We start from the raw sequence: 111139 nt of genomic DNA, 5'->3' as shown, positions 1-111139 counted from the left end.
TGGGAATGACATGGGAGAGGCCAGCTCACCAGTCACAGCAGTCAATGTGGAATGTAAGTGACAATGCAAGGAGTATTCACCTTTAAATTATAATTCATATTTTATATTGCACTGACCATGGGACAGTTTGTAGCTGGGCTATTCTTACTCAAAGCTAAAATATAGATAATAGATGTTTTGTCATTATTAAATATTTTCCTGGGCTGCTCTATCTATATTTAGAACGTATTCTTTCTTTTAGCTTAGACACAGCCAAGTAATTTATTTATGGTAGTTTATTTCATGGTAGAGCTAACCGGTCTATGGCAACATATATTTCTATATCACCCAGAGACAGTTTCCAGTGTTCCCGAATGTCAGCTATTTACAGTGTTACATTAGAGATTACTGTCCCAGCTGGAGATAACAGTCCCAGCTATCTTAATCCTGACTGCTGGCGAGCCTTGTTCATGTACCCAAATGTTAACTTTTCTCCATCCTCTTCCATCAGATGCTCCAATCATCCTGCCATCCTCTTCATGTTCTTTGGTCAAGAACATCATCAGGTGTGAGTGTGTAGTTGATTCACATCCTCTGGGTAGCATCAACTGGACACCTTTGAACACGCATGCTAATGGCACACTCAACATTACTGCTCAGATGAACAGGAGGATCCTGACATCGGTTCTCATTCTCATTTCACCAGATAACGATAATGTGAACAATATCCTCTGTAACTCAACCAATGAACACGGAAGTGCTTTTGTCAAACTTTACGCTAGAGGCAAGTGAGCGCGCGCACACACACACACACACACACACACACACACACACACACACACACACACACACACACACACACACACATTAATAAATCTGGCCCTCATTGCACGGTTGTTCCTGATGAAGACAATGTTGTCTGGTATAGGTGAAACCTCATCTCAGTCAACCATCTATGGAGGAGTTGGAATTGCCCTGGTGCTTGGACTTGCCCTGCTGCAGTAGATGTCTCTACTGATCATGAAGGTATAGCACATTTGTTGTGATAGTGTTAACTCACAAAATATTAATGCAAATGTTTATACTTTAACGGAATACGCCCCTGTGTTTTCCCAGATGTGCCAGATTCCAGTATTAACTGGATATGACTTTCAAGGCCAGTATGACCAGCAAACACCTGATATCAACCATGGCTGTGCGACCAGATATGCAAATTAATTTGTTAACCACTAAAACCCTACTTTGTCGACAGGGGTCTGTACTCACACCCCTCCTTTTTCACCTCCACACAACACATCTTTGCTGAAAATAGCCGATCTACAAGCTCAACGCATTGCAAAGCTCGCTTTGCAATGCGTTGTGAGCTTGTAGATTGGCTACTTTCACCAAATGTTCGCCTATTATGACATGACCAAAATAAGGACTCGGTGTTTCATGTGGTTAGAATCATTAACATGGCAAATGGCAAGTGTTGTAGCAATTGTCTTGAAAACATTTGCAAGCTATGTGAAGTAAATGTTCTAAATGTCTATGAACTTCCTGTGTTAATACTATTAATACTGTATTGGTTTTGAATAAATTCTTCACTATGCGAGTTTTGTGCACCACAACTGTCCTTAAGGTGAACATGCAGGCTCAACGCTGTGCTGTGTGCGGTGCGTGCTAGAGACTTTATTTAAGCAGCCATTTGGTCATGTGTCTGTTCTAAACATGTATCTGGCCCCACCGTCACACCCAGCCACCGTGTGAAAGAAAGTGTGCGCTTCAGCATGTTGCATTGACTGCAGCAGTACTGCAAGCCTCTGCACATCCACAGTTCCAGAATGCTTGGTACAACAACAGACGAGGGGACTGTGGTCCAGCGGCCTCGTATCCCTGACACAACCCCACCCCCGTTGTCCCCCTACACTGCTCCCCCACCCCTACATGCTCTACACTCCCAAATGCTCCCACCTAGTTGAATGTGAAAGGGTCACGTGCTGCTTCACCCACCAGCTCAAGTGCATTTGTTCTGTGTAGATTGCTGTAAAGGATTTTGCCTCCATCAACAGAAAAGCGGAGGGGATAACTTTTTGGAATTCAGCCTAGGGGGTCCTCTTTGACATTTTGCTCAGTCCGGGCTTGCGCTCTTTCCCTGAGGAAAGGTTTACACTTAAAGAGGGTTTATTTATCCTGAAGAATTCAGGTAAGATGTACCCTAGTCTTTTGATAAGAGCTGATGAAATGGCCATTATTTGATACATGTTATGCAGTGCTACGGGCCGAGAGAACAGCCCTCACTGTGTGAGCCTACATCCAGCCTTCAAGGGTTAAGAATTATCCACTGCAGGCTTATAAATATAGGGTTAGTCAAAACAAAATTAAAGTCATTCTCTTGTGATTCCAGTTCATTCAAAAAGTATTTCAAAATATACATTGTGTACAATGATTGTGGCAGTACCCTGTGCATGCTCAACATCTCAGCTTTTGCTCTTCTATTTCATGTCACATGCACTGATAGACCTGTGATATTTACAGTCACAGCCGAGTTGGTTTGATGCTTAGCAAAGTAGTATGCCTTTTATTGTTATTATCCAAGACCACCAACAAGGCCTTTGCTATCTGTCAAAAGTCAAATATTGATTGTTTTGACAGTTCAACATCCTCCAATTGTTTTAAAATGTCTAATGGTTTAATATGGTTAGTGACAGTATTTCAAATATAGTTGCAAAACGTCACTGGACTTAATCTGGACTTAATTTTTAACATAATTTTTAACATAATCAAGATTGTCTATCAGAGCGCTGAAAAGAAGGTTCCCGTCTCATTCAGAGTTTTTATGAGGCATTTATAAACATCTGCAACCATTACATGGAGAGGTCCGTATTTAACCTCAAATACTGAACCTGTTTGTGTGCTTTGAATTTGCCTGATATGCATCATATCAATGTGTACAGCTAAGCTTAGGGCTTACTGTGGATATGTTTAGTAGGTAGGACACATTGGCTACTTCGTACAAGAAACACACAAATGTAACAATAGTGTATTATTAGGATTCGGGTCTGTCTCCTGTTCTTTTTGCCGTTATGTGTGATTACATTAGTTTTGTGCACAGTATTTGGTGTGAAATAATATGCTAAAATAGACATGGAAGTGTGTCTATGTGGTGTTTCCAATTAGCAGTGTTGAATGTGGTTATTGTGACATGTCTATTGCCCACAGACCAACGGTTTGTGTATTATGTCCATTACCTAGTAATATTTAAATATAAATAAATAAATACTAAAAAGGGACACTATTCACACTTTTAAACATTACCTCTACTCTATATGTTGAAAGGCTAATGTTATATTAATAGCCATAACTCTGATACATTTTTTTGTGTCTGAAATGCTGCTGATGTTGTGCTGAGAAGTTTACTACAGTGATGTCACTGGAGTAAAATCGGAACTTTTTTCTTTCTTATTTCCTGGTTTTCAGCCGCTACCCTTTGTGTCCATGACCTTGTTTGCTGTGTTTATGGTGAAATGGCTATATTGACTTGACTGTAGGAACACTGAGAGTTTTCTCCAATCAATTTGGATTGTATTGATTTATTCTATACATGTAATAGTGGTTTATTTTGGTCAGATAAGAAGGAAATTCAATATATTCATGTTTTTTCACATCATATGGAGTAGACCAAAAAGGTTTAGGCTGAAGCCAATGGCTTATTTTGCCTATCCTTGTCACTTAAAAAAATCTAACGTAAAGAAAAGCTACGAAAACAAGAAAGAAAAAACAGACAAATGTGATCACTCAGATTTACAAAAGAAAAAAAGAACCTACTGACAAGACTTGTAGATTTCTCAAAGTATCATCATATAGTAACATTCATATATAATACTATAGTAATAATTTTTATAACAAATATAATAGTACCTTGCTTGATACTACCATAGAAAGTGAAAATGATATGGTTATAGCGTTTATCATAATTAAGATCATTACAAAGCTGATATTCCTTTCAGTATTAATAATACACATTAATTATTTTTATTTATCAACTTTTTTAAATTAGTTTTGATCTACACTTTTTTTCATCGTCCAAGCCGTTCCAAAGATACACCCCTCTGACACTTAATACATCTACCTTTGTTGTTGGTTCTTGCCTTAGTCCCCTTAAAAGTACCAAATCCCCTTAGGTTATACCTGCTCTCTCTAGACTCAAACAGCTCATGGATACAGCATGGAAGCAGATGGTTCTGTGCCTTATACATTATGACTGCACTATTAGGGTCAACAAGATCATGTAGTTTTAGGGCGTTTGATTGAATGAAAATCATGATCATCAACAAATGAGTGAAATACTCTCTTAAAGGGATATTATCATGCTTTTGTTTTGACATTTGACACAACTTTTGTTTTCTGATTTGACACAACTTCATAATTGTCCCTTTTATAGTAATTTTACCCATTTTTCTCCCCAATGTAGTCGTTATGCCATGTTCCCCCAGGTCTGTGGACATCCGTGGGGAATTGCTCCCCATACAAAGAGAGATACAAGGCGAAAGAATAGGGCTGTGATATTTAAACGATCAAGTACACAGGTCAAATATACAGTGTTCCTGAGTGTATTGTGCAAAAATATCAAATGTTAAAATATAATTTCAGTGTATTTTTCACCTTTGGGTGGAAAATAGTGTAAGGAGAAGAGAAGGTCAAAAGTGCACTAGGGAGGTACAGTACTGCTTATGGACAGATATGTAGATAGTAGGTATACAGTACAGTCCAAAGACTGGCTGAGAACACCTGGAAGGGGGAAGCAACCAAGAAACTCTTTCAAAACCATCCACCATATCAGGAGGCATGAAACTAGTGCTAGTAGCAACCGGGAGTGAATAAGTGTTGGTCTCTGACCAATTCTACAAGATGGTACTGTAGTTGTAGTGGGTTCTTTCTGCATGTGTTGACTATAGAGAATCCTTCCTCCTCCCTAAACTTGGCCATATGGCTTTCCTGTTGAATACGTTTATGAACTAAAAGCAACAAAAACTGCTAAAGAAATATTAACTGCACAACGAAGCACCTCTGCCCCTTTTACTCTACTACTGCAACAATAACCATCTCTTCTCATTTACTGCACAGTGTGTGGAGCCTTCGCTGTTGCCGTCACTCAGGATGTACAGCTTCATGGGAGGGGGCCTGTTCTGTGCAATTGTGGGGAACATCCTGTTGGTGGTCTCTACAGCTACAGACTACTGGATGCAGTATCGTCTCTCTGGCAGCTTTGCCCATCAGGGCTTGTGGAGATACTGCATGTCTGGCAAGTGTTACATGCAGACTGACAGCATTGGTGAGTGGACAACACACTGCTGGAAGCACTTGAACCTTCACATTTGAGCCTTCTGGCCATGGTCATATCTAGGAGGACTTGAATGAATGGACTTCTAATGGTCATTCTAGATTAAATTACCATATCTGTGATAACCACAAGTAAGATTATGCACTTATTTAGCCACAAGGACAGCAATGAGTGAGTTAGTAAAACAATTAATAATTTTAATTGCAAAGTACAATAAATGTACAGGAATGAGTAATTATTGTACTGCATACATGGTGCAGTGACATAGTGGATTACTTACAGGGACAGGAAGAGCTCACAGATAACAGCATGACAGAGAGTAGACTTGTACACCTATAAATACATTCAGCTTTCTGTCAAGAAATACTGGCTACACTACAACGGAAGTATGGCTGTCATTGGATCTAAAAATGGAAGTGTTGATAATAACATTACAGGAAATTAAAAAGGGGTCACAATTGGGTCCCAGCAATAGCATGAAGAGTTTCATTCTACAATTATATATCCAACATCACTTTGGCCTTGCTCTCAAAATAGGATTGGTCCTGTAGAGGAATATCACAATTGAATACTATTGCATAGAACATTATATTACTAAACTATATATATAGGATACGTTACTGTAGTTGAGATATCTTCTAGTTGATGACCAATGATGATTACTTTCCAGTAAAAATGAAACCTTTCATCTCTCTCTTTCTCTCTCTCTCTCACACATAGCCTACTGGAATGCCACTCGTGCTTTCATGATCCTCTCTGCCATGTCATGCTTTGCTGGCATCATTGCTGGGATACTGTCCTTTGCCCACTTCTCTGCCTTTGAGAGGTTCAATCGCTCTTTCGCTGCTGGGATCATGTTCTTTGTCTCAAGTGAGTAATGGCAGATAACAAAACACCTACAGAAAGTAAAGAGTAAAAATATCTCACATGAAAAAGATATTTGTTTTATTTTAATTTAACATTTTTGGTCTGCTAATTTTACTAATGGTATTTCCATATTATGTAACCCAATAGAAATTCAGCCAGGATAGACAGGAGAAAGTTTGTATAACTTTATTTAAACAGAGAGTGACCAGCACGTGAATACAGGAAATGTATTTTAATATAAACAAAGATAATGACAGATTCATTATCATTGTTGCCGTAGCAACTGAACTAGTCTGAACGAATCTTGTGTAGCCAGATGATCAGAAATCAGACATCCTACTGATTCATCTGGGAAAGTCTAAACTCGATAAGCTTGGATGCCGGAGAAAACCAGCGGTAACAAACCTACGCCCACTGCTTTGAAAACCAATTCTGATACCAATGCATATGAAGAAGTGCCCTAAAGTCTCTTATTTTTAAAATTTTGATGTTTCCACCCAATTTTAGCCCATTCATTGAATTTAGATGTCACCAGACATATCACTAGGCTGAGACTACAACTGAACTAACCTTCAAAAGTGGAAATCAATTTAAATATGTATTGTGTCATCCTCTGCCAGCTCTCTTCGTTCTGCTTGCAATGGCCATTTACACTGGGGTGACAGTGAACTTCTTGGGCAAGCGCTTTGGCGACTGGCGCTTCTCTTGGTCCTACATACTAGGCTGGGTGGCCCTGCTCATGACGTTCTTTGCAGGTAAATCAGAGATCAGGAAGTGGACTTCTCTGGCGTAAAAGCCTAATTTATAGGCATGCTTCATCACACAATCATGTCGCTCACTGAATAAAATTTGATTATATTATTTTCGTCCATAGTATAAATTAGACACGGGTGTGATTCCCAATGCCACACAAGTAATGAGTTAAAAGTAATGAGTAAATTGAAAGTTGAGTTACATATTTTAAATAATGCACATACTGTACACTCAGTAACTGTCAATTATTGGAACACATGTTACTGTATAATACCAGCTACAGTATGGGGCCTTGTTAAAAACGAATTGTTGTGACAGTTTGCATGAAATCCAACGAACACCTTACAAAATGTCTTTAAATTCACCCAGAGGGTGCCTGGTGGCTCAGCCAGTTAGTGCACAGACCACATTAAGCTCCTTGTGAGTGTGAGGACTCGGGTTTGAATCAGACCCCAATCAGATCTTTGTCTTGCATGTAGCCCCTCTCCCTCTGCATTTAGTTAGTTGTCTCTCTTCACTGACCTGACCATCTGAAATAGGCTAAAACACTAAATGCCAAAAGATAATCTTAAAAACACATTCACACATTGGTTCCACACATTAATGTTCTTTTGCCTGCTTAATGTGCCTGCTTAATTTACGTGAAAATAGCCTAGTACTGTGAATAGCTTAGTACTGTATTGTGCCAAATAGGTCTGAGCACATAATTGTTACAGCAGCTTGTTTAATCTGTGTTTTGGAAGACGTTTTCGCTATTATGGCAGCATTTGATTAATTTGCAAACATTCACTTCCATTTTATTTTGCAGGTATATTCTACATGTGTGCATACAGGATGCATGAGTGCAGAAGAGTGGCTGGCCCTCGCTAAAGAGAGGAAGAAATGGTATCTGAAAGCTGCACTGCAAAAAGTAAACAGCAATGGGCAAAATAACATTTTTCATTTCCCATGGGAAAATAAATGAACAAGTATATAAAAGATATGGAAAGTGGCTGACATTAAAGCAATAAAACATTAGAATTTCACCTCTGCACCTTGTGACAGTGTCAAAATGTCTGCATTTTAGGTTCATGGAGTGAGGTCAATGTGGTGAGGTGGAAAGTACCATGGTGCTTTTATAGATACTTTAGAAATAGGTGACACTTGATTATGATCTACTGCTATTATGTTATTGAAGATACTTACTTATGCATTGTAATCAGAATCTCATTAAAATGGCTTAGATACAACAGTAAGGCTTTGGTCTATTAAAATGGAATGGTCAACCATGTCAAAAGCAGAGCTAAGATCAAGGAAGGTTAAAGGGATAGTTCACCCAAAAAATGACTTATTTTCTATCAATTACCCACCCCATGAAGCATTGAATTCGTGGAGATTTTTTTGTTTTTGACGCATTCCTAAGCCAATTATTTGATGACCGGGTGTATTTCCGGTAGGAGACACAAAGAGACTCTTTGAGTCTCCTACCGGATACTTTAGCATCTTTCCGCCGGTAATCAAATTATTGGCTTAGGAATGCCACAAAAAAAAAAAAAATCTCCATGAATTCAATGCTTCATGGGGTGTGTAATTGATAGAAAATAAGTAATTTTTTGGGTGAACTATTCCTTTAACAGACTGAGCAGCAGTCACTGGAAGTAATAAATCATCTGTGACCTTTAACCACATGAACCCTCGCATCCCTATTCTGGGGCAAACATTCAGCTGAAATAGCTATTGTAGATATTTAGTATAGAGAGTTTCTACTATTTTCAGTTAAGATATTGAATATAGAGTGAAAACAGGAGGGGGGCCTAGTATAGAGCCCAGGGGGACTCTGTTCAATTAAGTATATAGGGTTTAAGTGGTTAAAAGAGTTTCTTCTGTGCTGTGGAATACCCGGAAGCCAGACTGAAAGTCCTCAAAAACAGTATTAAAATGTTTTAGTTTTTTTTAAACCACAACTTAAAGTTGTACAATGCAGAATCACAAATAACGATTTTTAGCAACCTCTGCTGGTCACTACCGTCACTGCATACAATTTCCGTAGTCCTCGATTACCCAGAATTCCATTCGTTTTCACCGGAAGCCGGAAGCGTTTCAAAAAGCGATCTTTTAATTGTTTTATACTATCTACGGATCGTTTCTCTTAGCCAGTGGAGCATTAGTTACCATGAGCTGTGCTTTCTTTTTCTGTTCTTTTTCGATCTTCCAATCCTAAATTTTTTGTTATTAGCACGGTAGTTCCTGGCCAAACAGGAAACCGTTGCGGTGTTCCTGGCCGACGTCATGACGTCGGCCAGGACGTCGGCCACGACGTCATGACGTTGGCCAGGAAAGTCATTTTCCCGGGAAAGTCCCCCCCGTCCACGTTCAATAGAAAATATATAAATAAAAGGCTTCCGGGGGTGAAATTCATGGAGTGGGTGTTGTGAAACTTTTGCCACTCACAAAAGATATACAATTTAACTTTAGTTTTGTTGAAAACGTTACCTAGTATGCCTTTAAGTCAATAAGTCAGTGGACAAAAAATAGTTTATAATCAATGTAACAGTCTGTAAAACCTCCTTCATGAATCTGGTGGGGATGAGGATTTGCACATGGAAAGACGGAAGGTAGATGAGGAGAAGTAGAAGATGATGGGGTCCAGGCATGTGTTAAGGGTGCTGAGCAGCAGAGTGTAGTACCTCCATTGGGGACTAGCATCTTGAAAGTAGCCTGCGACATGGGAAAGGTTATACGGAAGCACACAAACCAGGAACACGGCTAGAGTCCCCAGGGCCATGCCGATGGCCTTCCGTTTCTGCATTTGAGATATCCCAGGGCGTGTGTAGAGAATCCAGATGCAGGCCAGGTAGCAAAAAACACAAATTAAAAGGGGTATTAGGCAAAGGACTACAAAAAACTCCATGCGCATAGGGAGAAGGACTGCCAACTGCGTCGGTGAGAAGTCTTCATAGCACATGGTGGAGTTTGTATTGGAGAGGGATGGGTGGTGCTCGATGATAATGATAAGGCTGCAGTGGGCTACTGAGACTAACCAGATGACAGCACTCATCACTATGGGGTATACAGGCCTGTACAGCTGCCGGTAGGCAATAGGGAAAGCCACCCCGATATAGCGCACAACGCTAACCGCCATCAGTAGCAGGGAGCTGGTGTAGATGGTGCTGAAGAAGATGTAGGTGGTAATGGAGCAGACATAGTGAGGCAGGTCCCACTGCATATCACATGCAGCCTCATACATCTTGAGGGGAAGCACAATAAGGAAGATGAGGTCTGAGACAGTCAGGTTGAGTAGCAGGATGGCTGTTGGACTTGGCCTGGCACTGATCTGGATACTGAAGGCGTACAGTGCCAAGATGTTTGCCGGCAGGCCTATCAGGAAGATAAGGATGTCGACTGAGAGGATGATCTCACTCTGTACCTTCATGACTGTCACTGTGATTCTAAACCAAAGGACAGAAAGAATGAAATAATGAAATAATGAACAACATACAGTATTCTGTATGGCCTGAAACTGAAAGGTAATAATGGTCAAGTATTGGAGTCATATGCTCGAATAGTAATAGTACATGGTCTGTCTTCCTCACACTCTTTCTCGTACACAATCATTTTCTACCTCTCTCCATCTTTCTTTCTGTCTGGAGCATGCATTTGATGACAATGTTTTCCTTCAAGTAATTCTGAACAGATTTCTGTCATTCAAATTTCTCTTCTATTGTTAAATTATTGTGTCAATTATGTTTGTATCTGCAGTCAAACAAAGGTTACGATTTGATATTATTTTTAAGTGTCGTGTTTTTGCTGCACCTCCACACTTACTTTGCGAATCTCTTGCAAAATATATTGCGAGTACATTTTTGAAACATTAAGATGAATTTAAATGCACAAACTTTACTTGCTGGAATGACTTAAGATTGGAGGGGGCGGGGTGTTTGTGTTTATGCAGCAGCACCACCCAACATGAATCTCTGCAATTGGCTAGTTCCGGTCCATGGCCTGGCCGGACACTTATACATAGCTTGCCTTGGATTGACGATTGCACTGGATTATCCTTTTTTTCTTAATTATGTAAGCGGCAATAGCCAATAGCCTGATTTTGAGATCTTAATCCCAGGTGAGAGTATATTTTTTTGTGGCAGCCATAGTAGCTAGGCCTATATGAAGTTTGTGTTAACTTCATTCAGGAAGTACATAAGAATAATTAAAAAGGAAATGGTTCTTTGGCTTGACTCTGTACAGTAGCTTAAGTGAAAACATGAGTAGAATTGGGCAACTATAGGCTACTGGAACATTCATAGTAATGAAACAGCTGTAAGTAAAATTAACAATATGAATAATAATAGCAATTCTAAATATTTGTGTCCACAGAAACATATTGCTGTCCCAGTAATTCATAACATAACGTCATCAGCATTCTTTAATCAGATTACTTTAAAATTCTAAAGCTGACATAAAAAAGAAAAGCCAATTATATATAAAATATTTAAAAACAGATTGTCTAATTTTTCAATCATGGATAAGATAGATAGATATTATTTACTTACTTATTTCCTCTTTCTCAAAAAGAAATCAAGTAGGGCTCCAGGTCTTGGGTTTAATTGTGACTTTTGAACAAACAAATGATATCTCTTCAGGACAGAAGTTTACTTAATCTTATACATACAGTACATATGTACTGTATGCTTGTACCAACCTAAGACTGCAACCAACTCTTACCTTTGTTTCGAGACTGTTCTGCTCATTTGCTATAGCAAACAGTGACCACCTGCACAGGCTAAAATGCAAAGCCATTTTATGACACTCACCCTTATGACTCATAATAAATAAAAGGCCTCTTGATAGTTCACTGTTGCCATGCACTAATCAAACTGTAGGGTTGGTACCTGGCTGGTAGGGGTTTTATCACATGATAAGGGATTAGCAATTATTCAAAATCACACCATTGTGACTCTCTGTAGAAGTAACTATAATGGACAAACAAATTATTTTATCACACGTCTGTTCAGTTTGTGACAGGCTGTTTTGCACATGAAAGAAGACATGACAAATGGCCTGTAGAACATCATGAAAGCTCTACCCATATTGAACTGAAGAAATGACATGTGTATGAGATGGAGACACACACACACACACACACACACACACACACACACACACACACACACGCACACGCACACACAGAAAGAGAGAGAGAGAGAGAACACACTGTATAGTACACTTGTCAAATCTGAATATTAAGAGTAAAAAACAGTAACAACTGTTATAGTAACAGTTATAACTGCAAGTAACGAAGTGATGAAGTCTATCATACAAGCTCACAAGGCATTGCTGACGTGACACGCTGTGAGCTTGTATGTCTGCTATTTTAGGCTTAATCAGGCTTAATGAGCATACCACATACCAAATGCTGAGCATGCCACTGTGGATCGACAGCTGATGTCATCGGGTCTACGCCGACCGCGTTTTGATAGACATCTTCGTCGACCACGTTTTGATAGACATCTTCATGCCCACCCTGAGGAAATGCAAAACAATAGTTTCAATAGGTCTATAGGCTTCACATAAATACTTGAGAAGCAAAAGGGAAGATATTCAATTTAAATCACCATATGTGTGGCTCGATATTAAAGGACCACCTCACCCATTATTTTTTTACCTATCTTCATATAACTGGTCCTCATGCTCCATCCTAATGCTCATTATAAGACGGCACCATTTCTGTCTACTCAAATGTGTGTCTCACAGAGGAGGGCTGTGGACAGTTCAGAAACTCCCTCATGGAGCTACTTGCGGATTATACTAGGGTCAGTCCACCCTACACGCACTGACCTTTTGCACCTTAATCCCATGTGTAACGCACTGACTTTTTTGTCTTTTTTTATTGTGCTCTTTTTTTCTCTAAGCACCTTAACGTCCATAAGTATATCATGCACAGTATAAGTATATCATGCACAGTATACATACATTGCTGCTATGCTCAGGCACCTTAGTTTTTTATTATCTCAGGTACTTTGTAAATATGTAGATAACTTGTCTGGCCTTCTGTTGTTCTCTTGTTTTGATCTCCTTCCCACTTGCCCCCCACCCCTCTTCTTCTTCCCCCCCCCCCTCTTCTTTCTATGGAAACTAACGTTGCGATGGGAACGATGTACAAAAACGAATTTCACCCACTTTTTTACCTTGTAAACCTGTGATGTGACAATAAACCTGATTCTGATTCTGATTCTGAAACCTGCCTACCAGTGACATCATCAGTAGACAGGTTTGGTTTGGTAAACCTTTTATATAAAATATTTGTATTAATGTAAGAATAATGCAGCATGTGTTTATTTCAGCATGTTAACTTTCCAGGAAGAGAAAGGCTGTAGTTTCTATTTCTATGAGCTTGGAATCCCCTTCGACAACATTGGAAGGCACGTTTTTGGACGGTATCAATGAGACACAGAGAAACCAGATGAATCTGCCAGTGCAAAAAAAATAAAAAAAATCGCCCTCGGCAGATTAGTCTGACCCCGCTTTGTTGTGATTGGATATGTTGTGATTGGATTTCGCTGCCCCCGAAGTTGTGGGGCACCAATCAGGAACCAGAATGCAAATATGGGGCGGGTTTATCACCAGAGGCATTTTTTTTATCGGCCCCTTGGAAATGTAGGTTCCACACAGAGATTCCAGACTAATATCTACGCAGTGATATTATGGAAATTGTGCCATCTTATAATTAGCATTAGTGAATTAGTGAATGATACGGTTGAAAATGGGTAAAGTGCTCCTTTAACTTGTATGCAGTGCCGATGTCTATTTCAGGTACAAAAATATATCACAAATTGAATAAGACTTGACTATTTACAGTTTAGAATTTTAGTCTGCACTGTCATATTGAGTGTTAAATTTAGTGTACGGTACAAATGTCCACTTCATGTCAGATTTTCACATGCCCTCCACATAATAGAAAGACAGAATTCACATTAAATATTGGCAAAGTTCCCCATTAATCTTGGTGATCTAGAATGTTCTCAAGAGCAAAATAAGCAACTTGTTCGTTTCACCGTGCTTTGATCCTGCTGTGGTAAGGACGATTCAATTCCAATCTAAAAATGTTGAATCACTAACATTGAACATTGTTCTTACCTCCATTTCAGTCGTTCTACTGCACGTTGTTGGCCTGTCTTGGCTGTGTTGATTTGTGGTTGATATAGATGTGTTTGATGTAAACTGATCATTATCATAGATTGGGTTATCCTCAATTTCATTGAGAGAGCTTGTCTGAAGACTGCATGCTGTTGGTTGTAGTTGTAATCTTACAGGGACGGGACGGGAGGGGGGGGGACGGGGGGGTTGACCGCGACGGGATTGTAGTTGTAATCTTACAGGGACAGAAAGACAGAATCATTTACAAAATGCTATTATAAATGTTTTACCTATGTTATAGAAAACAAATACATGATCCAAAAAACTATAATAAAAAAAGGTTGAGGCTAATCTTTACCTTGGAAGACCCGAATATCTGGTATTTTCTTGTTGGACGTCTTCCGATATAGCTTGAGGACTAGCAAGGAAGCATAATTATTATTATTTAAAAAAAAGTCTGAATATTTTGTATCTTTATAAATGTATCTCATTACACCACATGATAGGCCTATAACCCATGAATTAGAGTTGAGAATAACCATTGCTTTATCTTTGGGGATTTTGGTACTTTAAAGTGATGTCAGCATTGATAGCAACTCCATACTGTGTTCTGTGCTTAATGTAAAGAAGAGAATATTTAGAAATGGTCATATCCCACACAACATGGTCAAAGTAGTGAGCCTACAAACCTGTCTCGTGTGTGATATCTTCTGAAAATGATGAATGCACATCCAATAAACAGTAAAATAGTTCCTACTAGTGCCAGCATCCCTGCTGAAAGAAGATACGTGCAATCAAGACCTTTATGTTAGTTTCTTTGTATATGGTACAGTGTACATGTATGTGTGTATCTGCATGTGAATCGTCTGATCTTCTTATTGTAATGAATAAAAATGTTGATGCTGGACGAAAACTGTTAAAATAAGCTTGATAATGATAAACTACACAGAATCTACCACAGTACTACGGCATGTTTACTTACAGATCTGTGAGTGGAATGGCAAGTCAAGAAAGGGCAGCTGTTTCTGGTCACTACCGATTGAGTTCCTGGTTGTACAAGTCACCTTGGGCTGCCGGTCAGCAACAGGTCCAACTATCTCCTCACTGACTGTATTATTTTTCTCAATAGATGTGAAGACAGTGAAAGAGGACGGAAGAGTGTAATTCCCACCAATGGTCCAGTTTATGGAGGCTTTAGGCAGGGCCTCTGCATGGCACACACATTTCAGAGTTCCACCCACAAGTTGGCAGACGGAGTCAGAGAGGATGATCGGGGCATCTAGATAGAGATATAATAACAATGTGGTTTAGCCAAAGATACAAAGCAGCTGTACTGTACATGCATGAATTCATAGCCAACCATTAGTCTCAGTGGTTCTCAAACCTTCTTTACTAGTTTAACACCCGCCACTGTGTTTTTATGAGCCGAGTTCCCCCCCTCACAAAACATTCTTCCTGATACTACTAACACAGTCTTTGATTTGCTTTTGTTTGGCTTTCATATTCAAAACCCCTTCAGGCCAGATTAAAAAAATGATACAGCAAGCTAGCTGGCAACTTGTTTTTTTTATTGCCGGGTTACGGTTGGTTGACATAATATTGGGAATTAATTGTATTGAAAATAAATCATATTGCGCAAAAAGATTTTTCATAACTGATTTTATGAATGTGGGATTGTTCATAAACAATATCAGACATTTTCTTTTTCTGAATACCCCTAGGAGTAACCCAAAGCACACCTAGGAGTAGGCCTACTATAACCCCCATTTGAGAAACACTGGTCTATGGTATCAGAGGTGTGAGACGTGAAGGCAAGGTTGGAACACATGATATTTACACTGAACATCCAGTTGGAACCAGTCCGACTGGCCAGCTCCCATGTTATTGTGGACGGTGCAAGAGAGAGAAGTGTCTCGTGTAACGTTGCTGACGGACATTTTGGCCCGAGTTGAATTGACTTCATTCATTTGTCCCATCTGTCTTCTGAACCATGAGTACATGTGAGGCTGTGGGTTAGAATTAGCAGTACACTTCATGGTGACATTATGACCCTCAATCGCTCGATCCTCTTCCATAGTCAGGTTTATGGTTCTAGGTTTGTCTGTGAATTAAGAAAACAGACAACAATGAAATAATGATACACAGAACACAGTGCTACAAAGTTGAGGTATTTGTACTTCAATTTCATATTAAAATTTTGTGAGTCTTTATACTTTTACTCCCCTAGATTTCACTTTTTACTTACCTGTCAAGTTACTACATTTAAAGGGATATTTCACTTTCAAAACAAATTTGGGTCATTTTATCGTCTACTCAGGCTTTTGTGAGCACCCTGGACAGTTTTTTAGTTGCTTTATTCAATATTTAGATATTTAATATTCATTTTATCAGACACGCCCCCTTCCTACAAACCCATTGTAACTTAAACTCCATTTTAAACATGTTAAATTCATCGGAAACACCCGTCCTTGGTTCTGATATTGTCCTTCTAATACGCAAGGAGACCGTGTAATAATAATAATAATGAAAGAAGCAATCGGGAAAAACACGGCCCCCTCACGTATTAGGAGGGCAGGATTAGTCACCAGAACCAAGGACGTGTGTTTTTGATGAATCTAACATGTTAAAAGTGGAGTTTGAAGTTATAATGGGTTTGTATATGTGATAAAATGAATATCAAATATCTAAATACTGAATCAAGCAACTTAAAAACTGTCTGGGGGGCTCACAAAAGCCAGAGTAGACAATAAGATGAACCACATTTTGTTTTAAAGTGAAATATCCCTTTAAATGTTTATAAGCTTTTAGATTGTTTGAGTTGTATGGCTACCCAACAGTATTGCTACCAAATACATTTTACTTCTATATAACTTTAACACAGTTTTTGCTGCAGCATTTTTTCATATTGTAGGTATTGTAACTTTTACTTAAACCACCGCTGACAGAATACTATAGTAAAGTAACATTTATTCAAGCCCCTGTATATACTGTGACCAATGACCATTGACATCTTATTTCTTGATATTATAATACCATCCACATAAAAACCAAACACACTTACATAAGACATTGATTGTCACTTGTATACTTTCTGTGGTGAAGGTGCTGAACTGAGCAGTGCATGTCACTTTGGTTTTATGCAGTTTATAGGATGCTTTTGCTTTCAGTTCCTCAGAGTACAGCCAGTGCCCGCCAACTTCCTTCTTGGAACTTCTCAAGACAGGGTGTCCAGGAGAGGGACTGAGGCTCCATTTGAGGGATGGAGGTGATGTAGGGCAGGAGTGCTTTATGCTACAACCGGCCTGGAAGATTTCTCCATCCACCATTTCCTTTGGCATGGATAGGACAGGAGCTCTTTTCCCTACAGGTTAGAATCAAGCAATAGCATGATGATGGATCCACCATTTTGAAATAAAAATTACACATAAAAAGTATCCTTATATAGAAGCTGAGCAACAACTAGTCAGTTCTGACTCTAGTGACAGTGTTGCTCCTGTTTTATGGCAAATGGTGAGTGGCACAGTAGGCATCCATCCTCACCAGTCCTGTGCAAGTCCCGTAGAACCCAGTGTGATTCATAAAGTGGGATATTGCTCTAGTCTGCAGGCCAGTGCTTACTACTGCTCTCTGTTTATGTGTATGTATGTACGTACGTACAAGAAGCTGTGTGTGTCTGTGCGTCTGTGTATATTTCAATGTGGTACACAAATATTAGTGGCCAACAAAAGCTTAAAATGAATTGTATTTGAGCCTATACATACTCACCCAAAATAATGATTTTGAGATATTGAGATCTTTTTCTGTCTGGTTCGATCATTACATAAACGTTAATGTTGTTGTCAGCTCTTCTTATGTCGTTTATCCTCAGGGTGCAGTCTCCCACTGAGGAATCGCCAAGCACCGATGTGCGTCCTCTGAACTGTTCAATCACACTGGCAGGATCATGTCCATCATACACTTTATACCACTGTATGGCATCATACATGTACCATATGACCCGTTGATGGGGCTGAGTGCGACAGGGCACCTCAGCACAGGTCCCCTCATACGCAACCACTTTGTCTGGCACATAAATGTTTCCTGAACATACACCTGACATGATGGTGAAGAACCCTTGTGGTGGTGATAGAAGGAGGCGATAGATTGTGAATAGATAAACAGATGATTAGTCACAGTATCTATTGTTAGGAGTGAGAATACAAGCCACAAGCAAAATGAGCAACGTAGAATTAGCTAGGCCTATAAGTACGTATACATCAAGTGTTCCTGTTCTGACTGTTGCCTGTGTGACTATCATCATTATGTTCTGCCTTTCACTAATAGCACCAATAGTGCAACTGAGATGCATGAACATCTCATAAAGATGACATTGTAAATATTATTAGAAATGTTAGCTTTTCAATTTATAGACAAAGCCTAATTTATGCATTGTTGCATAACGGGTCACTCACCAACAATAAATGATTTTCAAGCTAACAATACATGCGTTAACTAAATCAGTTATTTTTGGTGATTAATACCGTTTAGCAACAAATTATGAATTAGGTTTAAGGCAGGAAGATGGTTTCTTATTTTACCAGTACAGAGGCTGAGCAGTCCAGTCAGCAGTCGAGTCTCCATGAGGAAAGCTGATAACATTGCAGTGATCAGTTACAGTCAAGTAATAGACATCAGCTTCAGGCACACATTATTCTTCCCAACCTTGGAATTTGAGATATGCAGTAACTATAACCAGCATAGTGTAATGACATAACCAAGCCATATAGTTAACGTACAGGATATTTTAGTATTTTGTGTGTTTTCTGTGTTTTTAGTGCTGTAGCATCTATATGGGTTTTATGTCAAATACATCTATGATTTCCGAATAAACCGATGACAAAGCAAATGTGTATTCTGATGGGTCATATTTGAAGCAAAGCTAACAAATATAAGCCCACTGTAAGTACATTTTGCCAAGGAAATTATTATCATTCAGATTAAATATTAATTTAAAAAAAAAGTTTTTTTATTTTTTATTAATATCTTCTGGGTGGCAGAAAATACCTTTCCTTTTCTAAACCTTTGAACCATGAGAATTTAATTCAACGTTTTGGCAAGGAATTTGGACGTGTGCTATACATGGCCTATACATGGTCTTGTGCACAGTTAATGAGAACATGGTTGCTATACTTGAAAGGCAATTCATGACACATTACTATGATATCAACAATCAAACCAAAATCACGTCAAAGGAATCTAACATCAATATAGGCACATTTACATTTCAGCATTTCACAGAAAGGCATTGAAATTTCCAAAACTCCTTTCACTTTTCTATGACCATAATTATGAATAAGATGGCTTACCTGGTCAGAGGTTGTTACACACTGCTCTGTTACGGTACTAAACCTACCTCCTCATTCTCCCCCTCTTTTCTATTCACTCTCAAACAGGAAATTGTTGAGATGATCCAAAGCAATCATTCTTAACGACAAGCAAGCCTTTATAACTGATGTTATACGGCGCTGTTGTAAACATAACATACAACAAGAGCAGCAATTGGATAAAATGAATGAATAAATAAAGACATAAATAAAAATACAAGACCCAATCTCAAAATTACAAAGCCTATGGTTTGTAATCTTGAGATTGTGTCTTCTATTTTATTTTTATTTAACATAATTATACAGTATATACTTACAAAGAAATCTAAAATCTTGAGATTGTGTCTTGTGTTTTTTATACATAAAATAAATGTTTAAAAGGGGGGATATTATAAAAGCTTCTTAAATCTCAAGATAGAAGTTTATTTTATTTATATTTTTATTAAATGTTCCTTTAAATTTAGAGTAGCCAATTATTTTCTATAGAAGTTTATTTTGACAAATCTACTCTTATGAGGGTCCCTGGCACTATTTTTTTCAAATGGGGGTCCGTGGCCAAATACATACACATTTGGGCATCCAACTACTGCAGTACACTATCCCTCCAGTTCTTGAATCATGAAAACTGAGAACAATGACATGACATTCTCATTTGCTTGTTTCTGTTGCAGAGGGAAAAACATGTAAGGCATACAAACATTATAGAAAATTATCTTTGTTCTCTGACAGACTTTATGACAGTTTATCAGTTGCTGTACATTCACATCTAATCTGGATTAAAGGTTGATCTCAGTCCATACGTATTAGTTGTTTTTCTGAACAATGCCACAGCCAAAGTATACAATGTGCACCTCCTACTGTTGACAAACAAGAGAGAATCTATAAAATTGGTAAAGTAGTTCTACTTGGGTAAAAGACAATACATTATACTAGGATACCACAATCTTAACATTTCACAGTATGAAATAATATAAATCTTTTCATAATGCATGTTGTCAGCTATCCTACTATTTAAATGCAGGAGTGGAAGGAGTATGCACTCTCTAATGTTTGAGAGAGAGGAAGTGAGAGAGGGGAAGGCAGGGTGAGTAAGTGTGACCTTAACCACAATTTTATGGAATTCTACTTACTTGTTACACATTTGCTGACTTTCTTTATTCATGCTTTTGAGGAGCATTGAAATGCCTGAAATTATGTTAAATCTATATGATTTATATCTGAGTTACTGAGTAGTTACATTTATATTCTGAGGATGAGAAGAAACAACTGGAGGACTGGAAACATCAAAGGGGTCACAGCAGGGGTCCAGGCTGGTCGGGGGATGGCCACAATAAACAGTTTAAAAAGTGTAATTTTAATGTAGAGAAATAAACATGTACACAGACTTGTTCAAGCTTGACACAATTTTAAGAACAGCAGTGTTTAATTTATTTTAAATACAATTCCATTCACAGCACTTGAACGTTATAATTTGCATGTAGTAGGGTTATATCTATTTGTAAACCAGTGGTGGGAAAGTAAGTAAAAGTCCAGAATTCAAAATGTACTTAAGTAAAAGTAAAAAAGTATTTTCTATTTCTATGAGTTGTATTATGATTTACAACTTTTTGAAATGGTCTAGCCCATCCTAATGACAAAATAATTAATTATTATAATATTATTATTACGAATTGGACAGAAATTGTTAGATGCAATTATGAATTCACAACAATTATATAGTTTCCATTGACTGAGTATATGCACTTCCTCTTTATCTCACACTACCATCTCTCCTTTCTGACTCAATCTGTTCATTTTCATCTCTCCTCTCTGGCCAGTATGGGTGTGATTGATTGATTGATTGAAAATGTTATTAGGCTAAAAGAATGTAAAACAACACAGTTACATTTATAATACTTTTTGTCTAAAAGGTCTGACCCAAAAAGTCCTTGCGGACTTGTTTCCGTTGGAGTCCTTGGTATTAATTATATATAGTAGCAACCAAACAGTTCAAATATCAACATAAAAATACAGAGAAAAAATACCACTATGTACAAAAAAAGCATGAAAAAAAATATATATATAAAAAAGGGGAGGGGGGTCGTCTGTCTACCGGGAAACTGGTACTACCTCCTCTTTTGGGCTCCAGAAAGATGAGTTGTGATGACTCTGGAAATCTCACTCTTTCAACACAGTTTTATGACAGTGTAAGTTTTCTGTATGTTCTGCTATTCAACTAACAAGCTAGCTGATCTTGGCTTCACAAGCTGTATTCCAGGGTCCAGGCAGCAGACACTGATAAGCACCTGGTCTATTGTAAATGTAAAGGAATGTCTTCATGCTTCTGTCTTTCTTTACACGTTGGTTTCCTCTTCTACAACCCTGATGTCCTGATCAGCAGAGGAGATGAAGCCTTGTCTACGAACAACACTTCCACTGATGTTTACATAATCTGGACTGTCCTCCTGAAACATGACAACACAGTTAAATATGAATACAAAAATCATGAATACATCAGAATGTATAACAATCATCATCATAAATATGTGCAATCAATAAAAAATAATTTAGCTCTCCTCACTTCTTTGCCCATGCTAGAATCTTGTTTCCTTTAAAAACAAGAAATATTATTTTAAAACAATTGTTTTAAGGTTTTGAAAAAAATTGTCGCAATACTGACAAGAACAGTATATAGTTCAACAAAGTATTGGAACTTAGACTGTCATCGTAATGAGTTATGATGACAGGAAACTCACCAGGCCCACCACATAACCAAAGGAAGCAGCAGCACTGCCAACACTCCAATACCAACAAGAAGAATGACAAGATGACCTACTGTACAGCAAAACCACCATATTTAACATTAATTATCAACTGAGAAATAAACCAATCAACATTGTTTTCAGTGTGGTTTTCTGGTGCTTTATATATTTTTTGATAACTACATCTAAAACTCCATTATACACTTTAGATTTAGTTGCCAGGTTACAGACTGTAAAGTACATGTTATTACAACAATCATTCCTTCCAACGACTTCCTCTGTCTACTCATTGTCTTTTGTGTCCATGTGCAGCAGCACCTCAGTAGTTGTCTAATGAAGGAATAAACATTGATATACTCAAATAATTGACACTATTTGCTAAGTGTTTACAAAGTAGCCTACAGTATACACAGTATATGTAACAATAGTTTCTCTAGGGATGAACAATGGCAATAATCAATATTTTGAATAATGTGATGTCTAAAATTATACCAGCTTCAGTCAAAACTAGAAAAAGTGTTCCTCGGAGCACAGGTCTCCGACAGGTTAGGTAGGTTAGGTTGGGCCAGAAATGTTCGGAATTCGCCAATCAGGCTGGATTGTGAAAGATCGGACGGATCCGTCTTGATCACGTGACTAAAGAGCTAATATGTACCAATTTGCGTGATGTTTGGACAATATTTGTCTGAGTAATATAAAAAAAAACATTGTTTTGCTAAAATCAGCCTCCTGGTGGCGCTATAATAGGGCAATGTTGAAAGGGTGGCAAGTTTTACACAGATTGTTGCAGTAATAGGTAAAAACACGAATCGGCCTGTTATAGCGCCACCATGAGGCTGATTTGAACATTTTCAAGTGGCATTTCTTCCTCGGCCTAGTGGGAATGTACGTGCAAAATTTCATGGTGTGTTCATGATTTGAGGTATTTTGTTCAAAACGGAGCATACCTTTATGTTAGTTTCTTTGTATATCGAGTGCATATTGTTATGTGTGTATCTGCATGTGAATCGTCTGATCTTCTTATTGTAATGAAGACATTTTTTGATGCTGGACGAAAACTGTTAAAATAAGCTTGATAATGATAAACTACACATAATCTACCACAGTGCTACGGCATGTTTACTTACCGATGCTCATCTGTGAGGGGAATGGCAAGTCAAGAAAGGGCAGCTGTTTCTGGTCACTACCGATTGAGTTCCTGGTTGTACAAGTCACCTTGGGCTGCCGGTCAGCAGCAGGTCCAACTATCTCCGCACTGACTGTATTATTTTTCTCAATAGATGTGAAGACAGTGAAAGAGGACGGAAGAGTGTAATTCCCATTAATGGTCCAGTTTATGGAGGCTTTAGGCAGGGCCTCTGCATGGCACACACATTTCAGAGTTCCACCCACAAGTTGGCAGACGGAGTCAGAGAGGATGATCGGGGCATCTAGATAGAGATATAATAACAATGTGGTTTAGCCAAAGATACAAAGCAGCTGTACTGTACATGCATGAATTCATAGCCAACCATTAGTCTCAGTGGTTCTCAAACCGTCTTTACTAGTTTAACCCCCGCCACTATGTTTTTATGAGCTGAGTTCCTCCCCTCACAAAACATTCTTCCTGATACTACTAACACATTTGCTTTTGTTTGGCTTTCCCCTCAGGCCAGATAAAAAAAATGATGCAGCAAGCTAGCTGGCAATTTGTTTTTTATTGCCGGGTTACGGGTGGTTGACATATATTGGGAATTAAATGTATAGAAAATAAATCATATAACGCAAAAATATTTTTCATAACTGATTTTGAATGTATGCATGCTGCGTTCATGATTTGAGGCATTTTGTTCAAAATGAACCAATCCTGCAAACTTTGGAAGCCAATTTTAGCCAATAATGATGGAATATGGAAAATCAGACAGATCCGTGTTGATCACATGGCTATAGAGATACTGTGTACAGATTTGTGTGTTTTTTGGACAAGATCTGTAGGAGTAATAGCAAAAAAATTATTTTGCAAAAGTCGGTCTCATGGTGGCGCTATGACAGGCTGATCTGAAAAATGTGGGGCAGAGGTTCTGCTGTGGCATCCAGGGAGTGTGTGTGTGCAGTTTCACAGCGACCGGACCAACGGTGGCGGAGATTAGCTGGTCACAGACAGAAGGACGGACACACACACACACACACACACACACACGGACGGACGGACGGACGGACAGGGGGCAAAACATACTCTCTCGCCATGCCTTTCGGCCTGGCGGAGACAAAAATGCAGGGCAAAGGTTTTTCCTTGACCTCTAGGGAGTGCTCATACAAAGTTTTACACAGATCGGTGCAGTTATAGGTAAAAACACGAATCGGCCTGTTATAGCGCCACCATGAGGCTGATTTGAAAATTTGGCATTTCTTCCTCGGCATAGTGGAAATATGCGTGCAAAATTTCACGGAAATTGCATGCTGTGTTCATGATTTGAGGCATTTTGTTGACGGACGGGGTGGAAAACATACTCTCTCGCCATGCCTTTCGGCCTGGCGGAGTGGCGGAGACAATAATGAAAGAAGTAATGGAAAAAACACGGCCCCCTCACGTATTAGGAGGGCAGGATGAGTCACCAGAACCAAGGATGGGTGTTTTTGATGAATCTTAAAAATGGAGTTTGAAGTTATAATGGGTTTGTATAGGAAGGGGGAGTGTCTGATAAAATGAATATCAAATATCTAAATAATGAATCAAGCAACTTAAAAACTGTCTGGGGGGCTCACAAAAGCCTGAGTAGACAATAAGATTACCCAAATTTTGTTTTTAAGTGAAATATCCATTTAAATGTTTATAAGCTTTTAAATTGCTACCCAGCAGTATTGCTACCAAATACATTTTACTACTATATAGCTTTAATACAGTTTTTGCTGCAGCATTTTTTCATATTGTAGGTATTTCAACTTTTACTTCACCGCTGACAAAATACTATAGTAAAGTAACATTTATTCAAGCCTCTGGATATACTGTATATACTGTGACCAATGACCATTGACATCTTATTTCTTGATATTATAATACCATCCACATGATAACCAAAAACACTTACATAAGACATTGATTGTAGCTTCACTTTCTGTGGTGAAGGTGCTGAACTGAGCAGTGCATGTCACTTTGGTTTTATGCAGTTTATAGGATGCTTTTGCTTTCAGTTCCTCAGAGTACAGCCAGTGGCCGCTAACTTCCTTCTTGGAACTTCTCAAGACAGAGTGTTCAGGAGAGGGACTGAGGCTCCATTTGAGGGATGGAGGTGATGTAGGGCAGGAATGCTTTATGCTACAACCGGCCTGGAAGATTTCTCCATCCACCATTTCCTTTGGCATAGATAGGACAGGATCTCTTTTCTCTACAGGTTAGAATCAAGCAATAGCATGATGATGGAGCCACCATTTTGAAATCAAAATTACACATAGAAAGTATCCTTATATAGAAGCTGACCAACAACTAGTCAGTTCTGACTCTAGTGAAAGTGTTGCTCCTGTTATCTGGCAAATGGTGAGTGGCACAGTAGGCATCCTCAACAGTCCTGTACAAGTCCCGTAGAACCCAGTGTGATTCATAAAGTGGGATATTGCTCTAGTCTGCAGGCCTGTGCTTACAGCTCTCTGTTTATGTGTATACTGTACGTACGTACAGGAAGCTGTGTGTGTCTGTGTGTCTGTGTATATTTCAATGTGGTACACAAATATTAGCGGCCAACAAAAGCTTAAAATGAATTGTATTTGAGCCTATACATACTCACCCAAAAAAACGATTTTGATATATTGAGATCTTTTTCTGTCTGGTTCGATCATTACATAAATGTTAATGTTGTTGTCAGCTCTTGTTGTGTCGTTTATCCTCAGGGTGCAGTCTCCCACTGAGGAATCGCCAAGCACCGATGTGCGTCCTCTGAACTGTTCAATCACACTGTCAGGATCATGTCCATCATACACTTTATACCACTGTATGGCATCATACTGGTACCATATGACCCGTTGATGGCGCTGAGTGTGACAGGGCACCTCAACACAGGTCCCCTCATACGCAACCACTGTGTCTGGCACATAAATGTTTCCTGACCATACACCTGACATGATGGTGAAGAACCCTTGTGGTGGTGATAGAAGGAGGCGATAGATTGTGATTAGACAAACAGATGATTAGTCACAGTATCTATTGTTAGGAGTGAGAATACAAGCCACAAGCAAAATGAGCAATGCAGAATTAGCTAGGCCTATAAGTACGTATACATCAAGTGTTCCTGTTCTGACTGTTGCCTGTGTGACTATCATCATTATGTTCTGCCTTTCACTAATAGCACCAATAGTGCAACTGAGATGCATGAACATCTCATAAAGGTGACATTGTATTAGAAATGTTAGCTTTTCAATTTATAGACAAAGCCTAATTTATGCATTGTTGCATAACGGGTCACTCACCAACAATAAATGATTTCAAGCTAACAATGCATGCGTTAACTAAATCAGTTATTTTAGGTGATTAATACCGTTTAGCAACAAATTATGAATTAGGTTTAAGGCAGGAAGATGGTTTTACCACGGTTCTCCGTTTACTACTCACTATGGGATATCAGCGCCCTCAGGCGATGAGACAGAGCAACACACACGCTCCCGGTGCCAATACTGATTGGCTAAGGGTATGTCACGAGTCCGGAAGACCCGGGAGTATAAAGCTCCCTCGTGACGTAGGCTCTTCCTCTTTTCTCCACTCTGCAAGCGAATGCGCAGAAATTCACACACAACAAAGCAAGGACATTTTCAACTTAACCCAACGCGGGAATACGGAGTATATCCCCACGGGAAAATCCTTGCAAATAAGTTTTCTCCCGGAACTTATTATTAAGTATTTATTTATTACCTATCCTCTCAGTTTTCCTTATTTCTTGGTCTGTTCTGGAAAAGCCGGTTAGCTGAAAAAGCCGGTTAGCTGCTAACACCGGTTAGCAGCTACTAGCTCATTCATTCATTCAGTGGCTAGGCTAATACTAGCAGCTACTAGGCTACGCTACTGGCTAGGCTTTAGCCTGTTGTTTTCCCAGACCGAGGACCAAGATGGAACCACCGAGGAGTTGCGGGGTCGCGGAATGCGACCCCCTCATCGCCGCAGACGACCCCCACCGCGTCTCCATCCACTGCTTGGGGGTCGATCACGCGTTCTGCGCCAGGACCCACCCGGGTGAGACAGATGCGTGCCCTAACTGCACGAGGTTAACCGTTTCTCAACTTGACGCTCGGCTCGTCAGGGCTAGGACCCTGGTTGGCTGGACTAGACGAGATAACGGTGAGACCTCCACCGCCACCGGACCGGGGACCCCAGTCGGGCAGCACGAGCGGCCCCCCGGCTCATGGGACCCCCACCGGTGCCGATGCCAAGACTAGAGCGTCAAGCGTCCACGACGCTGACGCCACCTCCCGCCGCTGCTGCTGCGATGGGGGCTTGTCCCCACCGCAGCATGCTAGCAGCGGCCCTCCCTCCCCCCCTGCCAGCGAGGAGTCGATGGCTCTTCACGATGACGACATGGCGGAGGACGGGGAAGATTTCCTGGAGCTCCCGTCGTACCAGGACACCCAGGAGGTGTCCACGACGAGCCCCGGACGGGGAGAACCTCCCGCAGCCACCGAGGAAGAGATCCTCGAACCTGTGGCGGCTGGTTTCAACGAATGGCTAGCCTCACTAAGCAACAGGTTGTTAGCAGCGCTGTTCTAGCTTAGCTTGCTAGGACAACACCAGCTCGTTAGCCTCTTCAGAGCCGGCGTCTGTACCACGAAGAACGAGGCTACAATCGGGTGCTTTGAGACACATAAAGGGTTTTCATAAGAGTATGTTGAACTGTTTATGCTGTTTCCACTGTTCTGTGTTTTATTCTGTTCCATTAAAATTTCCCAAAATACACAAGCACACTATCCAGCCCCGGTCAGGAGGTCACGACGCTAGGGGTCCCTGGGGGTCCCCGGGCGTCGATGCCCTCCTCTATAAGCCCATTGTGCCTATCAGGCCTGCCTTCACAGCATGATAGACAATAATGGGATACTTCTCTGCCTGTTTTCGACAACTGTCGGGGTGCATCGATGCATAGGGATCACTAGGTGGTCCCCGTGTTGATAACCACCCCTTATAAGCCCAAAGCGCTTGGAATGTCCCTTGGTGACTTTCCAAACGCTGCTGGGATGAATACTGTGCATGATATGAACAAGACAAAGGTAATAAACCCATTGCTAATTCTATACGACAGTGTACATGGGTCACGCCAAAAATTTTCCAATTCTACCATCCATCCGGCAGAGGGCGCCAGAGGCCCACTGTGGGAAGGAAGGTTTGCAAGATGGCGGCGCGGGTCGAAGGTCACCCCAATATTTACAACCTGCCAAGCACCGTGTCACGCCAGCCTCTGGAGGGCGACAGAGTGCTTCCTTCAGTGGAGGTGGCTCCGTCGCTTCCTTAGGCAGGCCAAGAAGCCTAGACAAGATGGCGACGGACTTTGTAAACACAAGGGAGCAGCGTGGAATGCTTCCGTACTCAGTCACGTGACCCCCACGCTTGCACGGGCCCCGTGGGTTAGGTGTCGACGTCACCTGTTTCCATGGAAACGGATGTCAACGTCTCTTCACTCTTGGTGAGTTAGCCGTGACTATTACTAGCTATGGTATGTTAGGTTGGCATAGCCTCCAGCCAGGCTGCTGTTGTTTTCACTTAGTGGCTGACTAGCCTCACTAACATCGACACAGTTAAAGAGCAGTGTTGTTTTGGTGCAGTGCTTAGACAGTCCCCTAAAACAACACGTGGTGGCCATAGCTCTCCTTCGTTCTTGGTTAGCCAAACAACTACAGGTAGCAGCTAAAGGCTAAAGGCGACCTGTAGCTAGGCTAGACTAGACCAGGCTAAGCTTACAGGCTAAGCTAGTTAGCCCTTTGTCTACACTACCACGATGGAGGCTCAGGTTCACTGGGTGCCTTGAGACAAACATAAAGGGTTTTCATAAGAGTATGTTAAACTGTTTATGTTGTTTTTACACTGTCTTTGTGCTTTATTTTGTTGCATTAAAAAATGTACTAAAATACACAAGCACATTATCCAGCCCCGGCCAGGAGGGCACGACGCTAGGGGTCCCAGGGGGTCCCTGGGCGTCGAAGGCCTCCTCTATGAGCCCATAGAGTCAGGCTGATGTTGTTTCACTTAGCGGCTGACTAGCCTCACTAACATCGACACAGTTAAAGAGCAGTGTTGTTTTGGTGCAGCGCTTAGCCAGTCCCCTAAAACAACGCTGCGGTGGGCATAGCTCTCCTTCGTTCTTGGTTAGCCAAACAGCTACAGGTAGCAGCTAAAGGCTAAAAGCGACCTGTAGCTAGGCTAGACTAGACCAGGCTAAGCTTACAAACTAAGCTAGCTAGCCCTTTGTCTACACTACCACGATGGAGGCTCAGGTTCATTGAGTGCTTTGAGACACACATAAAGGGTTTTCATAAGAGTATGTTAAACTTTTTATGTTGTTTTACACTGTCTCTGTGCTTTATTTTGTTCCATTAAAAATGTCTTAAAATACACAAGCACGTAATCCAGCCCCGGTCAGGAGGTCACGACGCTAGGGGTCCCAGGGGGTCCCTGGGCGTCGATGGCCTCCTCTATGAGCCCTTTGTGCCTGACAGGCCTGTTTCACAGCATGGCAGACACTAACGGTCTCTAATGGACGCCACAGTACGAGTCCGCTGGACCGCGTGGCGACGTCATCGGTCCCCGTGAAAATGTGCACGTTGCCCACGGGACTGATAACAGCAGCGCCCCCTCCCGACTCGCTCGCTCGGTGAGCAGCTTTTGGGAGGGTTGCAATCCGAATCTGTTTTTATCCCAGTACATCAGCGTTGCACTGTGTTTACTGGTTAAGCTCAGTACGGCAGTGACACACTGTGGTTGTACTGGCCAGGCTCCCCTGAACAACAACAACAACACATTGTGGTTGAACTGGTGTGTTTTCCACATGCCTTGTGTTACTTCCTATGTCAGACGAGTGTGTCTCTCTCATGCGGAAGATAAAAGCAGCCACGACTCTAAGAGAGAAGGTTCTCTCTCTCTCTCTTGAGCATGAGCGTTACCAGAGAAATATCTACGAATCAGAACCGACTGGGTTTCTGTTCAAAGCTTTTTCTGGTGAGAAAAAGGGGGGGGGGGCGTACGGCCCTTTCTGAATCTGAAGGGCCTCAACAAGTATCCATTTCTTGGTTGACGACCGTAAAAGCTGTTGCAAGACGGTACATCAGGGGCACTGATGGGCGGGCATCAACCTCTAGGTTGCTTGCCTCCACGTTCCAGTCTGGCCTCCACACAGAGAATTCCTGCACTTCGGCTACAAAGGGGAGTGTACGAGTACACGGTTTTTCCCTTTGGTATGTCATTGAGCCTGCGAGTGCTCGTGCAGTGTACCAATGCGGCCATAGCTCCACTGCGGCGACAGGGGATCGGTCTGTCGACTTAACTTCGACGACTGGTTAATTGCTGGCTCAGAGGAGGAGGTGGCACGGCACACGGCCGTGGCCCTCTCCCACCTGACGTCGCTATGTTCACAATCAACGTCCAGAAGAGCGTTCTGGTTCCATCTCAGCGGACCACCTTCTGGGGGATCTCGCTGGACTCGAACACGCTCAGAACGCGGCTGTCCAAGGGCAGGTTAGACAGCGTCTTAGCTTGTGTGAGGTCTTTTCGCGAAGGGCGTCAAGTCACTTACAAACTAGGCATGCAGGCGGTGAGTCTCATGGCTTCAGTCATTCACCTAATCCGCTTGGGCAGGTTCTACATGAGACCTGTATAGAGGTGGCAGCGGGCTCTTCGGATCCCACTCACCTCAGGCTTTCAGCAAGTGGTGGTGTTTCCAGGGTGTCGTGGAGACACTCGGATCGTGGTCGCAGGTGGCTTTTCTGTCCCAGGGGGTCAGTATAGGCGCTGTGATATCACAGAAGGTCATCACCACGGACGCCAGCCTCACGGGGTTTTTCCTCGCTCTCAAACAGTTCGGTGCTCGGTTTCCGGGTTGTTCTGTCTCGATCAGAACATACAACACCGCGACCATGTGCTATGTCAACAAGCAGGAAGGTTTGGCCTCCCTGGTGTTGGACGGATTGGCGTGCGAGATGGCGCTGTGATGCGACTCACGTCTCGCGTCCATTCAGGCGTTCCAGGTGCCGAGCCTCCTGAACGAACTGCTTTATGCTTTCCCACCAATAGAGCTGATCCTCCCCATGTGGGGGAGGGTCAGGCTCCGAGGGTTGTTGATGTTGCTGGTGGCCCCAGCATGGGACACGTAGAGGTCAGGAGATAACTCCTCTCCTTCACGACGTGCCTTGGGCCCTCCTTGTCGGCAGGGACTTGCTGCGGCAGGGAGGGGGGATGCCCTCAGGACCTAGACCTATGGGTCTGGCCCGTGAGAGGGTGAATTTGAGCTCGTGTGGCCTTCCCCCTGACGTGATGGCTACCATCCAGGGCGCAAGGGCCGTGTCCACGAGGAATGCTTACGAGGTCAGATGGGGGTTGGAACAGTCACCAGTGGTGGTGGCTTTCCAGGCCTCGATGTGTAGCATTCTTACTTTCTGCAGGGAAGGCTAAATCAGGGTTTATCCTTCTCGACGGTGAAAGTGTATTTGGCTGCCATTTCGGCTTGCCACCTAGGTTTCGACGATGGCAAGACGGTGGGTCAGCATAACTTCGTGCGCCGATTTATGAACGGCGCCAGAAGGGCTAGACCGGTCAACAGGCCACTGTTCCCAGTCTGGGAGTTGACGGTGGTGCTGGAGGCACTGTGCCGTCACCCGTTCGAGCCTTTTGAGTCTATGGACCTGAAGGTCATTAGTCTAAAAACGGTCCTTTTGGTGGCCCTGTCCACGGCTAAACGGGTCAGTGACTTGCATGCGCTCTCGGTGAGCCCGGAGTGCATGAATTTTCTGAACAACGACAGGAGGGTTTTGCTTAAACCAAACCTGGCGTTCGTTACAAAGACCGGGGTGGTGGCCCCAGATCCGGTTGAATTGGTGGCTTTCATCCGCCTCCCTTCGCTTCGGCGGAGGACAGGCGGTTACATTGCCTCTGCCCGGTGAGAGCTTGAAGCTCTATTGCCAGAGGACGGCGGCCAGTCGCTCATCGACACAACTCTTTGTCTCTTTTGGCGTGGGGGTTCAGAGGAAGGCGGTCACCAAAGCGACGCTTTCTAGATGGATCCGTGATGCCATTAAGCTGGCTTATGTGAGTAGTGGTGTCCCTGTCCCGGGGGGTCTGAGGGCCCACTCTACTAGAGGCATGGCTACGTCCTGGGCTCTCTACAAGGGAGCTTCGATCCAGGAGATTTGTGCGGCTGCAAATTGGTCGTCACCGTCGACTTTTGCGGCCTTTTACAGTCTGGACGTGGCGGCGTCATCAATGGCGCACGCTGTCCTGGGTGTGGCTGCTGCCTCCAGGTCAGTGGAGGATAGGGAGTAGGCTTGGGGCTTTTTCTCCATATCTTCCGACTTCCTCTTTAGGTTTCCTTGGGACCAGCAGGGCTGTGTCTTGGGGATAGGGCCCTGCTCCTCATTATTATGAGGCGGACTGTGTCTGCCTGTTAGTAAATAGGGCAGACTCTAGAGTCTGTCAGGGCCTACTCTTGTTATCTATCCCGCACCCCAGCCCGGTGGGCTGGGGGGGCGCCCAGGGGCCGTGAGGTCGTGAACCTATGGCCTGGGGGTCTTAGGTCACGTCCGGGGGGGGACGTGACCTAGGAGCTGTGGGGCGTGCGGGGTTGTCAGGGTTGTGTGGCTCATTACCTCAAGGGGGGTTTATGAATCCCATAGTGAGTAGTAAACGGAGAACCGTGGTAAAACTAGAGGTTACGAATGTAACCCCGGTTTTAGTAGGTTCGGAGTTTACTACTCACCAGACACCCCTTTCTGTGCGCATTTGGCATGCAGAGAGGAGAATGTTAAGAGGAAGAGCCTACGTCACGAGGGAGCTTTATACTCCCGGGTCTTCCGGACTCGTGACATACCCTTAGCCAATCAGTATTGGCACCGGGAGCGTGTGTGTTGCTCTGTCTCATCGCCTGAGGGCGCTGATATCCCATAGTGAGTAGTAAACTCCGAACCTACTAAAACCGGGGTTACATTCGTAACCTCTAGTTTCTTATTTTACCAGCAAAGAGGCTGAGCAGTCCAGTCAGCAGTCCAGTCTCCATGAGGAAAGCTGATAACATTGCAGTGATCAGTTACAGTCAAGTAATAGACATCAGCTTGGCACACATTATTCTTCCCAACCTTGGAATTTGAGAAATGCAGTAACTATAACCAGCATAGTGTAATGATATAACCAAGCCATATAGTTACCGTACAGGATATTTTAGTATTTTGTGTGTTTTCTGTGTTTTTAGTGCTGTAGCATTTATATGGGTTTTATGTCAAATACATCTACGATTTCCGAATAAACCGCTGACAGAGCAAATGTGTATTCTGATGGCTCATATTTGAAGCAAAGATACCAAATATAAGCCCACTGTAAGTACATTTTGCCAAGGAAATTATTATTATTCAGATTAAATATTAATAAGAAAACAAAGATTTAACATTTTTTTATCAATATCTTCTGGGTGGCAGAATATACCTTTCCTTTTCTAAACCTTTGAACCATGAGAATTTAATTCAACGTTTTGGCAAGGAATTTGGACGTGTGCTATACATGGCCTATACATGGTCTTGTGCACAGTTAATGAGAACATGGTTGCTATACTTGAAAGGCAATTCATGACACATTACTATGATATCAACAATCAAACCAAAATCACGTCAAATGAATCTAACATCAGTATAGGCACATTCACACTTCAGCATTTCACAGAGAGGCATTGAAATTTCCAAAACTCCTTTCACTTTTCTATGACCATAATTATGAATAAGATGGCTTACCTGGTCAGAGGTTGTTACACACTGCTCTGTTACGGTACTAAACCTACCTCCTCATTCTCCCCCTCTCTTCTATTCACTCTCAAACAGGAAATTGTTGAGATGATCCAAAGCAATCATTCTTAAAGACAAGAAAGCCTTTAAGCAATTGGATAAAATGAATGAATAAATGAATACATAAATAAAAATAGAAGACCCAATCTCAAAATTACAAAGCCTATGGTTTGTAATCAAAGAAATCTAAACAATCTAAAATCTTGAGATTGTGTCTTGTGTTTTTTATACGTTTAAAAGGGGGGATATTATAAAAGCTTCTTAAATCTCAAGATAGAAGTTTATTTTATTTTTATTTTTATTACATTTTCCTTTAAATTTAGAGTAGCCAATTATTTTCTATAGAAGTTTATTTTGACAAATCTACTCTTATGAGGGTCCCTGGCACTATTTTTTTCAAATGGAGGTCCGTGGCCAAATACATACAAATTTGGGCATCCAACTACTGCAGTACACTATCCCTCCAGTTCTTGAATCATGAAAACTGAGAACAATTACATGACATTCTCATTTGCTTGTTTCTGTTGCAGAGGCAAAAACAAAAACATGTAAGCCATACAAACATTATGGAAAATTATCTTTGTTCTCTGACAGACTTTATGACAGTTTATCAGTTGCTGTACATTCGCATCTAATCTGGATTAAAGGTTGATCTCAGTCCACACGTATTAGTTGTTTTTCTGAACAATGCCACAGCCAAAGTATACAATGTGCACCTCCTACTGTTGACAAACAAGAGAGAATCTATAAAATTGGTAAAGTAGTTCTACTTGGGTAAAAGACAATACATTATACTAGGATACCACAATCTTAACATTTCACAGTATGAAATAATGGAAATCTTTGCATAATGTATGTTGTCAGCTATCCTACTATTTAAATGCAGGAGTGGAAGGAGTATGCACTCTCTAATGTTTGAGAGAGAGGAAGTGAGAGAGGGGAAGGCAGGGTGAGTAAGTGTGACCTTAACCACTATTTTATGGAATTCTACTTACTTTTTACACATTTGCTGACTTTCTTTATTCATGCTTTTGAGGAGCATTGAAATGCCTGAAATTATGTTAAATCATATATGATTTATATCTGAGTTACTGAGTAGTTACATTTATATTCTGAGGATGAGAAGAAACAACTGGAGGACTGGAAACATCAAAGGGGTCACAGCAGGGGTCCAGGCTGGTCGTGGGATGGCCACAATAAACAGTTTAAAAAGTGTAATTTTAATGTAGAGAAATAAACATGTACACAGACTTGTTCAAGCTTGACACAATTTTAAGAACAGCAGTGTTTAATTTATTTTAAATACAATTCCATTCACAGCACTTGAACGTTATAATTTGCATGTAGTAGGGTTATATCTATTTGTAAACCAATGGCGGGAAAGTAAGGTCCAGAATTCAAAATGTACTTAAGTAAAAGTAAAAAAGTATTTTCTATTTCTATGAGTTGTATTATGATTTACAACTTTTTGAAATGGTCTAGCCCATCCTAATGACAAAATAATTAATTATTATAATATTATTATTATTACGAATTGGACACAAATTGTTAGATGCAATTATGAATTCACAACAATTATATAGTTTCCATTGACTGAGTATATGCACTTCCTCTTTTTCTCACACTACCATCTCTCCTTTCTGACTCAATCTGTTCATTTTCATCTCTCCTCTCTGGCCAGTATGGGTGTGTTTGATTGATGATTGATTGAAAATGTTATTAGGCAAAAAGAATGTAAAACAACACAGTTAAATTTATAATAATTTTTGTCTAAAAGGTCTGACCAAAAAAGTCCTTGCGGACTTGTTTCCGTTGGGGTCCTTGGTATTAATTATATATAGTAGCAACCAAACAGTTCAAATATCTATATATATATAAAAATACAGAAAAAAAATACCACTATGTACAAAAAAAGCATGAAAAAAATATATATATATAAAAAAAGGGTCGTCTGTCTACCGGGAATCTGGTACTACCTCCTCTTTTGGCCTCCAGAAAGATGAGTTGTGATGACTCTGGGAATCTCACTCTTTCAACACAGTTTTATGACAGTGTAAGTTTTCTGTATGTTCTGCTATTCAACTAACAAGCTAGCTGATCTTGGCTTCACAAGCTGTATTCCAGTGTCCAGGCAGCAGACACTGATAAGCACCACGTCTATTGTAAATGTAAAGCAATGTCTTCATGCTTCTGTCTTTCTTTACATGTTGGTTTCCTCTTCTACAACCCTGATGTCCTGATCAGCAGAGGAGATGAAGCCTTGTCTACGAACAAGAACAGTATATAGTTCAATAGAGTATTGGAACTTAGACTGTCATCATAATGAGTTATGATGACAGGAAACTCACCAGGCCCACCACATAAACAAAGGAAGCAACAGCACTGCCAACACTCCAATACCAACAGGAAGAATGACAAGATGACCTACAGCAAAACCACCATATAAAGACACCATATTTAACATTAATTATCAACTGAGAAATAAATCAATCAACATTGTTTTCAGTGTGGTTTTCTGGTGCTTTATATATTTTTTGATAACTACATCTAAAACTCCATTATACACACACATAGATTTAGTTGCCAGGTTACAGACTGTAAAGTACATGTTATTACAATCATTCCTTCCAACGACTTCCTCTGTCTACTCACTGTCTTTTGTGTCCATGTGCAGCAGCACCTCAGTAGAGTTGTCTAATGAAGGAATAAACATTGATATACTCAAATAATTGACACTATTTGCTAAGTGTTTACAAAGTACAGTATGCACAGTATATGTAACAATAGTTTCTCTAGGGATGAACAATGGCAATAATCAATATTTTGAATAATGTGATGTCTAAAATTATACCAGCTTCAGTCAAAACTAGAAAAAGTGTTCCTCGGAGCACAGGTCTCCGCCAGGTTAGGTAGGTTAGGTTGGGCCAGCAATGTTCGGAATTCGCCAATCAGGCTGGATTGTGAAAGATCGGACGGATCCGTCTTGATCACGTGAAGAGATAATATGTACCAATTTGCGTGATGTTTGGACAATATTTGTCTGAGTAATATAAAAAAACATTGTTTTTCTAAATATAATAGGGCAATGTTGAAAGAGTGGCAAGTTTTAAACAGATTGTTGCAGTAATAGATAAAAACACGAATCGGCCTGTTATAGCGCCACCATGAGGCTGATTTGAACATTTTCAAGTGTCATTTCTTCCTCGGCCTAGTGGGAATGTACGTGCAGAATTTCATGGTGTGTTCATGATTTGAGGCATTTTGTTCAAAACGGAGCATACCTTTATGTTAGTTTCTTTGTATATGGAGTGCATATTGTTATGTGTGTATATGCATGTGAATCGTCTGATCTTCTTATTGTAATGAAGAAAAATGTTGATGCTGGACGAAAACTGTTAAAACAAGCTTGATAATGATCACAGTACTACGGCATGTTTACTTACAGATGCTCATCTGTGAGGGGAATGGCAAGTCAAGAAAGGGCAGCTGTTTCTGGTCACTACCGATTGAGTTCCTGGTTGTACAAGTCACCTTGAGCTGCCGGTCAGCAACAGGTCCAACTATCTCCTCACTGACTGTATTATTTTTCTCAATAGATTTGACGACAGTGAAAGAGGACGGAAGAGTGTAATTCCCATCAATGGTCCAGTTTATGGAGGCTTTAGGCAGGGCCTCTGCTTGGCACACACATTTCAGAGTTCCACCCACAAGTTGGCAACCGGAGTCAGAGAGGATGATCGGGGCATCTAGATAGAGATATAATAACAATGTGGTTTAGCCAAAGATACAAAGCAGCTGTACTGTACAGGCATGAATTCATAGCCAACCATTAGTCTCAGTGTCTCAAACCTTCTTTACTAGTTTAATCCCCACCACTGTGTTTTTATGAGCTGAGTTCCTCCCCTCACAAAACATTCTTCCTGATACTAGTCTTTGATTTGCTTTTGTTTGGCTTTCATATTCAAAACCCCTTCAGGCCAGATTAAAAAAATGATACAGCAAGCTAGCTGGCAACTTGTTTTTTTATTGCCGGGTTACGGGTGGTTGACATGATATTGGGAATTAATTGTATTGAATATAAATCATTATCAATATAAATCAATCACTGATTTTATGAATGTGGGATTGTTCATAAACAATATCAGACTTTTTATTTTTCTGAATACCCCTAGGAGTAACCCAAAGCACACCTAGGAGTAGGCCTACTATAACCCCCATTTGAGAAACACTGGTCTATGGTATCAGAAGTGTGAGCAGTGAAGGCAAGGTTGGAACACATGATATTTACACTGAACGTCCAGTTGGAACCAGTCCGACTGGCCAGCTCCCATGTTATTGTGGACGGTGCAAGAGAGAGAAGTGTCTCGTGTAACGTTGCTGACGGACATTTTGGCCCGAGTTGAATTGACTTCATTCATTTGTCCCATCTGTCTTCTGAACCATGAGTACATGTGAGGCTGTGGGTTAGAATTAGCAGTACACTTCATGGTGACATTATGACCCTCAATCGCTCGATCCTCTTCCATAGTCAGGTTTATGGTTCTAGGTTTGTCTGTGAAAAAAAAAGACAACAATGAAATAATGGTACACAGAACACAGTGCTTGATTACAATGTTGAGGTATTTGTACTTCAATTTCATATACAAATTTTTTGAGTCTTTATACTTTTACTCCCCTAGATTTCAAATTTTACTTACCTGTCAAGTTACTACATTTAAAGGGATATTTCACTTTCAAAACTAATTTGGGTCATTTTATCGTCTACTTAGGCATTTGTGAGCACCCTGGACTCGGGCCTGTTCCTCAAAAGGCGAATTAGAGCTAAAGCCTGGCTTTTCCACCTATCCTGGCTTAATTTAGCCAGGATTAGAGCTGAGTCGGTTCCTCAAAAGGTGAACTATCTTGAAGATTAGTTTAGCCAGTTCACCCTGGCTAAGTTTAGCCTTATCCGATTCCTCAAAAGAGAATTGAAGCAAGCCTAGCTTAGTTACCATGGCAATTTAGCTGTGAAGTTAGCCTGGTCAGGAGCAGGCTAAGCTAAGCCAAGCTTACTTAATCTAGTGCCTTGTTCTTCAAGTTTTTCCACAGTTAATACAAAACATGTGTTTGTATATGGACTCATTTTAATGACCCTGCATTCAAATAAAATGAAATAAATACAATAAGATATAATCAAATTAATTACTGAAATAGTGTGTGACCATGAATCATAATCATAATTGTTTCACAATGACTCATGTGATATTATGTAATTGTCACTCTGTTATAGTTAACACTATAGTTCATCTTGTTGTTAGATGCATCTCGTCGGACTGTTTAGACGAGTTGCACAGCTCTCAGACCGGTAAGAGGCGTGTCCGCTCAGATTCTGAGCGTAAGTTACATCCCGTCCACAAATACCAGGGCTCTGGCCCAGAAGTTCCTCGCCCCTCCCGTTTGTAGCTGGCGAAAACTTCTGGGAACTCAGATTAACTGGCACCTGACGTACAGAAGGTGGTTCATCCCGATTTTCTGTACATGTTTGTAAAGTTAGTGTTAGTAAAAGTTAGTAAAAAGCAGGTAAAAGAGTAACGTGAGTGACTGCAGCTGACCGACTCCGCAGGTTGCCTACAGGGCAGCGCTCCGCGGATTCGTTTATATGTACATCAAATTTTACCACATGCCGTTGATTCCCCGAAAATGTTTTGAACCATCTTCTGGCAAGTTTGCCATCAAACATACATGCCAATGTTTTAACACTGCCAAAATCTTACACCACATTCAGATACAAAAGGGAGAAAGAGACAGACAGCATATGGCTGAGCTAAATAAGATGTATCAGAAAGCATCACTTCTCATTAAGTGTAAAGAGGTGGCATTAACTCAGCACGGGTGTCTGTGTGTAAACTATTTAATAGGGAGGTTTAAAAGCAAAAGCAAAGCTAAGTGGGAGTCCAGGAACTCAGCCTGAGTTTATGGAGCAGGAAAAGAAAGATTCTAGTGTGTTTGAATTCCTGCATCTCATCCAGTTCCAGGTTTTAGAGATGCTGTCTAAAATATACTAGCAACAGTCAGAGATGTAACAGAATCCACTACTTACATGGCTCACCGTGGCAGGGGGACATGGTCCAGGTGCCATCTTTAGACGGGTGCGACAGGAAGTGGCTCTACCTGCCAACTCTCAGGCAGCACAGCAGATAATTAGGAGCAATTACAGGGGCTGTATTTAAGGTAACTAATTGCCTGCACCTGTGAGTTGGCAGAGACACTCCTGTCACCCCCAAGATGGCACCTAGACCACGCCCCCCCCCCCCTTTCCGACACTCTCACTTTACAGCAAAACAGCAAAAATGCAGAGAAAACGGAAATAGTTAATGCCTATCAGTATACATTATATTGGTAAAAAAAAAGAAATAAAAAGAAACAAATAAATATTGCACTTTGATTCATACGTAGACATGCTTGCAGTGTTGTCAGATCAGATAGTATCATGTATTCTCTATTTCATCTATGTAACTTAATATAGGATGGCCAGTTTCACTATAGTGAGGGAGGGTGACATCATCCCTGTATACAGCCATGCAGAGAGCAAGATTAACGGCACATCACCTAGTGCAGTGGTTCTCAACCTTTTCAGGCCGCGAAGCGACCCCCCAAAATTCCTAATAATTTGATGACCAGCGAACCGGTAGGCAGCGGTTCCGGTAGGAGACACAAGGAGACTAGACAAGACAAGGCAAAACATCAATATTTGTTTTTTTTTACATTTATTTAGTCCTTATGCCAATTGATTCCTCCCCACACACATTTCTGTGTTGTCACTGCTGTTGTATCCTACTGACTCACCAACCAGTGAGGAGCCCCCACCGGGAGGACGTAGAGCCTTCATCCTACTCCTCCCGCCCAACACTCCCCGCTGACAGGTGCTTTCTACTTTACCACTGCGCCATGCACCCAACAGCAATGTTATGTTTAAGATAACGCAGCTGTGAATTATACAAGGCAAGGTGATGCAGAACTTGACACAGCTTATTAACACCTCTATTTCTGTCCAACTGCCACCATTACCCTAATTAGGCTCCTCGAATTAAACCAGCCTTTATATATTATTGGCAGGTGAACGTACTGTCCTGGTTGGCATTATTGTTATCACTTGGCATAATATTGGCTTCCGATAATGAGAACGTTCTCGGGCAGGAGGTCGGGTCCGATGGAGCTCAAAGTCTTTTTTCTCCCCCTCGTTCTCTCCCTATGAAATATTAACCTAACGTCCTTGCCAATAAGCTTGATGAATGTCTACAGCAAGTTGGCATGGCGACCGGCGAATGCGCACACTGCTGCTACTAACCAGGCTGATATCGACATCACCTCTGGCAGTGCAATTATACCACACTGGAAACCGTGATCAAAACTGACATGAAATCAAGAAAGTCAGATTTTTTTTCAGCTCTTCAGGGATGATTCTCACATTACACTGACTGGCCGAGTCAGTGAGTGAGAATATTTTTTGTGCATCTGTTACCTCGGACGACGTTTCTACGTTTGGTTTTATGAAGTTAGTTTGCAGGGTTTGTTCCTCTAGTTTTGTGCTTTCACTCAAACCTACTATATAGGGCATAGCAGTGGTGGCCATTTTGTGGTGACACCGATAGAAAACCCATAAATTTTCATAGAGATTTCAGAAAATATTTATATCAATGATTTTAAGCCTGGAACCAAGCTATCCAGGATCCTGCTGAATCATGACCATAAACATTTGATTCTGTATCAAAAATATTTGAATATTGAATTATATAATAATATTACATTTAATAAATATATTTGTTTTCACCTGGATGGCTTGGTTCCAGGCTTAAAATAATTAATTAATAATTAATATTAATAGTTTCGGAAATCTCTATGGGAAAAAATAATGTGTGGCACCACAAAATGGCCGCCACTTCTATGCCCTATACTCTGTATACAACACTGTGGAAAAAACAACAATCCTTTTGTTTTTCTGTTGAAGCCTAAAAATCTGTGTGACTCCATGGAAAATTAAACTGCTAAACAAGACCGAATGCTTTTTTAATTGTTTGTGTTTGGTTGACATTATCCATCGTATCAAAGACACAATTCCAACATGAAATTTGAATGATTGTAGGAGAAACTGTCCACGCATTGCAACCAACTTCCAGCATCACATCTCAGCAAAGCTACACATTCCACAAAGATGATGACGAACACAAAAACCCTAAAACAAAACACAAAATATAGGTTTCATGATGAAAGAAAAAACGAAAAACATTCAACTGATAAAATATCACGTCCCACATCCTTTGATGTTGATCCAAGCCAATTATTTTCCTCATTAAGCTTATATCAGGTAACGATTTACTGAAAATAATCCATCATTTATTATAGGATTCGTGGTTTTCTAATTAGCTGGATCTCATTTGAAAACAAGAAATGTCCGCCTTTAACCCAATTAAGACCTGAGGCAGATTCTACAAAATGTCTTCTAAATCCTAACAGTTTTCTGAAAAAGTTATGTTGCTATATCAGTGGTGCTCAAACTTTTTCAGGTCAAGGACCAAAATTGGCCGCGGACGGTCGGACCCCCATCTGAAAATATTTTGTTCCAGGGATCGAGCAAAGACTTGAGTTCAAAATGTTCCCTTTAAAAATACATACTCAAAGATTTGCACAAATGTTCACAATGTTTCAAAAATAGCAGATCTACAAGCTCATAGCGTGGCACGTGGCTGCTACAGTATATAAATAGGCTACTGTAGCTAAAATCTCAAATGACACAGATGCTTTCCCGGTTTTAATGGGTTAAGCACCAACATTCAGTCTGATTCTCTTACCTCTCGTCTCAGTTCGCTTCAAGTTGTCTTTGATAAAAAAATTAACTCTAAGGCTAAATGTAGAAATCTCAAGATCAAGGGTTGCGGTTCCTCTCTGCAGAGAACGACAGTTCTCATTTAACTTGTCTAATCGTAGCGCTGAGTAAACAGTAAACACCATTAGCGGCCAAAGCAACAACAAACAGGCCAACAATCTTAAAAGGGAATCGAATTGATTTTCCGAGGAATAGGCCGTTATCCTGCAGTTTAAAGGATCCATTAGAAGGCCACAACATCGGCAAGTTAAAGCTCTTACACTGACGCGTTGCATCGCACAATTAGGGGTGTCAATCATTTTCCCATTTGTTATGAACTCAAAGCACAGCTAAAAGACATCAAAGAGACAAGAGAAGCAATAGGGGGGCGGGCAAGAATGAGACAGTAGGGGGGATAGAAAAGAGCGAGCGTGCGAGTGTGCGTGTGCATGATCAGTATGCACAGGGTTAGCCCGGAGGATATTTGACAGTAAGGTTATAACATAACTTTTGATGCTTTTTTCAAAACCCCTTAGTCACTCTTGGGAGACAGGTTATCCATCAATATATCAATATATATATTAGGGATGCACCGAATGGAAAATTCTTGTCCGAAACGGAATACCGATTATAGGAAACACTAGTTGGCCGAAAACTGAATGGCCAAAAATTATTATATATTATATATATATAAATAATTTATAGAATTGTTTAAAACATTATTTTGTACCATTTGCTGTCATGGCTGTGCCTCTGTTGTAGAGCTACATGATTATGGCAAAACTTATGATCACTATGGGTCCATTTTGAGATCAGTTATTTAAAACATATATTTATTTATTGTGTATTTACCTTCCTACCCTTTGAATTGTTGTTTGATTTTATATTATTGTTATCCGCACTGTTGAGGAAGTTTGAAGTAGGCCTATAATAATTTCACTGCTTGCAGTATAATGCTGCTACCAGCCTGCATTTGAGTCAATAAACATATTGAACCTTAAACCTGGGCTTGAACCTTGAAAGAGAGCTGTAGCTTCATGGATAAGAAACAATTTTTTTTTTTGTTTATTCAATTGATTACTATGAATGATTACCAGAGGAAACAGATAAACCTAGATAAACAATGTCTGTTTGATCACTTAACCCTCCTGCAGTGTTCGCTGCACCCCCTCCCCCCGCCCCCATATTGCAGTGTTACCGGTCCTGTTTTAACTGCTCTTAAAATAACACAAAACACATAAATCACCATTTTCTTCAACCAGTGGTCAACAGAAGTCTCTCCAGTGATTATAGAAGAACAAAAACGGAAAATTATTATTGTAAATAAAAATTCAAAATGGAGACCATAATCGGTACATAGAACATGAACAGTCGTCCGTCCGTCCGTGCGTGCGTGCGTGTGCATGCGTGTATGTGTGTGTGATCTCCTGGATGACATAATATACATAATACATAATATAGTCTGTCCCATTCATTTCCTATGGCGGTAATTTTTGACCAGGAACACAAGGGTGTAACAAAGAAAATGAATACACTTTTTTTTATTACTTTTCTACAGTAACGTAATTTTGTTTTTCTTTGAGGACTTGGCGGGCCGGATTAAGATGGTCAAAGGGCCGGGTCCGGCCCCCGGGCCGTATGTTGCCCATGTGTGATTTTGTGACAAGCTCTTGTTAATACTTTTCATTGGTTAAATATTTATAAAACACACACACACACACACACACACACACACACACACACACACACACACACACACACACACACACACACACACACACACACAAAATGGGTGGAGAGTGGTTGGTCCTAACCTCGCATCACCAGTCTTTCCACCTCGGAGGAAAGCCTGGTCTCTGTTACTAAAGACCCATATGATCCGGTCTAGGCCACGCCTACTGAAAAAAAGAAAGAAAAATGAATCCTCTTTTCGGATTGTGCCCATCCGGTTTTGCGGTGCTGCTTTGTTTTGGTTCCCCAATCCCTATTTAAATGGAATAGAATTTCCCCGTGGGATAATACAGACGCTAACTAGTCTCCGGATAGTGCACGCACATTTACATTTAAAAAATAAGCTAAACTATGCCGCATCAAGGATTTTATTAGGACGGACCTATTTTGAGGTGAGACGTCTTTCCGGTTCTGCCCATCCGGCCACTTTTTATTTTTTTAACTTCCGCTCCCGACCGGATCATATACCCGAAAAGGAATGGTGCCCAGGCTAGGTTGGTCCTGGTTATGTAAGCACAGTTCTGTCCAGTATTGATCTGGGAGAGTTTAGTCAGGCAGCGGAGCAGAGGACTGGGTCAAGTCACTAGTGTTCTACTGACCTCAGAGTCGAGACCATAAAATGTCAGACACCAAACGGTAAAACCGGGCCGCAAATGTCGACCACCATCAAAATGGACCGAAGGAGATGAACTAGGCATACTTGGGTTTTTTAAAAGAGAGATGTCGTCCAACAGCCTTTCAGCTGCAGCGTCACAGGAGGAACAGCCAGAGATCTACCAGCAAGCCATGCTGAAGCAGCCTGTGATAAAGTTACACAGAATAGGTGTGTACTGTTTTTATGTCCCTGTACACTTTTCTTTCGTCTTCAATAGAAACCAGATGTACAGAAATGTGGAGTGAGTGAGAAAGAGAGACAGAGAGACAGCCAGCCAGCCTGTCTGTCTGTCTGTCGGGCGGCCATACTGTAGCTGAGTGGTTAGTGAGCGGAGAGAGGGTGGGGGATTTTAGTGTGTGTTTGAGGAGCATAGATTTGGTCCGAAGTTATAAGATCCTAATTTCATGCATTTTAATCACAACTGGCTGCAAGAAGAATCAGTCATCAGGCAGGCCAGGAATCAGCCTAAATGTTGCAACGGCCAATCTGTGCCTGGCAGTTGCTGCTACCCTCTTAAATTAAGAACATTATCAGGTGGTAATACAATGGAGAAGTATTCTATTCTCTCTCTGTAAGTGTATTTCAGGCTGCTGCTGCTAAACTCCGCCCCCTACACACACACTCATGGTGCCGAAGCAGAGAGTAGAACTGCCCAGCCCTGGTCTCAAAGTGAAGTTGTTAACGTGTTAAAATGTCTTGGATAGACCACTGGATAGCTCCATAAAGAACCTCTCACTCAGCTATACAGCTCCGAGATGAGGTTCTATGTCGTTACCTTCCAGAATCGGGTGAACGTCCGCCAAGGCTCCGCTGTTTACCCTTTTGTATATGTTGTATCCCAAAACTAATGGTAGATTCCAAGCCGCACGGATGTTTAAAGTTTGGAACGGAGCATAATATTTTAGGTCCGAAGCGAAACTACCCGTTTAAATCGCTTATTTAGTCAGTCTGTGGCCATGTTTCCCATTGTAGCCAAACCGGGAGCAGTACTGGCAGCGGACGTAGGGGGGTTTTCCGGGTTGAATGGGAAACATGGCCACAGACTGACTAAATAAGCGATTTAAACGGGTAGTTTCGCTTCGGACCTAAAATATTATGCTCCGTTCCAAACTTTAAACATCCGTGCGGCTTGGAATCTACCATTAGTTTTGGGATACAACATATACAAAAGGGTAAACAGCGGAGCCTTGGCGGACGTTCACCCGATTCTGGAAGGTAACGACATAGAACCTCATCTCGGAGCTGTATAGCGGAGTGAGAGGTTCTTTATGGAGCTAACCACTGGAATAATAACTGTTCATCATGCATCTCAAATATAGGTCTACAGTACTACTAACCGCTGTTGTCATCTCAAATTGACCAGCCAAATTAAAAACCACGTCTTGCTCCACCTTCCTTGGATTAGAGCAGAGTGATCTCTCAGTGGATGCGTTTTCAACACAAATGCGCATATTATTGCCAGTCAGCTACTGTATGTAACGTTAGCAGGTTAAAGGGATAGTTCACCCCCAAAATTACGTTTTTTCTATCGATTACACAGCCCATGGAGACTTGAATTCATGGCGATATTTTAGTTTTTGTCGCATTCCTAAACCAATAATTTGATGACCGGCGCCTGGCGGTGGCTCTGGTACTGGAGACATTAGCATCTTTCCGCTGGTCATCATATTATTGGCTTGCAAAAAATCTGCATGAATTCAAGGCTTCATGGGGTGTGTAATTGATAGAAAATAAGATTTTTGGGGGGTGAACTATCCCTTTAACAATGGCTTGTTGAGCCTGTATGTGCATTTGACCACATAGGCAATCAACATCACTAATTAATGGCAGCTGTAAACGTCTGTGTCGTGTGTGTGTGTGTGTGTGTGTGTGTGTGTGTGTGTGTGTGTGTGTGTGTGTGTGTGTGTGTGTGTCTGAATGTTTTCTGTAGCCTCCTAGATATCAAGGAATTCCCTGTAGAGCAGGGGTCTTCAACAGGGGGTCCTCAGAGTTACTACAGGGGGGTCTCCAAATCTTTGTGTGATAGGACCCTTTTCTTTTATTTACATGAACTACTTGAACCCTAATATCCCTATATTCTGAGGGAAACTTTAGAAGAGGTAGTGTAGAGGGAAAAAGAGCAGACCAAGTACAGAGCCTAGGGTCAAGTTTACTAAGTACTGAGAGTTTTAAATGTCTGATAGATACACTGATCACAGTGCGGTCAAACAAGTCTATGAAGCTATCTATGGAAAGGTTTCATCTGCAACACAAATTGTATACAATATAATTATGTAGTGGGGGTCCCTGCTTCATCTCTCCCTCAGCTAAGGGGTCCTTGACCTGAAACACGTTGAAGACCCTAGCTGCTGTAGAGAGTAGACCCTCCCTCTCCCTCAGGCTAAACTTAAAGTGACTTCTAAATTCCACTTCTCCCCAAAAGGACAACTTTATTTTCCACCCTGAATGACAAGCCTAATATTATTGTTGAATTTTGGCTATTTGCAATAACTGCAAGTCAATGTTCATAGGCATTGTCATTTGTCAGTATTTCTTTAGTTGGCAATAATTCAACTGTAAGCCAGTGTTTTGTCTTTTATTGCTACAAAATAAATGATAAAAAGAAATTCTACATGCATAAAAAAAAATAAAAAAAAAAGCCCTCCCACATGATCGGATCGGTGATCGGTATCGGCTTATCAGACTTAGGTGATCGTGATCGGCCCCAAAAAACCTGACCGGAGCATCTGTATAACACAGCTTGCATGTTAATTCAAAACATTTTATGTTTTTTTCTCTCTCCTCATTCTCCATCCCAGATGTCTTTCCTGCCCAACTCAAACGGTTCAGCCAGAGCAGTCATCTCAAAGCTCACCAGAGAATTCATACAGGAGAGAAGCCCTACACCTGTGACCAGTGTGGAACAAGGTTCAGCCATAAATGTATTCTCAAACGTCACCAGAGAATTCATACAGGAGAAAAGCCCTACCACTGTGACCAGTGTGGTAAACGGTTCAGCCATAGCAGTACTCTCAAAGATCACCAGAGAATTCATACAGGACAGAAGCCCTACCACTGTGACCAGTGTGGTAAACGGTTCAGCCATAGCAGTACTCTCAAAGATCACCAGAGAATTCATACAGGAGAAAAGCCCTACCACTGTGACCAGTGTGGGAAAACGTTCATTCAGAGCAATAATCTCAAAGCTCACCAGATAATTCATGGACAGAACCCCTACCACTGTGACCAGTGTGGAGCAAGTTTCAGCAGAAATGATTCTCTAAAAACTCACCAGAGAATTCATAGGGGACAGAAGCCCTACCACTGTGACCAGTGTGGGAAACAATTCAGCAGGAGCAGTGAGCTCAAAATGCACCAGAGAATTCATACAGGAGAGAAGCCCTACCACTGTGACCAGTGTGGAGCAAGTTTCAGCAGAAATGAGTATCTAAAGACTCACCAGAGAATTCATACAGGAGAGAAGCCCTACACCTGTGACCAGTGTGGGAAATGGTTCAAAACGAGAAGTGATCTCAAACATCACCAGAGAATTCATACAGGAGAGAAGCCCTACCTCTGTGACCAGTGTGGGAAATGGTTCAGCAGAAACTGTCTTCTCAAGCGTCACCAGAGAATTCATACAGGAGAGAAGCCCTATCACTGTGACCAGTGTGGGAAAACGTTCAGGCACAGCAGTCATCTCAAAGAGCACCAGATAATTCATACAGGAGAGAAGCCCTACCACTGTGACCAGTGTGGGAAAACGTTCAGGCACAGCAGTTATCTCAAACAGCACAAGAGAATTCATACAGGAGAAAAGCCCTACCACTGTTACCAGTGTGATAAATGGTTCAGCAGGAACAGTGATCTCAAAAGTCATGAGAGAACTCATGGAGGAGAGAAGACCTGATAGAACTTTCGTCACACACAGCCTTACGGTTCTCCTCAATTGACTGGGGTCAAGGGGCTATCTTCTGCGCTTTATATCTTATGCCCATATGACACCAAGTACAGGGTGACCAGTTCTAACCCAAGCCCACTTAGCCCATATATAGCCCATATGGAACCCACTTTTGTGACACCAATTCTAACCCATGCCCACTTAGCCCGTACATAGCCCATATGGGTCCCACTTTTGTGATACCAGTTCTAACCCATGCCCACTTAGCCCATATGAGACCCAGACATGGGTGACCAGTTCTAACCCATGCCCACTTAGCCCACATATAGCCCATATGAGACCCAGACATGGTTGACCAGTTCAAACCCATGCCCACTTAGCCCACACATAGCCCATATGGAACCCACTTTTGTGATACCAGTTCTAACCCATGCCCACTTAGCCCTTATGGGACCCACACATGGGTGACCAGTTCTAACCCATGCCCACTTAACCCACATATAGCCCATATGAGACCCAGAAAAGGGTGACCAGTTCCAACCCATGCCCACTTAGCGCACATATAGCCCATATGAGACCCAGACATGGGTGACCAGTTCTAACCCATGCCCACTTAGCCCACATATAGCCCATATGAGACCCAGACATGTGTGATCAGTTCTAACCCATGCCCACTTAACCCTTATGGGACCCAGACATGGGTGACCAGTTCTAACCCATGCCCACTTAACCCATATGGGACCCAGACATGGGTGACCACCAGTTCTAACCCATGCCCACTTAGCCCACACATAAACCATCTGGGACCCAGACGTGGGTGACCAGTTCTAACCCATGCCCACCTAGCCCACACATAACCCATATAGAACCCACCAAACTTGCCCAGTTCAAGCCTGCGCCCACTTAGCCCATATAGAACCTATATGGAACCCACTACAATTGCCCAGTTCAAGCCCATGCCCACTTGGTACCCATGTAGCCCACATGTACTGGCTCCGCCGCCTGAAGAAGCTCGGAGTAGGACATCGCATCCTCAGGCTGTATTACAACAGTTCTGTTGAAGGCATCCTAACAGGCTGTGTCACGGCCTGGTACGGGAACTGCACTGCCCGAGAAAAGATCAGCCTACAGCGAGTAGTGCGATCGGCAGAGCGAATAATGGGAGGCGAGCTCCCAGCGCTCCAGGAACTGTACAAAAAGAGGTGCGTGGTCAAAGCCAAGCGCATCATCAAGGACAAGCACCACCCAAGTCACAAACTGTTCAAACCCCTACAACGACCGCGACCGGGCAAGGGGCTCTACCGCAGTATCAAGAGTTCCACCACCAGGTTCTGGTGCACTTTTAATCCGGCTGCTGTCAGAATGCTGAATGAGGCATAAGCCTTGTTCGGCAGCCTGACAACAGGCGGTACTGTCCAGCTGGTCGCAGACTTTTCTGGCTCTTCCTGAACACACCTGTGGATTATGCCAGGGACAAATGACTTGGACTTAGCTCCCCCTCGGACACACCTGTGGACTACACCAGGTACAAATGACTTTTTGTTGCACTCCCTCATGGAGCTACTTGCGGATTATACTAGGGTCAGTCCACCCTAGGTGGACACGCACTGACCTTTTGCACCTTAAAGGAGAGATCCGGACATTTTAAGTGTTATCTTTGATGTGTCGTTAGTCACTCACCGACGTAGAAAGTGGCGTTGAGTTTTTCCAGCGATTCCCCTGTCGTCATTTTTTCGACCCCCTCCGTTGGCATAATGGGAGCGCGTGCATGAGTGAAATTCGTCTATTATAACCGATGCAAAGTTATTTTTTTCTCTACTACTGCTCATTGTAGAGTCTCATGATACTCAAACATGCACTGAAAGTCCATGAGAAGCTAACAAAAAAATAACTTTGCATCGGTTATAATAGACGAATTTCACTCATGCACGCGCTCCCATTATGCCAACGGAGGGGGTCGAAAAAATGACAACAGGGGAATCGCTGGAAAAACTCAACGCCACTTTCTACGTCGGTGAGTGACTAACGACACATCAAAGATAACACTTAAAATGTCCGGATCTCTCCTTTAATCCCATGTATAATGCACTGACTTTTTTGTCTTTTTTTATTGTGCTCTTTTTTTTCTCTAAGCACCTTAACGTCCATAAGTATATCATGCACAGTATAAGTATATCATGCACAGTATACATACATTGCTGCTATGCTCAGGCACCTTAGTTTTTTATTATCTCAGGTACTTTGTAAATATGTAGATAACTTGTCTGGCCTTCTGTTGTTCTCTTGTTTTGATCTCCTTCCCACTTGCCCCCCACCCCTCTTCTTCTACCCCCCCCCCCCTCTTCTTTCTATGGAATCTAACGTTGCGATGGGAACGATGTACAAAAACAAATTTCACCCACTTTTTTACCTTGTAAACCTGTGATGTGACAATAAACCTGATTCTGATGTGCCCCATATAGAGCGTGCCAAAAATCCTGAAGGGGGCGTCAACAAGTGTCTTTTGGTAGCTGCGGACATCTTTGAGGGGTAAAAACCAGGTTGACTTAACATTGCCCAATGCCACGCCCAATGCCTCGCCCCCGCAGGCTGATTTGCCCCTTCTGCTGGTGACGACACGTTGGCACGCTTAATAGGTCCCAGGTGGACATGTTGGCTGGGTAGATTTATTTATTTACTATTTTGTAGTAATAAAAGACAATATGTCTCAATATGTGCATGCCATACAGCTGAATTATTGCATATTAAAGAAATATGAATTAAAAACATTTCTACAAATATTGAATAGCATAAAAAAGGCAACATAAGGTCGGCAGTTGCATTATTGCACATAGATAGCCAAATGCATTAACTGTTAGGCCTGCCATTCCTCACTTAATGTGAGAAGTCACTTTCAGTTTCATTTTAGCAACATGCACGCACGCACACACACGCGTTTGCAGCTGGTGTTAATTATCTTGCTTTGCAGGCTCTTAACTAGCGCTGGTTAACCTACTAATGTTACAACCTCTGACATGTGTGGATTTTAGTTTGTTAACTCAAGATGACAACAGCAAAGCTTGGGGAAAAGTTAGTATTCCTTCCTTCCTTCTTGAGTTGAGATGGTGCCGTGGTGTGTGTGAGGGGGGAGGGGGTGCGGGGAGTAATGCAGCTGCTAATGGTGCCTCTCTCAACTGAGAGAGGCACCATGTGTACTCCTCCATTCAGTGGTGCGTTACCGAAAGAGACTCAGCTGCTGTATACTTCTTCCTACAACAACAGTGTTTTACCAATCGGATAGTGCTGTTTGTATGTCTTGTAAACATTCAGTAAGATGTATTCGTCATTAAAATCATTTCAGCCGAAAACCGAATATGCATTTTTCGGACGAATTACATTTGGTGGCCGAATATTCGGTGCATCCCTTATATATATTCTCTTGAACCATTGAAATAAATAGATATTGATCAGCTGCGACTCACTAAGTAGTAGTTGTCAATAGGCTTCAGACATACAGTATGTGTGAGTACTGTTGTACTCACTAGTTCACCATGTGAGTACTTTAGTACGTTTGATAATATATTATTTTATTTTTTTAATATTATAAAAAATGTCTGACACATACATACACACACATATACCCGTAACTAATCATTTATATATATATATATATATATATATATATATATATATATATATATATATATATATATATATATATATATATATATATATATATATATATATATATATATAAATGATTAGTTATGGGTTTAAAGGAGCCTCTTTGTAAGTCAATGAGGAGCATATTTTAAATGATCAATTTCTAGTCAATGGAGAAATTATTTATTTCTTGTCCACCTTTGGAGTTACATCATGGCAAGGTAACTACAACCCAAACCTCTACCAAAGTGGTCTTGCAAATGTGGGGTTATTTATTGCGTGTCTCGTCCCGTCCCGTCCCCCCCGCTCATCCCGTCACGGCCCCCTGTCGCGGTCAACCCCCCCGTCCCGTCCCGTCCCGTCCCGTCCCCCGTCCCGTCCCGTCCCGTTCCGTCCCGTTGTGCCCCCCGTCGCAGTACACCCCCCGTCCCGTCCCGTCCCGTCCCGTCCCGTTCCCGTTCGTCCCGTTGCCCGTCCGTCTCAAACACACACACACACACACACACACACACACACACACACACACACACACACACACACACACACACACACTGTGTGTGCTTGCAATACTTTGCCATGCTTTCTCCCTGGATCTATTTATTGCGGTCGCGTTTCCTTTCTTGCTTAAATACATTTTACTTCCTTGTATGATTTCATGAGCTGCTGCAGTGCTGCTATTCAGCCACAGAGAAGAACGCTGCTCTGGTTTTGGACTCCGTGATTGGTCAAGTTCAAGGAATCTGCGCTCGAGTTCATGGTCTTTTATAGAAATACGTCGCTGGCGAATCCCCGCCCATTCAGCCTGGCTTCATTATCCTGGCTGGACACAGCCTGTCTTGACATAGCCTAGCTCGACAAAGTTGCTCCTTTTCAGCCTGGCTTGGCGTCTGAGGAACGGAATAAACGAGGCTTTTCGGACCCGACTTTGTCAAGCCTGGATTTGGCTTAAGGCCAGGCTTTTTTAATTCACCTTTTGAGGAACAGGCCGGACAGTTTTTAAGTTGCTTGATTCAATATTTAGATATTTAAGATTAATTTTATCAGACACGCCCCCTTCCTACAATCCCATTGTAACTTCAAACTCCATTTTAAACATGTTAAATTAATCGGAAACACCCGTCCTTGGTTCTGGTGACTGATATTGTCCTTCTAATACGCGAGGAGACCGTGTTTTTTCAATTACTTTTTTCATTTCTTTTGAATATTTTTTGGGGGAAATGAAAACAATAAAATACAAAAAATTATGATGATAACAATAATGAAAACAAAAATCGAAAAACACGGCCCCCTCACGTATTAGGAGGGCAGGATGAGTCACCAGAACCAAGGACGGGTGTTTTGGATGTTAACATGTTAAAAAAGAGTTTGAAGTTATAATGGGTTTGTATAGGAAGGGGGAGTGTCTGATAAAATTAATATCAAATATCTAAATACTAAATCAAGCAACTTAAAAACTGTCTGGGGGACTTACAAAAGCCTGAGTAGACAATAAGATGACCCAAATTTTGTTTTAAAGTGAAAAAGTGAAATTAGCTTTAGATTGTTTGAGTTGTATGGCTACCCAACAGCATTGCTCCCAAATACATTTTACTACTATATAGCTTTAATACAGTTTTTGCTGCAGCATTTTTTCATATTGTTGGTATTTCAACTTTGACTTAAAACCACTGACAAAATACTATAGTAAAGTAACATTTATTCAAGCCCCTGGATATACTGTATATACTGTGACCAATGACCATTGACATCTTATTTCTTGATATTATAATACCATCCACATAATAACCAAAAACACTTACATAAGACATTGATTGTCGCTTCACTTTCTGTGGTGAAGGTGCTGAACTGAGCAGTACATGTCACTTTGGTTTTATGCAGTTTATAGGATGCTTTTGCTTTCAGTTCCTCAGAGTACAGCCAATGCCCGCTAACTTCCTTCTTGGAACTTCTCAAGACAGAGTGTTCAGGAGAGGGACTGAGGCTCCATTTGAGGGATGGAGGTGATGTAGGGCAGGAGTGCTTTATGCTACAACCGGCCTGGAAGATTTCGCCATCCACCATTTCCTTTGGCATAGATAGGACAGGAGCTCTTTTCCCTACAGGTTAGAATCAAGCAATAGCATGATGATGGATCCACCATTTTGAAATCAAAATTACACATAAAAAGTATCCTTATCCTTCTTATATAGAAGCTGACCAACAACTAGTCAGTTCTGACTCTAGTGACAGTGTTGCTCCTGTTATCTGGCAAAAGGTGAGTGGCACAGTAGGCATCCATCCTCAACAGTCCTGTGCAAGTCCCGTAGAACCCAGTGTGATTCATAAAGTGGGATATTGCTCTAGTCTGCAGGCCAGTGCTTACTACTGCTCTCTGTTTATGTGTATGTACGTACGTACAGGAAGCTGTGTGTGGCTGTGTGTCTGTGTATATTTCAATGTGGTACACAAATATTAGCGGCCAACAAAAGCTTAAAATGAATTGTATTTGAGCCTATACATACTCACCCAAAACAATGATTTTGAGATATTGAGATCTTTTTCGGTCTGGTTCGCTCATTGCATAAATGTTAATGTTGTTGTCAGCTCTTCTTATGTCGTTTATCCTCAGGGTGCAGTCTCCCGCTGAGGAATCGCCAAGCACCGATGTGCGTCCTCTGAACTGTTCAATCACACTGGCAGGATCATGTCCATCATACACTTTATACCAATGCATGGAACCATACTGGTACCATATGACCCGTTGATGGGGCTGAGTGTGACAGGGCACCTCAGCACAGGTCCCCTCATACGCAACCACTTTGTCTGGCACGTAAAAGTTTCCTGACCATACACCTGACATGATGGTGAAGAACCCTTGTGGTGGTGAGAGAAGGAGGCGATAGATTGTGAATAGACAAACAGATGATTAGTCACAGTATCTATTGTTAGGAGTGAGAATACAAGCCACAAGCAAAATGAGCAATGCCGAATTAGCTAGGCCTATAAGTACGTATACATCAAGTGTTCCTGTTCTGACTGTTGCCTGTGTGACTATCATCATTATGTTCTGCCTTTCACTAATAGCACCAATAGTGCAACTGAGATGCATGAACATCTCATAAAGATGACATTGTAAATATTATTAGAAATGTTAGCTTTTCAATTTATAGACAAAGCCTAATTAATTTATGCATTGTTGCATAAAGGGTCACTCACCAACAATAAATGATTTTCAAGCTAACATGCATGCGTTAACTAAATCAGTTGTTTTAGGTGATTAATACCGTTTAGCAACAAATTATGAATTAGGTTTAAGGCAGGAAGATGGTTTCTTATTTTACCAGTAAAGAGGCTGAGCAGTCCAGTCAGCAGTGGAGTATCCATGAGGAAAGCTGATAACATTGCAGTGATCAGTTACAGTCAAGTAATAGACATCAGCTTGTAGTCAGGGGATATTAGCAGAAAGATTTCCAATCTTGGAATAAATTCCATACCAAAAACAATCTTCACCAATGTGTTTGTAAAGGTGTCTAGTAACACATCTCACAAAGACTGAAATTCAGTTTCCCTAGGAGAATTTTTGACAGCTGCTGAAAGTTGGGGTACCCACCATTAATTAATAATAATTTTTAATTCTGTTTTAAGTAGCATGTGAGGGGTCAAACTACAGTGTTTTTATGATTCTGAATCCATTGCAAGCATTTGTTTTGCACCAAAACCACTCCTTGGGCTACAAACAGCCCAATCTCAATGGGCTTTTTACACAAAAAGTATATCTGGACAAGGATGGCTATGGCCGTTTTTAGCCCAAGGAGTGGTTTTGCTGCAAAACAAATGCTTGCAACGGATTCAGAATCATAAAAACACCCTAGTTTGACCCCTCACATGCTACTTAAAACAGAATTAAAATTTGTTTTTTTTGCCCTGCATGGAAATGCAGGGAAATGGTGGGTACCCCAACTTTCAGCAGCTGTCAAAAATTCTCCTAGGGAAACTGAATTTCAGTCTTTGTGAGATGTGTTACTAGACACCTTTACAAACACATTGGTGAAGATTTTTTTTGGTAAGGAATTTATTCCAAGATTGGAAATCTTTCTGCTAATATCCCCTGACTATTGGCACACATTATTCTTCCCAACCTTGGAATGTAACCAGCATAGTGCAATGATATAACCAAGCCATATAGCTACCGTACAGGACTTTTTAGTATTTTGTGTGTTTTCTGTGTTTTTTAGTGCTGTAGCATTTCTATGGGTTTTATGTCAAATAAATCTATGATTTCCGAATAAACCGATGACAGAGAAAATGTATATTCTGATGGCTCATATTTGAAGCAAAGCTATCAAATATAAGTCCACTAATGTAAGTAATGTAAGTAAATGTTGCCAAGGACATTATTATTATTATTCAGATTAAATATTAATAAAAAAAACAAAGATTAAACATGTTTATCAATATATTCTGGGTGGCAGAAAATACCTTTCCTTTTCTAAACTTTTGAACCATGAAAATGTAACGTTTTGGCAAGGAATTAACTTGAATTTATGTTATGAATAACAAGTTCAATCGGTAGTCTAGTGCACAGTTGATGAGAACAAGGTTGCTATACTTGAAAGGCAATTCATGACACATTACTATGATATCAAGTATCAACAATCAAACCAAAATCACGTCAAAGGAATCTAACATCAGTATAGGCACATTCACACTTCAGCATTTCACAGAAAGGCATTGAAATTTCCAAAACTCCCTTCACTTTTCTATGACCATAATTATGAATAAGATGGCTTACCTGGTCAGAGGTTGTTACACACTGCTATGTTATGGTACTAAACCTACCCCCTCTCTTCTATTCACTCTCAAACAGGAAATTGTTGAGATGATCCAAAGCAATCATCCTTAACGACAAGCAAGCCTTTATAACCGATGTTATACGGCGCTGTAGTAAACATAACATACAAGAGCAGCAATTGGATAAAATGAATGAATAAATAAATACATAAATAAAAATACAAGACCCAATCTCAAAATTACAAAGCTTGTGCCTTTATATTTTATACATAAAATATGTATAAAAGGGGGGGGGCTTATAACTTATGAAAGCTTCTTAAATCTCAAGACAGAAGTTTATTTTGACCAATCTTCTCTTATGAGGGTCCCTGGCACTTTTTTTCAAATGGGGGTCCATGGCCAAATACATACAAATTTGGGCGTCCATCTACTGCAGTACACTATCCCTCCAGTTCTTGAATCATGAAAACTGAGAACAATGACAGGGTGACATTCTTGTCATTTGCTTGTTTCTGTTGCAGAGGCAAAAACATGTTATCTTTCATCTCTGACAGACTTTATGACAGTTTATCAGTTGCTGCACATTCACATCTAATCTGGATTAAAGGTTGATCTCATGCAGTCCATAAATTTTTCTGAACAATGCCACAGCCAAAGTATACAATGTGCACCTCCTACTGTTGACAAATAAGAGAGAATCTATACAATTGTTTAAGTATTTGTACTTGGGTAAAAGACAATACATTATACTATAGGATACCACGATTTCACAGTATGAAATTATGGAAACTCTTTGCATAATGCATGTTGTCGGCTATCCTACTATTTAAATGCAGGAGTGGAAGGAGCATATGCACTCTCTCTTAATGTTTGAGAGAGAGGAAGTGAGAGAGGGGAAGGCAGGGTGAGTGAGTGTGACCATAACCACTATTTTCTGGAATTCTATTAACTTTTTACACATTTGTTGACTTTCTTTATTCATGCTTTTCACTACCATTGAAATGCCTGAAATTATATAAAATTATATATGATTTATACCTGAGTAGTTACATTTATATTCTTAGGATGAGAAGAAACGGATGGAGGACTCGAAACATCAAAGGGGCCACAGCTGGGGTCCAGGCTGGTCGGGGGATGGCCTCAATAAACAGTTAAAACGTTTTTTTTTTTTATATAATTTTTATCCCTCGATTTTGTAACCCTTTTTTCACCCGGTGCCAATTTGCTAAGTGATCCTGGGCACTACACTCCCCCACCAGCCTAGGGAGGCCAGGGCCGAGCTCATGCCTCCTTCAATGCATGAGAGCCAACTGACCTTCTTGTCACCTGACAGGGGGGAGTTTCCCTGGTTGGACGTAGCACGTGGAAGGAACACGTTATTCCAACCAGTTCCCTTCCCCTCCATCAGGCGCCCCGGCTGACCAGGGGGAGGCAGTATAGTGACCAGGATTACTGCATGTTTTTGTGAGAGTATTAACTACCCTAGGAGACACGGGGAGAACATGCAAACTCCACACAGAGTAGGCCCTTTCGCCAACCCCACCTAGGGTATGGGCTCTGGTGACGCGGAGGAGAAGACACACCCCCAGCGCGCACAGAGTCCCCGGCGGGAATCGAACCCAGGACCTTCTAGCTGTGAGGCGACAGCGCTACCGACTGTCGCCTCACAGGTATAATTTTAATGTAGAGAAATAAACATGCACACAGACTTGTTCACGCTTGACACAATTTTAAGAACAGCAGTGTTTAATTTATTTTAAATACTATTCCATTCACAGCACTTGAACGTTATACTGTAATTTGCATGTACAGTAGGGTTACATCTGTTTGTAAACTGAAAGTACAGTAAAATGCAGTGGTGGGAAAAGTACTCAAATTGTTTTACTTAAGTAAAAGTAAAAAAGTATTTTCTATTTCTATGAGTTGTATTATGATTTACACCTCTATGAAATGGTCTAGCCCATCCTAATGACAAAATCATTGATTATTATAATATTATTATTAAGAATTGGACACAAATTGCAAAATGCAATCATGAATTCACAACAATTATATAGTTTCCATTGACTGATTTGAAAAGTATTTAATTTTTTATATTATGGCCTGCTGGTTGCAAGAAATGTTACACTGAGACAAGCTGAGGACAGACAGACACATAGAATGCAATAAGTTCCTGGCAGAGATTAATGTCATTTTGGCATTTTTGACATTGGTTTGGGAACTTCATGCAATGCTGGGGTAACTGAAATGGTTTCTCAATGGAGGGTATTTCCAATGTAGTGCAACAGCTTGACAGTGATTTACTTCTGCATCATAAGAGCTATTATGGTTCATTCACCCATGACATTTTATTATACGTTTTTTTGACTTCTGATCGATATCATGTACCAGTTTCTCTCCTTTGTTAAAAAAAACAATATGAATACAATATACTGGACTTTAATGTTTTTTTAAAAGCTGTCACAACAAACCATAACACAAATACCTTTACATTCTACCTATTTTCTGTTTCACACTGTTCATAAATAACACTCAAAATATTAATAAATTAATACAGATAGCAAGAGGGATATTAGAAACATTACTAAACTCAGACAGGAAAACATTAGGTGGCAGAACATCATACAGAGGGAGGTTAACTTGGGAGCAATACATTACTGAGAATGTTTTTGGCTCTCAAATATTTCATATCTCAATATAGAGAGTAGAGAAAATGGTCAGGAAAGTGAAAATAAACGCCAAATGTGTAAGGTTGAATATCATTGATGTCGGGCAAAATCTCCATATTTCATCTTTTTGCAATTTTTGCAATTATTGAAACATGTAGAGAAAAAAAAGTCTGTCTGTGCATTTTATAAATATTTAACCAATGAAAAGTATTGACAAGAGCTTGTGTCTAAATAATAACTACATTGGATACATTGGAACACAGACTTTTTTTTATTATTTTTTTAATATCCTGAACTGTAATTATTGGACATACAAGGTTTCCACCCGACAGTGATGATATGAACACACAGCAAGATGAGCTGGGGTGGTGACCTCTGACCTGAGCTAACCCAGGTCCCCAATGAGCCCTGGCTGCTGATACTCTTTCTGATGCAGCTCACTCACCGTGCTACCTCACTCAACCCCCGTAGATCAGTGGTTCTCAACCTTTTATGGATCAGGGCCCACCTGAAAATATTGAAAATAATTCACAGCCCACCCATCAGACCACTTAACACCGTGTTAAAGGAGGAGTTCACCCAAAAAATGACTTATTTTCTATCAATTGCACACCCTATGAAGCCTTGAATCCATGGATTCTTTTTTGTTTTTGTCGCATTCCTAAGCTAATAATTTGATTCCCGTCTCCTACCGGCTAATGTATCCGGTAGGAGACACTAAGTAGATTATTTGTGTCTCCTACCGGAAATACACACGGTCATCAAATTATTGTCTTAGGAATGCCACAAAAACTAAAATAAATCCATGAAATCAAGGCTTCATGTGGTGTGTAATTGATAGAAAATAAGTAATTTTTTGGGTGAACTCCTCCTTTAAGTGGTCAGATGGGCCGTGTGCATTTTCAGAGCATGTTTATTTTAATGATTAAATCAATTTATATATATAACGAAGTATACTTTAAGTTCTTATTTATTGGTATCACTTTTTAATATTAATGTTATATTATATCATTAGTGTTTAGTGTTTTGCCAATTATTTGGGGGCCCACTTGCAATACCTTTGCGGCCCACCAGTGGGCCCCGGCCCACAGGTTGAGAACCACTGCCATAGACGAGTAGTTCTGCCTACAATGTCCCTGTTGGGCCTCTACTGACAGGTGAATACTAAACCTGTAAGTATATTTCCTACAGCTCTGGAAGCCCAGTATCTTCTGTTTCAGTTATTACCCCGTTTCCATCTCCCTGAATTATAGCGATGGCCTGTTCATCGACTTGAACCCTTTGATCATTCACGTCACTCCCCTGCCCAGAAGCGGTGTCTGCAAGCATCTCTTCCATCTCAGCTTCTGCTCCGCTACATCCTCCAGAGTTGAGACGGAGCTCTGCATATTCGGCCGTCTTGGAAGCCAGTCCTCTGATCTCCCCTTCCTCACACTGGCCCAATGACCTCGCCCGCAATTCAGCAAAGTCCACACTGGCGTAATGGAGAGTGTCTCCATCATCTCCTCCACCATGGAGAGTGTCTCCATCATCTCCTCCACCATGGAGAGTGGCTCCATCGTCTCCTCCACCATGGAGAGTGTCTCCATCATCTCCTCCACCATGGAGAGTCTCTCCATCGTCTCCTCCACCATGGAGAGTCTCTCCATCGTCTCCTCCACCATCGAGAGTGGCTCCACCATGGAGAGTGGCTCCATCATCTCCTCCACCATGGAGAGTGTCTCCATCATCTCTTCCACCATGGAGAGTGGCTCCATCGTCTCCTCCACCATCGAGAGTGGCTCCATCATCTCTTCCACCATGGAGAGTGGCTCCATCGTCTCCTCCACCATCGAGAGTGGCTCCACCATCTCCTCCACCATGGAGAGTGGCTCCATCATCTCCTCCAACATGGAGAGTGTCTCCATCGTCTCCTCCACCATCGAGAGTGGCTCCACCATGGAGAGTGGCTCCATCATCTCTTCCACCATGGAGAGTGGCTCCATCATCTCCTCCACCATGGAGAGTGTCTCCATCATCTCCTCCATCCGCCATCAGCATGGCTTTATTGGCATAAATAGCCTCCTCTGCCTAAAGGACACAAAAAGAGCATTTTAACTGTCTAGTGATGGAGAACTTCACTGCAATATTGGATTGTGCAGTCAGTCATGCACATGTACTGTATATGACCAAAACATTTACAGTAAAAGCAATTTCTGTTCTACTCACTGGGTCATTAAAAAAGCATTCGGTGTTGAATTCATAAACTGCAGTGTAAGTTAAGTACAAGTAATGCTGTTAGAGGAGCACCCCTTAGAGCAGATGGTATGTGTAAACTTTATCAATTTCCTAAGCTGTTTATAAAAACAAAACAAAAAAAACATTTTATCATTTAAACTTATACATTCTGAACTTAATGTGTGTCAAACCTTTTTTGTTGCTGCTTGCCTTAAATGCTTGTGTTTGTATGTAGAAGTTTGAACGTACAATACCAAGCACATTACCTCAATAGTAACCAAAGGCTCTGATGTCTCTTTCAGGCCTATCTTAGGAGACAGGCGACCTCTCTTTTTCCTGAGACCAAAGCAAAATGTTGTTCTTGAATACCAGGAAACAGCCAATTATTATAAATGCAATATCATTTTTCATGAAGTTCATATTCAAAGTGAGTGTAAGGTGTCAAACACCTGCAAATGATCTCCATAACGACACAGAGGAGCATCATACCCACAGCTCCCACAGCAGAGCCAATCAACAGAGAGGTGGTATGGACGCCTGCAAGGTCACAATTAAATATTACACAATTTCTGGAAGACAGAAGATGCATTAAAATATATATATATATCTTTTTATTATGATACCTGCTTGAGTCTCAATGGAGGACATGTTGAAAGTGAAACTATCAAATCCAATTGTGTTGGTACTGAGGCAGACTAAAGTGGGCATCTCTTCGTCTACGACTTCCCGCAAAGTGACGAGGCTTCTCAGAACAGTGCTGCTCAGGAACAAATCTTTAATGGTGATGTCGTCAGAACCATTGACTGATTCTCCAGCTAATTCCCACTGCAGTGAGGGAGGCGGGTTACCGTGGCTCTCGCATGAACATCTGATTTTGGACAAAATCCTGATGCAGCCGGAGGAGGTCAGGATCACAGGAGCAACTGCAAATATATCATGTATGTGTTATAGTTGCGAAGCAAAGGCCAAAACAACACTGGAAATCAAATTGAGCCAATCTAAATCAAGGTATATCTCTTACATGTTACATCAATACTAATGGGCTCTGAGTCGTGAGCTCCATGGATGTTCTGAGCTTGGCAGTAGTACTCGTCACTGGAAAGCTTGGTGACATTGAAGGTGACATCCTTCTCAAAACCAATGGCCTCCTTCTCTGCTCCCTCCACTCTGTACCAGGTGTAGTTCTCCACTGCTGGGTTGGCTTTACTGCTGCAAGTCAGTGTTACAGAGCTACCCTCCGGTACTGGACCAGAGGGACTCACTGACACTGATGTGTTCTTGGGAGAATCTGGAAAAAGAACTCTTTGTCAGACGAAAGTGATCACTTACGGATATAGTATAGTATTTTAATTGCCAAGAGGCACCTGAGTATATTATAAAATACTGGATGACAGTAAAACAATTTAGGAACATGTAATCTTTAAGCTAACAGTTGATGTACAGTATGAGTGGTATTGAATTTAGAGTGAAATGTCTATTCAGTTGATGGTACAATGTTTCCATTATGGGCATCTGGAAACGACATCTTGACAGCCAAACACCCCCCCATGGCAAAAGAGAACAAACATCTACACACAATCTTCACACTGGCAAGCATGTAGACATACAGTACAACAGACCTCAGTGATGATGAGAGATTGACTAGACAAGATTTGAGGTTGTCAGGACAATGACTTTCTTGTCAACGGCCCAGACACTATAGTGTGTAGCCCATGACTGACTTATTGGCCCCAAACCATGTGTGGCATGCCACATGCAGCTGTACGTGTACATGAGTAATTGTCGCCTCAAAACATTTAGAGCCATATTCAGTGACAGTGCGTACTGGAAATGTACAGTTTTTGTTGGTGTGATGTGTGAGTAATGCAGGTCAGTGGTATTATTGTTAAACAAACTTACGGTAAATATCAAGTTCCACTGGCATTGATATATCCTCCCCGTGGTCGTTTCTTGCTTCACAGTAGTAGTTTCCACTGTGGCTCGGATCGGCACCGTCTAAAGTAAAGGTCTGTCCATGTCCATATTCTACCATGTCCTTGCTGTCTCCGTCAACTCTGTACCAGGTGTAGTTGGTCACAGCCGGGTTGGCTTTACTGCTGCATGTCAGAGTCACGGTGCTTCCCTCTGGTACTGAAGTAAATGGACTGACTGACACTGAGGTGTCCTTGGGCGCAACTTGGAGACAATGGAGACACAAACTCATATTGTTAAATGACCGTGTAGTAGTAATTTTCTTGTTCTTTTCCTTTCTTTGGCTGACATCACAATGATCAATTGAACTTTAATCACAATAACTTACATTGCACATCTATCTGAATGACTGAGGAATTTTGGGTCCCATATTTGTTTTTGGCTTCACAGTAGAACTGGCTGTTGTGTTCTGAGACCTTGATTGAAAGCATCCTCCTGAAACCCACTGATGTCACCTGATCTCCGTCAACTCCGTACCAGGTGTAGCTCTCCACTGCTGGGTTGGCATTGCTGCTGCAGGTGAGAGTCACAGTCCTGCCCTCCAGTACTGGACCAGTGTGGCTGACTGATGTGTTATTAGGAGGATCTGGAAGAAATGTTTGAAACTGTCGAATGTTCTTGTATGTGGCATAACGCAGTGCAAGCAACTTTAGCATAAAATACAATATGTGAAACATAAAACATAATATACCAAACATATACTTACAAAGAATATTAATGGTCAAACTTCTTTCAAGTGAGAGGTCACTGTTGCCGGACGGCCGTTTGTAGAGAGCAGTGCAGGAGAGCTTCTGTCCATGATGGAGGTGAGAAGCAACGAAGGTCAGACTAGAGGTCATGAATTGGCTATGGACTTTCTCCTCAATGTCACCGAGGCCGGTGGTCCACGTCAGAGTTGGGGGAAGAATGGGACAGGGGACTGCAGCCGTACATGTCAAACTCACTGAGGTCCCTTCTTCCACCTCCACCCTGGATGGTGTTATGGTCGGTCTGGGCAGAGTATCTAAAGAGCAAAGATGGGACATTTGCTAGATCAAACAGGTTAGCCCATTGGCATAGGTTGGGGTAGGGTCCGGAACAATAGGGATATGTGATATTATTGAATTGTCCCTACCAAACTATTGAATTGTCCCTACCAAAATGTTTACCAGCCTCAAACTATTTTTGTCTATCAATATTTATCTATATCTATAATATAATTTTATTATCTTAACCCAAATTTCTGCCTCTCACAAAAATAAAATGCTACAGCAAAAACACTGGCTACCATCCAGTAGCAAGGGGCAGGACCATTTCAGTCTGAGGAGAGGATGATCACGTCTGTATCCCCAAAATAGCCAAAAACCAACATGTTGACATGGAAATCATTTAGCAAATTAGCAATTCTGAACATCATGCATCATTTTATCAGGAAAATCTGGCACCAATAGCAGGGCAGAAACAGGAGGATATCAAGTGGGGGATTTGCACTTAAATTCTTTTGGCACATACTGTATAGGAGACAACTCTCCACATCTAAGCAACCACATAGCCACTTGCCATACTAAACACATAATAATACTACACTGCTCAAGCTGTAACAGTTGCAAATGTATAGCTGTGTGTGTGGCCCTACCAATGTTAAAACCAAACTTACGCCCTATAGGGTTAGCCAAGAGGACAAAACTAAAAAGAGGGGAAGAAACAAAAATAAACATCAGAAACCTTTTACGTTAATGCTGACACTTGCTCCATAGCTGAACTTCAGAGCGTTATCACATTCAAGTCTGAAGAAATAATCGGAGTAATGGTATGGAACGTTGTTGAAGATGGTGGTGCAGTCCTTCTGAAGCAAATTCCCTGTCAGGTTGCCCTGAAAGGTGTTTGAGATTGCATTTGCACCGGTGAGACTGGAATCAAACACTCGCGTTCGCCTCCAGCCTCTTCTCCATATAGCTTTACAAGAAGAATCCAGGTAGGAATCCCATCCAGGGCCAAGGAGAAAATTACAGGGGATGATCACACAGGAACCACTCAGTGCTTCTATACTGTGAGGCATGAAGGCTACCCAGTCTTGGCATAAAATACCTGGGAAGCATAATAAAACATAATTATATTCATATATAAAAGATAAATAAATAATCAAACTATTAAAATGTGGTATATCACACCTTGAAGTAGACAGGATATGAGGATGACTCGAAGAGGTGCAGTCATGTCTCTCTGTAAGAAAAATGTTTTTTTTTTATAGAAAATTTGTATAAAAAATATATAGAAAATAGTGACGACATAAGATACAAACCAAAATGCAGTTCGCCTAGTTCAGTCTATATTATCAGAATGCCATGGTTTTAACTCTTACCTCAAAACCAAGAATGAAGTTCAGAGTAATCCACTTTCGTCGACTAGGAGCTAATTCTGTAACAAAACCGATGTTTCCTCTATCCCTCCCGTCTACTCACTCTTTCTCCTTTAGATACTCAGTCTAATTTCAAATGTGTTCTGAATCAGATTTATCCCAGTTGTTTTACCGTCATTGACAAGTCAAACAGTTCCAATTCATTCCACACTCAGTCATTCCAGACTGTTTCTGTTGGTTTGACAGGGTGTTCAGTCACTACAGATGTCAGGGGGAGTGGCACTCAGCAGTCAGCACCGATTTTTTTCTTCTTCTATAAGAAGAACATCTCCTTTAAAACACAACTTCAGTTGTTCCTCCCAGACACTAGTTCTGTTTTCTATTTTCATGTTGTGTAATGTTCTGTCTTTCTTACAAAGTTCCTGCCTGAATACGTCACAACTTACAAAAGAGCTTTTTATAAATAAAATAAAATAAACTATACAGTACAGTAAACAGAATATTGGTGACGGTCAGTGTAGTGTTACTAAAGATGCATTTCACAAACGATTGAAGTAAATTGTGTGAACACACATGTATAGTATGAGAACTTGAATATCCAAAAATCCTCAACAGAAGGAATGTGCTAGTACTACATACTGTACTCGGTGTACTGTAAACCTCATTGCAATTATAACAATAACCCTTATTCAAGTTTCACCTTATCAATCTGATATGCCATACTTCAAAGAATTCAAATCAAATCAGTGAATCACAAACAAATCCCTGGTATACTATGCCTGTAACTAAAGAATGGAGTGACATTTAGTTTTTGAGACAATAATATTGACTGCTGCGCTAAAATACAGTTCAGTTGCATGCCGGATGCCGCTTGGGAACGTGTGGCCATTCAGAGTGGGCCGGTTCTGGGGAAGCACTCATCTGAATGACTTCACTCCCGACAATGCACGTTCTTGGGTCCTCAGCAATACACCTACCAAGTGTAAAGTTAATCAAATGAGTAATTCTGGAGATATGCAAATGTCAGTCAGTCAGTCAGTCAGTCAGTCAGAAAGAAAGAAAGAAAGACTTGGAATTTATAGATAATCATAATAAAAGAAAGTTATTATATAAATATGTGTTAAAATTCTCTGCAATACCTAAGAAAGTATATTTTAATACAGTAGAATAATGTCTACAACAGGAGTAGACGTGACAAATGACCGTTGTTGCTGCACACAGGGCTTTATAGTAAATGCAAGAGTGAGAGAGCATTTCTGTCACACAGCAATAAAGAGAACATTAAAGTAAGGAGGACATTAACTGATGTTAAATATGTTTTGAAACCATAACGTCTGTACATCACTACAAATTTACAGAAATTTGCTTTGCTAATCGCATGGGAGGCATAAATATGCAAAAAAAAATGAAAAAGACAATTAAAACCTAAAGGGCCTGTGTCTTGCCTACTTAGGTCATTGTTCATTGCAGCATTTAAAACCTCGCAGTTTATTTTAGTTCCCTTGTTTTCTCCCCTTTCCTGTCCTAATATTTGACCAAATCAATCTAGATTAAAAAAATAGAGCTTTCTTTCTTATCCGTTAGGAACTAATGTGTCTTGCTCATGGACACACATGACCATTCATTAAGGCAATAATATATGAGTGCTCTACAGTACCATGAGATTTGATCACTGCTGTGATGAGGTAATGGTCTCACATATAGGAGAGGACAGGTGGCTGGCAGGCAGAAGAGGCAGACAGAGTGAAAAGCTGTCACACGACAAACACAGATACTGATGGACTCTGCGGGTCATTCACTGAAATGTTGTACGCTAAAGTAAAGATGACATTCACTCATTCGTTCTGTGCAAGTTACTGACATTACTATTTCACATGCCTAAAACTAATATGCAACTAGAAAAAGTGCTCCTCGGAGCACAGGTCTCCGCCAGGTCAGTTACGTTATTCTGGCCTCCTGGTGGCGCTATAATAGGCCAATGTGAAAAGGGTGCCATTTATTCTTAGGTCTTTCACGGCAATCAGACACTGCATTCATGATTTGAGGCATTTTGTTCCAAAAATGTGTTTTGCTAAATTAGACCTGCTGGTGGCGCTATAACAGGCCAATGTGAAAAGGGTGGCATTTCTTCCTCGGCCTAGTGGGAATGTGCGTGTGAAAATTCACGGAAATCGCAAGCTGCGTGCATAGTTTGAGGCTTTTTGTTCAAAACGGACCAATCCTGCAAACTTTGGAAGCCAACCATAGGCAATGTGGATGGAATATGGGAAATCAGACAGATTTGTGTTGATCACATGACTATAGAGATACTGTGTACCGATTTGCATGACGTTTGGATAAAATCTGTAGGAGTAAAAAAATAGGTTTTGCACAAATCGGCCTCCTGGTGGCGCTATAACAGGCCCATGTGAAAATTGGGGCAGAGGTTCTGAATTGGCATCCAGGGAGTGTGTGTGCACAGTTTCGGAGCGACCGGGCCAACGGTGCCGGAGATTAGCTGCTAACACACAGACAGGACACACGGACGGACGGACGGACAGGGGGCAAAACATACTCTCTCGCCATGCCTTTCGGCCTGGCGGAGACAATAATCATCCTGTTTGCTACTGAGAATCAATGCAACACAGAGGGCAGGGATGATGAGTTGTTCAACACAAGACAGGTGAGTAGGGAAAGGCAGGCAGGAACAGCAGTCCACACAGACAACCAAACGCAAATACAAAACAATCAAAGGTCCAAAACATAAATCTGTTCCATTAAACCAAACTGAAATCTATACTACAGTATTCTATACTAGCTAATTGATCATTATCACGACACAAACTCAAATTATCTTGATGACAGAAATAGAACATAAAGCATCTCAGTGTCCATTCATAAAGTCCATGAGAGTGTCATGACAACATCCACACAGCATGTATATAACAAGGCGATAAAGCAACATGTTTTATTTGAAACGAGGTCAAAGTAAGAAGAGTTTTTTGGTGGATTATGTGTTGTATTGACAAAACTTTGGAAATTAAGATGCAAAATGTCACTAGGTCAAGTTCATATAATTCCCTGTAATATATAATATTTTATCAGATATTGACTGGCTGTAACCGTGTCCAGTCACTGAGGATCTTTGGTGGACTGGAGGAGAGGGCCAAAAACCAAAATATTAGTGACATTAGTATTATGGCGTAGAGACAAACACAATTTGTTTCTTCCCTACTGTTCTCCTTAACAATTATCACATGTGGTGTATTTGCTGTAACACTTCACATTCAGTTTTCCATCATCGTAACATGTATGACATAACATAGGACATTTTGAACATCGTCAGAGGTGGAACTTATTACATTATGCCACACGTAGCTGTGTGTGTGTGTGTGTGTGTGTGTGTGTGTGTGTGTGTGTGTGTGTGTGTGTGTGTGTGTGTGTGTGTGTGTGTGTGTGTGTGTGGGGTACATGCGTGTGTAACCTACCAAATCTCTAGTGTAACAAAGAATGTTTCACAACATAAGGTAGGAGTAGTATTGTATGACGTTTTTGATGACAGGATATGACATTTTCATTTTCTTTAAAACATGGTGAACATAATAACTTTATGACAGTGCATTTCACAACTTTTTGCGTATAGCAGCAGCACACAACACATAAGCAATTATGTGAAGCTCAATGGATAGTAATGTCAAACTAACTATTCATTACACTTTGGTTCGGTTGAGTGTAATTAGTGGGGCTTTTAGACAAGCCATCTATGGTATGATTTTTATTCATTTTTGTGATGACATATGTATGTACACTTTTGATTTTCAAAAGCTGCTCTGATCTGAGGAGGTAGTTGGACTGAGTATGCTAAGGATGCACCCCAGACCTCTACATTTCGAGGTTACAAACTGGGCAGCACCACTACACTTGGGAACTACATTACATATATCAGGCTTACCGCAGGCATGCAAACAGCCAGAGGTGAAAAAGGTGACATGTTTTTTTTTCGGGTCATGTGTCACACAATTGCCCTATTTGGATTCAAAACGGCTATTGTAGCTGAAAAGCTACAAGTTTGCATGTATGCTAGAGTATTTGGGGAAAGGCCAGGGGCCTATTTCACGAAAGCAGAATTAGGGGTTAAGCCTGGATTTAACACCTATCCTGGCTTAATTTAGCCAGGATTAGCGATGAATCGGTTTCATGAAAGCTGAATTATCTTGCCAGATTAGTTTAGCCAGAGCACCCTGGATAAGTTTATCCATGACTCGATTTCACGAAAGAAAATTTACGCAATCCTACCTTAGTTACCATGGAAATTTAGCTGTGAAGTTAGCCTGGTAGGGACCAGGCTAACAGCCAAGTTTAAAAAACAGGCAGTGAAAAAAATCCAAACAGAATAGTGGCCGTCGGACCATTAGCCCGCCTCCTCGTCCATTCACGCGGCGGGCACACAGCTAATCACCACCGTATCCATTCAGCAGAGCGACCCTCGCCTATATAATGATGCAAATGTATGCCTTTGTCTTCATGGGGTACCAGGAGGGGTGGGGGTCTGGGCCATCACCTGTACTCACCTGGCATAAAAGGGGCTCTGAGAGCAGCTTGACCTTTCATTACTAAACTACAACATGAAGAGACCACCGCTGAAGAATTGATTGATTATACTTGCATATTGTTTTTATTAACGTTTTTCAGTTTTGTAGTCAGTGTGAGTAGTGTTGTTGTTAACTTGTTTCCCCCGAGATTTTTCCCCCGAGTACCCCCCCCCCTTTGTAGGGGGGGGGGGGGATCTCGCCTGCCCTAAATGTAATTCCTGGGAACGCCACTGTTCCATGAGCTGCTGCAGTGCTGCTGTTCAGCCACAGAGAAGAACGCCGCTCTGGTTTTGGGCTCCATGATTGGTTAAGTTCAAGGATTCTGCTTCCATCGTCTTTTATAGGAATACGTGAAGCCCTGCTTTACAATCCTGGCTCGACAAGGTCTAGCTCGACAAAGTCGCTCCTTTTCAGCCTGGCTTGGTGTTCATGGAACGGAATAAACCAGGCTGTACGGACCAGACTTTGTCAAACCTGGATTTGACTTAAATCCAGGCTTATTTAATTCTCCTTTCGTGTAATAGGCCCCTGTTCCATTTGCCATGTGTTGCCATCTTGACCGATCGAAATGAATCAGTGAGGGAAGGAGGTGTACTGTAAGCAGGCCAATAATCTAGTCGTACTGTATACAGCACAGAAGAAATGAATGAATTAAAGTGTATGAATATACTTTTAATAGTGCAGTCATAACAGTGTATGTTTTCATTCAAATATACATCACATTCATATACATCTCCAAATAAGTTAAATATGAAAATTGAATGCACAGTGTTTGTTACTGTATCTGAAGAAAATAGACGTCCTGCTGTCCTGTACACTTGTCCTGTAATACTTGACTGTGACCACAAAGGGGAGATAAAGTTCCACACAGTAAAATCTCCAAAGGACAATGACACCCAGTCAGCCAAACTGGCAAATCAAAAGCCGATACTGGTACAGTATATAGCAGTTCAGTAGTGTCCTTGTGCAAGCCCTGGAGCGCCATTACAGGAAAACAGTGCCCTTGATTCTGCCAGAGCACCTAGGAATCCTCTTCCATTTTGACCATTTGGCATTTCTACCCACCTCACATAAAAAAGTCTTATGCAGGCCGAGCAAGGTCTCATAATCCTGGGTTCAAAGTGGCTTCTGAGTTGGGTCAGAGATTTGCAGCATTAACTAGCAAACTGTTCCCTTGGATATGGTAAACAATTGTATACAGTATGTTGCCAGGTCAGTAGCTCCGATCATGGCTCACAGAGTTGAGGTCAGTAACGACTGTGCTCGTCTGTTGCCGTGACAATGACGTCCATCCAGATCCTCATGGCTTCGGCACTGGGAGCCACGAGGAAGAAGAGGCGTTCGTACGTCTTCACACAGAATGTCAGACTGGGCCTTGGAGACTGGGAGGAAAGAAACACCAAGTAAAAGGTTTTGCAAATTTCAAATCACATTAAAAGTAGGGATGGTCCATATTGAGATTTTGGCCGATATCCGATTGTTAAACTTATTTGGTCTTGGTTCTTCAACATTGTAGCAGCAATAACATTAACAAAGAAGTAATTGTTTGATTGATTGATCGAATACTTTATTAAAAATGCACACAGTACGGGTACAGTCATACACTTGAGCTAAAAGGATAACCCCAAAAAGTCATTTTATTATAAAGTATTATAAAGAATAGCAGTACTGTGTAATGTGCAGTTTATGTGTGTAGATGCTTCTACATGCAGGATGCCTCTACACACAGGCAGATGGGGGGGGGGGGGGTAGCATTTCCAAAGTGTATTATTGTTCTTGTTCCTGGTCTGCTCTTAAAAAAAAATACGAATCAGATTTTCCGGGTGAAGTACGGTAGCTATTTCACAGCCTATTGCCAGTGGCCTTGTGGTTGTGAAGCCACTTGTCAAATGGGAGCATCTAAAACTGTGATTGGGGCAGTTAGGGTCTTTGATAAGCCTGCAAGTTCGTTTTTCAACAGGTGCCATACACCTGTTATACTGTAATTGTGATGTTGGGTGCGGCTGCAGATAAAAAAAATTAAGAATAACACAGCTTTGTTATGACCTGCTTTATTAAGCCTACTAAACACTACACTCTGTTCCCAAGAGCCGGATTTTAAACGAGTTGCGATATACAAGTGCGGTATCTCAGATATGATCGCAATATGCTTTTGCGATTATTCTCTTCTAAACATAACATGGATATGTAGAGTTGTCACTTTCAGAGAATAAAATTATTCCACATCACAGACACATTTTGCTGTAGGTAGGTTAAAACAAGCAATTTCTCGCTCATGTGAACACGGCCAACTGGGTTCATATGGATGTCTGACCAAGTCGGAGGTGCCTAGAGGATTCCTCTAGGAATCCGGAACCCCTAGTCTCCACGGTGGTGGGCAAGAACCTTACCACTGCGCCATACTGGCTAGGTCCACCCATATATGGCATTGTTTTTACAGCTATCCAATGCTGATAATACATTTTAAAGCAATTATTATTGTCCGTTACCTATATGATGACCGACATATTGTGCATCCTTAAGCAAAATATAAGAGCAAAGACCAAAATCCCTACATAAATACTCAAAAGGGGAAAATGGAAATCCTGCTGGTCAGATTGCTGACCAGCAGGATCAGGGGTTATGACCCTATACAAATCCTGTCTAAATAAAGCATGAACATCTTTTCATGCAGTCTCACTTATAACTGCTCACTTATAAGAGAGACCATCTCTTTCACTTTGAAATAATTTCAACATGAGTTTGATAATAACAGAAAAGAAAACCTTCTGCAAGGGCAGAGGAGGTTTATAATGATCATAATTACCTAAGCTGACACATCGTTATTTGTTCCCATTTACTCACCGTCGTGGCTGTACGTAGATGGTCATAGTACACTTCCTCTATTGCCTGGAAGTATATCACCCCCTTCAGTTTCCTCTCATCACAGTCTGCAGCATGAGAACAGAGAGAGTACAGTATGTGGTAAATATAGACTGACTACAAAATTGTGATTTGCAATGGCTTCATTCATCTTGAGTGACTGAACTACACAAGAAGACTTCATTTGATTTTAGTCGATCACAACGTATTGTGCGCTTGTAGATCTGCTATTTTCGTGAAACTGGAGCGCAACTAATACATTCGGGCTTCTCTGACCTGTGTAGTACGCTAGTCGCCGGTGGTCCATGTCAAACAGGAACCATCTCCTCCTCCAGGTCTTCACCCTGCCCCCTCGTTTGGTCAGAAAGCCGGCACAGCGCCGTGGGGTCATGCGCAGACCCATGCACCCAGCCACCCCATGACCCAGCGACTCCACATGAGTCCGGAGGTCAAAGTTTGGAGAGAGGAAGAGGGGGAGGCTGTGCTGCTGAACACACACACACACACACACACACAAGATGAGTGTCCACTCCGTTCCATGTGTGCTTTAAGCCTGATTTATACTTAGTTGCATACTTGTGAGCTTGTATATCAGCTGTTTTTGGTGAGCGATACCCGTATAACTCAGGCTTTAGTCAACGCCATGTTGCTCTAATCAGATGGATGGATAGAAAAAAATAATGGCTATTAAATCTACAAGCGTAGTAACTAGCCTCTGTCTGACTTGCGGCTGATACTTGGTACTGTAGTTGGTCACCTCTGGGGTGGTGGGGACTGAAGTGGGGTTTGGTTGCTCCTGTGGGTCAGGGCCTGTCCTCGGTGGTGTCTCTGGCTGTAATGGCTCTGTCCTGGGAGAGCTGAGCTCTCTCTGCCGTCTCTCCTCCACCAACAAACGCCGCCGCTCTTCCTGCACACGCACACACACACACTATTGAATGAGGATGAGATATTTTTACATACCCCCTCAAGGTTTGCATCCAGGAACAGGAAAAAATGTGCGTCCATACAGAGATCTGTTAACACATCCACCGCCAGAGGTTAATCTCATAATGTACTCACCAGTGCCAAGGTGTTTTTGTTGTTTTTTTGTTTTTTTCATGTCGCCATAGATCTTGTTAAAATCCTTAAGATTGAGCCGTGAACGGTCTGTTTACATCCGCGAGATCTCCCTGTATCTCCCAGTGAAGACCGCGTGTCAAACGGACTTCCATGACTGTAGTTAGAGCGGATTACGTTAAACAGTGAAATGCGAGGAGAAAAAACTACAGGAAGAGAATTGAGTTTCAGTTTCGTCTGTAGAATGGGAGCGGGCGTGATCGTCGAAACCGGATCCCAAATAATTCTATTTCCTGTCATCAAACCGGAAACGGAAGTGGATCAAAAAAATTCCGAAAGTGCACCCGGACCGCGCATGCGCGAAAAGACCGCAGCCCGTAGGACTACGGGCTCGGCGCTTAACCGTTGGATTTAACGGCCCGTAGAACTACGGGCCCGGCGGTAAAGGTGTTAATGACTATATTCACATGGCTGCCATTTTATGCTTACTTCATTTGTAGACAGAATCTTGTTTTGTAGAGGCCATCTTAAAAACCCATTATTTCACACAAGTTGATTAATTCAGTTGATTTATTTACCATTTTCCTAAAACCAAAAAAAAGAGACTAAATTGTTGTAAAGCTGACTTGAAAAACAACCTTAACACAAATCTAATCGTGAAGGACCTGGCAGTGAACTAAGTGAACTAACTAACACAAAGCTTCATCCACAGAGCCAAATCACAAGCATATGGCTGAACATTTGCCGTCTTGATTTGTGGCCCATAATGAATACATGCATTAGAAGGCGTTCAGCCATCTGCTTGCTGGCTGTTTACTTGGTCCGGTCATGTGTGAGTTGCGTGGGTGTCCGTCAGCGGCCAGACAGCCATAACTAATGCGGTGTGTCGGTGGCGATTAGGAATGTCTGTCAGTGTTGCTGCAGGTGACTCACCCTCTCTCTGAGCAGCCTCTCTCTCTCCGCCTTGGCCTCCCTCAGCCTCTTCTCTATCTCCACCAGGTCCAGCAGTCCCAGACACGGGCTGCGGGGAGGGGAGAAGGAAGAGGAGGAGGGGGAGAAAAGAGGAAGGTGCAACAACAGTGCAGCTATTATAATAATTCCAGCATGAGATATCGTGGCATCCACAGCTGACTATCGCCAAAAGTATTGCTAGCATGACAATAAAATATATTGTACAATATTCTTTAAAGCGATGTTGAGCTTGGCCTACCTAGTCATGATTTAAGTCCAAACATTATTGATCATATTTATCTGTTGTGTCTGTGCTCTGTGAGAGTGGAAGCAGAAGCAATGATTCCATTCACTCTTCACACTAATCACACTAATAGAATATAAACAATTACAAACAAAACAGATTCTGCTAATATGCAAAAGAATTGTCTTGCTACTTATTTTTCGATAGAGAACTGCCATCAAAAGTAATATAACCATTTAATTTCCCCAAAATTCAGTTTTTTAAATAATTTGTTTTAATTAATGGCGTGCCTCTGCAGGAAGTGTGTGTGTGTGTGTGTGTGTGTGTGTGTGTGTGTGTGTGTGTGTGTGTGTGTGTCCGGAGCAAATTTTGCAAACCGCTGGACATATCAGCCCTAGATTTCTTGTGCACACTGCCAGTAAGCCAGAAGTACCTCCACTAATTTCTTTTCCTGTTTTATACTTTAAAAAATATTGAACTTAAATTTTATAATGGACGTCAAGGGGCTCGGCCCAAATTTGTAATCATATACCGTACGACATAAGATGACTGACGCCATAGGCTGGTCACTTGAACGTGTGTTTGTAAAAATGTCATATGCACATATTTTCAGGCTTTGCGACTGAAAATCTAGTAGCGCTGATGATCAGAGCACTGCGTCATGTGAAGCTTGGCCAATTAAATGAAATTGGTAGGTTTAAACACGGTGTTAGTTCTTTAAACACAGTGAAAATAATCAAGTGAAGAAAAAAGGAATGTCCGCACACAATAAACTGCTCTCTCGTCTTTTTTATTTTAACCACAAGTGAACGTTTCCCCCATGCAGGGCTTCATCAACGCAAAACATTGTTCACTTGTGACATCACAGACCGGACATATGAAGTCCAAGTACCACACTGGAGCCATGCCGTGCATGTGGATCCTGAGATACAAATGATTCGATTTTTCAATCAACTTTATATCGCTTTTAGAAACCATTCACATCCCCAAAGACTCTCCAGCGTTTAAAGTAGAATGTATCAGTAACATTCCCTTTCCTTTGAAAATTGCATCCATCAAAAGAACTACACAACTGACCTGGCAGTGCGAGAGCTGCTGGCGCTGTTGCACGGCGTGAGGAGCCCGCTGCCATTGCTATGCCCAGGTCGGTGCCCATTGCTGTGTCCATTGCTCAGTCTGTGGGACGTGAGGGGGGAGGCAAAGGCCTCTGGGCTCTGGCTGTCTGGCTCTGTCCTCACCAGCCCTGCATGAGAAAGAGGACAGCGAAACACACAAGGACAATACGCATTAAAGTGCAAATTGTGTTACATAAGGTGGCACGAGGTAAGCAAAGCAATGAGACACTAGGATGGGAGAATTTGTAGGGAGGAATCACACAAGGGGTAGTAGAGCATCTGCAATCTACATACTCATTACATAAAATCGTCAATCTAGAATTATAGTCTAGGTAATAAAGATGATTTTTGGCAATAGCACGCATATGGAAAGTAAACTGACTGACTGACTGACTGACTGACTGACTCACTCACACACACACGACTTGACAGATCTAACTACCCTGATATTCTGGTTCAATGTGTTTGAGAAACAGATGTCATAGAAGGAGTTTGAGTCACAGCAGTCAACCCAATATACAGAAACTCTACTCGCTCATCCGGTCTATACAGGTAAGTCTTGCTTATAGCACAGCAATAACGTGAGTCATGACACACCTTCGACTCCAACGAAAAGGGAGGGAGCTGAACAAACAGACGGACAAAATGGTAAGAATGGAAAGAGAAAGGCCCATTGTTGCAGGTCCCAGTGCTCCTGGTTTAATAACTTAACTCAAAAAAGCAACTAATAATTGAAGGCCAATTGCAGCTCACCTTGTACTGAAAGCGGCCTATCAGTGAGTTTGTTGTGGCGGTGTGAGCTCCGTCTTCGGGGTAAACTTGCAGATTCTTTGCATGGTTCCTGGCATAATGGTAGCAGATTGTTGTGAAACATGAGCATAAATTAATGCAGTGATGTCAAATCTCATACAAATATGCAGTATCTGTGGAGATGCAAAGCATACCTGAGGTGAACTGTGAATGGTCGGCGGAGAAAGTGACATCATGCAGGGGGCGGAACCTGTGATGTTTGACCAATCGGTGAGTGGCTTCTTTCCTTTTAAAATCTGATAGAAGAGTGACCAAAGTCAGACTCAGCTTTAAAAACTCTGCTGTAAAACAACAACAAAAACAGTTTTAAACTGTCATGAATCGGGCTAAAAATGAAAAACACCAATGGACTGTTTGACATGCTACAAAGCTGGGGTCAATGTTTAGCTGTAACAAATACTCAGCGAGAAGCAAAGACGACAGCAACAGACATATCCTATATGACTAAGAATGGAATCTTGTCTCCACTTCCAAGCTTCGCCCTAATGAGTTAAAGAATTATCGTTCTTTCACTATCTTTGCTTCCTTCCCTCCCTCCCTGACTCACGAACACATGAGCAATTCAGTCAGCACATGTGCCATTATTTAACTCTCGTCTGTCTCTCTATTACATGCCAGCACTGGCCTCTACGAAGGAGTATTCAGCATAGCTTCCCTCCGATACAGCAGGTTCTCACGATAATCATCCAGCACCAGTACGCTACAGTCACACTGTAGTCACACAGAGCCGGTTGTACAGTCAGACCCACTGCCTGCCCTCTCTCCTCCTCTAAGCTGCCACTCCCTTCTGCCCTCCCTCCAGCTCTGTATGTTATCATTCCCTAATCTAGAACCGCTCAGTGAAATCCTGACAACACAAACTACAGAGGCCCATAAATTGATTCGGTTTTGAGCTTACCGTTGCTTTTTTGCTGTTGCATGGATTTAAAACTTCTTCCCAGCTTCTATCCCTCTCTGCCATACACAAGCAGACAGTCACCCTTCGTCCCTCATATCTCTTACTCCTCCCTCTCTCCCTCCCTCTAGCTTGAGGTTCTCTCTCTCTCTCTCTCTCTCTCTCTCTCTCTCTCTCTCTCTCTCTTTCCCTCTCTCTCTCTCTGCTCCTTCCCTGTCCCCGTCTCCTCCCCTTGTTTTAACTGGTGCTGTCATAATTCTTATCAAAGGCATACCATTGGTTGCACCACAAACCCCCACCACAGTTCAATTAGCATCTTATAACCACACACTTTGGACCACTAAACATAAAATAAATTAGGTTACAGATGGTGACATAAAAGCTAAATTTATCAAATGACAAACAATAAAACTGATTCTGATTCAGATTCTGATGAGGCTATGGAAAATATTGAACAAATAAACCAATAAATTAGTGAATAGTTTGCTGAATAAATGGAATTGACAGAAATTTCAACAGACAGCCGATTGGTGACAGAGACATGGCAAAGAGGGAATAGAGTTAAATACAAAAGAAGATGTTTAGCATGCTGAAGCTCAGTAAAACTTCTTTTATGCCTACCTTTTGAGTTGTATGGAGCAAGTCTCTCTTCTCTTTCCTCAATGCGTTTAGCTCCCTCTCCTTCTCTCTCTCCATTTCTTTTAGCTGCCGCTCCAACTGCTGGACTCGTTCCTGAAAATCAGGGAAATTATTCCCTCGGCACACAATGCCATGTATTCTATTCAAAAGATGCATTACCACAGCAGACATTTTAGCTGTTAGGGCCAAGGTTATGTAATATAGCCTATAATGATGTGCTGTAATATTAGGTAAACAAGACTTTCCTGCACACAATATCACACGACAGTGATGAGTGAATAGATGCAGTGCGTCATTGCAACTCAGTCCGTTTGGGGAGGAACAATGCAAATCAAACAACCATTTACAAGTTAAAGTGAGGCATGAGAGGGATATATGAGAGCAAGGCTAAATGTTGTGCCGTCTTTGGGACACAGCAAATGTGTCATAGATAGAAAGAGACAGAGAGAGGTATAGAAATGAACTGTCAACTCCAGTGAGGTTTCAGTGCAGCTGAGTAAACTCTCCCTGAACTCCTCCTACGATCCCATCTCTTCAGTGCTCATTCTCTCTGCAGTCTTCCTCGCTTCTCAAACCATAAGAGACACAATCTGGAATCCATTTCATTCCGTGTGTATTCGCGTTAATAGTTTATGATTATGGATTTTGATGGAAATGCAGCCCTTGCTATCATTACCGTCTACAAAATATGACACGTGTGAAAAAAAATCTTCACTGCCACACAATAGACTCTTTTGTAAATCTTTTGGTCAGGTGTCATAGAATATCACTGCAGGGATAAAAAGCTCAGTCATTTACTTTGAGGGACTTTAAGCCAATAACCGTCTAATTATTTCTTCTTTTTTTTCCTCTTCAATTTAGTCGCCAATTAATTCCTCACCACATCTTTCTGTGTTGCCACTGCTGTAACCTACTGGCTCACGTGCCACTGAGGAACCCCCACCGGGAGGAGCTAACGCCTCCATCCTACGCCTCCTGCTCAACATTCCCTGTCCTGCTCAACATTCCCCACTGACAGGTGCTGCCCCAGCCTGAGCCAATAGGACCATGTGCAGTGACAAAGATCACTCTCTCTCCCCGCCCGGCCTCCCTCCCCCGAACACGGGCCAATTAAGTTTGTATACAGACGCTTGGGAAAGCCTGAAGCACCACGGTGGATTCAAACCCCTAGACTCCGCGGTGGTGGCGGGCAGGTACTTTAACCCTGCGCTACCTGAGTGCCCTTCTAATCCTAATCTAATAATCTAACCAGTTATAGAAAACCAACAATGTGCACCAGAACACAATAAGCATTTCTCAATCTTTGAACATGGTCACCCTGCAGTAAAGCCCTCTTCAAATCACCACGTCAGTCACCCTGTGAAAACTCCTCTCCCACTTGCCTTTCTTTCAGTTCTTAGTTGATGGACGAGCCCTGAACTTTGCTAGTAATTCCTGTTTCAAACCAGTCATTCTCCATCGTTCCTCGTCTCTCCGTCTTCCTCACCTGTAACCAATCCCACCCCACCTTCCTGTTCTTCTCTTTCATCATTCCCCTTTATGTGGTTCTCAGGGCTGCCTCTAATGTCATTAACAACGACAGGGTGAGTGCGAGGAGAGAAGAGTTCACGCTCATGTCAGTGTTTGTTTGGTGGTGGTGGTGGAGGGGGGGGGGGAATGTGAGGGACGGTCCCTCAAACACGCACTGACGGCTGTGGAAACAAAGAGCGGCGTGTGCGCACGTGCATGCGTGTATGTTTGCATGAATTAATAATGCTTAAATACTGACAACATATCAAGTGGAGGCACATCATTCTACTAGAATGAAAATACTTTGTTTTACAGTGAGAGTAAAAGAAAAAGAAAGAGACAGAGACAGAAAGAGACAGAAAGAGAGATAAAGAGAACATTTGTGTGATTGTGTGTGTGTGTGTGTGTGTGTGTGTGTGTGTGCGTGTGCGCAAAGCCCTATTTCACACTAATACACTCAATGGACTGAGCAGCAGTTAATCCCGTGCTGGGTGCTGGCCAACCACAGTAAACAGTGACTAACAGCACATGACAACGTAGATAAGCTTGTAAAACAAGTCTGGAGCAGCTGTGAAATTCTCTGAGTTTTAACTGCTTACCTGTGCGGTGCCGATAGCATGCTGCTGACTTGAGATCTCCCGCTCCAGCTCTCTCTCGCCCACTCGCTCTTTCCTCACTTCCATCCCTCGGTCCTCCTTCTCCTCATTCTGCTCCTCTCCTTCGTCTATGCCGCTCTCTTGCTCCAAGACACGGAACTCCCAGTCCTCAAAAGCCCGACCTGCAGCCTCCATCTTCTCTTTCTCCTGCACAAATTAGACTGATTAGTCTTAACGCTTGAAGATTGGAAGATCTTCTTGGCAAACAATGATTCAGTTTTGGACGAGCCAAAAGTTAAAAGTAGGGGAAGCTTCTGGGAAGTGTTAGCTTTTTTGTCATATGCTTTGAAAAGTAGGATTTTTTTGGTGCCATTACTGTTTATAAGAAAATAATGTATCACTGGTAAAAGCAAGGTAATTCTAATGGACTTTAAGTAAAGAGTACAACTTTGATTATTGATGGATGCTAATCCATAGAGGTTTAGAAGTTCATTTTCATTCCAATAATCAAACGATGCTTATCTCCATCACTGAAGTTCACATCGGAAGTATAAACAAAGACTATACAATAACACTGGAAGCCCAGAAGTGACAAAAGATAAGACAAAGATTTTTTTTTTTTACATGAAAACAGAGTGAGAAATTATTATTATTAAAACAGTAGCTTAACAACAGCCAGCATGGAGCATATTTGCTCTCTCTCTCTTTCACTTGTTTTCATCTACATAATACAGTATGCCCTTTGCCCTGTAATGCACAAACCTGTTTTGGTCAAATACCCTTAGAAAGTACATGTGTGACTTCACAGAGCATGGAACAACAAACAGCCCCTGGGTGGAATGGAACCATTCATTAAATGCAACCCATAAAACGAGTTCCATGTCTCTGTCATCATTATGTTCTGAGAGACACCAGGTACAATAAGCAGTCTGTTTACTGTATGTGTCCTTAGCTCAGACACATCAGGTAAAACAGGTAGTGAGCAAATCACTAAAAGACACACAGGTACAGTGTGAGAGCGTGTTACAGACGATATACTGTACATATATAGTATATATAGTATACTGCAGCACTGTCAATATAGTATATCATGACACACATCACCATGTCCTTAAGGCAGTTCACAGAGTAGCAGATGTGGCTCTGTATTTCATTTCATTTAATTTCTGTGAAGCTGCCAACAACACAACTAAAATGATAAATGATCTGTAATTTGAGATGTTCATTTTCTTCCTCAGTACCAGCTTGGCAATGACTAAAATAATTAACCACCTGACAGTACTGTATATTATAGTAGCATATAATGAGTGATATCAGTAAGTATAAAGTAGTTTAAAATGTGTAATACCAGTTGCTACATGGTACTGTAGTCTATATACAGTAGTGAAGCTAGGAGCTATACAGTCATTTGTATGTGGCTGTTGTGAGATCAGGCCATCACCTGCTGTAGCTGCAGTGCCAGCTGCCCTCTCTGGCTCTCCGGCTGACTGGGGATCAGTGACTCCTTCTCCTCAAAGCACCTCCTCAACTCCTCCACTCTGCTCCTCTCCTTTTCCAGGCTCTCTCGTTCCTAAAGTCGCAGTCAATTTTCGCAGTTAGTTTGACTCCCTAAAAGATTTTAATCGCTGCACTTTATATTGTATATACTGTATGTCATCGTGTTTTAATGCTGTTGCTGATTACATTTCATGTTCGGTTTTATGTGAAGGACCGTCACTTTTCTTTCATAAATGTTAAATTGTATTATTATTATTATTATAGAGGTGATGGGGATCATGAGGTTGTCCAGATGATATTTAAACAACAAGGCTAATAAAAACATCCCACCACAAAAGAAACATTAAAGGACATAATCAAGGTATAAAGGAAACCCCCTTGGATAACTGAAGTAGCTAAAGGAGTTTAGTTCATTGAAGGCACCAATTGTAATGTGTTGGACGCTAAGTTAGCCTTTCGTCTAACTAATGGCTGCTGATCAAGAGACTAGCCTCTGCTATAGAGAGAGATTATGGCTCCATGGCATCACATTTCTATGGAATATTCGGTCTCTGGTGTCACCGATATACAATAGTACAAGACTGCAATATGACATAATTGGATAATTGGACATGTCTAAATACTGCTTATTATAATGATGTGTTGTTCGTCTCAGCCAGTTATTCCTCAGAAAAGACATGGTTGACCTCTGTGTGACTAACTCAAAAGGGTTAAATACAATTGTGTATATCATGCACACAAAATGTTGGTGTGCAATGCATGCCAAGTCATTTCCCATGTCATGTGTGGCAACTATGACCCAATGTAAAGTCCACACCAATGCAACTCCCTGCAACATGCAACCATTATCCCCAATGGCAGTTACGACTACAGTAGTTGCATTGGTGCGGTCTGGCCTTCAAACACGACAGGCAGACAATACCTGATGCGAGCGTGTCTCTTACTTTGTGTCTGTCGGTGTGTCTGTGCTTCTCAAGATGTCTGGCCTCGTTCTGCAGCGCCTGTAGTTGCTGTGTGTGTCTGTGCAGCTGTTTCCTCTCCGTCTGCAGCTCCCCTTGGAGCAGGGCGATCTCCAGCTGCAGCTGAGAGGACAGTAGACAACACAGAGGTGAATCATAGTGAATGGTGCCTGAGAAACAGATGACTATGCTCTTTCACTGCGAGTATGTTGGCATCTTGAAATGGCATACGGCGGCAAAGTGAAGCAAAACCCCCGAAGGCCAGCAAGCACGTTCCTGTAGACATCATGACAAATTATTGTTCCAGAGCCGTCATCGGTGACACAGAGTTTCATTCATCAACTCACCCAGTGGTGTGTTCTAGTTTTTTTTTGAAGGTATACTATGATTATTCCCTGCCTCCCACACGCACGGCATGCGCGCGTCTATAATTAATTAAATGTAAAAAATTTGTGGCCCACAAAAATATTGCATGTGAAAATTTTCCGCGCGCTTCGCGCGCGTGTGTGTCTCGCTCTGTAATGTCTGTCTTGCTCTCGTTCTGTCTGTCTGTTTTAAGTGCTCATGTGGCCTAAGTTGCTTCTTTTGGGCTTGTTTTCATAGAACTGGTTGCTTATTTCTCTCGCAAAATCTGGCAACACTTTTGGGGCGAGCGTTCCAGAATAGTTTTTTTTTACTCTCTCTCGCTTTGCTGCCTGAGCCAGCACAGTGCACGACTGCACGTTAACGCCAGTTAGCGTCGTCAGTTAGCGTATCAGAGCGTATCAGCGTCTCAGATTTTGAAGGTGTACGGTGGCGACGAAAAAAAATCTCAAGGTGTACGCCGTACACAGCATCTGACGGTAGAACCCACCACTGAACTCACCTCAATCTTTACTTCCTCCTTCTGTTGATTGATCTCTGTGATTCGCTGTTGGAGCATGGAGGGTGATGGCAAGACCCTTGTTGACCCCACGACTAGATGTTTGGTACGGGACTGTTTGAGTGGATAAAAAAAATAGAAATAAACAATAGCTGATTATTGAAGGGGGAATGGAGAGTGTTGCAAAACATTTGGCATCCCTGTTGTATGCGTTTCTTGCCCTGAGGCGTACTGCACAGCAGCTAACATGCACTGGCACGACATGCTAATGTCATGGCGTTTCACATGACAGCGCTGACTGCATTAGCGTCATAAAAAGCATCACCTGAATGCAGTCATCCACTTACCTTCACACTCTCTGTGCTGCTGCTCTCCGTGTCGGACTCTGCCCCCGATGAGATCGGACTCTGTCCTCCAGCCACTTGTGTGATCCACGGTGGCCTCAGCCCTTGTTCCCATTGGCTCCTGGGGCTGTCCATAGTGTGCCGGGGCATTTCTGAGGTCAGGAGGGGGGGGGGGGGGGGGGGATACTTAACCCATTAAACCGGGAACGCATCTGTGTAACCACTTAAACCATTATTTTATACTTTGGCTTTTCAAAAATAGCAGATATACAAGGCCATAGCGCTGCACCGAGTGAGCTTGTAGATCTGCTATTTTTGAAAAATAGTGAACATTTTAGCAAATCTTTGAATATACATATTTTTAAAGCAAATTTTTGCTTCACTGGGGGGTCCCTGGAACAAAATATTTCCAGATGGGGGGGGGGGGGGGGGGCAAATACATATAATTTTCTAGGTCCTTGACATGAAAAAGTCTGAGCGCCACTGACACAGCAACGTACGTTTTTCAGAAAACTGTTAGGATTTAGAAGACAATTTTGTAGAATTGCAACCTCAGGCCTTCATGGGTTAATGAGAGGTACAGTTTAGGGGGGCCTCTGCTGGCATGACTTGACTAAATATTGTGGTAATCTAATCCAGTGGCTGGTTGGAGGCGTGCAAGGGATCAGGTGACAGATCACAGAGGGGATATCACAGCTAGAGTAATAACAAGCCCTACAGCACCAACCACTGAAATCCCTCCAGGATCACAGAAACTGGGCTGATAATGATGATGATAGAAAAAAACACCTTGAGAGGAAAATGGGAAGTAATGGTTGAAGAAAGGGGAGAACGCAGCATGTGGGAGGTGGTTTGGGGTTGTTTTTCAATACTGTAGCATGGAAATGCTGTTCTCTCTCTTCACATTGCCTTTTAAGTGCATCATACTGAGACCGTGAATAAACACCACAAGACTGATCAACGCAATACTACTACAGCATAACTTTGCCCACAAATGTGCATTAATGCAGTAAAAATAAGGGGTAACGCACTTTGAAGGACTCTTCATGGTGTAATCCTATATCTGCCTCGCTTAAGTGGGTTTAGCCAGAGCAAATATCCTTAAACAGTTCTCACATTGCTGTAACATCAAAGTGTGTTACAGTACATGTTGTTGTGGGTATATTTCAAGCTATAGGCCTTTATCGTCACACTGTACAGTATATACTATTTTTACACACACACACAAGACTATTTCCCCACGGTGTGTGTGTGTGTGTGTGTGTGTGTGTGTGTGTGTGTGTGTGTGTGTGTGTGTGTGTGTGTGTGTGTGTGTGTGTGTGTGACACACACACACACACACACACACACACACACACATACGTGGGAAAATAGTCTTGATTCCTATTGTCGAACCCCTTCCCACCCTCTCCTCAGGCTCTCTATCTTTATTATTTTCCTTTTTTCCTCTATCCAGACCTCAGACCTTATTAGGCTACAGGCCATGGAAAGAAGGGGGTGGCAGAGGAGGAGAAGGAGCATCAAGATAAATATACAACCCACACATACTGTATTTGAGTGAGGGGTTCCAACCACCAGCTGGCACACTGACACAGAGGCAGGGGGGGGGGGGCAGAGTTCACAATAAGTGTTAATTAAACCCTGAGAGGGTACAAAATGACACTTTACACTCTCAGAGTGACATTAAAATTAAGTATTTTGCAGTGTGGAGGACTTCAGCTTTACTAGTCCCCGAAGGGGAATTGTTTTGGCAGAGTTAGTGCAACATAAAAAACAGACCAAGTAACAGACTGAGCAGGACTGCATCAATGAACAAGCAAATAATAAAACAATACAATGACAACCAAGACCCCACTGTCATCTACCTACACTACAGTATTGTATGATTACAACAAAAATAAATAGATTGAAAAAAAAAAAAAAACATATCAAGAGAGACGGAGGCCCCTTTTATTTTCCACCAGGGGTTCCGCCTAATTTTGAACCAGTTCAGAGTGTTTCCACTGAAAATTGGTTCTGAACCCTAAAAGTTGGTTCGGAACTGGAACCAAAAAATACTTGTTTTTTCTTGGCCTGAACTGGGAACCAAAGTGGGCGTGTCACTATTCTATAGGTTGGAAGTTGCAGATGCGATATAAACAATGGCAAAAGCAAGCAAAAAATTATCATTCAAAAAAGAAAAGAAAAGGGAAACTGTCATTGACAATTGAATTTCCCCCGTGAAATAGTGCTGCACGATTCTTGCTCAAATGTGAATCACGATTTTCCTCCATAAGAATTGAGATCACGATTCTCACACAATTCTCTTGTAAATATAAAAATATTAAATTATTATAATGAAAAGAAAATCGAGATTGCATAGGTGTCTGAATCGAGATCACAATCTTTTTTCGTTTAATTGTGCAGCACTAGGCGTGAAATGGACACTTCAACCGGTCATATTCGACACATTGCTGGCCAGGCCTGGAATCGAACCTGGGGCAAACGGGGGACTCTTCCCGCTCCTCTCTAACCAATCAGTTATGCCACCCCCAATTAGAATGGTTCTGCTTAAAACTGGTGGAAACGTGGGCCAGTTTGCGGCCGGTTCCGTGAAAGCACCACGGTTCCAAGAATTTTGGGGGGGGGGGCCTTTGCTGCATGTCTCTCCCCTTCTCTCTCCCCATTTCCTGTCAGCCTACTGTCCTGTCTAATAAAAAAGCCCCCCCAAAAACTAAAAAAAAGTTTACATTATGCAATATAAAAACTACACAACAAATATTTTAGAAGCACATTTTATATTTGTCAAATATAAAATGTGCTTCTAAAATAGTCACGGTATAGACTACAGAATGTAATGATCAGTGGGGTGAACTTACTGAGAAATGAACAGAAAAATGTTTATGTTTATAGACAGCTTTTAGAACGAAGCCCTTCCTATGATAAATAATATGGTTGTATAGCAATATATTGTACATTACTTTGGTACATTACATGATAACTACATTAAATGCCACATCAAATTATTCTACATAGATTTCTATGCTTGCACATGTCATGGGATGCTCATGCTTCCAATAAAAGCTGTGAGCTTCGAAGTAAAACCCAGTGTTTGTCACCTGACCTCTAGCTAAAGTCCAGAGCAGATACAGTATCACCAGTACAACCCAGAGGCATTCACGAGTAAAGTCCACGCTTTCATGTCAACATAGGCACATGTCAAGCATAACAAACAGAAGGCTAAACAAACACAATGCACATACAAGAGACAGAGAGAGTCAGTGAGACAGTGAGTGAGAATGAATGAATGAGTGCATGATATATGTGCGTGTGTGTGTGCAAGAGAAAGGGTGAGTGAGAAAGAGTGGGCTGGATAGCAGAGGTAAAAAGAGAGCAACGTCGTGCAGCAAAGGGAGGCAAACGTGATGGAGAGGAAGATTAAATGACAAAATGTTGTTTTAATGAGCCCACACTAATTGGTCTAGATAGCAGGGGAGTGGCATGGGAGATTAGAGAAAGAGAATAAACAGAGTTCAAGTGTGTGTGTGTGTGTGTGTGTGTGTGTGTGTGTGTGTGTGTGTGTGTGTGTGTGTGTGTGTGTGTGTGTGTGTGTGTGTGTGTGTGTGTGTGTGTGTGTGTGTGTGTGTTAACTTACAGCATATAATAACTTCCCAGAAGTGACAGCACATTCAGTAAATCTCAACCCCCATGCTACTAGTAGACTACCAGAAAACTCAGTCAGTGGATCACTCTGCACTGCTAATCATCTCCCTCAACACAACAATAACCAGCCACAGCTCTGTCACCTCAACACAAACACACACTCATGAACATATGCACACATATGCGTGCACACACACACACACACACAAATGTGAGGGAGTGCAGGGGTGAGAGGGGAGAGTGGAATGCCACTATCTCTGTCACATTATCTCACCATGTGCTCAAAGCTGTGAAGTTTAATCTCACATCACACTTGACAATCCGCACTGTGAAGTTTCTCCGACCCTGTATGGCCATACTGTTCTAATTGCAGTTGCGTTTGATCTTCTAAAGTCCATAATCAACATCCCTTCACTCCACGTATTTTAACATCATAAGACGGGGTTGTAATTATTAAACTATTCTAATTTATACAACAATTTAATTGGACAAGAGGCATTCCAAATTCCATGAGTGCTGATATACTGGAGTATGACAGCACTGGGATATGGAACTATACCTGTATATCACTCAGCTTCCGGAGTTCTATAACGTCCTCCAATGATGCTGATGCCATGACGACACAGTGAGTGTACAATGTACAATAGACATTTAGACAAATTGAATCCAGAATTTCCTACAGTACCAAAGGTCCCAACAGAACAAAATAATTAGGTGCATGAAAGTTAATTTGATGTCCATGATGACATGAAGAAGTTTGAAAACCGATCCTAGAAGGTTCAGGTCAAGGCGCTTTTCACACCAGGGACTCAGGCCTGGATCTGAGTACACTTGACTCCAAATTAATATAATGCACAGAAGCCAGGGTCATAGTCAAGTCAGTATCAGTTCAATGATTAATTCAAATTCAAAATGTGAATTGAGCCAATGCTTCATGATTAGTCTCTTGATAGATTGAATACAAATCTTGCTATGGGAAAAAACATAGTTGTTTTTGTCTTTTGTATAGTCTAAATAGAACTGACCGTCGTCTTGATCGGGCCTAATCTGTTGGTGCTTTTGAGCTTTACTACTATTTAAGAGGGTACTAGTCATGTGGGCTAAAGCAGAAATTCCACATTAGCAGTACTTTCACCACCATATTTACTTCATTTTATTTGTTAAAAACTGCGCTCAGAACACATTCTCTAGTTCCATTTTGCGAAGATCTGCATAATCAGGGAACGGCAGATTAGTTGAAGGACAACCGCTAAAATTATGATAATTAAATCATTGTCATGACCAATGATTGAAAAATTCAAGTAGTTTCTTGGTTCTGTGAAATGTATGTCCCGTAGTTGGCCATCAGATATCTTGACTATGACTTTTGCAGAGCCACGGTCAGCAATAAATTCTGTAAGGACATGGCTGCACAACACTTCATTAGTCAATCTAAGCAAATGTTATATTTAGCTGACTCTGCAGCATGTTGGTTCTGTTCCATCTTCAGAGGGTACGAGACCAGATCCAGTTGTTAGGCCAGCACGTGGACTGGAAGGGCAAGTGCCATATTACTTACAGGCCACAATTACAGGTTGTCGTTTCAGTCAAATAGACCTATCTCTAAGCCTAAGTCTGTCAAATCAATTATAGGCTCAACATCATGACATCAGCGACTCACACAATGTTTCCAGACACATTTCCAGTTTCTTTATAGACACAAGATGACGTCCTGCCAAGGAGCACAATGACATCTGACATATCAAGTGCCCCAGAATACCCGGTGACCTCAGCTCCCACTGCGCGCTCTATTGGCTGAGAGCCGACAGGCAGGAAGCTGTCATAGTAACACTACTGGCCACTGATCAGGAGGAGCAGGTGAGAGGAAAGTGTTGTCACTGCTGATCGGTCTCTTTTGGTCTATGAGATTGTTTACCATTTACCTAGGGGCGAGGGAATACAATGCATTCACTGCTAACTGGTGGCTTGAGAACATGGGCGGTTGCAGGAGGATATATTCTGTGACCATGTACTTTATCATAACATCTATTGTGATGTGAGGTAGAGTCCCTGGACTATTAGCCAAGTAAACCCATTAAAACCGGGAAAGCATCTGTGTCATTTTAGATTTTAGAGTTGGCTATTCAAAAAATAGCAGATATACAAGCTCACAGCGTGTCACTTCGTGCCGCGCTGCGAGCTAGTATATCTGCTATTTTTTAACATGTTTGAAAAATATTGAAAGTGTGGGTCTTAAGTGTCAGACAAAGTTATCACATTCAAACTAGCAAAAACGTACAATACGTAGTATTTCCGTTAATATTTTACAGCCTATGCATACAGGCCCATATTTAAATTAAATGGGCAAACGTTAGGCATAGTATGCACAACTACACTACATTCAGTAATACACATTAGGCTATCTTGTTTGTGCATAGTAGGCTATTGCTTAATGCTTACTGGAATATAGTATGGAATGTGCTCAATGCAGCACTAATTGGCACAGGCTGCCGTGTAACTATTGCTGGCTGGTGCTGGTTCAACAGAGATTCCATTGACCTGAGAACTTCTCTCCTGATGCAAGGGAACCAAGTGATCCATTAATAACAGTCTGGAAGGAAGGGCTCAGACATAGATTTGTACATACTGGCCAAAACAAGGCGTGTGTGAGAGAATGACTGAAGGCAAACCTATGAATTCCCCTGACAGTAGGTAACCCTCCCAGGGAAATTCATTCACTCAGCACTCCCTATACACTCCCACCCTTTGTTTATGCTCTGCTCTGATGAGGGGGGGATAAAAGCCAGATATCACAAGAACATTGTAAACAAGTGGGAGTTAACGTAAACTGAGCTTATTGCCATGGGATAGAGATTCTTATTGTAGGTATAGACTCATAAATATTAAATAACAGGCCATTGCAACTCTCATGTAGGCCTAATGAAAACATCTCTTAATTGATTGATTGATGTACTTTATTTAGTAAGACATGAGAACAACAGTACATGGAAGTACAAATTCACAATACAAGTTCTACTAAACTGGAAGACTCATTAAGCACTGAGCTTGTTTAAGATGAGATCCCCATGCACACAAATCATGATGACATATAAGAGACAGACAGATATACACACTACTATACATCATTATATATATAATCATGTCTCATATTTGGGGCAAAGGGCACGTGAAGTTAGCAGCTAGTGTAATTCTGCATCAGCCACGTTTGTTCATTGACAATGGATATGGGAAAGGTGTAGGCGCCACTTATTGTGACTTTGCAACTTTAATGACACCTAGTAAATGTGGTGTCAATATAATTACTTATTTAACCTAGCCGTGGTCATCAGCCATTATTAAAATGCCTTTTGTTGAACAATATGGAATATACGGGTACTTCTGAGGGGCCGTACATCATTGTAACATCCGTGGCCACGGGGATAGCACCTTATATTTGAAATCTGAACGTTTATGTAGATGTACGGACCCCAAGCGCGGAACCTCACAGACTATTTTGAACTATCTCCAAGACTTGTCATAATATATGAGATTATATAAACAAGGCTAATCTTAACCCAAACTTTTAATTGACTCGACTCCACGCCCTACACAAAAGTTTGATAATTCATCTGATGGTTAATTAGGTCATCATCATCAACATAACATAGCCTACATGAAAACTTGACAAATTAGTCGATTTGATTAAACAATGTAGCGCTATAGTTGTTATGGTAGCGGCACACAGAGAGAAATAAATCTTACCTGAGAACGGACAGAAATTCAGTGAAAAGTCATATAGTTCCTCAATAACTGCATATTGTTTCAAGTCAAGTAGAGACTGAGCGAACTTCAGTGCGCTTTCACTTTCTCAGCGTCCCTCCTGTCCTGTCCTGTCCACTGTATTGAGTTTTACTTTGTGTTTGCTGTATGGATGGATGGACCGCTTCGTCTTACGCCTTGATATCTTTATCTTCGCTTGATGTGGTTCAATCCCTCCAAATCGTTTCCCATGAAAAGCGACAGATCACTGAGCTGTCGGCGTCAACAGGTGAAATGGAATGTACTAGTGCATGTGCGAGAGCCGGTCTTGCCAGGTATTGCGAGAGAAACAAGCAACCAGGTCTATGAAAACAATCCCAAAACAAGCGAGCCCGCCTTCGCCTTTTAAAAATAATACGTTGGCTATTTGAAAATAGCCGATCTACAAGCTCATGACGCGTCGTGAGCTTGTAGATCTGCTATTTCTAAAACAAATCTTGGAGGAAAAAAAAAAGAACATTTTTTAAACATTTTAACGACACAAATCTTGTATGGCCTGGCATGACCTGGCATAACATCTTTTCAGATGGGGTCCTTGACTTAAATGTTTGAGAAACACTGGTTTAAATAACATTTAGCAAGCAAGCAACTTACCAGAAAAAACAAGCCCAAAGTCGCTTATAATAAGCGGACATGGCAACACTGGACAGCAAGGGAGGCGGGCACTAAAGTTTTTTGTGTGAACCGCGAGTCGACTGGAAACAACACCGTCAGTTTCAGTACGTCCCCTGCCCGTGCCCTGTCACCGCAGTGGGACTTTTATTCACAGCAGTGATGGAAGAAGTACTCACATTTTTTACTTAAGTAAAAGTATCAATACCCTATTATAGAAATCTCTTGAGTACAAGTTCGGTAAACAAAAATTACTTGAGTAAAAGTACAAAAATTGGCATCAAAATATACTTCAAGAAGTAGGCTACCAAAAGTAAAAGCAGTCATTATGCAGAAGGTCCCAAAGTTTTCAAATATAAAATAAAAATTCAAAAATAGCAGATCTACAAGCTCACTGCTATTTTCAAATTGCCAAAGAATATATAGGTCTGAATTCGTTTTGTAATAATAATCAAAATCTACAAAGTTATTGTAGTATTGTTTTGAAAATTAGAAATACTCCAGTAAAGTAAAAAATACCTCAAAATTGTACTTAAGTACAATACTTGAGTAAATGTACTTAGTTACTTTACACCACTGACTCACAGTCACAGAACTGGCGCAACGGCTCCACTTTCTCTTTGTTACCGGAGCTATATATATATATTTCTACGTCGTTACAATGCCATCTGGGCACAGTGCCAACACACCTCTTCCGCCTTTCAGACACGACCCTTGGGGTGTTATTTATTGCTTAGCAGAACCCCTCTCTCCCTTCACTGCAAAGCCTTTATCACACTGCCCTGCCTCCTCCTCACAGCTTTTCTCTGAATGAGCGTTATATAAATTATGTTTTCCAGTGACATGTGGGGGAGAGTATGGGCAGAGGTTCAGGGTGGCAAACTGTTAAGTGGGTGGTGGGAAAAGGGGGGAAGGCTTACCCTGAGCAGATGGGGGACAGAGTGGGTAAAAGAACAGCTGGTAGTGGCATCTTTTCTTTTCAAGACCCTTTCTATGAAGAAAACACTGCCACCAAAACAACTTATCTTCCCCTTGATACCAATAATGCATGCATGGTCACGCCCCTGACCTGGTACAGGTGTGCCTGATGGAGCATAAGCTAGGTGAGAGAGAAGGGTTGTCTGCCTCAAGTGCTGACAGAGACAGCTGGTAGATGGAGAGTGTGTGCGTATTTGTGTGGCCTGCCAGTATTAACGTGCATGTGACAAGAGGATAATGACTTTTTCTTCACTCTTTTACCAGATATTCTTAAGTCATAAGTTCACAGCAGCCACAGAGACATTCTGTTAGCCTGCCATGTGCCTTTCAAATGAGTTCAAAACACTTGCAGGCATTTCACAGCCACAGAAGTAGATACGATTACCTTCTTGGGTAAACAATATTCACGTGGGACGAAAATATAGCATTTCTTGGAAATACGAGAAGAGATATCTCTGTGTTAAAGTGTACGATCAGAGGTGTAAGCAGCTTATCAGCGGTTTGTGTGTGGTCAGGCCAAAGGCATGCACATCCACCCAAACCGGTCTTCCTCTCCTGACACCGACAGTGCCAATGGGCCATGATGAGACATGAGGAGTAAGCATACATCACCCACAAATCCTTAAGATATGTTTTCTCTGTCGACATTCTCCAGCCAGGATGCTAGATTTCAGTACAGAGTGATGAATTTCAATAGATGACTCTAATAGCCATATTCAATAAATAGATAGGAACGGAAGCACGCACAGCCATGACAAGGACTCTCACAGTGGAAACATGGCCATCAGTGATTCTGAAATCTGAATGCAAACAGGACTTTCATTTTCCTACTATGCAAAAGAGGCTTTAGCTAGCAACTGTGTGTGTGTGTGTCTGTGTGTGTTGCCTTGGCACAAGGACTCCGGAATCACTGGAAAGGCCATGTGGAAGGACTCAGTTGTCTAAGTTGAACATTCATGAATACTAAACCAAACCTTGAATGGAACATTCCTGTCTGAGCATTACTTCTTAACTTCTGTGCTATTAATAACCAAGCAGCTGCACAAAGAGCAAAGAATCTTGACATTTAAAAGAAGAATACAAATTTATTAAAAAATAGGTAATCTTAGTGATATGCATTATTTTGTTTCCGTACAAAATTTTCTTTCAAGTTACATTTTTATTTTTCGGCTGTCTGTGCATGTGTAGCAAATTATAAGCGATATTCATCTGCCATTTGCTGATGAACAACAGTTATGATTTAAACTTAAAATGTACAAACTTATATTAACGTAATATTATATTGACATACAAGTCAAATATTTAGCTTTCGTTAATCCAATGTTAATACAACAGTGTAAAGCTGATCATGTTGCCTGCCAGTAACAGCCTTGCTTTTGTTAAATACTCAAACCTCATGTAGTCCACAAACCAGGTTAGCAGGCACTGCAATATCTGACAAGGGAAAAACAGAAAAAAAGCAATGTAATTTTCTGAAATAGTAACACACTGACTATACAGTAATTTCGCCAATGTGAATGTGAGCTGGAGAAGCCATTGCATGTTCTTATTTAAAACGTTGTGCAACACTGATATGAATACAACTTTGTCATACTCATTCACATGATAATTCTTACGGTATACCCCAGGGATTAAGTGTTATGTTTGCTAATAGAGCATGGATAATGGAGGCATTGTAGTAGGGACTGACTACTAGAATCACGTTTTTTTCTTCTTCTTCCATACCTATCTTAGCAGGCTTGGGAAGGTTCAGATTGTTCATGATTTCCACAAACTCCTCCAGGCTTTTGGTCAGGCGGGGGTTAAACTTTCGCTCCTCACCGACCGTGGACACTGTCTGACCTGATAGGCAAGAACATTCAGTCTAATGATCAGTTGCAATTGAGGTGTGATGACCTTTTACTTTATCTTGGACTTGCTTCAAAAGATGATAAAAGAGAGGTTAAAGGAAAATATGGCAGGTAAACAGTTGGACATAAAAAAAAAGAGAAAAACTTCTAATAATAAGTCAATCAATTAAGCACACTACATACGGTATTAACCTATTTATGTAAAGACCACCGACTGTTGCATACAGTATTAATGATGAAAACTTTGTGCTTCAAGTATTAATTTGCTTAGATAAGCCCAATAGGTTCTTAAAACTATGTGTCCAATAGACACGTTATTGGCGACATGTACATCAGACTTTTACTTGTAAATAAAGCATCTACAAAAAAGTCCACATATGGCCCATGAATGGTTGTAAGATTGGACTTATTCATGATTTTTTCTCTTACAATAAAGTGTGTTAGCAAAGTGCAGGTAAATGACAGGAGTTTCTGAGTATCCACCAGAAAAGCTGGTAGTACTTACCATAAATAACCTATAGCAAATAGAATTTAATCTAAAATCAGTAAACCAAAATGAATTATTATGGGACTAAGGAAGGTGGGATTTGCAGCTAACCTTTGTAGTCATGTGCAGGGTAGATTAAGCAGTGAGCAGGCAGTGTGAAAATCTTTTGATGAACTGACTGATATAACCTCTTGGGGCAACCTGAGAAAGAGGAGGAAAGTTGGGTTGAGAACTTGAGATTGACATGGCAAAATCATTTAATACTGCCACCATGTGTTCATTAAGCTACATTACAAAAACAAACAGAAGACCTTGTTTTTAGTGAAAACATTTTGCTCATTTGTCCAGAGTGCACCAAAACAACAACAAAAACTAACACAAGCTTTTTTTGATTGCACAATTATAATTATAAACCAATGATCATAAATACTACATTGGATTGGGTCATAAGCATGGATAAATATTTCTGGGTCAGCACTGAAAACATATGCACGAATACTGTTGCAGTATTTGCAATTTACTGTGGGTAAGTAAAACTATCAAATCCCAACAATAAGTTTGACCAAATCTGCATCCACTTCAAAAACACTAGTGCTCACCTACAGTACAAGGCACCCAAAGGCATGGCAACCCCTTACCTGCCACATTACGATCCAGTCCCACACCCATTCCCTCACTAGGATTACATAATGCATACAGCATTACCCTATATATACCCTATGACCCTACCATATGACACCCTGGCTAACATTCCAGGCAATAAATCCCTAATAAATCAAAGTAAGAGTAAAGGCATACCCTGTTGGAAGTCTGTCCTGCCACAGCCTCTGATCATCAGTGTGTCCCCAGTAAATGCCATGCTCTGGTCCCCTGTCACCAGTGTTACACACCCATCTGTGTGTCCGGGAGTCTCCCTCACTGTCAAGTACTGTGGAGGAAGCAGGGAGTGGCAGGGTAAACATAGCAAAAATAGCACAGTTGAATATCAAAGAAACAAGAGAGGTGAAACACTTGTGCTTTCCCTGAAAATATGGGTCATTTATTTGTAGCACAGAAATTACCAAGCTAAACAAATAGTATTCTGAAAGTAAGAAATTATGATAATTTTCACTGCTTTTTTTATTTTGTTAGATTGAGATAAAAAGAAACGTCCTTGTTTGAATCCACCGTGGTGCATCCGGCTTTGTTGGGCGTCTATGCGAACACAATTGGCCCGTGGCCAATACTGTTCGCATAGACGCCGGGGCGGGGCGGGTGATATTGGTCATTGCACGTACTCGTACGGGCTGGGGCGGCACCTGTCAGCAGGGAGTGTTGAGCGGGAGGAGTAGGACGAAGGCCCTATGTCCTACCGGTGGGGGCTCCTCACTGGCAGGTGAGTCAGTAGGATACAGCAGTGACAACAGACAAATGTGTGTGGGGAGGAATTAATTGACTAAATTGGGGAGAAAAAGGGGGTAGAAAATAATTGGCTACTCTAAATTGATTAAAAAAAAACTTAATTTCAAGTCATTATTAATGTGTATTAAGTAAGTATTTGACTACTTGTGCATTTTTTTCACCTGACCTTCATTCCAGGTCATACTTCTATATACTATATTGCCACTGTTACACACTACTCTAGAGATGAACATGTAAAATAGGAAATAGCCAAAACACAGATCAACAAATCTGAGCACTGCACATTGTGTTGAAAGGAAGAATCCTTACATATTTTCCAAAGGCAATCTTGTCTCCGTCTGCAAGGAGCACATCTGCAGTGGCACCGCTGTGTTTAGAGATGCCACTCTTCAACACAATCAGTCTCTGCTTCAACAGCCCTGTGCCTGTGATATGGTCCGCATGGCAGTGGGTGTTTACTATTGGGAAAAAGAGGATACACGTAAAGGCCCGAACACAACAAGCCGACTTCGGTCAGTTGGGACGTAATTGAGCATCTGTGGCCGACAATCAGCAGTAATTTGTGCAGTGTGTCCAACCGCACAAATTATTTGGTCTGGGGGAAGTTGGCCTGTTTATCAAATTAGTATGTTGAATCAGTAGCGGAGATCGACGGTGAAGAAGGAGAGCTCTCTTTTTGTCTTTTCAGCCTGAGCAAATCAGAGCACGAGAAGAAGTGTGCAACAAGCCACTGACAGATAAAAAGAGGGTACACACATGCAATAACTGACATGAGAGACACTGATACCCAAGTGGAGGCACGCATTGCTGCTTGTCTGGCTGACATCTCGGAGTGGATGTCGACAAACCACCTGAAGCTCAACCTGGACAAGACCGAGCTGATGTTCCTCCCGGGGAAGGGCTGTCCGCACCGAGACATGGCCATCACCATTGATAATGCTGTGGTGACCTCAACTCGGACTGCGAAGAATCTGGGCGTGACCCTGGACGATCAACTGACGTTCTCGGCAAACATCGCATCAGTGACAAGGTCCTGCAGATTCCTCCTCTACAACATCAAGAGGATTCGCCCCTTCCTCACGGAGAAGGCAGCCCAGGTGCTCATCCAGGCTCTTGTCATCTCCCGCCTGGACTACTGCAACTCCCTCCTTGCTGGTGCTCCGGCATCTGCCATCAGACCTCTGGAGCTTGTTCAGAAAGCTGCGGCTCGTCTGGTGTTCAACCGCCCCAAGTTATCCCACACAACCATCCTTCTCCGTTCTCTACACTGGCTCCCCGTAGCGGCTCGCATCCAGTTCAAAACCCTGGTGCTAGCCTATAGGGCAGTGAAAGGAACAGCTCCTTCTTACCTCCGGGCTATGGTCGATGCCTACACCCCTGCCCGACCACTTCGGTCTGCCACCTCGGGGCGACTGATTGCCTCGTCACTCAAGGGTCCTTCTGGCCGATCCAGACGGTCACGACTCTTTTCTGTTCTGGCCCCACAGTGGTGGAATGAACTTCCCACTGATGTTAGGACAGCAGAGTCACTGCCCATATTTCGCCGCAGGCTGAAAACCCACCTCTTCAGGAAACACTACCCTTCCTCTCTGCCTGACCTACTTGTTGTTAACTAGTTGTACGAACGCTTGTTTTCTATTGTTGTATTGTTTATTGGATCTTGTTTAGTCGATACACTTATTTGTTTTAGCTCATGCTCATTTGATTTAGCTATTTTGTCTCATCTGTTTAACAAAATAGGTAGCTGATATATTGCACTTTTACCTTAGCGCTAGGTATACTCTTGGTTGCTTGTTTTTGCAGAAAATGCACTAAAGACTTCTGGTGATTAGTAGTTTTCGTTCCCTACCTATGTTGAATACACTTATTGTAAGTCGCTTTGGATAAAAGCGTCTGCTAAATGACTGTAATGTAATGTAATGAGAGTGTCATGAAAATGCTCAGTGGTGCAGTGAAATCTAGAAATTATGTTGTGTAACTGTATGAAAAGGAGCTATAAATTAAACAAATAAAATGTAAGAAATTAAACATAGCAAGTTAATAAAGTGGATAAATAGTGTAAACGGTAACATAGTTATTGACAATGGCCAAAGTGGATGATTGAACTTGTGTGTAGGATTATGCATTATCGAAGAAAGAAAACAATACTTTTGTTTATGACGGTATACAGCTACACAATAATACCCCACCTCTTAGCTTTTATAATAGATGTTTATTTTAGAGCCATGTAGGTAGCTAGACTAGCTACCTGCCATTTTCAGAGTCAGCCCCAGTTCATCCATAAGCTTCAGGTCTCTGTCAACAGTCTCCAGGACAGGGTCGATGAGTATTGCTTCCTTGGTCTCTCTGTCTGCCAGCAGGTAGGTATAGGTACTGCTCGCCGACTCAAACAACTGAACAGATAAAGAAACGTGATGACATCGAGTAATGATGTGATGCCTGGGGTAGATCATTTAGTTACTGTTGCCATTTTGCATTTAAAGGGATTTTTCACTTTCAAACATGTTTTGAGTCATTTTAATGTCTACTCAGGCATTTGTGAGCACCCAAGACAGTTTTTAAGTTGCTTGATTCGGTATTTAGATATTTGATATTCATTTTATCAGACACGCCCCCCTTCTATACAAACTCCTGTACTTCAAACTCCATTTTAATCACGTGAGGGGACGTTTTTTTTTTTTCATCACTTTTTTCTTTAATTTTTTATATATTTTTTGGAAAATGTAATAAAGTAAAATGAATGAAAATTTTAAACTGTCTGGGGTGCTCACAAAAGCCTGAGTAGACATTAAAATGACCCCAAACATGTTTGAAAGTGAAACATCCCTTTAAAACCTGCAAAAGTCCAAATTAACAAACCCAAACCCCCCCGCCCTCTACAGTTACTGTAGCTATCCTATGCATGATGTTGTAGTAATCATGATGCCTAGAAAATCCCTGGTCATAGGGCAGGGCATCAAGCCAAGGGTAATGTGTGCTTACTACTTACCTTGTTTGAAAAAAAAATAAGAAAAGAAGAAACAACACAAAACACTTGACATTTTGGATATCTTGTTCACTTAAAGTTTTATAAAAACAGCCAATAATGAATGGAACTCACCTGTCTAAAGAAGAGTCCTTCCAGCTTCACCCTGGAGCAGTAAGTTCTTGTGGAGACGTCTAGGGGCTGCAGGCTGCAGCTGTGTCCCCCCGCACCGAGGAGTCTGCTATGGGTCGCTGCATGACTCGAGCTCCTGGTCGCTGCTGATCGCATGCAAAGCGTGAAGGCCAGAGCCTGGACAGGTTTGACTATGTTTACAACCGAGCACATTCTGTTTCAACTGTTGGAAAAAAAAAAGACCGAGCAAAACAAAGTGTCAGCACCAATCATAGACTGTAAACAATCGTCTGAACAGGGTTATTATTCGCAAACCATTCATATCCCAGCGGCAACTGTAGGCTACCTGGGGTGTATAATATCCCTGTCCTTGTAACTTATGTGACAGCAAATGTCAATTGTCTAATGATTGACAAGTTCTTTGCCGATAACTTTATGTAGCTGGAATATGGCGATCAAGACTTCCTCATATCAACAATACCCCTTTAACTAAATGCTCTCTTTAGAGGCAAATGATGCAATAGTCCACCTACCAGGAGGTCCAGGGAACAACATTACCCTGTCATACGGTTGGCAGCTGGACTGCAGCCATAACAAACATTGTTATTATGGCGCAATAGAGTATGGGTCATCATTGATTGTGAGAGCTAATGTTCTCCTGATCTCTGGCAGGCAGTGGTCATTCCTCTTCTTCTAGGTTTGTGGCGGCTATGTGAGGTGCATACCGCCACCTACTGTGTCAAAGTGCAAACTACAGTGTGCCAGTGTCCATTCACATGATCCACCAGTGGTGGAAAAAAAGTACTCACATGTTTTACCTAAGTAAAAGTATCAATACTGCAGTAATAGAAATACTCTGTTACAAATAAAAGTCCGGAATTCAACATTTATTTGAGTAAAAGTGTATTGGTATCAAAAATCTAAATGTACTTAGAAGAGAACGGGGGAAAAAATAACCAAAAATATACTCTTTATGCAGAATGTCCCATTTCAGAAGTTTTCTAATGGATAAAAATCTTTTGAAAATAGCAGATCTTCAAGCTCACAATGCATGGCATGATTGGCATCGCAACGCATTGTGAGCTTGTAGATCGGCTATTTTCAAATGTCCAAAATGTATATAGGACTGAAGTGGTTAATGTATGTTTTGTAATAATAATCTAAATCTACAAAGTTAGTAACTAAAGTTTTCAAATAATTCAAGTGGAGTAAAAGTACAATATTTGCCTCTGAGATGTAGTGGAGTAGAAGTAATTGTAAATAGTAAATGTCAATAATATAAGTAAGTAATAAGTATTGGAAATTGGAAATACTCAAGTAAAGTACAAATACCTCAAAATTGAACTTAAGTACAGTACTTGAGTACATGTACTTAGTTACTTTCCACCACTGTGATCCACATTGTCCATTCTGTAACTCAGACACCATGGCCTGAGTTGTCCTTTCCTCAGTGTATCATCAAGGTTCTAGAAGATTTTCAAAACATTAATTTCCTGGCTGCGTCCAGCTGCACCACCTTAATGTATTTCCAGAGCACAGTATTTCCACAGTTTAGAACTACCATGGCAAAAATTGCACTTTTTGGTAGACTCCATTGTGTTGGTCCTGGTTCCTGTTGTAGGCCTACTGCCACGTGCCACCCTTGTTCTCCTCTTCTCTTCACAGCTTCAGCATCACATCAGACAGTCCCCGTTTTTATTTTCTAATCCTATTCTATTTGCCTTAATTTGATGAATTCTGCTGATCCTGCAAAATGATTTCCTTCACAATGCAGACACTTTTGTCCCCTGGGAATACACACCTTCAACATCAAGAAATGTCCCACAAATCAGTACTCCCTTCCTCCTTACTTTTGCTCCAAGTGGGAAGCAAATCACAGCGATCCTCAAATACCTTTATGCTTAGGGCTTTATTAGCTCTGGTCCATAGCGTTAGAAGGAGCTAGGGCTTTATCTTTCTGACTTTTTGTCTTGCATAATATAACTAATCAAACCACTCCAAGTAATCTTAATCGCCTTTATATCTCCTACCTTTTGCCACTACATGATGTCGGTCACTGAACCCCGTCCATTTTTGTCAATTTCTCATCCTAAATATATTTATCCTCTTCCTGAGTAGAATCATCCAATGAAAAAAATGGATGGTTCTACACAAATTGTATGCTGCAACAAATGTGAATAGTCAGAACTGCAATTAAAAAAATCAATAAAAAAATAATAATTATCAGATGAACTAGTTTCCTCCTTTTTCTCCAAATCCTATCACATCTTCCACATTTTGACAAAATAGATAGATTTTGATTATTATTACAAAACATACATTAACCACCTCAGCCCTATATATACTCCAGCTAATCTACAAGCTCACAACTCATTGCAAAGCGACACGTTGTGAGCTTGTAGATCTGTTATTTTCAAAATCTTTTTAATACATATTGAACTTGTGAAATGGGACATTCTGCATAATGAGTACTACTTTTACTTTTGGTACTTTGAGTATATTTTGATGCCAATACTTCTGTACTTTTACACAAGTAATTTTGATTATCAGAACTTTTACTTGTAACAGAGTGTTTCTACATTGCGTTATTGATACTTTTAATTAAGTAAAGAAATGTAGTACTTTTTTCTACCACTGGAAGACATAATCTAAAGACATAAACCGCAACAACACAGAAAGGAAGCAGATACAATCGACTGTGCTTCTTTATTTCAGTATGATCATGCTGGCCCAAGAAAAACCACAACTATGATGTGGTTGTAATACTAGTGGCTGTTGGTGATTCCTCTGATTCATCTGGAATGTCCATCTGTGAAAGCAGAACATGTGGACTGTCAGTGTCATACACCATCTCAATACGATGCAGCTTAAACCTTAGAGTTAAGTACCTTTTGTTTGGGGTTTGTCTTTATATTTATCCAGGCCCAGTGTAAATAATCTGAACACCCTTAGCAACACCATGCTTATTGCTCATTAAGTGCCTCAAGGTTACTCCGACCGTAACTGCTGAGAGATGGGTAGAACATTTTGCATATACGTAGCCTACTGTACACCCCCCTCCCAGATTGTGTGAAATAAATATAAAATAAATACTCCAAACACTATGGATTTCACTGTGTAATTTATCATAGGCCTACCTAAACATCATTCTATTTGTGGACACTTTTAACCAAACCACTATGGTGGCTTCAGTAGAATCCAAAATCCCAAACCCTGTCTAAGTTAGTGCTACTGTATATACTCACTGAGATACACAAGACTACTATATTCTGTACCTCTAAATATTTTCCGACCCAGTGCATCAGTTGGGTGACTCTAGTGTAGACTCCTGGTTTATTGCGCCGTCCACAGCCTTCTCCCCAGCTCACTATCCCTGCCAGTCTCCAGTCTCCCGCAGCTGTCTGACACACCAGAGGGCCTCCACTGTCTCCCTTCAAACCACATGGGGAGAACAAACCTTTTGTCAGTCGTCAAAATAATAAAAGGGTGTTGTTTCATGTTGTCAAAGTCAAGATGTATGTTAGTTTTGTTGACTAATGTGTCTTATCTGACGCAAGATTGCGTTGAAATGTTGTGCAACTGGGTATATGTATACCTGGCAGGAATCCAAACCTCCTTCCATTTTCCCTGCACAAAGCATTCTGGGAGTTAGGTAGGAGCCGTAGACACCTGGGCGAGAGCATATGGACTGAGATATCACCTGCACATGAGCTTGTCTCAGGTTATCTGACACATAACCTGAGAAAGAGAATGAGGGGAGGAAAGGTGACAGGTGAAAGGTGACAAACAAAACAGAAAAACTGATTTTAACAAAAGGAATATGCCAAGAGTTTTAAAAAAAATAAAGAAAAAAGGGAAAATATTACGGCTGATGGAAGAAACAGGGAATATAATAAAGTGAGTCAACAATAAACAGTATGATCAGAGGGGATAATACTTCTATTAAATCATAGTGTGGGCGTAACCAAGCAACACACCCCCTTCATGAGTGTATCCCCAGCCAGTGATCCAACACGAGGTTCCAGCGGGGAACGTCTCTCTAGGGTTTGGCAAGCACACTGGTCGGACTCCACCTAAAATGACATTGTTACATACTCTTAAAATGAAGGTGATCGGATGATTACAAGAGTTCTTCTCCAAAATGCTAGATGTGTGTGTGTGTATGCGTTTGTGTGTGTTTAATGTATGCGCTAATTAGTATCATCTTGGAACATCTAATGTTGTAGCCCACTGTAGACTATGCATTGTAGAGTTATGTTGTTATAATGAGAACATAGTTGGGTTAACTATGTTACATTAATTGATATTTTCCCTTTCTTTCTTTTTCTTTCTTTTTTTTACCTCATGCATAGTGTATGTTTTAATGTAAATATAACTTTTAATAAAATATACTGTATAATTTAATAAATAAACTGCATATGTTTATTTCTTATCCCCTCAATTCTACAATGTGCCAGTTATAGCCTATATTTTGCAGCTATAACTAACTGTACAATGTTGGCAATTGTGAAGACTTCAATAAACTGTGAGGAGATGAACATCCAGCAGATGGAACCCTCCCCTCTCACCTTCCATATCTATCTCAGTGACTGTGCGCAGCAGTCCCAGGTCGTAGTCATTGTTGTCTTTGTTGAAGCGGGGGTGATAGAGAACCTGCAGCGCTCTGTAGCGTTTTCCATGAGACTCATCTGCCACACTGAGTGTGTCCACCACCACCTGCCAGTCCTCTGCATGCACCATGTCGTACCTGTTGTGGGACATGGACACAGACACCGTCATGCACATGTACTGAATCCTGAAAATATTGTTCTTGTTTCCATCACTAAAACTTATAGGCTAAGATGTTTATAGATTTGTTTTTAAATATTTTTGTATTTTTGGATGTGATGTGCTATCTTTCCTATGAGCATGCAACTTGAAATTCTGTCACTTGAAGCCTAATTTATTACATTATTATAGGTATTATAGGTATCGTAATCGAGCTTCATTGTTGTGCAACCAAATTTTGGCATTACACATCTTACACACTAAAATAGAATGGGACCACCATGCCTCCCTGAAGGGCCCCCTCCATCTTCAGGGTCTTTCCCCCCTACAATCAGTGGCCCCAATAATCCCACCTTTCTTACCACTCTCCAGCTCTTACTCAATGAAGCAGTGAGCAGCAGTGATGACCCAGCGTGGGGAGATGATTGCCCCTCCACATATATGTTTCCCTCTCCAGTGTAAGCTGCTCTGCCAGCCCCAGTCATTCTCCACCGCCAACGTCCCCCCGACAATACGCCAACTACCGGTGCCATCGCTGGTTGAATCTGGACAGGCTGACAGAGGCACAATGATGGAGAAAGGGGAGGAGTTAAACTAATGGGGTGAAATAATCATAGTACTAAGGCTAATATTTGCGAACGCAGCGGAAGGCGCAAGTGGAGCTTACTATGAAACCGTGCTCGGCTTCTGTGTCCGTGTCTGTGTGCAGTAGTGCACTGCCTGCACTGCCTGTGTGCAGCCGCCAGAGTGCGCCAGAGTGCACTACAGTGTGGCTGAAATCCGCCTGCCCCTGGGTGACTAATTACACTCCTCTGAGAGAAATAGTATTGTGTGCACTGCCTGCACTGCCTGTGTGCAGCCGCCAGAGTGCACTACAGTGTGGCTGAAATCCGCCTGCCCCTGGGTGACTAATTACACTCCTCTGAGAGAAATATAGCAGCTACAGTAAACTAAGTAAAATAACACATCTAAAAGCAACTTGACGAGTTCAGCTATTGGGATATCTAAGAATTCCATGTCATTTGTGCATATTTCAGGCCGGATGGCAAGTTGAAAGCGTTCGCTTCCCGCGTTCGCGCGTCTTACTTGTATAGTATAAATGTACCTGCAGTGATATTCCCTGTGTGGTTGGATGGGTTCTTGGGCAGGACGGTTGGGTATATTGGGATGCTGCAGTTGACCTTCATCGAACATAGAAGAGATACGTCTTGTGGTTTTGAGGGGAAACACAGGAACTTCACTAATTTGAATACACCAGAAAGAAAAACAAGGAAGGTGAGTGAACAGGGTGGTGGAGTTATAAACAATACACAAACACAATACAAATCACCTTGAAGGAGTAGTTCATCCAAAAAATGACGTATTTTCTATCAATTACACACAGATTTTTTGTTTTTTGACGCATTCCTAAGCAAATAATTTGATGATAGGGTGTATTTCCGGTAGGAGACACAAAGAGTCTCCTTTGTGTCTCCTACCGGATACATTAGAATCTTTCCGCCGGTCATCAAATTATTGGCTTAGGAATACAACAAAAACAAAATAATCTCCATGAATTCAATGCTTCATGGGGTGTGCAATTGATAGAAAATAAGTACATTTTTGGGTAAACTACTCCTTTAATGTCCAATAATCCATTAGATGTTGTAGGCATTAACAATTGTTAATTGTACACGCTACCACTTATAGTGCCGCAGCGGCAAAACGTGACGCAAAGCTCTGCCAATCAGTGAAACCGATGGATCAGGTTGGCCAATCAGGGAAGCCGATGCCTGCACCGCCCTCCAAACAACCAGAGATTTGGTGCATCTTCCACAGACCCACGAACAGACAGAAAGGGGATATTTGTGTTTTTTTGGTTCTAGGAAACCATTGGTCTGATCGAATTCCAACTTGGCACAACACACCCCCGGATCAGCTGGAGCACACACACCAAGTTTGAAATTGTCCCTCGGACGACGGTGCCTGAGCTAGGCCCGGGACGGTCACACATACAGTATAGTAGGCTACATGAGAGGTTTCTGCAATTTATAGATAGACTAATTCATACAATAGTGCATACATTATTCTTATTGTCTTAAAATGAGTCCTCACTCCTTGTAGTAGTCACTTACTGTTTACTGTTTTTTTTTCACTGTTATCCAGAATTATCGATCCATGCTTGTCGCAACCCAACATAATTAGTTGACAATTCATCGTTTGACTGCTGACAAGAGCCACCGAAAGGTACAGTAAAGGACATGGTTAAGTTACCAAAACTAACAGACAATCACAAAAAGCATAGCAAAGTATTTCCTTGATTGAATGTTTTGCCTCCATCATTGAGACATAGCGGTGAAAGGTGTTTCATGAATAGGTGGGGGATACGGAGGTGCTTCATCAATGGGACATACTGTACAGTAATGGAGGAAACAGACGCTTCATCAATGGGACATAGTTGGGAAACAGAGGTGCTTCATCAATAGGACATGGTGGAGGAAACAGAGGTGCTCGAACTGATACTGGATTCATTATTGACATCATTGACATGATTAGCTCCTCGATATGGGGCGGCAGGACTCCGAGACTTAAACCCACTTATTAAACCCCATATGGTTGAGCGGAGTCCCTCAGTGCTCTATACTAGTATCTTTTCAGTTTTCTATTATTGTGCTCTATATTTCTGTACCGTCAAAACACTAAATATTGCATATCAGATTTTATTCTGACACTCACTGGTGCCAATTAGAGTCACAATCTTGTTATTCCTCCTAACGTAAGCTTTGGCATGCTACAACACCCAGGCAATACACTACTAATCCATTAATCATTATCTGCTTTGAAAATCTGGAAACAACAACATGCTGGCTGGAATATGCTTCCCTTTGCTACACATATACAGTATCAACAAATTCAGGCCAGCAAAGTTTGATTCCAAATTTGCTCATTGGGATAGACAGAGCTTTATTACCACTAGGTGATGATCTCTTTAAAGAAGACAGTCATACCAGCTTTGATCAATTATGTAGTAGGTCAACCTCCAGTCTGACCTTTTATATGTACTTTCAAATTCTGCACAAATACCACAATTCGCTAAATCCCTGCTAGCCTTGGGTATTGATAATTAACTTTAGTTGACACAAATGCTAAGACGGTACATATACTTGACCATATAACCCTATACACTCTTCTACCTTGCTCAAAATTAAGACTGACTGGTAAATGGAATTAAGTATCAAACTACCAGATGTCTGGTGGGTATTTGCACTGAAATAAATAAAATATTGTTCATCCTGTGCAATATTTAAACTAATTTGGTTAAAAATACTCCACATGGTATATTATAGTAGAGCTAGAAGCTAGAGCTAGTTGGCTGGTGCTTATTGAATAATATAAGAGGTAGCTACATCAGACTTGGTGTGTTGTAAATGCTGAGAGCTATAGGTTACAGAATGGAGACATGCCGGTCACCTAAGATGGCGGTAGCGATGACCAACATTACGAAGACAGGGATGCCGACAGCCAGCAGGATCTCCAAAGGTGGACAGACACGCTGTGAAGGCTGACCATCTGTAAGAAGTCATAAGATGCACAGTCATAATAAGATTTACACTAATACAGTCATAACTTGACTCATGAAGTATGTGGAGGACGTCAGTGACCTTCTCTAGATTTAAATGTTTGCTGTTACAGTACTGTACCTCTGTCATTGTGCTTAGGGGTGCAACAAAAATAAAATGTCAGAATTCAAAGGCATGCTTGTAAGGGTTACTTTCATGCATTGTCATCACTGCATTCATATACAGTAGATCTATTGCATGTTATAATAATGGTGAGAAACATGGTAGGCCTATGCTATGGATTTGAACTATACACATTGAAATAATTACTTTCCTTCTATTCTGTATGAAATTCACACACACACACACACACACACACACACACACACACACACACACACACACACACACACACACACACACACACACACACACACACACACACACACACACACACGGCTTGGGTTGTGTTTACGCTGACACACTGACTTCAGATCAGACAGATCAGACATTGACATAAAGAGGTATTGACTGGAATAAGTCTGATTTGAAGTAGCATGGACTTTCAAACTTTTCCCCAATTCCTTGGTTTAATGGTGGTAGTGTGTGTTGTATGCTGCTGCAGGAAGGGGAGCGTCTCTCTCTGTCTGTTAACAAGATATCTTTATTGGCCCACACAGGTTCTGACAGTGGATGTGGCCTATCACAAAAATGCACATCATTTGAACATAATGCCACAATATTTTGAAAAAAAGTTTATCATCGGGCCAGGAAGAACTGATTAATTGGTATTAAAGGGATAGTTCGCCCAAAATATATATTTTTTCTATCGATTAGTCACCCCATGGAGACTTGAATTCATGGATATTTAATTTTTTTTGTTGCATTCCTAAGCCAATAATTTGATGACCAGCGGACCGGTAGGCAGCGGTTCCGGTAGGAGACACAAAAGAGACCATTGTGTCTCCTACTGGAACCGCCTGCCGGTCATCAAATTATTGGCTTAGAAATGCAACAAAAACAAAAAAATATCCATGAATGCAAGTCTCCATGGGGTGACTAATTGATAGGACTAAAAAAGTCATTTTGGGGTGAACTATCCCTTTAACAATAATACATGCAATTTATATAGCGCTTTTCTAGATACTCAAAGTAGCTTTACAATTATTATTATTATTTATTTTTTAATTAGCTGGGGAATGCAAGTCTGAAGAGGTGG

At 41.5% G+C, this 111139-nt stretch overlaps 6 protein-coding genes across 10 annotated transcripts in view; 3 read left to right on the top strand and 3 right to left on the bottom strand.

The window, feature by feature from the left end:
- LOC308083538 (myelin-associated glycoprotein-like) overlaps positions 1–984 on the top strand; it is a gene marked incomplete at its 3' end in the record, with an annotated part of 4664 nt that extends 3680 nt beyond the window's left edge. The window contains exons 7-9 of the mRNA XM_080425852.1: positions 1–53; positions 491–763; positions 908–984. The exon at positions 1–53 is cut by the window's left edge and continues 214 nt beyond it. Coding sequence (XP_080281978.1) covers positions 1–53; positions 491–763; positions 908–984 — 403 coding nt within the window. The remainder of the gene's footprint in view (positions 54–490; positions 764–907) is intronic.
- A 4134-nt stretch (positions 985–5118) lies between these two features.
- On the top strand, positions 5119–7841 carry lim2.5 (lens intrinsic membrane protein 2.5; the record flags this gene model as incomplete). The annotated part of the gene is made up of 4 exons (XM_080426894.1): positions 5119–5293; positions 6023–6172; positions 6790–6924; positions 7731–7841. The coding sequence occupies 4 exons, from the start codon at positions 5119–5121 to the stop codon at positions 7790–7792; spliced, it is 522 nt and encodes a 173-aa protein (XP_080283020.1). The 3' UTR covers positions 7793–7841.
- Positions 7842–9470: 1629 nt separating this feature from the next.
- On the bottom strand, positions 9471–10334 carry LOC308083537 (free fatty acid receptor 2-like; the record flags this gene model as incomplete). Its single annotated transcript, XM_080425851.1, has 1 exon — positions 9471–10334. The coding sequence occupies one exon, from the start codon at positions 10332–10334 to the stop codon at positions 9471–9473; it is 864 nt and encodes a 287-aa protein (XP_080281977.1).
- A 34916-nt stretch (positions 10335–45250) lies between these two features.
- Positions 45251–56506, top strand: LOC308084715 (uncharacterized protein). 3 transcript variants are annotated; one of them, XR_013933106.1, is made up of 3 exons: positions 45251–45520; positions 48151–50757; positions 55483–56506. XR_013933106.1 is itself a non-coding variant. In XM_080427546.1 (2 exons), exons 1-2 carry the CDS (start codon positions 45418–45420, stop codon positions 49239–49241), a joined length of 1194 nt encoding a protein of 397 aa, XP_080283672.1. In that variant the 5' UTR covers positions 45251–45417; the 3' UTR covers positions 49242–51045. The 3 variants fall into 3 exon arrangements, 1 of the variants encoding a protein (XP_080283672.1); XR_013933107.1 differs by lacking the exon at positions 55483–56506 and adding an exon at positions 51695–51755; XM_080427546.1 differs by lacking the exon at positions 55483–56506 and having other exon boundaries at positions 48151–51045.
- Positions 56507–72061: 15555 nt separating this feature from the next.
- phldb3 (pleckstrin homology-like domain, family B, member 3) lies at positions 72062–85899 on the bottom strand (the record flags this gene model as incomplete). 2 transcript variants are annotated; one of them, XM_080427538.1, is made up of 14 exons in its annotated part: positions 72062–72792; positions 74255–74340; positions 74549–74759; positions 75030–75179; positions 76262–76349; positions 77601–77766; positions 78392–78479; positions 78583–78684; positions 79965–80075; positions 82091–82294; positions 83529–83657; positions 84529–84666; positions 85409–85519; positions 85753–85899. In XM_080427538.1, the coding sequence occupies 14 exons, from the start codon at positions 85897–85899 to the stop codon at positions 72658–72660; spliced, it is 1866 nt and encodes a 621-aa protein (XP_080283664.1). In that variant the 3' UTR covers positions 72062–72657. The 2 variants fall into 2 exon arrangements, with proteins under 2 accessions (XP_080283664.1, XP_080283665.1); XM_080427539.1 differs by having other exon boundaries at positions 74549–74756.
- Positions 85900–95838: 9939 nt separating this feature from the next.
- Positions 95839–102298, bottom strand: ethe1 (ETHE1 persulfide dioxygenase). 2 transcript variants are annotated; one of them, XM_080427554.1, is made up of 8 exons: positions 102165–102298; positions 101618–101828; positions 100766–100910; positions 98827–98975; positions 97915–98044; positions 97228–97317; positions 96505–96621; positions 95839–96213 (listed from the first exon to the last, which is right to left on the bottom strand). In XM_080427554.1, the coding sequence occupies exons 1-8, from the start codon at positions 102167–102169 to the stop codon at positions 96167–96169; spliced, it is 894 nt and encodes a 297-aa protein (XP_080283680.1). In that variant the 5' UTR covers positions 102170–102298; the 3' UTR covers positions 95839–96166. The 2 variants fall into 2 exon arrangements, with proteins under 2 accessions (XP_080283680.1, XP_080283681.1); XM_080427555.1 differs by having other exon boundaries at positions 101618–101837; positions 102148–102294.
- Positions 102299–111139: the final 8841 nt, after the last annotated feature.

Source organism: Gymnoscopelus braueri (genome assembly GCF_963280865.1).
Source record: "Gymnoscopelus braueri genome assembly, chromosome: 4".
Taxonomy (NCBI): Eukaryota; Metazoa; Chordata; class Actinopteri; order Myctophiformes; family Myctophidae; genus Gymnoscopelus; species Gymnoscopelus braueri.
The sequence above is the reverse complement of the archived record's forward strand: the minus strand, read 5'-3'. Positions and strand labels throughout refer to the sequence as shown.

Bases quoted from the DNA above. Each gene is read 5' to 3' on its own strand.
- LOC308084715 (XM_080427546.1), top strand. From the start codon at position 45,418: ATGTCGTCCAACAGCCTTTCAGCTGCAGCGTCACAGGAGGAACAGCCA. The intron at 45,521-48,150 runs GTGTGTACTGTT...TCTCCATCCCAG, and splicing joins GATAAAGTTACACAGAATAG to ATGTCTTTCCTGCCCAACTC.
- ethe1 (XM_080427554.1), bottom strand. The intron at 98,045-98,826 runs GTAAGGATTCTT...CTTCCTCCACAG, and splicing joins AGATTGCCTTTGGAAAATAT to TACTTGACAGTGAGGGAGAC. The intron at 96,214-96,504 runs GTATGGAAGAAG...TTCCCTTGTCAG, and splicing joins TCCCAAGCCTGCTAAGATAG to ATATTGCAGTGCCTGCTAAC.